At 49.0% G+C, this 121,896-nt stretch overlaps 5 protein-coding genes, 2 long non-coding RNA genes and 1 pseudogene across 23 annotated transcripts; 6 read left to right on the forward strand and 2 right to left on the reverse strand.

The window, feature by feature from the left end:
• Positions 1-1,855: 1,855 nt before the first annotated feature.
• LOC148342479 (sphingosine-1-phosphate phosphatase 1-like) lies at positions 1,856-6,535 on the forward strand. 4 transcript variants are annotated; one of them, XM_088307644.1, is made up of 3 exons: positions 1,856-2,575; positions 5,159-5,248; positions 5,417-6,535. In XM_088307644.1, the coding sequence occupies exons 1-3, from the start codon at positions 2,168-2,170 to the stop codon at positions 6,035-6,037; spliced, it is 1,119 nt and encodes a 372-aa protein (XP_088163770.1). In that variant the 5' UTR covers positions 1,856-2,167; the 3' UTR covers positions 6,038-6,535. The 4 variants fall into 4 exon arrangements, with proteins under 4 accessions (XP_088163770.1, XP_088163755.1, XP_088163779.1 ...); XM_088307629.1 differs by having other exon boundaries at positions 1,859-2,680; XM_088307653.1 differs by having other exon boundaries at positions 1,859-2,575; positions 5,391-6,535.
• A 158-nt stretch (positions 6,536-6,693) lies between these two features.
• wdr89 (WD repeat domain 89) lies at positions 6,694-11,659 on the forward strand. Its single transcript, XM_088307665.1, has 3 exons — positions 6,694-7,223; positions 8,449-8,845; positions 10,387-11,659. Exons 2-3 carry the CDS (start codon positions 8,465-8,467, stop codon positions 11,080-11,082), a joined length of 1,077 nt encoding a protein of 358 aa, XP_088163791.1. The 5' UTR covers positions 6,694-7,223; positions 8,449-8,464; the 3' UTR covers positions 11,083-11,659.
• A 901-nt stretch (positions 11,660-12,560) lies between these two features.
• ppp2r5eb (protein phosphatase 2, regulatory subunit B', epsilon isoform b) lies at positions 12,561-37,016 on the forward strand. 7 transcript variants are annotated; one of them, XM_088307720.1, is made up of 14 exons: positions 12,561-13,084; positions 20,284-20,447; positions 25,542-25,738; positions 25,827-25,928; positions 26,029-26,121; positions 27,453-27,583; positions 27,742-27,801; positions 29,237-29,345; positions 29,446-29,499; positions 32,408-32,458; positions 32,531-32,650; positions 32,724-32,851; positions 34,434-34,535; positions 36,578-37,016. In XM_088307720.1, the coding sequence occupies exons 2-14, from the start codon at positions 20,291-20,293 to the stop codon at positions 36,675-36,677; spliced, it is 1,404 nt and encodes a 467-aa protein (XP_088163846.1). In that variant the 5' UTR covers positions 12,561-13,084; positions 20,284-20,290; the 3' UTR covers positions 36,678-37,016. The 7 variants fall into 7 exon arrangements, with proteins under 7 accessions (XP_088163846.1, XP_088163852.1, XP_088163819.1 ...); XM_088307726.1 differs by having other exon boundaries at positions 20,287-20,447; XM_088307693.1 differs by lacking the exon at positions 12,561-13,084 and adding an exon at positions 13,130-13,305.
• Positions 37,017-41,071: 4,055 nt separating this feature from the next.
• On the forward strand, positions 41,072-47,653 carry LOC148342482 (voltage-gated delayed rectifier potassium channel KCNH5-like; annotated as a pseudogene).
• Positions 47,654-52,011: 4,358 nt separating this feature from the next.
• Positions 52,012-53,247, forward strand: LOC148342483 (uncharacterized). The gene is made up of 3 exons (XR_015846161.1): positions 52,012-52,284; positions 52,759-52,919; positions 53,106-53,247. It is a non-coding gene; the product is annotated as an uncharacterized LOC148342483 (long non-coding RNA).
• Positions 53,248-54,537: 1,290 nt separating this feature from the next.
• LOC148342484 (uncharacterized) lies at positions 54,538-56,460 on the reverse strand. Of its 4 annotated transcripts, none has more exons than XR_015846160.1 (4): positions 56,188-56,460; positions 55,553-55,713; positions 55,188-55,370; positions 54,538-54,778 (listed from the first exon to the last, which is right to left on the reverse strand). It is a non-coding gene; the product is annotated as an uncharacterized LOC148342484 (long non-coding RNA). The 4 variants fall into 4 exon arrangements; XR_015846159.1 differs by having other exon boundaries at positions 54,962-55,370; XR_015846158.1 differs by having other exon boundaries at positions 54,538-55,367.
• A 4,369-nt stretch (positions 56,461-60,829) lies between these two features.
• Positions 60,830-102,341, forward strand: syne2b (spectrin repeat containing, nuclear envelope 2b). Of its 2 annotated transcripts, none has more exons than XM_088307740.1 (76): positions 60,830-61,042; positions 62,635-62,696; positions 63,139-63,234; positions 63,321-63,398; positions 63,517-63,609; positions 64,489-64,679; positions 65,903-66,102; positions 66,661-66,770; positions 67,236-67,328; positions 67,948-68,061; positions 68,812-68,949; positions 69,087-69,251; positions 70,081-70,193; positions 70,267-70,435; positions 70,528-70,624; positions 70,700-70,899; positions 71,677-71,841; positions 71,981-72,121; positions 72,710-72,811; positions 72,909-73,085; positions 73,155-73,313; positions 73,485-76,652; positions 76,786-76,917; positions 77,023-77,216; positions 77,292-77,370; positions 77,441-77,538; positions 77,612-77,732; positions 77,800-78,090; positions 78,173-78,768; positions 78,827-78,986; positions 79,057-79,203; positions 79,318-79,476; positions 79,537-79,704; positions 79,762-79,863; positions 79,936-80,142; positions 81,715-81,922; positions 82,002-82,114; positions 82,182-82,384; positions 82,441-82,548; positions 83,699-84,002; positions 84,079-84,345; positions 85,116-85,409; positions 85,703-85,990; positions 86,123-86,350; positions 86,447-86,563; positions 87,169-87,477; positions 87,564-87,884; positions 87,961-88,139; positions 88,282-88,498; positions 88,626-88,724; positions 88,798-88,962; positions 89,038-89,385; positions 89,469-89,596; positions 90,112-90,241; positions 90,309-90,473; positions 90,549-93,161; positions 93,222-93,377; positions 93,448-93,680; positions 94,011-96,048; positions 96,386-96,717; positions 96,786-96,930; positions 97,005-97,205; positions 97,279-97,538; positions 97,912-98,071; positions 98,138-98,290; positions 98,441-98,581; positions 98,652-98,864; positions 98,940-99,077; positions 99,184-99,369; positions 99,450-99,563; positions 99,631-99,783; positions 99,856-99,975; positions 100,048-100,185; positions 100,334-100,432; positions 101,108-101,173; positions 101,430-102,341. In XM_088307740.1, exons 1-76 carry the CDS (start codon positions 60,958-60,960, stop codon positions 101,553-101,555), a joined length of 20,346 nt encoding a protein of 6,781 aa, XP_088163866.1. In that variant the 5' UTR covers positions 60,830-60,957; the 3' UTR covers positions 101,556-102,341. The 2 variants fall into 2 exon arrangements, with proteins under 2 accessions (XP_088163866.1, XP_088163874.1); XM_088307748.1 differs by lacking the exon at positions 60,830-61,042 and adding an exon at positions 61,668-61,763 and having other exon boundaries at positions 100,319-100,432.
• Positions 102,342-109,000: 6,659 nt separating this feature from the next.
• On the reverse strand, positions 109,001-121,564 carry esr2b (estrogen receptor 2b). 4 transcript variants are annotated; one of them, XM_088307783.1, is made up of 11 exons: positions 121,337-121,564; positions 116,111-116,481; positions 115,549-115,709; positions 114,883-114,999; positions 114,226-114,495; positions 113,735-113,873; positions 113,193-113,329; positions 112,927-113,101; positions 112,001-112,145; positions 111,912-111,957; positions 109,001-110,536 (listed from the first exon to the last, which is right to left on the reverse strand). In XM_088307783.1, exons 2-11 carry the CDS (start codon positions 116,437-116,439, stop codon positions 110,436-110,438), a joined length of 1,620 nt encoding a protein of 539 aa, XP_088163909.1. In that variant the 5' UTR covers positions 116,440-116,481; positions 121,337-121,564; the 3' UTR covers positions 109,001-110,435. The 4 variants fall into 4 exon arrangements, with proteins under 4 accessions (XP_088163909.1, XP_088163900.1, XP_088163886.1 ...); XM_088307774.1 differs by having other exon boundaries at positions 111,912-112,145; positions 113,193-113,326; XM_088307760.1 differs by having other exon boundaries at positions 111,912-112,145.
• Between the last annotated feature and the right edge of the window lie 332 nt (positions 121,565-121,896).

Raw genomic sequence — 121,896 nt, forward strand, 5'->3', positions numbered from 1 at the left:
TTTTAAACTGGACAGTGATTTTAAATGAGATCAGCAGATCAGTGCTTCCTGCTTCTTTCATCTTAGGCAGCTGGCTAAAGTGAAACCCTTTCTTTCCCAACAGCACCATTTTTAAAACCCGTTTAAAGACACATTTTTATCCTGTAGCTTTCGACTCAACATGAGACGGTCACTGTTCTGCTGTTCTTCTGGTATCTATTGTCAATAGGTTTATGTGTTTTAATTTGTGTTCTTATTACCTGCTAATTCATATTACACCATATGGAAAGCGCTTTGTTACAGCTCCATTTGTTGTGAAATGCGCTATAAAAATAAAATTGTATTGTATTGTATTAACACAGAAACCTAAAGAACAGCAGCAACACGTGTTCAAGTATGTACAGGGATGAGGCTACAAGTACCCATGCGGTGATGATAGTAATAATAATAATAATAATAATAATAATAATTAATAATGCCCTACAGGGGCAAATATTACCAGTATAAAGTTTGAATCAACTGTTTTAGGGATTTAATGGCAAGAGGGAAGGGGCTGCGTGAATGTCTGTTGGTTGGATAGCGCCACCCTGAGGGAGGCGCTGGAAGAGACGCTTGCCTTCCAAGAAAATTTTCTGAGGTCTTGTTTTGTTTCTTGGAGTGTGCAAGTCCTCATGAGTGGGTCGAGGGGTGTCGATGATTTTCTTCCGCCTTGCAAATGCACAGCACAACTCTTGTCCACTTCAAAAGTGCTCCGCACCATAATTTGGATTTATTGACATCAAACGTGAGCTCATGTAATCACCTGCATGTTTGCGTCTGGGTCAGATAGCAAGTTTGTCCAATTTGAAAGCATCCATCATGCCCGCCGCGCACTACCACAGTGAGGATATGCTGTGCACAAAATGGACAGACTGGAAACGTTGCAGCGAGGAGGCCGACTCGCCAGCCGAGTGGGGCCGCATTGGACGCATCATTTTCGGATGAGTGGTAGCCCGGAGTGGCTGTGGTAAAAATTAACTAAGTCAAGCTAACGCATATGGCTGAAATTGTAAAATATAACAAGCAACAACCAACGAGCCTCACGAAAAGCCTCTCGCAAAGAATTGTGTTTGTGTATCTTGGTGACATGACAGGGGCTGCATGTAAGCTGCTCATTTTCGCATTCGCTCTTAAGTAAGCCATGGAAAGGCGAAGACTCGTTTTTAGGATGTTTACTGAAGTTGAAGTGGGCGAAAATGGGGGAGTTTGGGTTCAGAAGTTGTGGTCAAAAGAGGTCCTCCACTGAGAAATGAATCGGATGTGTAGTTCCACACGTCCCCGGCAGAGGAGGCACAACCTGCATGGTTGATGTTCGTATTTGGGTTTCAGTCACTTGAGTTTCATTTTCATCGTGAAATGAGGTGTTTTGAAAATGAGTGACGTCCGAAGACATCGCATGATTGAAGCCACCAAGGGAATAGCTGAACATAAAAAAGGAAAAGAAAACGCTGAAATGTTGAGAATCCATGTGGGCGAAGTCTAACGTTTGCGATGAGCCATGCTTCGAACTGCGCTCTGCAGCTCTGTAGCGACCGTGTTACCTTCATGAACATCAAGTAACTTTGCCAGACCATTTGAGCGACGAGCATCTGCGCCGAGCGATCGGACAGTAGTACGGGTGCAATTGTAATTTTATTTATATATATTTATATATATATATATATATATATATATATATATATAGAGAGAGAGAGAGAGAGAGAGAGAGATATATAGATATATAGATATATATAGATATATATATATATATATATAGAGAGAGAGAGAGAGAGAGAGAGATTAATGAACAAATGAATAAATAATGTGTTGGTGCCCCGCAGTGTTGCCCTTCCATTTTGCGGGTAGAAAGTGACGTTTTTCCTGAAGTTGGTGAGCGGTCGCCGAATTTTGTTATTCCCGGCATTCGTGGAAGGCATCCAAGGGGTGGCACTTTGGAGAGTTTCTGGGAAAGGTGCGACTTTTGCGCTACCTGCGCTTCTCCTCGGATCTTTCTCTCGAGACGCTCAAAGTGGACTTTTGTGGGTCGAGTGCGATGCGATGCTCGGCTTAGCAAGCAAACGAGGCTAATACAAGCTAATACAAGCTAGCCAGCTAGCCCTGAGCGACCAAAGTATAGTCGAGCGAGAGCCTCTACTCGCGGCCGCGCCACATGGAGACCCAAGGCCGGTTGCTCGAGCTCTTCCGCTTCCTGCGGGACCCCCACCTGGTCGCCCGCTTCCAGCACTTTTGCGGGGTACGCGGGACGTTCAACGGCAGCGGGGCTTACTGCCTCCAACGGGACCGGGCGACGAGCAAGCCGCTCCGCAGGAACTCCCTGACGGGCGACGCGGGCCACGAGTTCGTGGTGGAGAACCGATTCTTCTACTACTTGTTCACTTTCGGAACCGAGCTGGGCAACGAGCTTTTCTACTTGACCTTCTTCCCCTTCTTGCTGTGGAACGTGGACGCGCTGGTGAGCCGGCGGCTCGTCATGGTGTGGGTGTGGGTCATGTACCTGGGCCAGTGCACCAAGGACGTGGTGGGCTGGTCGCGACCCGCCTCGCCGCCTGTCGTCAAGGTGGAGATGTTCTACAATTCCGAGTACAGCATGCCCTCCACGCACGCCATGTCCGGCACCGCCATTCCCTTCGCGCTCTTCTTCCTCACCCGCGGCCGCTGGCAGGTAACAAACCACCACCAATCGCGCAACCAACTTGGACAAGTAGCTTGCACACAACCAAGTCGCACCTGAAGCTTCCATGCAACTAAGTCGCGCAACTAACTCAGATGTGTAACTTAAACATAATTGACTTGCAACTAACACTCAATCAACTAATTTCATCGCAGCATTTTACTGGATTTTGACACATTTATCCAAGGCCAACAATATATTGTGTTCTAATGCTACAAAACATGGCACGTACCAAGGAGAAAGATTGGACTCTCTTGTTAGATCTTTTTCCATTTTCTTTCGACGACAGCGTTAGAAAATAGCTAGATTTGGTCAAAATTCCCATTGCAGACAAAAAAAATGGAGAAAAAGAGCTTTTTGGAGAAACTTTCCAAAAATTCAAGCGCAACCTTGCCTTTAACACCGCTACTGTTTCTTTTGTGGCAGCTCAAACATCTAAATAATGTTTTCCTCCTATAAAATAACAAAAACAGCACGACAAAAAGTGTTTTGTGGAAATCTGCCTCGTATTCTTCGACTTTGCTGCGAAAAACTCCAGCAAGCGATCCATGTGCCGTGTGGGTCGCGTCAGGCAGGTGGAGGCTCTTTTTTCATCAAAAGCAACTCCATCTCCTTTGTCGTGCTTATTGGAAGCTTTTTAATTTTTTTTTACCCCAAAAGCATTCCTCGGGGGGGAAATTGCTTTTATTTTCCATCGCTACTGTGAGGTCTAATACTCCCCAGTTTGCACATGGTTCCGTAACATTTCTCTCGCGCTTAACTCGCTCATGCAACACAACGATCACACGCAGCGCACGGACACTTAATTGTACTCATGAACACACGGCTCGATGTCTTGTACAAACACACACGCAACACGCAACAAGCTCCTCCAAGTCCTGATTGATGGACACTTGACGTACTTGGACGTGACTCTTGTCAACTTTTTGTGAAAGTCGCCGCTCGCTCCGTGTGTGAGCGAGTGCACGTTTTGACATGACCTGATGAAGGAAGACACGGAAGCGGCGGCGTTGATAACGCAGATGAACTTTGACCTCGCAAGAGATGACCTGCAACGTGGCTGTGAGAGCGTGTCACATAAGGCCATGGACTTTGACCTCATCATGTTACACGTGGCCTTGGCGGCGCGTCACGTGCGCTGCTGGCAAGCGAAGCGCGTTCGCAAACATGTTCATTTGAAGTGTCTTTGAGCATTTTCACCTGAGCGACTACGTTCCCCAACATGCAGGTCGAGTTCTTAACGTTCTCCAGCGCTGCGTCTTGGCAAACATGTTTCCATGCATGTTGCTTCACGTGTGCAGGAATATGTTGCAGGTTGTTCACATGCAAACGTTCCTGGCGAGCATGTCCTTCATATCGGTGCTCGTTGTGACAAGTGAGGAGTCGGGTGCGGTTTTCTCGTTGTTGCCGAGGCAGAGCGGGATCGTTGAGGACTGTTGGACGGAGTCCTAGAGAGACGCGCCAGCGGCGAATAAGAGTGTGCTTTCTTGGTGACGTTATTGGTCGTCCGTCAGCTAAACGCTCATACAGTTGCTGTTGGAAATAAATTGGAGTTTACTGACTACCGACACTCCTGCAACACTTGGAAGACAATGCATTGTTACAAAGGAGAAGTGTCCCCCTTCCCAACTGAACTTTGCAAGATTAACCACCCGGACGCAACCGTCAAGATTTCCCCTCAAAAAGTGTCTCAATTGTCCTCAGACCGTTGCATTCTCACCGCTAGACGGCATAAAGTCGATGTTCCCAAACGGCGACACGGCACGCGATATCGAGTTCGGCCCTCCTCGTCTGGTCCTGACTGCATCCGATAGCCTCGAGGTGTGCCTAATCCAGATGTTGGCCTTCCTGAACTCTGTCCGCAATGTCTTCCTCCATTCCCGGCGATGATATCACGCAGAGAAAAACGAAGAAAGCGGAGAAAGAATTTCGGCCAATATCGATTCACTCGAATGCTGCACTTTGGGTCCTGATGGAGTCATGTGATCCATTTTACAAATTTGACACCAAAGCCCACGCCACGCAACGTCCGTATTACGAATCTCTTTTTATTTTGTTTACAGAAGTGCTTTTTCAATTTGGCGAGTGGTTCTGACCTTGTCGTTTGCTGTGGGGTTTTTTTTCCATTCATTTGACTTTATGACACAATATTACGTGTGCTTTTTTTCTAATCTTGCGCTTGACTCCACAAATATCGTCGCTGTCCTGTGAAAAACACATGTCTAATTTGATCATTTTTCTAATTCAAAGTCTCGTTAATGGGATGTCTGTCATGCTGAAACGTCATTCATGTAAAAATAGTGATTGATCCATCTATCCATTTAAATAAATAAATAACTCAACTAAAAGTAAGAATGTATGACAAAGTGAATAAAAAGTCCTGCCAAACTCCAAACTATTTTAACCCCGACACACACACATGCTTTGCTAGTCAAGTGGAGTCATGTTGTGTGTTTTTGTGTTTGGTAGTACTCGCTGACATTGGGCTTGGTGTTGGCCGTGTGCTGGTGTCTGCTGGTCTGCGTCAGCCGCATCTACATGGGCATGCACTCGCTTTTGGTAAGGGCACACACACACACTTGTCAATGTGACATTTTTTGGGAGGACTTTTTGCGGACTGGATTTCGCTCCGCAGAGGTGAAGCGCCTCGGATTCGGTGGCGTCACCGTGTGAAACGTTGTGCTTTTGGCGCTGTGGGCAGGATGTGATGGCGGGCGTTCTGTACAGCGCGCTGATCCTGCTCTTCCTGCTGCCAGCCTTGGACGCTATGGACAACTTTGTGCTGACCTGCACGTACGCGCCGGCGGCGGTGGCGGCGGTGCCGGCCGGCCTGGGCCTGCTGTCCTTCACGCTGGACGCCTGGAGCACGTCGCGCGCCGACACTGCGCAGATCCTGGGCTCGGGTGCTGGCGTGGCGCTGGGCTCGCGCGTCAACCGACTGCTGGGCCTGCTGCCCGATCTGCCGTCGGAGCGCCTGCCGCTGACGCCGCCCTCTCTGGCGGCCGCTGGGCCGCTGGCTGCGGCGGCGGCGCTGCGCTGGGCGGCGGGCGTGCTGGTGCTGGTGGCCACGCGGGCACTTATGAAGGCAGTGGCCGTCCCCGTGCTGCGCCGCGTCTGGGCCGTGCCGGAGCACGACGTGCGACGCGCCCGCCGCTGCGCTCGGATGGAGCTACCCTACCGCTACGTGGTCTACGCCGCCGTCGGCTTCAACGTGCACTTCCTGGCGCCGCTCGTCTTCCGCTTTCTGCATCTTTCCTGACGTCTGCCCGCCAGCGCCACGTCTGCCGGGCGACCTTCCTTCAGATGCGCTTCCGTCGACGACAGACCGGCACGTCCACCTCGGCTTGACCGCTTTGCGGGTTCCCGCGTTTGGTCTTTCTGCAAACAGTTGCGTGTCAGCCGGCCTTCACTGGGAACTGTTTGTTTTTCAGGCTGTAAGGAGAGAGAGAAAAAAAAAAGACTTCCTTCCCCCATCCGCTTGTTCATTTTGAGTGGATGCGTCTAAGCGTAGAAACGCTTCAACCAAGTCTGTTCTCGGAATTGGAGCGTCTTGCAGAGTGGCAGTCCTTCCCCTTCTCTGCACTCATTGTCTTTGTGACTTTGCATTCATACAATAAGATTGCCAGGCTGTGATTGGTTCGCCACCCTGTGCCTCGGTTCCTGTTCGCCTCCTGTGGCCAACCGAGCAAGTTTGAGGAACATTTGGCAAGGCAGCACTAAGACATTGCTTATGAGGATGCTCATCCTCGCCGTTCATCTGTCCATGATTTTTAATCAATTACTCAAATGAAAAATGTCAGATTGACATTTGGCTTCTATCTGATTAAAAAAAGTTTTTTTCTTTCATTTAGCAAAAAAGTGATTGTTTTCCGAAGTAAAAGCAAATGTCTTATTAGGACGAAGCACAAAGCTTTCATGGACAACTGCTAAAATCGGACAAGATGAACTGAAATCTGAGTTTTTGGACAGTTTGGAGTTTAACAAGGTCTGGAAAACGATATGCCGATTATCAACATTTTTTTTGTCCTTAATGGACTTAAAATTCCTGATAATTCATATGACACCATCTGGAAAGTGCTTTGTTACAGCTCCTGCTGTTGTGAAATGCGCTCGATAAATACAGTTTTTTTGTTATCAATGTGATAATTTAAAGTTAAAGATAAATATCTCCTTTATTAGTCCCACAATGGGGAAATTGGCAGTGTTACAGCAGCAAATATATAGCTCACACAGAGGTGGTGGTGTAATGTTGCATACATTAGCATCAGACATTCAGTAAAAGCAGAATTTCATATAATCAAAATGTAAATATACTCAGTCAAAATTTCGCATTATTGCTCGGGTATTCTGTCCTAGTGCAGTTGCCATAGTTAGCGAGCAAAGACGGCCGACCCTCTGCGCATGCGTCACAGAAGGTTTCGTGACACGCGGGTTGGCGCTTTGAAAAGTATTTTCGGTTGTTTTGCTTGCGCGCTCTTTTCGTCATTTTCCTTCTTTGTGCGAGTATAAAAGAAGCCAAGCAGGGGTCGTCGAGGTAAGTTATTCGTTGTTCTCTTGTCGCTGACGAAACGATAAACGGTCTGGCACGAATGTGTTGTTGTTGTGTGTCCAAACACTCAACGACGGATCATTTGAAAGCAAGAAAGAGATTTGATTTCATTTGATTTGCCAGAGGTGTTTACAGCCCAAGATACAATTTCCCCTCTCATTGCATGGAACTGATCATTTTCAAATCTTCTAATCTATAGTCCCTGTTTGTAAAAATGGTCACATGACGGCAATCGATGTTGTGACTGGGTATCGTCTTGATACCGATACCTGATAAAAGCGTCCCTTGGGCCTCAGTGCGCAACGTCAGACGGCGGCCAAAACAGTACCACGCCTGTTATATTATGAAAATGTTATGAAAACATTCAAACCACCTACATATGAAAATACAACAAATCATTAAGGGGATTTGTGTCTCTAATACAATCAGCCCTACTTTATAGTATTTTTTTAAATGAACACGCATCATATATATTAAGTCTTAATCGAATCTTGTTTCAGATGTTCCCACGTTATCCACTCATACATAATAAAAATCATGCCATCGAATAAAACGCAAAACATTTCGGAGTCCTCTGAAGCAGGCGTAACGGCCTCATTTAAGGGGCAAATGCTCACGCGCTGCTTCGAGGGAACATTGCTGGTATCGTTAATAAAATATTTGATTTACTCGATACATTTTTTTTAATTTCATTTCACATGCACTGGTTGGTTGGAATTATCAATTATACGTCAACCATCACAATTTCTGTGTGTCAATTAACTTGAGTGTGTTGATAATTTCATTTATTGTTTACATTTATTTACTGGACAAAATATCAGTTCAAGAAGTGGTATTAAAAAATAAATCTTGTTGATACAAATATTGATCAAAGGTGGAGTCGAACCATTTCAAATTCTAGCCCGCACGATCGCATTAAATATCTTCATTAGGAGTTAACTTTTCCAGCTGCAGTAAGGTAGAACATTTTGCATTTTCCTTTCAAAGAGTTAAAATCATTCTTAAATAAATTAATACCCAATTTATAAAAATAATATCAATAAAGTACCTTAAAATTATCTTAAACTTGAGTACCTGAGTTACTCTACAAAGTCAGTTGCGTTGTAAAGGAATGTATTACTTTCTCACGCAAGTAATATGTAATACATTACATTTTGTAAGTTACTGGTGGCGAACAACGCCACCTCCGCTCTCACGTCTTGCCTTTCAGGAACCGCAAGGCGAGCATGCAGTTGTTTGTGGACCAGACGGCGCTTTGCGCTGGCGTTCCTGACGAGTCAGTCTACGTCCTGGACGTGGCGCTCCACCCAGCCGGCGCCGTCTTGGCCGCATCGTGTTCCGACCTGGCGCTGCGGCTACACGACCGGGCAACGTTGCGTCTGTTGGGCGAGTATCGCGGGCACCGCGGCCGCGTGTGCGGACTGACCTTTGCTCACGCTCGGCCCGACCTCCTCTACTCGGCGTCTGAGGACGGGACGGTCCGGTCCTGGGATGTCCGCTGCCCCGGCGGTTCTGCTGCCGCCCAGCTGTTCCGTGGCGACGCATCGCACAGTTTCTACAGCTTTGACCGGAGCTGCGGCGATGTGTTGCTCTGCGCCGGCACTTCGGTCAGTATACGCTGCTATCTTTGACAGTACCGTGTACTACTTTCCTCTTCGACCAGCGTCAGTTAATGTCAGGGATCAAGCAGACTAATCGCCAGTCAGTCGTCGGGTTTATGTTATTATGGTTAGAGAGAATCCGAATGTCCAAATGGAATGAAAATGCTCCATATGAACATCTCTAGCAGAATAACAAGGCTGAATCTGAATGGAATTCTAATTGGATTTGCAGGGATGCTATCTACTTTATGCCAATCTAAACAAGGGTCTGGTCTGCGCATGCTCCATCTTGACGTGAATGCGAAGTGACTAGGCCTGCATGATATGCCGTTTGAGCATCATGATTGTGATGTGAGCATGCGCAATAATCACGTTGTTGTTTGAATATTTTTCTTCTAATTTATTCACAACTTTGCTACAGTAATACACCTGCTTTTTAATGGTTTCATATTTTACATTTTAGTATAAAGAGGTTGATAAACTGTTGCTGCTTTCGAGGTTTGTATTTTCTTCTATTTTTGTAAACGAGTAAAGGGACTAGTGCACCTGCTCTTTCATTTATTTATTGTTTAAAATGTTTCATATTTGGCTGCTTCTTACATTGAAGTGGAAAATACAACGTTAAATATCTGAATTTTTATATGAATCCAATGTGTCATGGTGAGTTGACCAAATTCTTCCCAAACAGAGCTTTGAAATTTTCCTAGTTTCAATATCACAGCCTCCCTAAAAATCGCAATGCCAGTTTTTGCCTAATATGGCGCAGCCCTAGTCGTGACGTTGTCGTATCCGCACTTTAAAATGGCCGCATCTTACCAGAGGCCGTCTGTGACGCGGAGAACTTGTTTTTAAGTACTAGTAACTGTTTTTTAAAATGGTGCTGCGTTAATAAAAGTGTTAAAACAATTGTGCATCCTGTGCTAAATAATTGAAGGGACTCCATCTTGATCAATCACGTGATGTTTACGTCAATCTCAGCGTGTCACATTCCTGCTCTGGTTGAAGAATGTAAGAGATGACGTCACATGTTAACTGGTGACCAGAGATCTTCATTCAGAATGACAAAAAAGTCTCCATGTAACACCCGACTAGTGTAAAGCCAGATTTACACACATCCGTTAATTCTAGTACACTTAAAGACTCATCAACTGGTTGCCAGTCAATGTTGGGGTGACGGTGACACGCTTGAGCGAATGGAAAACCAGTTGAGATGACTTAACGCCATGTGACAAGGCACCTGAAACAAAAGTTTGTTGGAATCGTCTTTTGTCCTCTAACTGGGGATGCCGCTATCGAATGTCATTCTGAAAATTCCAATTCAAATTACTCAAGGACTCGTTTCAGCACTTCACATGACATGACGTGTCGTGCAATATAGGTGGAGGGACACGTCAAACATGATTTTGATTTGGGTCTTCGACACCAAAAATGAAGAAGAAACTTCAATGTAATATGAACACCTTTGTACAAAACGTGTTCGCATATTAGCTGTGTCCTGGGTTGATTTTTCTCCTTGTCTCTTGTGTTTGGGGAACGGCATGGCTCAGCTGAACGATGAAGAAAGCCTGTTGGTGTTCTGGGACATCAGGAAACCCGCCGCCGACCCGCTGGGCGTCTACTCTGAGTCGCACAGCGACGACATCACGCAGGTCCGCTTCCACCCGCGCGACAAGGACCGGCTGGCATCGGGCTCCACTGACGGCTTGGTGAACGTGTTCGACCTGCGGCGTGGCTCAGAGGAGGAGGCGCTGCTGCTCACCTGCAACGGCGACTCGTCTGTGGCGTCCGTCTGCTGGGCAGAGGCCGACGGCGGCCGTCTGCTGTGCCTCAGCCATGACGAGGGGCTGCACCTGTGGGACCTGCGCCAGCTGGACACCGAGCGACCGCTCACCATCTTCAGCTGCCCGGATGCGCGGCGCCTGCAGTTGTCGCCGGACTACCTGGTGGGAGGGGCCTGGCTGGAGAAAGCAAACAAGCTGCTGGTGGTGGGCGGGAACAAGGGCGGTGAGGTCCAGCTGATGGAGTGCGACGCAGAGGGGCTGCGTCTCCTCGCCAGCCTCCGCGGGGGACATTCCGCCACCATCAGGTGCTTTGTGTGGGACGAGGTCCAGGGGGCGCTGGTCACCGGCGGGGAGGATGAGCAGCTGTTGCTATGGAAACCGGGGGTGGGGGAGGACAACGCTACCGCTTCTGCCTTAAAACTCAAATGGAGGTTGCATGAAAAAGCACAAATCCACAAATAGGCCCCCATTATAACTAGCTACATGAGTGGGGTTGGGGACTAACAATTTTTATGAATAAGACGGAACGGTACCGAGATCGCGGCCGGAGAGTTGGGGACTGTCCGGCAAAAAGGGTCAAGTGCCCAGTTCTGGTTTTAACTGTTGAGAAAATTGGGCATGTTCATAAGGCGAAGCAGATGTTGTTTAAGTGAAAAGTGGGCAGTGGATTGACCTGTGGGGAACTCCGCATGCTTCTTGCATTACATGTGATTATTATCTCTTTACCAGACTCTACGATTGGGCTTTTCTGATTCTTTCCAAATTTCTGATCAGTATGTTTTGGTTGTCATTGACATATGTAAACTGTGATTGGCTGGCAGCCTGTCCAGGCCATCCGCCGCCTCATGCTCAAAGTCCACCTGGATAGACTTGATCTTAACCTGAATGAGCTGGATGGCAAATTGATAAGGGCAAATTGATAAGGAACTTGACTCCGTTGGAAGTGTTTTATTCATTTGTACTTTCAAGACTAAAGTTTTGGAAACAGTTGACAAACTGAACCAATAAGCCTCAACAAAATAAAATATTTGGAGTTGTACTGAGTGTGGCATTTTTCAATTGCATTGACAGCCTTTGGCTCTTGGCAGAGGAGGAAGAATGTATGACTGTGTCATGTTAGTCATTTGAACAGAGGGCCTTTCATTTACGATACAGCTTTATTTATATATTTGTCTGATTGAAATGGAAAGTATCAAGTTATTGTGAAGAATGTACTTCGTGTTGACAGTCTTGAGTGCATATGGCTGTTGCCTGGCAACAAGTCTCATGACAGTGCAACCTCTCCATACTCCTGCAACACAATCATAAATGTGGAGTGCAGCATGTTGGCTGGCGACCAGTTCAGGGTGGTGAAGCCTGCTTTTGTCTAGTCAGATGGGAGCGTGAAGAGTGTGACCATCAAAGCGCTTCAATTCGGATTACGGACAGTGTGAGTGACGTGATTTTGTAATGTACCAAATTTTAATCTGGCGGCTAATGCTAGCACAGCAGCGCACTGGGCCAGTTAAGGCGGCAGCAGGGGGCGGGGCCACCGCTGACAGGTTTGTCAGGCGACAAACGTCGAGCGAAAAACTCCCTACTTCCCCGCTTGCGTCAAGATGTCTCTCTGTCTTTCCATGCTTTTTTTCGCTTTATTGAATCTTTTAACAAACGTAACAGTATCACTTAATAAAAAAACTAAAGCATCAATCATCTTTTTTTCACGTTTGGTGCTGACTCCTCCACCGGACTGACTTCGTCACTATTTGGCTCCGCCTCCTGTCTGACTGACGTGCCTTTCAGGCCAATTTGAATCGTCGCCATCGCCCGCCGCAGCCAATGAGAGCAGACCGACCGAACCCACAACGTCATGGACCGACACCGCCCCGCTTGCTAGACCGACGCGCTTATCATCCAATCACAATGGTGGTTTGTCACCCAATGTATCCAATGGGCGCGACGGGAGCTGCCAAGCAGGTTTGTGTGCTTGCGTGGAGTGTGCGGTGGTGTTGACAATAGGTGCGGAGCAGCAACTGCACCAGCCGCCGCGATTGCGACTCTAGAGGAGGCGAAGAAGAAGAGAAGCCCGCAGCCGGACGCGAGCGCCAGCAGCACAAGAAATTGCGACTCGGAAGATCAAGCAGTCCGTGGCCGAGCACCATTACGGTCATCATCCCCACCACCACCACCACCATCATCATCGTCATCATCATCAGGACGCCAAGCGGAAGGACGGGGAATGTAAAAGCCATCTTTGGGCCTTCTTCATGCCACTTTGAGGGCTGTTCGCCTCGGAAGGAGAACCGCTGCTACAGGCCGACAATCTGCCTCATTCCTCATCTGCGGCTTGGGAAAGGCTTCCCGCATCGAGCTGGAGGTAGCCCCGCAACTTAGCCGCGGTCCCCCTCCCGCCCCCGCCCGCTAGATTTCCAAACATAGGATAACTCCTCGCCGCTGTCTCCGTTACGAAGCGCAGAGGATCAAGGTAAAGTACCCCCACCCCACCCCACCCCACCCACCCACTACACCACCACCACCCCCCCAGTGGAGCGAACAGCGGCTTGTCGGGACACGGGACGGCGCGTCCAGCCTGGGCTTCAGTCGCCCCCGCCCCCACCCACCCAGTGTGTCAGCTAGCGCTAACAGCATTAGCTCCGCCTCGGTTTTTCCGTCTGGGATGATGGGTGACCGTCCGAACCCGCCCAGGTAAAGTGTTTTGGCTCAGCAGAACCTTCACTGTCTTGAGTTGCATTTCATATGTTCGTTCGTTCGTGTTTTACATGTTGTTGTTTATTGCTCGGCCGGGGACGCCGACGTGTTAGCGTGATAACGGTTAGCTAGTCACCTAGCTAGCCGTTAGTTGCTCATTTTGGCTTCGCTTAACTTAGCTGCCAGACAGTAGCAGCATTTCCACTCGGATGACATTTGTTGTCACCCTTTGTGATCAAAGCTTCTTGTATGTCTCGCGTGCGCGTGGAAAGCGACGAGCTAGCGGCAAACGGCGGCAAACGGAGCTCACCGTGCTAAGTGCTAGCTGTCAAGTTTGGAGGCTTGGAGCTTCGGTAGGCCGGAGAGAGTCGAAAAGAGCCCGGCTGCAGTCTGCTCTCGAACATTTAGTCGTGGACACACGATCCTACGGCAACAGTTTTCTTCACTCGCAGGCCCCTTTTTTTTCGTTGCAAGGTGACGTCACTGGCGGATTTTGGTTCTTTTCGCGACAAATAATTCCAAGTTTGCCGTTTGGTCCGGAAAGGTGCTTTCAAGACAATCACGTCGAAAATTTGCAGCCTAGGAATATTGTGTCTTGTGTCAGTCAGGCCTGGTATACACACACAGAGATGATTCCAATCTTATCAAATTGTTTACCACTTACGGTGCCCACAAATGACGGAGGAAAAACGGACGCATGCAACCATTGGTCATGATTGTGCTGCAATTAATGTGACTCCACGAGCTGGGCACTTGACCCTTTTTGCTGGTATCTCACCCGATCCGCGGCCGCGATCTCGGTATCCTTCTTGCCTCGACCCTTCGGCCTTACTCATACAAATTGTTGGTTCCCGTCCCCGTTAAAAAAAGCGTCCTTGCTTGACGCCGCCAGGAGAGAGATGCTAACGGCAGAGGTTTATTTAAACATAATTAGCCGGCTAATTTACTATTCAAATCAGTTTATCTTTATACACTTATTATGGTCTAATTTGTAAATATGCACTGTTGGTGTTGGGATTGCAATATTGCTGCCCCCCCCCTTTTAATGGTATGCTCCTGGGAGGCTAGGTTACATGACGTCAGAATGAGGAAATACAGGCACGCTTCAACACATGCTGTTGTCTCACATCTCTTCATACACAAACGAGTTCGTAGTGACGCTAAAGACGCATTCAAAGGCAATTTTGGTCATGTGCCCAGTCCGCGAGTAGGTTTAGGTGAACTTTTGGCCGCCTCGCGAACACATCACACGCATGAGGACCAGACTAAAATCCATCTCCGCCCTTTGTTAATCGAACCCCTTTTTCTAATTTGTCACCACTCACCCCATAAATGGATGTCCCGCGGGCCTGATCGACTGCCCATTTCTGCGGATGACTAATTCAAAGTAGAGAAAATAAACCAATTTTTGTCTATGGTCTTGATGCAATGTCAGTTGGGTTGAGGCTTGAGGTGGGACTGTTTTTGAGTTGAATCAGTTTCGTAATCTCTACCCTAGGGCTGGGCGATATGACCCCAAATCAATATCGCCATAATTTGAGCAATTTTACCTCGATGACGATAAATACATGATAAATTGCGCCGGTAGCCCTGCCCGCAGAAGCAGATTGGCCCGCTCACAGCACCATCTGATTGGTTTCTTGTGCAGCCAATCAGCAGCAAGATACCTGTTAAGGCCTACGATATGCGCCGTTTGAACATCGCGATTGCGATGTGCGCATGCGCAATAGTCACATCGTAGGACGTGCGATGTTTCTATTTTTATTTTATTTTTTTTAGAATGTGGAAACTTTTGGTTTGTTTCATAAAAGCAGCACGCTACACTATGCTCTACATCAGGGGTGTCAAGATCCAGTCCTGGAGGGCCGCTTTCCTGCATGCTTTCAATCTCTCCCGGCTGCAACCCACCTGATTCAAATGATCAGCTCATCAGCAAGCTCTGAAGAAGCCTGATAAGTATCCTGCTCATTTGAATCAGGTGGGTTGCAGCTGGGAGAGATGGAAAACATGCAGGATACCGGCCCTCGAGGACTGGAGTTTGACACCCCTGCTCTACATTGTAGAGACTACACAGACCGTCTTGCTCACACCGTCTGCAAAATGTATAAAATGCCGTGGCGCACGTATTTCTATTAAGTGGCCATCCCAGAGCTGTATAATAAACAAAGCAAAGTCTTCCTAAACAGAGCTATTTGAGTCATCTGGTGAATTTTTTTTCTAGTTTCAAAATCGCAATGTACATCGCAGCCTCCCCCCAAAATCGCAATGTCAGTTTTTTCCAATATCGTGCAGCCCTATGCCTGTTTGATTTTCCCCTGAGTCACAAGAACTACGCGAGGCATCAGACTTTGCTGATATTTTGATAAATGGCAGTCTACTTCAACAAAGTTGTCTATTTTCTAAGCTCTACAAAACCCAACTTTAACATGTTGTAAACCACTAACGTTGTTTGGTAAAAAAACATTTACAAATGTGTATTTTAATCCATAAATGGGTAAAGAAAACCCGTATCTATAACCGCAGTAAAAAATGTCTGACAAAAATCTGCAAACGTGTACATGGATTTGTATGCGCGCACACACATGCTTAAATGCGTACAGAAATCTGTAAGCGCGCGATCTGTAAACTGGGCCTCTTGATTGGCTGCGTTCTTACATGTGACTTTTGCCACAGTCCTGCCGTGCACAACTCACAAATGTGTGTGTGCAGCCTTGTGTGTGGCTCCGTAGCTACCCATTCAGACCACAAGGGGGCTGCAGCAGACAGATGATCAATGGAGTCGGGTTGGTGTGCAGTGTTTAATAAATGAAAAAAATAATAAATTAATAAAACAATATTATTAGGGCTGCTCGATATTGGAAAAAAATGACATTGCGATTTTGGGGGAGGCTGCGATGTACATTGCGATATTGAAAGTAGAAAAATTTTCACCAGATGACTCAAATAGCTCTGTTTGGCAAGACTTTGCTTTATTTATTATACAGCTCTGGGATGGCCACCTGAGAGAAATCCGTGCGCCACGGCATTTTATACCTTTTGTCGAGCGTGCGGATAATTTTTTTTAAACCTCTCTTTCATGACGGCGTTGTTTCACTTACACTTTCGCCCGTGAAAAGTTCTTGCATTCGTGATTTGTCGATGCTGTTTGGACTTGTTATCATAAGGTGCTATAATAAAGGCATCTGTCATTGTTTTTTGAGTAGATGGTTTTAGATCGGGTCCCACTGAGTCTGAACTGGTTATAAAGTGGCTCATAATAGCATTCAAATGGTTGGATGGGTTTGTTGTATTACCTCGTGTTGCAGCCACAACGGCGAGACACTGTTGGTAGAGGTTTTTTTGTGTGTGTTGTATATTCCTTTTTATGGCTGATATAACTCCATATTTCGCCGCTTCTGCTGCCGTTGTCGGTACTAGATAGGGATGGGTTGCTAGATGTGGACGCCGTCCTTCGGAAGCTGCGCGCTTACTAATGACGTCAAGCTAAACACGTAAATATATTTCTTTGCCTCTGTGTTTGTTTTTACCCCTGGCTGTTCTATTTGCATATTTTGATTTGCTAAATACAAAAATAAACCAAAATAACTGCATGACCGCCACGTTGGCGAGTCAGCTACCGCGTCACTTCACACAATACAGTTAGTTCCACTTTATTCTTGCATTTTTTTCCAATTTAAAGTGTTAAATAAATACTACTTGACCATGAGTCGATAGCATCCATGTTATTCGCATATATATTGGTCATACTCGGCCTGTAGAATCCTAGCGCCCCCTTGTGGTCAGAATGTATTGCTTCGGAGCCACACACAAGTCTCCAGACACGCGTTTGCAAATCACCACACATGCATTTGTGACTCGTGCACGGCGGGACTGTGGCAAAAGTCACGTGTAAGAATGCAGCCAATCAAGAGGCCCAGTTTAGAAATCGCACGCTTACAGATTTCTGTACACATTTAAGCATGTGATTGCGCATACAATTCCAATTGACACGTTTGCAGATTTTTGTCACACATTAGTGTGACTGTGGTTACAGACATGGATTTATTTTTTATTTTTTTTACACATTTGTCGATTGAAATACACATTTGTAAATGGTCTGCTCCAATAATGGCCCCGTAGAGGGGACATTGGAAAGAAGGATTAAAAAAAAAATCTCATTTGCCATTACAAGTGGAATTTTAACAGCGCAGAGTCGCCTATTTTTCATGTAAAATCATTTATTATTCTACATTTCAATGAAAAAGTCTATGTTCTTGAGAATTGAAAGATAATTGCTCTTAAAGTGGATGTACTTGAATTATTTTTGGATCAGTGGCATCAATACAGAAAAAAAAAAACGACAATGCTATCGTTCGAGCCGTGAATAATATTAGGGCAAGCCCAACTATTATGCGTATCGTGACATGTATATCCCGAGACGAGGCCTTCAAGTGGATAGCTTCACTGATATTTTGCATAACTTTGCGTCAATTTTGAAGGAAATGTATGGCCAAATAATATTTTGATGATGCTGAATAACAAAAATGCCAACTCGTCACTCGGTTCTCTTAACATGACGTGAATGTAAATTGTAAGCAGTTGGCTTGCAGTCGGCAATGTCAGGGTCTCTAACATTTGAAAAGATCGGCTACGTAAAAATGGGTTGTTGTGAAGATGCAGTGGCCCAACGTTGCTGTCAGGAAGCATTTGCGTGCATGCCGTGATACCCGATGTCAAGGCCAATTGAATGAGTTCACATTGCCTTAATGGCGTGGCTTCTCAACTAGTGGGGCAGGGCCTCCTGGGGAGGGGGGGGCGTGTATGACCTTGCGGAACATGCTTTTTCCCCCTGCCGTTCTACAATAAAGTGCAATTGCACATCCACTCCAGTAGTTGGCAGTGGCGCTTTACTTGCCCGTTGTGCAAAGCGAGTGTTAACGCTACGGTGTAGGTTTGTTTTGCAACAAAAATGCTATTATTTATATTGTGGTGGAGGGGGGCATGAATTTTCTTCTTCTTGCCGTTTTGAAGTTGCCGTTATTCTTTAGCTTTCGATTCCACATGAGACTGTCACTGTTCTGCTATTATTCTGGCTTCTATTCTAAATGCATTTGTGTTTTAATTTATGTTCCAAAAAAAAAACAAAAAAAAAAAAACAACAACAACACGGCTACACGCCAAATATTGGCCCTGATTATCCATCCGGCCGATATCAGTCTATCATTGGTTCATTCTTAAGTATTCCTTTTTAAAGATCAATTGGCATTTGGTGTGTAACAAGTATTAAGAATAAATATATATTTGATTAAAAAAAAACACACACGCACGCACGGTGCGCAGTGTGTTTTTTTCTCTTCCTGCTGGAGCAGCCCTTCCTCTTCCTCTTCCTCACCTTCTCTTTTCTTTCTGTCCTTCACTCTTGCGCTCTCTGGTCTTTCCGCCTGTCTGTGTCCGGACGCACCTCCCTTCTTTTCCTGATGTAATACATTGCCTCGCCTCGCCCCGCCCACCTAGCAGGCAGCTTGTGTGCCTGTCATCAGGCTGCTTATGTAAGAGCCAGAGGAGGCAAAGGATCCCGCATCGTCCTGCGTTCGTCCTCTCCTTCTTGTTCCTCCTCCTCCTCTTCTTTTTTGCTGTCTTGTGCTTATCGCTGTGGCCGCAGTAGATTTTGGCAGGGAGACAGCGAGTGACGGATGGTCGTACACGGGGAGGGCGCTGCCCCTCCGCCACACAGGTGAGCCCACTGCCCGTCCGGCAAACGACGCGGTTGATGGCTTGGATTGGGATGGTTAGGGTCGGGTTTGTTTTTTCGGAATGGGCGGCAAAATGGCTGCCGCCATCATCATCATCTCATCATTGATATTCTTTGGTGAGTCAGCATCCTTTTTTGTTTTGACGACGGTGACTTCTTTTTCCCTGAGTGGCATTAATGGAAGAAAAGAGGAGCAGAGAAAGTGGTGTTGTTGCCACGGCAATGCATGATGTGTGCCGATTAGCGGCGCTTAGCGCCGCTGCTATGTTTGGACCTTTGATTTGGAAGACGTCAGCGAGGTGCCACGCTTAGCCTTGTGAGCTAATCCCAGACTGAAGGCCACGTAAGACACATTTGACGCCGTTTGGCTGCACCGACGTTGACATTGACACGCGCGCAATCCGCAACATGCAAATCGCGATTGTTTGGTGCCTGGTCGCGTTTCATGTCATCAGCGCGGAAGAGGCTTCTTGCTTCTCTTCATTCTTGCATCCTTTGTTTTTGTACAAATGATACGTGGCTGTTACGTCTGGATGTCGGCTAAATGTGCTCCTCATCAAAGGTGGCTCCTATCTATGTTTATAGGGCTGCCACAAACGATTAGTTTGCTAGTCGACTAATCACCAGCTGTAGTCACGATTAGTCGACTAATCGGATCAAATGTAAATTGTGGCATGTCCCAGCAATAAATGAACGAGATGACACAGCATAGAACTTTGATTCAACTTTGCCGCTTGTAGCAGCATTTCTGAGATGTTCGTCGATGTTGGCGCAACCTTAAATTGAAGGCAAACTCTTTTGTTTGTTAAAAAAAACAGATTTCGCTGACTCGCAATACTTGTCACTGATGGATTGTACCTGTTCGCTGGCGCGCCTAAAGATGTTTGCGTGGTGCAGATCCTCTTCTGGATGTAACTTATCGTCACCTGCCTGCATAAGCGACGTTGTAAGAAGCAAGCTTTGGACTAAAAGCGGACGAGGAGTAGCCTAAGCATGTAACAGGAAGTCAGAGAGAAGAGATGATGCTAAGCAAATTTCGGTTTTGCTTCAGGCCTTTTTAAAAAAAATTTTTTTTAGCTCTCTTACGGTTGCGGCCAGTCTGGTGGTGTGCAGGCTGACTAGCCACGCCTCCTCAACATGAGGAAGCATAGCCAGCGCTTCGGATGATTTATTTTTTTGCATTTTATTTGATTTTTCTTTGCTGTAATTACGTGCGTGTAACCTGTGCGGTGCTTGTTCCCCAGCAGGGCTATGTCCTCGGCAGCCACCACACCTCCATCCGTGGACAAAGTGGACGGATTTTCCCGCAAGTCTGTCAGGAAGGCCAAGCAGAAGCGCTCGCAGAGCTCGTCCCAGTTCCGCTCTCAGGGCAAACCCATCGAGCTCACGCCGTTGCCGCTGCTCAAAGGTAAGCTTACGCCGCCGGCGAGTGAGGTGTTGATGCCTAAAGTGTTGTTTTTGGCAGGCATTTTAGATTTAGTCTTAGTCTTTTGGACAAAAATGCGTATTAGTTTTCGTCACTTTTAGTCATTCCTATTCGTGATAGTTTTAGTGGACAAAAACTCCAAAAGGTTTTCGTGATAGTTTTAGTCGATGGAAACTCAAAAAATAGTCTTAGTTTAGTTTTCCTGAATATAGTCGACTAAAACTCAAGGTTTTAGTCCGTTTTAGTTCGAAATAGGCATACAAGGTTTCGACCCAATAGCAAAGACTTTCTGACGGACGACTAAGGATGAGGCATTACGAACAGACAAAAGTGGAATCATTGCTCATTGCTCCAAAAAAGTCAAGCACCAGAACATTTTATCTGGCATAATTTCACTTAAAGTAACACAAATAAACAAATTAAAAATGTGTTAACAACATAGACTTGTAGTAGACTTGTTCTATAGTACAGTTGCACAAGTCCAAACTTGATCAAACATATGTCTTGTTTACTTGTAACAGCTTGCGGTTTTCAGAACCAAGTAGCCTAGCGAGTGTCACCGTCAAACGAAAACGTTTAGTGTGTTTGTGGTTTGTTGGGCCGGTGCGGGCGCAACGGTGTGTGTGCGGCACATGCGCGTGTGTGTTGTCCCGGTGGTGGGCGTACCCAAACGAGGATGGGTTGCACCAGCATCCCAATTTTTGAACAACAGATGACATGTGCAATAGGTCATCAAATTTGAACATCTGTCGGACCACACGCCAACAAGTTCGTCCTGTCTCGTCAACGGAAATTAATTTCACGTCGTGTTTTCGTCATCAAAGAGCCATGTTTAGCTCGTCATCGTCTCGGTATCGTCATGAAAAAAAGGGGCGTTAACAAAATATTTTCGTCATCGTCATCGTTGACAAAAACAACACTGGATTGACTGTATACCCTGTCGTGCTGACGCGCACCTTTAGGGGGCGTGTCTTAATCTAGCTGCTGAGGGCAGCCTTTGTTGAAATCCCCGCATCATGTCCTTTCTCTTGTCGTCTTGAATTGTGTCGCTTAGGTGGTTTCTTGAAAGTTGTCGCCAGCCGACACCTGTGGGAGCTTGGTGCTTGTCAATGGTGTGGGCGGGGTCTCACTCAGATTGTAAAAAAGTCATGGCTCTTTTTTGGAGACTACCGACAGCTGGTGTTTTTCCAATCAATTCAAAGTTTTTGTCGCTGCTCTCGGGATGGCGGATAGCAGCGGTTGCTATTGGTGCCAGTGAGGATCCTAGCCGTATTTCAAAGTTTTGGACTCAGTCGGCCACCCTCTCGTAGCAAGTAGAAATGCGAAGAGTTAGAAAATTGCCAAAAGGTCTTTTTATTCATTTATTTTTTTGGTGTCTCCAAGTACTTATCGGTGCTTGGTATCTGTTTCAACATTTGTCACTGAAAGATTATTATTAGGCAGTGATTGGCTGTGTGCGTTTGCAACGATGGCGCTCACTGCCCTTGCTGCTTGATCGTCATGGCAACACAGCGTGAAGCCCCTCTTACTTAATCGACATCACCTTGTTTACAAATTTTTCTAAGGAACATTCTAGAGCTGGACAATATGACCTCAACTCAATTTCACGATAAATTGAGCAATTTTACCTTCATAACGATAAATGCACGATGAATTCCCTCCCGTGGACCAAAATCCAAATAAATGCAGGAAATGCATATGAACTACTTTTTTTTTTTTATGGACCAACTGGTACACATTACTTACAATGAAAAATAAAAGTACAGAAATCATTTGTGGAAACATTCCAAATAGCTCGCTTTGCATGATTTGAACAATGTCACAAAGAACGGGAGAAAAAGGGTACCGCTCTCGCAAAACCCTTTTCTGCAAATAGATTGCGCCGAGATGCCGTCATGCCGCGTGCAAAGGCCTCGATTCGACTCTTGTAAACAATATGAATCATGCCGAATAAAAAAATGATCAATAAAATGAAAACTAAAACTGTCGAGCCAAATAAACGCGTGTGCATCAACGTGAAAATGCGCCGTCTCGAGTACTCTGGTGCGCCGTCGCCACTTGTCGTCGACGTCACGCACAGTCGGGCTCAAACGGGGATCCGTGTTGCGACTCGACCACAAGTCGGATGTGGATGCCAAATGCTCGACGTGTCTGAGCTCCCGTCCCGATGTCGTCCATATCGGGAAGCCCGGTTTGCGCCAAATATTTTTCATACCTCTTGTCGGCTACCTTTAGGTCGCGCTCCACTGTAGCTCGAGGAGCTCTATCTTTAGCCATGTGCTCGGCTATGGCGTCCACCTCGGAGACGTTCTCTCGGATGGTGGGCCTTGCTCCTCACTTTGAGCGTTTAGCTCAAGTTCCAAGTCAACAGCATGGTTGTGTTGGAGGTGGTGAAAAAGAAAAGGTTGGACGCGCTTACGACGCACGTTGGAGTTTGTTTTATTTTGCTCAAACATCGTCTTTATGGAAGCCAAAACAGGAACAAGTTCAACTCACGTTACTTGTTCTTCCGCCGCGTCAGCCGCGAGCGCGTTGTCCGTTTTCTTTCTCGTGCGGATGGGTGGAGTCACGTGACGACACGCGCTGTCACCGTCTTAAAGGGGCATGAACATCGACGCAGACAGAAAAGACTTTGCTTATTTTTGAAAAACCGAATTGACCGACATGGGCAAAATGACGACGGTTATTGTAATAAATGTCGATCACGGTAGATTTTGGCTTTATCGCCCAGCCCTAGAACATTCACAACGATTGATGATTAATCAGTGCTTCAAAAGCAACAGATGCGCTGTAGCGAACCAAAATAAACCTGCTTTTAATTTATCGGTAATTTAGAGTCACCAAAGTCAATTTTTTTCAAATGGCTTGAACGGGTTTCCTTTGATTTTCGCACCCACTCCATCTTCTTCCAAAGAAGTTCTTCTGCCGCCGGCTCCATCCAAGCACGCCGGCGTGGAAGCCCGTTTTGCCGTCGTCTGGCCTGGCTCGGCTTCTCCGCGTCTGTCTGGGCTTCCGGTCATCAGGTTAAAAAAGAGGCCATCAAAAATAGCCGCATTGAGACGTGTGTGTGTGTGTGTGTGTGTGTGTGTGTGTGTGTGTGTGTGTGTGAGGGCGCCCACCCCGCACGAGCCCACCACCCGCCAACCTCGGTCTGCCCTCCCCGCCCCCCCAACCCCCAGGAGAAACCCGAGCCACGCGGTGTCCCTTTACATTTTCCCACTTGCCCCAAACAAGCCACGAGCGGCGTGCCACCAAACTTGTTGGCCTCTACTCTGCTGGCCGCGCCACGCCACGCTCTCTTCCGCCTTTCCCCGCCGCCGGCGCCAACAAGGGAGCGAGCGGCGCACAGGAGAAACTTTCATTCGGGTTTTGCTGTTGGAGAACGGGTGCTGTTGACGTTTGCCGAGGAGGCGGCGCGGCACGGCACGTCTAACGCCAAGCCGATGTGCCCCTTTGACAAAATTGCTTCTCCCTCTTGAAAGCACAATGGCCACTTGTTCTCTGTAATAATGTCGGAATAATTTTGCTTGACTTCCTTCGCTAGCATCAGTCCACCGAGTTGTCTTTTCCATCGGCCTCCTGGTGGTTGGCTGACTGACTTCAATTAAATCGGTCCCTCAAACATCGGCCAAGGTTGACCGCTGCGTACAATATGCATGGATATAATTTAGAAACAAAAAAAAGAATGGATTGGCAACGGCATGTTATCCGTAGCCGCTCTCTCATGTCTCGGCTGTAAACCAACAGCATATGACATTGCGTATGTGACAAGATTTGCTGACTAATCACAATGACATTGATCAGAATGGTTGACAATTAATTTTGATAACCGGCGCGGATTCGACGTAATCTGGGTCCTCCGTGATGCAAAAACTGAAGGACTGCAGGTCATTGAGTTACATGGCGATTGCAAATGATGACGATGTAAACATTGCATTGATAAACAAGCACGTAAAAAGGAAGCGCGTTGCGGCTGATGCCCAATTTCATTTCCCACACAGAGACGGTCGCGTCTTGAAGCTAACCGTCGTTAGCATGCGTAGCCTTCCATGTGCGTCTGAAGAAAGTCACGCCCATGTTCTGCTGTGGTATGCTAACATTGTGTAGCGTCGACTGTGGATTGTGGTGGCATTAGTCAGTGAATTTGCGTAGATTAACAACCAAAACATGGTTTTTGTATAACTGTGGTTAGGGCTTCTTGATTATGAAACCAAATATGAATCATGATTATTTTAGTCATAATTGAAATCATGATTATAATTTTTTTTTTTGGAAGAAGAAAAAAAAAATTCTTTGAAACGCTTTGATTCTCCTGCGGCGTCGGTGTCTCCCAACCATGGTGGGAAATTGATAGTGCTCTGTGTGTGAAAGTGGCTCAGGATTGAAGCCGTCCTGTTCCAGAACGGATGAGCGCATGGACTCAGCAGACTCGTATTGTGACAAGCCTTCCCGCTTTTGCAAATGTCAAATGGCCGGGAATGAAAGATCGCCATCGCTGTCAGTTTTCTCCATTCCGAAATGTTCCTTCCCTCCTTCCGAATCGTGACGAAAGGAATTTATTGGCCATTTTAGGAACCATGTCGGTCCACATCCAAGTGGCCGATCCAAGCCGGCCGGCGCTGTATTTTGAGAAATGCGTTGAGGTTACCGACGTCAGCCGTCGACGTCGGTCTGCTCGTGAGTCAAGCGTATCTACGGTACTTTGACGTCTACGTTGTTGCCATAACGTCCCGGCCTTGTTTTCTGGCAAGGCACAGCCTTCCCCAAAGTCACCATGGCGCCACACAGTGCCGCTCTTTGCTTGTAACTCGACCGAGGTCCACGCGCTTTGGACACGGGAAGTGGATTTCCTTTCCAATTTGAAATTCAAGCCCGTATTTGCGATGCCGATACTTTGAACTACGTGACGCGTGTCTCCGCCCATGATTGTATTGCCAGAACGAAATTACCGGTACCACGTCACACGCAGGCGTCGTACATCGGGGTCGGCCTGAAATAATTACGATCCCCGTCTCTGCCGATTGATGGATTGACCGCCGGGTGACCTGTGGTGACCTGTGTCGTTGCGGTGCGCAGACGTGCCGGCGCCGGAGCAGCCCGAGCTGTTCCTGAAGAAGCTTCAGCAGTGCTGCACCGTCTTCGACTTCATGGACACGCTGTCGGACCTGAAAATGAAGGAGTACAAGCGCTCCACGCTCAACGAGCTGGTGGACTACGTCACCGTCAGCCGCGGCTACCTGACCGAGCAGGCCTACCCCGAAGTGGTGAAAATGGTGAGATGGCGCCGCCGTTCCTCGCCGGTTCTCGCTTGGTCAGCCGGTAGCCGCACGCACGACCTGTTGCTCTGTGGCCCGCCCGCAGGTATCTCATAACATATTCCGGACCCTCCCGCCCAGCGACAGTAACGAGTTTGACCCCGAAGAGGACGAGCCCACGCTCGAGGCATCGTGGCCTCACTTACAGGTGAGTGCCGGCCGCGCCGCCATTTTTTTGTTTTGTTTTGTTTTTTTGGGCCTCGGCCAGCGTCTACGCCATTGACCGCCGTTATCTTCCTTGTCTTCAGTTGGTATACGAATTCTTCATCCGGTTCTTGGAAAGTCAGGAGTTCCAGCCCAGCATTGCCAAAAAGTACATAGACCAGAAGTTTGTCCTGCAGGTGCGCCCCCACTCACACTCTACCTCACATCTTCACTGTCCCCCAAAAATTAGGACCTACATTTGTGTACACAAGCGCACGTGCTAGCATGTGCCTCGGGTTACGTATTCAAGCGAGGCTACGTTCGCGAACATTAGCACGTGCTAGCATGACTGACTGGCGGCATCGCCTGCCGACACGCTGCTTACATATATCGAGGAAAGCGGGCGTGAAAAGAGGACACTAAAGCCACGCCCCCCGTCGCTACCGTAGCGCAGCAAATGCCTTCGTTCGAGGAAGCTGGACGGAGGAACTCCCATTGGCGTAAACGAGGCGTTCGAAGTGAAATTGGTGGCTGAGTCACACTCAAACTGGGAGTGACGCCGCAATTTGTGAATGCTTTGAGGATGCTCAAGCTAACCGTTTGCCGTGTTCGCCGCTGATCAAGTTCAAGCTTTCGCAAAAGCGTTTCTGAGGAGTGACTCGGCAGCGAGCGAGAGGCATCCTGTCGTATTAAAAAAGTACGCCCAAACTCAGTTTTGCTCCCGTTGCATTTTTAAAAACATACATACGTTTTAGCGCACATGCATGCTACCGTATGTTTTACCACGCCTGCGCCCAATAATACAATGAGCCTTATATATGCGTTAAATACAGAAATGGTGCCCGGCAATTTTTAATACGGTGCCACATATGGTCGTGAAAATACGATGAGTAAAAAGCAACATTTACCGTTGTAAGAATTAAGAGACTTTTGTCACTTTGAAAAAGTGATTGATACCATCGTCACATCACGGCTCGATTATTGTGATGCCCTTTATTTTGGAGTCAGCCCGTCCGCCATCAAGCGTCTCCAGTTGCTCCAAAATGGTGCTGCTTGTCTTTTGACTGGTACTCGTGAGAGGAAGCGCATAACTGCGAGTCTGGTCTCCCTTCTCTGGCTTCCTGGACATTTTTAGAGTTTGATTTAAGAGATTCTGGTTTGTTTTTTCGATCGCAGCTCCGAATGACACGCACGCGCTCTGTCATTCCTAACGTCACCTGACCGCGCAGCTGAAACTTTTCAAGCTACTTTTCGTGGTACCCTTCTGGCCTGATTGATAAAAATTGTCGGCCTCTGACCCCATTACGTTTTTTTCTGGGAGCGCCCACCTACAGTACCTAGCTAGCTTGCTACAGCAAGTTTTTTTCTCTGCACAATTGTTGCCGATATTTTGAGCGTCTTGCAGCCGTCGCAACACTGATCACCTCCACATTGAGTGAACTGTCAATTGATCCTCGTTTAATGACTTGCGGTGCCGGCCTAATGTTTGTCTTTGTCCCCCCCCCCCAATGCCCCCTACCCCCTTCAGCTCCTTGAGCTGTTTGACAGTGAGGACCCTCGAGAACGAGACTACCTGAAGACGGTTCTGCATAGAATCTACGGCAAATTCCTGGGACTGAGGGCTTTTATACGAAAACAGATCAATAATATTTTTCTACGGTCAGCGCACTCTCCTTTTTGTTTTAGTGTGATACAATTGTTTGCTAATTTGCATGACGTCTTTAGAAATGTTCTTCTTTGACCAACTGTTTGTCCAAGATTTGATGTTGTGACATTTAAAATGTTTTGTTTTTCCATGCTGACTGCGACTGCTGCAGTTTTGTTTATGAGACGGAGCACTTCAACGGGGTGGCTGAGTTGCTGGAGATCCTCGGCAGGTATGTGGCGACCCACACGCGCACACGCTCACACGAAGACGAATGCAGTCCAGTGCGAATTAGGGCTGGGCGATAAACCGAAATTTATTACAATGACCGAAATCATTTTGCCCATGTCGGTAAATTGGGTGTTTAAAAAAAAAGAAAAGCCTTTTCTGTCTGCGGCAATGTTCATGCCCCTTTAAGACGACGACAGCGCCTCAAGTCACGTGACTCCACCAGTCTGAGAAAGAAAACAGACGTCGCTGTCGTAACTGGCGATTCAAATCCAGAAGCTTTTTCACCAGCCACAACACAACCATGCTGTGCTGAAAGTTCAAAGTGAGAAGCAAGGTTGGACAAGTGACAACAGCCCATTAACGGAGGCGACACCAAACGAGAGAACATCTCAGAGGTGGACGCGATAGCCTAGCACATAGCTAAAGATAAAGCTCCTCTAGTTCCAGTGGCGCGCACACGATTTAAATGCTTCATGAAAGCCGTATTTCCCGATATGGACTACATCGGGCCGGGAGCTTAGACATGTCGAGCATTTTGCATCTACATCCGACTTGTGGTCGGGTCGCAACATGGATCCCTGATTGAGCCTGACTGTGCATTACATAGACGACAAGTGGCGACTGCGCACCAGAGTACTCGAGACGGCACATTTTCCCCGATGATGCACACGCGTTTATTTGGCTTGCATTGACATTTTCTTTAGCATTTTTTTAATTTGGCATTATTTACATCATGACAGCATCTTGGCGCAATCTATTTGCAGCAAAAGATTTTGCAAGAGGTACCCTTTTTCTTTGTGACCTTGTTCAAGTCATGCAAAGCAAGCTATTTGGAATGTTTATACAAATGATTTTTGTACTTTTATTTTTCTTTGAAAGTAATGTGCACCAGTTGATACATAAGAAAACAGTCAATATGCATTTCCTGCATTTATTTTGAATTTAGTCCACGGGGGGAATTTATCGTGCATTTATCGTTATCGGGGTAAAATTGCTCAATTTCTCCCGCTATTGATTTGAGGTCATATCGCCCAGCCCTAGTGTGAATGCTCATGGAGTGGATACAGAAAGTGCCTTGGCTTTTTCTTAATCAGTTGGAAAAAACAATCCAAGATTAGCAGTTAAATGATTCTTCAAGTTTTGGCATGTGGGCGCCCTCTAGTGGTACGTGACAAAATTGTTAGCCAACGTTTAAGTTCAATACATTTGAACCGAATCTTGAGCAACTGGATGGTTTTGAAACTATACACACTTAAACATCAATACTTGAATAATGACCCTTGACGGCAAGTAGTTTTTAAAAACTTGAGAAAGAACCCCCCCCCCCAAAAAAAAAACGCTTTAGTATCCTTGCATTGTTATAGTACTAATAATGAATTTGTATTGGTACCTAATGAGCTCTAATGAATGGTGTGTGTGCGTGTGCGTGTGCGCAGCATAATCAACGGTTTCGCTCTGCCGCTGAAGGCGGAGCATAAACAGTTTCTGGTCAAAGTGTTGATCCCGCTCCACACAGTTCGCAGTCTGTCGCTCTTCCACGCGCAGGTACGGGCAACATTTTTTGGGATGATGACGTCTATCGAGATGAATAATCGTGTTTTTGGTGCTACAAGTGACGCGCTCGCTTTCCTTTTGTTGTGTGCAGTTGGCGTATTGCATTGTACAGTTCCTAGAGAAAGACCCCACGTTAACAGAACCTGTGAGTACTCACACACACACACACACACACACATTTGCAAAGGTCATATTTTGGAGTGAGTGAAAAAAAAGTCTGCTTTCTCCGGGTCAAGACGAGGCTTTGGACGTGACCTTCATCTTCTTGACCTTTCATGTGCAAAGAGACCAGTTGCCCATTCACCACTAACGATTGGTCTTGAATCTTTTCAAGTTTGAATTAGATAACTGAATCCAATTCACCAAACAAGTTTACAAATCTAACCCAATATCGAACATGTGATCATGAAAACGAAGAGGTCTGAAGTAGATTCTTCCTGTTGCAGTGTTTTTTGCACCGCCTTTCTGCAAATAAAACCGCATCAGCTTTAAATGCGTCACAGTAAGGCACACCGTGATCAGCTGACTTTGCACCGTGTGCACCAGGGAGCCTCCAACTGTAACGAGTTGCTTTAGTTTCGGCACAATGTCGTTGTACGCTTCAACCTTAACAGCACCACCATTTGTGAACACAGCGACCCGTTTAGCGGCTCAGTTAGCCAAGCCTGCATCCTCAAAGTCTCACTAGTCCGTCAGTTATGGCTTGTGCGGTTCAATTAGTCCAACGAAGTCTGATGCAAGTTCTCCGTCCCTGGACACTGACGCGACATAAACGATCTCCTGCTCAGTTTTTGTGATGTCCTCCGCTCCATCAAAAATTCAGCAGACTGCAGCTTGACACTCAACTCCACACTTATGGTTTGCGTGATGCTCTGAATTATCCGCGTGCCACCTTCACGAGAATGATACGCACTCCCGACATCCACTCCAAGCCGCTTCACTAAAGAAATATCCTCAGAATAGGAAGACATGAGACATGCATGCTTAGCTTTCTGAAAGGCAAGCAGAAAGTATGACACAGAGCTTGCCGTTGTTCGTGGTTGAGTCTGTCTCGCTACCGATTGGCTATTTCTTCTTGGCTAGCGTGTTTATTGGCAATAATCATGTTTGTCAAATAAGGGATGGCTGAAATTCTTTGATCCTTTATAAAACGCACCTCTTATCAGGTAGATGTGGATGTGAGCGGCAAATCTTGCACCGCATTTCAGTACGCTCATTAGCGTCAATACTCTCTTGTTTGGCTCAGGCTTGCTTGGCTGTTTTTTTTTGGGGTGGTGAAACACCCCAAAAGTTGATTGTCTGTTTTTTTGAGGGGGGGCATATTTCACCTCGTTCGTTGTGCTTCCGATGAGATGGCAGTGTGTACAGGTACGCAAAGGCGCGTCGTGACGCACATGACGTTACGCATCCCTGATTTCTGTTGCGCATGTGCACCTGCGTACCAGCTATGTGTATTGATGTCAACTTTGACACCAAAAAAATCCCTTATGCGCCACCTAGAGGCAGAACAATGTATTGTAACTGAACATTGAACTTGTTATTGTCGGTTTGGCTCAATTTAATTTCCACACAAGCAGTGTGCACATGTTGCCCGTCACGAAAACCCGTCGGCCAGCTTCAAAGGGAAACGGAACAACCTGGCAACCCAGAAACAGTAATCCATGCCTTGGTTTCATCCCGGCTAGATTACTGCGATGCACTTTACTTTGGAGTCAGCCAGTCCTCGCTCAAGCGTCTCCAACGGCTCCAAAATGCTGCTGCACTTCTTTAACCACTGCTCGGAAGACGGATCACACCCATCCAATCTTGGCCTCGCTTCACTGGCACTTTCGAATTTGCTTTAAGATACTTCTGTTCGTCTTTAAATGGTCTCGCCCCAGTGTACCTCTCCGTGCTCCGCCACCCCTACCTGCGCACCTACCAAATGCTGCTGGTGCCAAGGACTGAGCGCAGCCTTTTCTGTTGCCGGTCCTTCCCTATGGTTGCCTGACCTCCCATTGGATGTTAGGCAAGCCCCGCCCCCTCTCTGTCCACTTTTAAAACTCCTTTGAAAACACATTTGTATTCAACATGAGACTGTCGCTGTTCTGCTCTTCGTTTTTGTGTCTATTAGGGGTGTAACGGTACACAAGAGTTGCGTTTCGGTACAGTAAATGTAAGATGAGATGAAGACCACATTAACCTCAAGTAACTTTATGTAATCAGTTTGTGTATTTCTAATCATGTTTTTATACACTACTTGTATCATTAATGATTGCACACGCTCACATTTTTGCTTTAGTCTAAACAGACCTTCATTGTCAGTAAATTTCCTGTCTCCTGGAGATTCGTAATTCAAGCTTTAAGAAAAGAGGACGCGGCGGGACGGGAGGCCAGAGGGTGCGCGGAGATGAACTGAGCAAGTCACCCGTCTGCTCTTGGCCTCTCTCCCTGCCGGCCGGTAAAAAATAACACCCATCCCTGGTTCCTTCTGGCTTTCAGCCACCTTGGTTATTTCAGTAAGCTCTCCCAAACGGCGTCAGGGCATTTAAACCTGACAGAAAAAAGCAACAAAAAGTCTCAAAACATAAGACCCCACGTTTTTGTTGTTTTGTTTTGGGTTTAGTTTTAACAGATAGCAAGTTACAGTCCAGTTTTCTCTAAAACAAAAACATTCCCTGTTATAAAACCACAAAATATAATGCAGCTAACTGTGGTCTAGTTTCTTTCCTTTTTTTTTTTTTTTGCTTACCTTTTGTTTTTGCTTGGTGGTTGGCAATAGACGGATACGCCTTTTTTTTTAACCGATTATTTCCCAGTTTGGCCGCTGGCTGCCTCAATGTTGGCGTTGGTTGTATTTGTTTGACTCCGTCCATTATGACATCACTGACGCTGTCGGCTGAGCGGGAAGCGTCAAACACGGCGTCACACCTCCTTTGCGCAACGTTATCATCTAGCCAATTTTTATCAGCACCGGCGGGCACCCAAATGGAGACCTGTGCTTCGTCGCCGTTCCAATTGATTCTTGATTGGTTCAGCTCCTCGCGCTGATGAAATTGGCCAATTCTGTTCAGGTTATCCGAGGATTGCTGAAGTTCTGGCCCAAAACTTGCAGTCAAAAAGAGGTGAGCTGCTTCTTGTCGTCCCTCCGTTTGTTGTCGTTGTCGCTTCTTGAGGTCTTGGTGTGCCCACATCAGGTGATGTTTCTGGGCGAGTTGGAGGAGATCTTGGATGTGATTGAGCCCACTCAGTTCGTCAAGATCCAGGAGCCGCTCTTCAAACAAATTTCCAGATGTGTGTCCAGCCCTCACTTCCAGGTCTGCCGCCACTACCGTGACGTGCTTGGTCACGTGACGTGACGTGGCGTGACATTGTTTGTTTTCTGCGCAGGTGGCCGAGCGGGCGCTCTACTACTGGAACAACGAGTACATCATGAGCCTGATTGAGGAGAACTCCAGTGTCGTCCTGCCCATCATGTTTGCCAGCCTCTACCGCATCTCCAAAGAACACTGGAACCCGTGAGAAAACCGCTCGAAAGCTGCTCCTTCTTTCTTGAATGTTGGCTATTTTATCACGAATGGGAACTGAGACGACGGCATATTCTCAGTCCAACTATTTCCTTGCTGCCAGATGCAGAAGATCTAATCCGTCCAAAATGGTTCCTCCTCTAATAGGATTTGAGCCACACGAGGCCATGGGTGTCCAAGTCCGGTCCTCGAGGGCCACAACCTCCAACATACCTGATTCAAATGAGTCGACAGAAGCCTGACAACAATCCTGATTCGTGAGAGACCGATTATCGGCCGGGCCGATATTTGGCATGTTGCCGATTATTGACATTGGTCTTTCATTTTTAACTTTCAAGGTCCATAAATGAAAAGCTGCTTTATTTTGGGTCGCTGCAGCACACTCTCTCTCTCTCTCCCGCTCGCTCTCTCGCTGTGCTGGTGGCCCTGGCTGTAGAAACAGATTGGCCCGCCCACAGCACCATCTGATTGGTTCCTTGTGCAGCCAATCAGCAGTAAGGTGCCTGTTTGCTTTTCAATAAGATGGTTTGCTTTGAGCACTTTTTGTTAGACTTGTAAGACTAAGTTGTCTAATTTCCAAGATCTAAAAAAGCTTTTACATGTTGTAAATCACACAAGTTGTTTCATAAACATGTGCGTAAGGTAGGGCTGGGCGATATGACCTCAAACCAATATCTGTTTTGGTGCTTACGACGCACGTTGGAGTTTGTTTTATTTTGCTCAAACATCGTCTTTATGGAAGCCAAAACATTTCCAGACGACAGTTTTCTTTTCAGGACAAGCGCAACAGGAACAAGTTCAACTCACGTTACTTGCTCTTCAGCCAAGTCAGCCACTTCTAGATTTGAATCGTCAGCCACGAGCGCGTTGTCAGTTTTCTTTCTTGTTCAGATGGGTGGAGTAACGTGACGACACGCGCTGTCGCCGCCTTAAAGGGGCATGAACATCGACGTAGACAGAAATGACTTTTCTTATTTTTGAAACACAGAATTGACCGACACGGGCAAAATGACGACAGTTATTGCAATAAATGTCGGTAATGGTAGATTTTCAGTTTATTGCTTAAGGCATTTAAACTAAGACACATTTTGGAGGTTTTAGTTTTCAAAATGTTGTGGCCATTTTCCCCCTTTTTTTCAACTAATGAATATCGACTTCAAATATCGTTTATCTGCCTCCATGACGACTAATAATCGGTATTGGTATCGGCCCTGAAAAAAGCATATCGGTCTATCACTAATCCCGCTGATTTGAATCGGGTGTGTTGGAGGAAGGAAACATCTAAAACATGCATGATACTGGAGCGCGAGGAACGGACTTTGACATCCTTTGCTGTCTAGCCCATGGGACGATGCGTGACTCGCTCTTCCGCCTTAACTGCTTTCAAGCAGCTAGGTGAGTGGGTAAATAATCAGATGCCGAGCCGGGAGGAAAGGTGAGGGCGACGATTGTTGCAAATTATGCGGCAAAAGAAGACCAATGCATAATCCGTTCAGATATCAGCAAATGTTTCCATTTGGGCGGGGCTGACGTTTTGTTGTCGTCATGAGAATCCCGCTGTGGTGTTCCTCAGGGCAATCGTGGCGCTGGTGTACAACGTGCTGAAGGCCTTCATGGAGATGAACAGTACTTTATTCGACGAACTCACCGCCACGTACAAGTCGGACCGGCAGCGGTAAGAAACAAACACGGCAGTGAGTAAAGTTGGCATGTAAATAAATTTTTAAAAAAAAAACGATCCGGTCACGTGATCGCAAATACAGAGGGACGCTATCGTCGGTATCCTCTGCTCACGCCAATCAACAATTAGTCAATATATTCTTTACATGCAAACACGTTTTGATAACATCTTGCACATTGATACGTATTGTGATAAAGATGTCCTTTTATAGTCCCACAATGGGGAAATTTGAGGTGTTACAGCAGCAAAGAAATAGATCACACAGGGTCGGCGGTGTAATGTAGCTGTTAATGTATAACATTAGCAGCAGACATTCATAAAAAGCATGCGAATATACACAGTATAAACCTATATACAAGTGTAAGGAAACACTCCTTATGTCTGTCCATCATACAGAGGGGAAATGAATAAAAACGATGCAATGATAAAAAATACTGAATGATTGAAAATACTGTGATGATAAAAGTACTGTAATGGTCAGAGTACTGAAATGATGGAAACATACTGGAATGATAAAAGTATTGTGGTAAAAGTACTGCAATGATAAAAGTACTGTAATAGTAAACGTCCTGCAATGGTAGAAATACTGCAGTGATAAAGGTACTGTAATGAGAATACTGTAATGGAAAACAAAATACATCATTGGTCAATATTTAAGTACAGCATTGGCTGAAAGTACAGTAGTAGTGTATATTGCATCCTAGGACTGCACAATTGCATTAATGCCCGCCCGTTTGTAGGTCTGACCCAATGTTTGTGTTAAAAAGTCTGACAGCAGCCGGCAGGAAGGAGCGGCAAAACCTCTTTGGTACAGCGAGGGTGTAACAGTCTATCACTGAAGGAGCTGTGGAGTGTTCTCAGAATGTCATTGAGTGGGTGGGCTGGGTTGCCCAGCATTGATGATAGTTTTGCCGTCATCCTCCTGCCCCCCACTGAGTCCACAGAGTCCAGGGAGCAGCCCAGGACAGAGCTGGCCCTCCTCACTAGTTTGTCCAGTCTCCTTTTATCCCGGCCCGAGATGCCTCCTGCCCAGGAGGCCACTCCATAGAAAATGACCGGTGAAACCACAGAGTAATAGAAGTTCCTGAGGAGTGTCCGTTAACATTCCATTTTTCATAAGTGTCATGGCAAGAGTTTCATGTATTTGCTGATTTTATGCTCAAAATCCAAGAAGAGGTTCAGTATGCAAAAAAAAAAAAAAGACCTCAAATAAAACATGTCTAAGATGACCCCGTACACATTGTGTGTAGTTGGGGAACTGAGTGCTTAAAAAGATAAAGATGTCCTTTAATAGTCCCACAAAAGGGAAATTTGAGGTGTTACAGCAGCAAAGATCGAGATCACTCAGAGGAGGCGGCGGCGTCATGTAGCCGTTCATGTATAACATTAGCTGCAGACATTGATAAAAAGCATGCAAATATACTCAGTATATGCCCAGATCCCCCATGTATATACACACTTAGATCCTACAACATATACAAGTGTAAGGAAACACTCCGGATGTCTGTCCATGGTACAGATGAATGAAATGAATAAGTGTTTATTTATTTATTCATTCAAATTAATAAAAGCGCTGCAATGATGAAAATACTGCAATGATAAAAGTACTGCAATAAGAATACTGTAATGGTAAACGAAATTCAACATTGGCCAGTAAAGTACAACTTTTTGTTTATTTTGAGTGTTGCAAAAAGTTATTTGATGAGCACTTTTTCCATTTTAAAAGCCAATGTGGTGAATTTTGTCCATATTTAATGTTACATTTTTGCCCGACCTGTGTTTAGGAAGCGTGTGGTCCTATGTAACACGTAGCACTGATGGTTTCACCCCCAGCATTGAAGTGATGAAGAAATTGGAAAAAGAAACCCAAACATTTGGAAGTCCTGCTTTTTATTGTGCTGTTCTAATCAAAAGGAGAAAAAGCGCCCCAAATGTTGCACTATGAATGACTGCCCCTTCGTCTTGAAGAAGAGAAAGAAAAAAAAAAACGGAAAAAGGCAAGTGCTGGAATTGCAACTTTTTTTTTTGGGCTCCAGGGAGAAGAAGAAGGAGAAGGAGCGCGAGGAGCTGTGGAAGAAGTTGGAGGACTTGGAGCTCAAGCGAGGCCTACGAAGCGACGGCATCATCCCCACTTAACGCCTGAGGACACAACCCCCCTTCCCCTCCACAACACAAATACCCCATAGGCCATGTCTCCCTTGAAGAAATCCCCCAAAACACCGCCCCTCCCTCTCTGGTAAAGTCCGGCCGGCAGCGTCTGTAATTTGGATCGGGAGCGCCGCTGGTCTCTTAATTGTTTTTCTTTTTCTTATGTTTTTTTTTTGTGTGTCTGTGTGATTACTTTACAATAGATTCATCATCACGTCTGTTTTCATGCTTTCAACACTGTAAATAATTGTTTTTCTTTTCCCTTCAACTGATATTGCAAATGGACGGAAAAAAAAACTAAACAATAAAAAAAAAAATAGAAAATGACTTGTGTGGGTGTCACTTTAAACAAAATGATTTGGCCCCATCTGTTTTTCATACTTTGTGACCTCTGACCTGTCACAATTCTTGTTTTTATTTTCTACCTAATAGCGTCCGTCTCAGCCTTCTTCTTTTACCTTCTACTTCAACTTCTTTTTAGGTGAAATCCATTTTTTTTCTGGTGTATGTAACCATTCAGGCAGCACTTTGGACCTCACAGTGTAGAGGTCCAAAGGGTTTTACCGGCCTTCCTGTGTGGAGTTTCCATGGCTTTTCTCCAGGTAATCTGGTTTCCTCGCACATTACAAAACGGTAGGACGATTGAAAAATCTAAATTGTCCCTAGCTATGATTGTGAGCGGGAATGCGCGTTTGTCTTGAGGTGGAAATATAATATTTGGAGATAATGAGTAGAGGTTTATTAATCTCATTTAATGGAGGCGTCACTAATGACGTCACTTGCCAAAAAAATAAGACATCTACATGGTAGCGATGGGCATAACAGTTCTTTTAAGTCAACTGAATCAGAATCATTTCATCAAAAAGATTCGTTCAAAACAATCACTCACCGAATCATTCACCAGCCCCTCCCGACACCCCCCGCCCCCGCAGGTGGTTCCCCCCACCCCAAAAAAATAAAAGATTCCCCTCAAAGATGTTCCTCTTATTATAATTGGTGTGTTTGGATTTTCATTGCTATATAAAAAACATTGTAGCCGTAATGTTTGAACGAGAATGGCAGTACAGCTCGTTCACTCACTGACCCGTTGGGGAACGAGAAGTGACGGCACGAATCGTTCACTCACCGAATCCTTTTGTGAACGGAAAGTGAAGACACGAATCGTTCACTCACCGAATCCTTTTGTGAACGGAAAGTGAAGACACGAATCGTTCACTCACCGAATCCTTTCGTGAACGTGAAGTGACGACACGAATCGTTCACTCACCGAATCCTTTTGTGAACGGAAAGTGAAGACACGAATCGTTCACTCACCGAATCCTTTCGTGAACGTGAAGTGACGACACGAATCGTTCACTCACCGAATCCTTTCGTGACCGGGAAGTGACGACACGAATCGTTCATTCACCGAATCCTTTTGTGAACGGAAAGTGAAGACACGAATCGTTCACTCACCGAATCCTTTCGTGAACGTGAAGTGACGACACGAATCGTTCACTCACCGAATCCTTTCGTGACCGGGAAGTGACGACATGAATCGTTCACTAACCGAATCCTTTCATGACCGGGAAGTGACGACACGAATCGTTCACTCACCGAATCCTTTTGTGAACGGAAAGTGAAGACACGAATCGTTCACTCACCGAATCCTTTCGTGAACGTGAAGTGACAACACGAATCGTTCATTCACCGAATCCTTTTGTGAACGGAAAGTGAAGACACGAATCGTTCACTCACCGAATCCTTTCGTGAACGTGAAGTGACGACACGAATCGTTCATTCACCGAATCCTTTCCTACATATATAAACATTTGTTATTTTGGGGGACATATCACACGGCCGTCACGCGCCCGGTATGTTCTTTTGTTCACGCGTTACGAAGTGCAGGCTGTCAAATGAAGCGGATGACTGAATTAAAAACGAGAATAAAAAAAACACCTGAGCACCAAACAAGTTTTGAAATAAAAGTGCAATTTAATGGTAAAAAGCATTTTGATGATTGCACCACTTAATAGTTACAGTAGACAGAGGATAATATTGAAGTGCACATATGTGCTATTTAAAATGTCTTGGAATAAATGTTTTCAAATTAAGTTGTCCCCTATAACAACGTCATCTCCAAGCTGCTGCCGACCGGGGAGCCCCATCACGATCTGCGATGGACTGTAAGTTTGTCATTCGCTCTTATTCGTTTTTATGCGCTTGACGCTTGTTCCGGTACTTGGATGGCCGAGTGGTCTAAGGCGCCGCGTTCAGGACCCAGTCTCCCTAGGAGGCCTGGGTTCGAATCTCGAATTTCCCCATTGTGGGACTAATAAAGGGAATATTATTATTATTATTATGGATGGATTTAGCATTACCCGTTAGCTTTCAGAAACGGATCCCAATGAAAGCTTGTCCCCGCGAGCACAAAATGAGTGCTGTTGGTGAGTGGTTCCTTCCTTGTCGAATCGTAGAGCATTCACAACAAAACAGCGTCCACTGACTGAACTGATGTTCTGCATGGAGTTCTCGTTCGCGTGAACCAAAAACGGCAACGACACGTTCACTCACTGAATCGTTGGCGAACGGGAAATGACGTCACTGATTGCTTCGTGAACGCCAATAGCGTGGCAGTATGTTCATTAAATCCTGTTTACATCTGACATTGGCTGCTGGTTGGGTGTTCGCGAAGATTGACGAAAAAAAACAAAAAAAACCCAGAACGAATCACTTGAGGAAGTGAACTCACGTTCACTGAAGAGATTCGTTCTTTTTGAACGAATCGTTCGCGAACGACACAACACTACTTCATGGCTGCATCACTCTACTAACCAAAAATGTCCACTTTATGCTTCCTGTTTCAAATTGTATTTAATTCAAGTCAATATTGTTACTCCAAACACAATTTTGCGCATTTGATCAACCTCCGCCAAACGCCGAGCACATTTGGTGGTTCCGGTGACGTCACTCTTGGATTACAATAAATCCGATACGTGTCCAATCTAGGTCCACATGAGACCAAGTTAGATTTGAGAAAAAAGAAAACAAAAACAAAAAAACCTAATTGAGCCGTTCAGATCGTCATAAAAAATATCTGCTTAGTCAGGTATAGCGGAAAATGTCTGCAAAAACTCGTGTCAAAGAAACCAGTTAATCTCAAGGGTGCCACTTTTGTTCTAACCCAATTACTAATTTAAAAAAAATCAGATACAGGTCGCATATGGGCAAAACAAAATACTATCTGGGTCGCATGTGCCAGCAATGTGAACATATATGAATCGAATCATGTGTTGCTCTGCGACGTGACGAATCTGCTGACGTCACTCGCAAATTGTCGTCTTCGCCGACGTGATATAAATTGTGATTGACGGATGCAAATTACCAGTAGCCGACTGTGGAAGAAGAAAGACCCCTAAATCAATTGGAAGCCACTCGCGTATTTTTAAAAAATGGGCTCGCTCGTCTTTGGGGAAGTGGACTGCGCTACAGGTTTGGTCCACACGAGGATGCGCTGTCCCTTGACGTGTTTTCACCTGCAGCCTGCGGTGCATGCCGGGAAATGTAGTTGTTGCGGCGTTCACTCCTTCAGTAACCTCTTCTTTCCTTCCGTCGCCCTCATCCTCTTCATTCTCATTTCACTCTCTCCCTCCTCTTTACTCCATCGAACGCCCCCACACCCCTTTCTTTCAATTATTTCTTTCTTTGCCTACTTCTTTCCTTTCCTCCTCTTCTGCATACCGCGGCCACTTCTCCTCGTCGTCATCTCCTTTCTTTTCTCCCTTCGCTTCTCCATTATTTTCTCCTCATTTCTTTTTACCATCACCTCATTCTCCTCCGTAATTTTTGCCCCTCCTTCCTTAATCTCGTCGTCCTCTTCATCCTCCCGGTCAGCGCCCGCATGCTCGTGTCGACCACTCGGTGGCGCCAAAGAGCCGAGTTCGGCGTCATTCGCTCACGCTTTCCTCCTCGTGGTTGCGTCCGTGCGAGTCAGTATGAACTTGAGCGCGAGTAACGCTCCCGACCAGCACAGTGGCGAGGCACATCGGGACCGCAACGAGGACCAGGTCCACGGCCGGAAGCAGGGACGGCAGCGTGCCCGGCAGAAAACTTCGCACCTCCTCACGCCAACTCATATCCAACAATGGGCAAACAACAATCCCCCAATGTAGTCCAAACAGCTGCTGCAGCACAACCGTTACCTACGGCAGCGCCAACAGCAATCCATGATGGAGCGGCTGCTCCAATACAAAGTGAGCAACTTAATATGACTCACGGCCCGTCATTCCAGCAGACAGGCCAAGAATGGGAGCATCCTCGAGCTTCTTCCATTCCCATCCAGGCTCCTACATCCGCACCTGCCCCTTCTCCTGGTCTACAGCCATGCACAACTCGGAGCAGATATGCTGATCGCTTCTGCCTTCGGCATCCCAAGGCCAACGCTACCAGTGTTTGAGAGCGGTCGTGAGAGTGACTTTGCTCTGCTGAAGATGGCATTGGACAGTCTACTCAACAACCACACCCACTTGAGTGAGCAGTATAAGTATCAAGTATTACTAAGTCACTTGAAGCTACCTAGTGCTCTCCAACTCGCCAAGGCGTATATGCACCACACAAGTCCATATACCGCTGCCCTCAACGCACTACAAGATAAATACGGTCAACCGAAGCAGCTCATCCAATCAGAGCTTGGTGCCATCCTGAACTCACCCGCACTCAAGATAAGTGATGCCAACAGTTTTGACTCTTTCGCTCTCTCCATCCAATCTCTTGTGGGCATGCTGAGGACTCTTGAAGGCTACAATGGCATTGAACTTATGTGCGGGTCGCACGTCGACAGACTGTTGAGTAAATTGCCTCCCTATTACCGTGACAGCTTCGTGGAGTATTTTCTCAATAGAGGAATCTGACCGAACCTACACGCTCCCTGATCTTGCTGCATGGCACCACGTAAAATCACAAGCCAAAGGCATCTCCAGCCGTGCCGCAGCCTTGTACCAGCCCGAGCCAAGCAAGACAGCTAAAACTACAAAGAAGTCTAGCTCAACTACTCATAAGGAGCAGTCCACGTCTGTTTTAACTGTGAACGAAGAGTCTCTTCGTCCCAAGCCTGCAACGCAGAATTCAGCTTCCAAGCCACAGCCCTACTGTCCTCACTGTGACAATAAGGATCATTACCTAAACTCCTGTGACAATTTCAAGAAGCTCACCCCCACTCAGATCGGCCAATGGATCAAGGATGGAAACCGCTGCTGGAAATGCGGCCGCAGCCACCTTGCTGAAAACTGCAATCTCAAACGTCCTTGCAAGGTCTGCCAAGAACAACACCTCACAGTCTTCCATGATTCCATCCGTGAAACCTCCAATGCCGTCCTGGTGGTGAACCCAGCTTCCACAAAGGTCTATCTTGACCGACCCAATCGTGCACAGCGAGTGATGCGAAAGGCGGCAAAGCGTTGTGCAACGTGCGCACCGGTTGTTACCGTAGCAACCGCATCTTGTTCCACATCCCCTGCGGCGACCGCTTCCTCCACTTTTTGTCCGGAACTGACTTCTTCTCACTCACTACTCACCTTGGCGGTGCATCCAAAGCACACTCAAGCAGCCCGTGTCCTTGCATGCCAGCACTTTGTTTTCTAAAAGCGGAAGGATCGAGGCGGCGGAGGAACACGCAGGCCGCTGCAAAGAGATGAAACGTATGGAAGACGAGATTTGGATTCCCAAAAGCCCGACGAAGCCCAGATGACGCATTTGGGAGATGGTCAGCAAGTCAACGAGCCAGTCGCAAAAAATGCTCGCCTGGCATCTTGATGATGTCATCGTGCGATGGCCATTTTTGTCACGTTGCCACTTTGCAAAAGTCATTCTGGGCGATTGTCGTCAGAGAGCAAAACAACCGCCCATGTCGTCTTGCGCAAGTCATCATGATGCCGACGCCGTCTCGGAGAAGAAATTGGTTGCTTTCATTTTCAATCGGTGTTATAAAACGTGAAATCAACGCTAGTTTGCGAGCCGGCACGAATGAGCCCATGTGGCTTGTGTTGTTCTCCAGCTTCTTTTTCAAGCTCCTCCTCTCCAGGTCTTGCAGCTCAACTCGGACATCCTGCCGCAGTCCAAGCAGGAAGCGCCCAAGACGCCGCCGCACATCATCCTGCACTGCTGCGCCTTCAAGATCGCGTGGGACTGGCTGATCCTGATCCTCACCTTCTACACGGCCATCTTGGTGCCCTTCAACGTGTCCTTCAAGAGCAAATTCGACCATTTGGCGCGGCTGGTGCCGGACAGCGTGGTGGACGCCGTCTCCCTGGCGGACATGGTGCTCGACTTCCACAGCACCTTCGTGGGGCCCGGCGGCGAGGTCATCTCGGAGCCCAAGCTCATCCGCGCGAACTACCTGAAAAGCTGGTTCGTCATCGACCTGCTCTCCTGCCCGCCTTACGACATCATCAACGCCGTTGAAAACGCCGACTAGGCGCCTGGCCTTTGTGCTCATCTCTCGTCCGCCGTCGAGCCCACGTTGACCGAACCGAGAGGCGTGCGGGCCAGCGCTTTGGGAAGGCGGAGTCGGAACCGCGATGCTTATTAAGTTTGTTTGGAGGTCTTGGCAGCGTTCCAAAGAAACAAGACAGGAGAAAAGGAAAGTGGCGGGACGCCGTTGCCGTAAGCAATTTGCACTTGGACAGTTGTTGTTGCCGAGTGTTTCGAGTTCGCTCTTGCGCTTCAGCGCTCCGAGCACGCGTCCCCCCAAGTCAAAGACAAAAAAGTCAGCCCAACGACGGCTCGTATCTTGAAAAACGTGTTCGCTCGTATCTCAAGGTGCCATCGTAAAAAAGAAATCCATCCAATGAGGGAGAAGCCATTCTCCCTTTGAATGTCGTCCGTGTCGAATGGGTCGGCAGGTGCGGGCGAGAAGTCGCGCCCGTCGAGTGTTCGTGCAGGAATATTTTGAGCGGCTAAAAAGTCCTCGCCTTTGCCAAGTGCATCCATGTGCACGTGAGGTGTGAGGTGAGCTCGCAGGATTCGTTCTTGCTTTTTTTTTTTTTTTCCTCTGCTGTTCTCTTTTATTTGAAAATGGCAACGACACGCACGCACGTAGACGCACTGCTGCGGCTTAAAAACACCGGGAGCGAGCTGACGCACCCTTGAGGCTGCTGCAGCGCAGACGAGCGTGCGTGTGCTGCCGAAGAGAGGCCTTCTTGCCGAGGTAAATCCGAAATGCCGCGTTGGTGGTGATTGGTCACCGTCATGACCGGACTGCCAGCAGAAGGTGGCACAAAAAGCAACGGTTTGTCATTAGACAAAAAAAAAAAAAAAGAAAAGTTGCCTGAATTCAACGGTCGCGGGTTGCAATGACCCAGACGACCGGCGTTCTGCTCCCGCGTGCGCCAATCGTTTCTTTCGTAAGAGTGAAGGTAGAACGTGATCTTTCATGAAATATTTGGCTTGTTTTCGGGACGGCCGGTCCAGGCCGATTCGTCATTTGTGTTCATTTCAAAGGGTTGACGCGACACAAATTCAAATTGGGCCAGAAATCTCTGGAGGAATTTTCAGCAGACTGTCACATAGAATAATTGAGAAGCACCCCTCTAAATGTTCAAGCAAGACAAGATTAATTTTCTTGACTTTCAACACTTCATACCTCTGCAAAAAAAAATCTTTTTTTTTTCTTCAATATTCTTCAATCTTCTCGTTTTGATATTCAATACTCGGGAATATTATTTTTATTCCCAAATATATTTATTCTTTTGTGGTGTCCCCCCCCCCCCCCCCGCTCCCCTCTCTCACCCCTAAAGGCTTCTGAAGTGGGGTTAGTCCCCTCCTGGCGTCAAATGTATCAAAGTGTTTCAAATGGGCGGCTGGACAGAGGAGGCAACCGCGTGTCACCTTGGCCGGCACGACGTTCGTCTCCGCTTTCGCAACGAGGCGCCAACGTGACCGTCGCACCGCAACATTGTCTCGCCATCTCCGTGCATGCGTGCGTGTGTGTGTGTTCACGTGTGCATCAGGAGGTCACTTTCTGTTTGCTCTACGTCTTTATATTATTTAGATTCAGGAAAAACAACAAAGCTAGATTTGGGTGAATCGATTCAAATATTGGCTTTAGAGTGCGGTCCCATTTTTGAGCGCAGGTGTTCAACGAGCATCAGGCGTTCCGCCTGGCGAGCGACGGCTGCCTCCGTTCGCTGGCGGTGGAGTTCCAAACAACGCATTGTGCCCCGGGCGACTTCATCTTCCACGCCGGCGAGAGCGTTGATACACTGTGCTTTGTGGTGTCGGGGTCACTGGAGGTCATCCAGGACAACGAGGTCATCGCCATTTTAGGTACGTCGCCGATGCAAATCCGCTTCCATTCGATTTGGATGTCTTTCGGTCATCGTTTGGCGCATAAGAATTGTCGACAGACCTCTGTGCGCATTTTCTGATTAAAAAAAAAAACAGATCAGTCAGTTTAATGTGTTTTTTTGTGTGTGTTCTGTTGTTTAAAATTTACCATTTGGAAAAACTGTTTGATCTTCTGCGCATTCTGCTTTTGGAAGGGGAAATTACTTTTTCTTAAAATTTCTTTACTCTTGGAAAATTGGCCCCCCCGCCCACCCCTCGAAAAATAAACTGTTAGCGTATAATAACAAAAACATTTTCCCCCATTATTTGCTGTTGAGTAAATTCTGACTTGTGAATTACTACTTGAAACTATTCTGCAAAAATCTATTCAGAAAAAGTCATAAACACTTTTTTTGTTGTCATTTTTATTTTAAAAAAAAACCCACATAAGTTGTAAACCAGCTTTCAGGACAAAACAAAGATTTTTTTCTCTCAAGTTCTGACTTTTTGTAAAAACAAATATATGAAAAAAAGGAAAAATATTCTTTTATTTCAAATTTTTACCACTCATCCTACAGACAGCCGCACGCTCCAAGTGGATCGAGCGCCAGCTTGAATTGGTCCGAAAATAGTTTGAGTTAAAATTTGCAAAAAAAAAACCCCAACCAAAAAAGCTTTTTGGCTTTTAGTTTGGAAAAAAATGCCATATTAATGTGTTGAAGAGTTTCAATTTGAAAAAGGTTTGAATGGATCCGACTTGCGCTAACCTCTTTGTGGTCTCATTTTGTTCTGGCTGGTCTCGGCGTGTTTCAGGTAAAGGCGACGCATTTGGTGATGTGTTCTGGAAGGAGAGCACGTTAGCGCTGACGTTAGCGCTGACGTACTGCGACCTGCACGTCATCCGCAGGGAAGCGCTGCTCAAGATTTTGGACTTTTACTCCACCTTTGCAAACTCCTTTGCGAGAAACCTCATCCTCACCTGCAACCTGCGCAAGAGGGTAAGCGTTCATACAAACACACTCACACACATAAACACTGAAAGAAAGTTACTGGGTAGCACTTGAGCTGAAGTCAAATTGGATGAAATTTTGTTTCTTATTCAATGACGACAGTAGCAGAGCATCCCGCCGGCCCCAGTCAGATGTTGTCCTTCGATTCAATGGAGAGGAGAGAAGCGGCAGTAGAACGGGCCCAAATCCAGATGTCAGGGCCATTTGCATACAGTGGTGGTAGGGGGGGTATTTCAAATGCAAGGCTGTCAAAATGCCTTTTAAGTTCCTGCAGCCGGTTGGAGAAGCTCGTCCTGGACTTCAGCGGCTCTTTGTGACGGAGCAATACAATGTGTCCATGAAACATGAAAAACGAGGGAGGTGGGACGTGAGGGCCTGTCGGTACTCGCGTTACAGAAGTCTTTGTTGGGAACCAAGACTCTAACGACGGGGTGACGAGGCTGGAGCTATTCTCCTCGTCAAAGCAGATTTGCAGTCTGGGAAAAGCGTCGTCGTCGAGGTCGTGGTCTTGGTCGCCGTCGCCGTGGCGGTCATGGTCGTGGTTGTGGTCGCCGTTGCCGTCGTGGCCATAGCCGCCGCCGAGGCCGCCACGGCCGTGATCGGCACAGCAGTAGGCGTGGCCAGCTGATACATGTGAGGACTGACTGTCTGACTGACTTCCACCATAACGAATGAGTTATGTTTGCTTATGTTGATTCAGAGTTTTATATCCTCATTATATTATTGTTTGAACTAAGCCAATTCTTTTCCAGATCATCTTCCGGAAGATCAGCGAGGTGAAAGAGGAGGAAGAAGAGAGGCAGCGAGCCAATAACGAGGTCCAGCTCACCATCCCTCAGAATCACCCGTCCGCAAACTGTTCCACAAGTTCAAGCAGCAGAAGGAGCTCCGTAACCTGGGTGCCCCAGCTGCCTCCTCGTGGTTCATAGACCGGAACCGGAACCAGGACTTACCGCCGGACCACTCCAGCCTTCAGCACTCCCTGTCCCCCCGCCTGCAGAACGGAACCCCGCCCAGCAGCAGCGTTCTCACCGTGTCTCAGGTATCGCCCATGCCGGCCCCCCTGGTCTCCAGTGAGTCCCCCGCTCTGCAGAACCGCAGCCAGCAGAGCGTCCTCTTGAAGGCCTTCACCAGTCCGCCGCCCAGGACCGGCGGCTGGATGCATCTGAAGAACAACCTGCCACAAGGACAGACTACATAACAAGGCAGCCTCTGTGGAGGTCCGAGGTCCAGTGGGGGCCCGGGGTGAGTCCTCTCGCACGAACCCGCTCCGTAAGACGGACTCGTGTGACAGCGGCATCACCAAAAGCGAGTTCCGCGTGGACCGAGCCGGAGATGCACGCACCTCCGCCGCCTCGCCACATCCCCCCTACAGGTGGGTCCAGGCTTTCCGTTTGCCCCATCCCAGAGTTGGCACTGCAGGCCGCTCTCCATGACATCCGAGTGGAGCTGCGTGAGGACATCCGGACTCTGGGGGGACGACTGGGGACGCTCGAGGGTCAGCTCGCCGATATCCTCAAACTTTTGTCGGACAAGCGGCAAACATCTCCTTTGGCTCGGCCCAACGTCGCCTCAGTCATGGCGCAAAACAAAATGCAAAGGCAGCAGGACATTTTCACCATTTCCAGGCCTCTGTCGCCCGACTCGGAGTGAGATGACCGACTCTGAGACAACAGTGGGGAGGGAAGTGCAACCGCAATCAAATAGAAGCTTTGGATACTCATACTGCTTGTGTCCGAGATCTGAAGCGTCTCTGATTTCCTTGAGTTCTCTGGTGTCTCCAGTTTCATTGGCGTCTTCCGTGTCACTGGTAACTTTTGACCCTGGTATCACCAGTCTGACTCTTGTCACTGGTGACTCTGGTCTCGCCAGCGTCGCTCGCATTGCCGGAGTCGCTATGGTGACTCTGATCTCACTCGTCTCTTTAGTCTCGCGTGTGTCACTACCAACACGCGTCTTAGTGAGCTCACCTGGCTCACTGGTCTCCCAAGTTTGACTGGTGGCTTTGGTCCTACTGGTGCTAGTTCAGGTTGTGTGACTTTGGACTGTGATTTTGTTTGTATCGCTTGTGATTCTGGGTCCGCAGGCGTCTCTGGCATTAGCCCTCGTCGGTCCAAGAAAGCATTTGGGAGTGATTGGACTTTCTCTAGATGTGTGTGCCGCTGGATTCTGGCCGGCCAAAGAACATGAACGTCAGGTCCACCAAAAACATGAACTTCATCTCCGCATGCGTGACGCTGGTTTTTCATTTCTTTATTCTGTGTGTGGAACGCGTTTTCCATTGCGGACTTTCAGGTTTTGCACAAAAGTGAACATGACAGGAAGTGCATGAATTGTTGACTTTGTTTCTATTCGGTCACTTGGAGGAAGGGTGTTAGCAAGTTGGACGGATCCTCGCGGGCGGAGGTGAAGACAAAGCGCATCGTCGGCCTGGGCCGATTGATTGATTGATTTTTGGCGCCTCCGGCGGCAACTTGTTCAACTTGCTCATGTGACATCACAAACGTTGTCCAATTTTGACACTTAACTGCTTTTTGCTGGTTGAATTAAGCTGCTAAGCCGCTAGCCATCGGATCTTTGTGCTCAAAATGTCTTTCAATGTCTTTTCGTTGGAGTTGCGACCCACTTTGGCTTTCTCCCAGGGAGGACTGACGTGAAGATTATGTTCTGTGACTTCAGCCCAAATCTCTCTTTAGAATTTCACACGGCCAATGCCACATGCTAGTATGCGACACAGGATTTTACGGAAAGCAAAGTCAACGTTTGGACAGTCCACTTGATATGATGTCATCCTGACAAAGCCAACAAACGAGCATGATTAGCCCAGCTCGTCTACGTTGCTGATTTCGGCGTCCGCATGTCGTGATGCCGTCATCACGTTTCACATTCGTTGGGTCTTCTGCAATATGAACAAACACGGGAGATGAACCAATGAATGCAAGCGGTCCCGCAATCACCGCTGGCCAACGTTTCCATGGCAACTTGCAAACTTGCTCTTTTCAAGCTCGCTATTTTGTCAAGAAGGCCTTATTTCAATCCTATTGTCCACCATTAATAAAGAAAAATAAAAAAGGAAAGAAATCTGTTTTGGAAGTTGTCATGTCATGCACATTCCAACACTTTCCGCCAGAGTCCTAAACTTGTTTGCTTCCAACTTCCATCGCCGCCGGCTTCGCCATCATCTTCGTCTTTGTTGCCATCATCATCATCATCGCCATCGTCATCTCTAACGCGGCTGTCAGCATCTTTGTCGTTTTCGCCAACATCCTCCTCTTCATCGTATTCCTCATTCTCGTCTTCATCTTCATTGTCATTATCCATCTCCTTCACTGTCTTTGTGATGTCATCCTAATTTGGTGTCGTCTTAATCATCATCATCATCGTTTTTGTCGTTGTGGCGAATCCACTCCTCGGCGACAGATGAATGCCAAGGGATACCGGTTTGATACGCGAGCATGAAACAACAAATGGGCTCAAAATACCTCAACGAATGCTATTAAATGGCACTATTAATAACGGATGTTTTTTTTTTATTCATGTGGATAATCTTATCATGTTAATGATTTCCCTCAATAATTGGCAAAGAGATAAATATCAATATGCAAGCCTTTATTTCTACATCCGTTTTCGAAGGCCCGCTTCAACAACATTCATTGGAAAAGACAACGTGCCATCACTACCTTTCGAACCGGTCGGCGGGCTCCGCCTTGTGGTCAGGAATGGCCTTACAACGGGACGTCATCCCGTCAGAAACCTTTCTAGCCGTAATTAAGCCTCTGCATGCAACAAATAAAATTATTGGCTATTTTTTTTTACCGTCAAATGTTTTGTTCAAATTGACTTTGTTTTATTTTCCAATTTCTGGCACAAAACACAAAAATGACGCTCCTTGTTCAAAAGACGTTCGGTGTGGATGTTACACTGCGTTGTCTGGTGAAACATATTCGGAGGATCTATTTTTGGAAGATATGTGTTGTGTTTGGTTCGGTTTCTAAAAGAAAGACCACCGCTCACTGTCGTGTTCGAACGAATCTTCTTTCATTGTCCGTTTGCAACAACCAAAACCCTAGCTTAGGCTGCCCTCTAGCGGTTCTATACATGTGTTGTCCGTTCCTGCTTCGACTCTCCTGACCGTGGTCGGGGGACGCAGGGGAGATCCGTCTCCAAGGCCGGAGTTGCCTTGGGATCCCGGTCGGCGCACGTCGTCGTAAGGCGGAGCCCTCAAAATCAAAATTAGCACGCCAGCTTGGAGAAAGTGGTGTACCTGTCGTATGGGCTGATATTTGTGCCACTAGAAACTGACACCTGCGTGAAGTTGGCCCCCCATTTGTTGCAAAAATAGGTGGAAATAGTTTGTTTCGTTTGTGCTGCGTTTGTGCCCGTTTGTGCTGTTAAAATTTTCGTTTGTGCTGCTTCGGTTCGAAAGATATTACACTTTGTTTTATTTCGAGTGTGACGTCACCCAGCCCCCCATTTTCATCCGATTGACTTGGGAATGGTGCCATTCGTTTGTGCTACGTTTGTGCCCGTTTGTGCTGTTAAAATTTTCGTTTGTGCTGCTCCGGTTCGAAAGATATTACACGTTTTAATTTCGAGTGGTGACGTCACCCAGCCCCCCATTTTCATCCGATTGACTTGGGAATGGTGCCATTCGTTTGTGCTACGTTTGTGCCCGTTTGTGCTGTTAAAATTTTCGTTTGTGCTGCTCCGGTTCGAAAGATATTACACGTTTTAATTTCGAGTGGTGACGTCACCCAGCCCCCCATTTTCATCCGATTGACTTGGGAATGGTGCCGTTCGTTTGTGCTACGTTTGTGCCCGTTTGTGCTGTTAAAATTTTCGTTTGTGCTGCTTCCGTTCCAGAGATATTACACGTTTTAATTTCGAGTGGTGACGTCACCCAGCCCCCCATTTTCATCCGATTGATTTGGGAATGGTGCCGTTCGTTTGTGCTACGTTTGTGCCCGTTTGTGCTGTTAAAATTTTCGTTTGTGCTGCTTCCGTTCCAGAGATATTACACGTTTTAATTTCGAGTGGTGACGTCACCCAGCCCCCCATTTTCATCCGATTGACTTGGGAATGGTGCCGTTCGTTTGTGCTACGTTTGTGCCCGTTTGTGCTGTTAAAATTTTCGTTTGTGCTGCTCCGGTTCGAAAGATATTACACGTTTTAATTTCGAGTGGTGACGTCACCCAGCCCCCCATTTTCATCCGATTGACTTGGGAATGGTGCCATTCGTTTGTGCTACGTTTGTGCCCGTTTGTGCTGTTAAAATTTTCGTTTGTGCTGCTTCCGTTCCAGAGATATTACACGTTTTAATTTCGAGTGGTGACGTCACCCAGCCCCCCATTTTCATCCGATTGACTTGGGAATGGTGCCATTCGTTTGTGCTACGTTTGTGCCCGTTTGTGCTGTTAAAATTTTCGTTTGTGCTGCTTCCGTTCCAGAGATATTACACGTTTTAATTTCGAGTGGTGACGTCACCCAGCCCCCCATTTTCATCCGATTGACTTGGGAATGGTGCCGTTCGTTTGTGCTACGTTTGTGCCCGTTTGTGCTGTTAAAATTTTCGTTTGTGCTGCTCCGGTTCGAAAGATATTACACGTTTTAATTTCGAGTGGTGACGTCACCCAGCCCCCCATTTTCATCCGATTGACTTGGGAATGGTGCCGTTCGTTTGTGCTACGTTTGTGCCCGTTTGTGCTGTTAAAATTTTCGTTTGTGCTGCTTCCGTTCCAGAGATATTACACGTTTTAATTTCGAGTGGTGACGTCACCCAGCCCCCCATTTTCATCCGATTGATTTGGGAATGGTGCCGTTCGTTTGTGCTACGTTTGTGCCCGTTTGTGCTGTTAAAATTTTCGTTTGTGCTGCTTCCGTTCCAGAGATATTACACGTTTTAATTTCGAGTGGTGACGTCACCCAGCCCCCCATTTTCATCCGATTGACTTGGGAATGGTGCCGTTCGTTTGTGCTACGTTTGTGCCCGTTTGTGCTGTTAAAAATTTCGTTTGTGCTGCTCCGGTTCGAAAGATATTACACGTTTTAATTCACGCGGTGACGTCACAAACAGGAACGCGCCAGCGTCAGTTTGTTTTGTTTTGCTGTCGAACAAGGAGCTCGGTATCGCGCTACCGCGTTCAGTCAATCACTTGAATCACTCGTATTTGTTATTAATTCCAGGTTATAAACTAGTTCCTGGAATGAACCGATGTTTTGTATGTTTTTGCGCATTTTACATTCTTCATGATCCTGGAAAGCAACTGTTGCCGGACGAACTTCAGGTAAACAGGTCACACTCACTGTTGTAGCTTTTTTGCTAGCATACAGTAATCTTAAAACCTTCCTGTTTTCACTGCTGTAAATTACTTTAAATTCGGTCTTATTTCTTTTAATAGTGTTGTTCTACTGCTCATTCATTTATTTCATCAGTAGTCATTAAAGCTATGTGATTATTTCTTAAAATTATAGTAGACGTGAGGCTGAAACATATCCGTTGAACTTTTTGAAATAAAAACAACTTAAAGACACCCCTCGATGAAGCATTCCCTCATTTGAGAACAACTGAATTAATATAAAAACAGTCCGTGTGTAATTGATGAGAGCCTGCAGAGAAACCTTGGGTGAAACGATAGCTTTATGTGTAAAGAAAACAGCAACAAACAAAACCCCAAACTATTTACATTTCAACAATTAAGCAATCACTGCTTTGTGAAGCTCTTTGTCTTTTCTGATGCTGCTTTCACTCTACTTTCCAGGTCATTGTGCATCTCCCAGTCAAAAGCAGCCCTCCTGCAATATGCCACATAATGTCCTAGAGAATCCTCTTCGAGATGATATGACTGCTCTAAAAGTAAACTGTCAGCATCAGACTTCTGGGAATTTCCAGCAGGGCAACTTCTGTTCAACTCATACCTAGGTCGGTGTCAATCCACTAAGCCTCTCCATTTCTCAACTTCAGTAGTATGAATACTGTAGCAACATCAGACTCATCACAGAGGTCAACATAATTTTTTAATATATTTTTTCCTCAGTATGAGAAGTAGTAGAGGCATCGTCAGGTCTTAAGACATGACCTACATCAGCTTTTTTTGTTTTGCAGCAGAAATCCACGTTTCCCTCAATGAAGGCAAGATGACGAGCAACAAACCGGTCAACACGAATGGGAAGGCTTTCATGCTTGAAAAGCCCATTTTTTATGTTTTTGAACTCTGCTTCAACAGCTGCCGAACTTGCAGTGATGCTGGTACTCCGGAAGAGAGGGACCATTACTCCTGTCCAGAGTGGTAAGTAACTTCCCTGTCTTATGATGTGGGTAATAATCTCAGGGAGGAAGTGGATGTTATCCCTGCCCCCCTCAGCCATGGCAAGTGACCTGATCTCCTCACATATTTCTGTCAACCACTGTCAAGCGTTAGTCTGGATCTGCTGCTGATGCTCCTCGACGGGTTCCTGTGCCTGAACCTCTGTGTCTGGCATGCTGATACAGTCTTCTTGTGCTATTTGTGTTTTCAGGTATTTCTTGCACTTTTCTGATGGGAGAGGGGTTCCAGAACTGTCATTACCTTCAGATTCATTAAGTGCCACAATAGTGATGGCACATAGAAGTTATTTTGCATGTTCCACACATTGTGACTTAAGTAGTTGTGCTAAATCTCAGAAAAAATCTTTTTACACAATGTCTTTTATTTTTCAGGCGGTCCCACTGGGAGATCATATTGTTGCAGTGTGCAACGTCTACCCTGACAAAACATGGCAGGTTTTCATGCTTAAAGCACTCATTGATGTAGGTCTTCAAATCGGGGTGAGCGGTAAAAGCTTTGGCCAGAGATCCAAGAATGGCAAGAGAAAAAGCACTCACTGCTTCTATTGGGGACGGACGGGGCACCTGCATGAATCAATTTTTTTCAGCCACTGTGTGATAGCACATACGCCATGCTTTTCTGACATCTGTACCAATGTCTTGTACACATAGTTGTTTGACTCCAGTAGTGACAGAAAAATGTGTCCAGTCCAATGTCTTTAATGCTACCACTGCGAGGTGCACTGTACATAAATACATAGATGTCCTCATTTGTGACGCAAACTTACATCTTTCTCTGCAGTGATGCACATTTCAGCAACCTTACACGCGCAAGGTCGACGATTGTGTCCATTTGGACAAGCGGCTGGATGAATTCTAAATGACCTAAAATAATTTCTTATTGAAAAACAGTAGCAACACAATACAAGTTCTTAAGGCCCAAAACAGCACAATCGACAGACTAGTTCAACCAAAAAGCGGATGTTTTTACAGCAAAAATTAAAGTTAGAAAAGTTGTGGGGACTTGCTGGCTTATGCCACTGGAAATTGAAACAGGCATTATCAATAAAACTGAATTGTTATTCGCATTCCTGTCTTTATAGACTCATCACTAGTGGTCATGTCTGTCGAAGTAATTTTAATTGAAAAAAAAAAAAATCAGGCTTTGCTTTTTAATTGTATGCGGTTCAACAGAAAGAAGAAAACCAACTCATGAAACAGGCGTCGACAAAGATGATGGTGCCCTTCCTTATTTTAATACTATATTTTGTTGCAAAACATGCTGGCAATCAGGACAAATTTTGGTAACTTTCACTGGACTTCTGCACCTGTCAGCAGGAAAACATCCCGATTTGAAGAGCTACATTAATGAGTGCTTTAAAGTCTTGCTTGGGAGTCAGCATGCAAACCTGCCGCCATGCTTTGTCAGGGTAGATGTTGCACACTGCATCAAAATGATCTGCCAGTGGGATTGCCTGAAAAATAAAAGACATCGTGTCAAAGATTTTTATGTGAGATCATGAGCACAACTACTCAAGTCACAATGTGTGGAACATTCAACAGAACTTCTATGTGCCATCACTATTGTGGCACTGAGTGAGTCTGAAGGTAATGACAGTTCTGGAACCCCTCTCCCATCAGAAAAGTGCAAGAAATACCTGACAACACAAATAGCACAAGAAGAATGAATCGGCATGCTCGATGAAGAGGTTCAGGCACAGGAACCCGTTGAGGAGCATCAACAGATCCACACTAATGCTCGACAGTGGGTGACTGAATTATGCGAAGAGATCAGGTCACTTGCCATGGCTGAGGGAGACAGGGATAACATCCACTTCCTCCCTGAGATTATTACCCACATCATAAGACAGGGAAGTTACTTACCACTCTGGTCAGGCGTAGTGGTCCCTCTCTTCCGAAGTACCAGCATCACTGCAAGTTTGGCAGCTGTTGAAGCAGAGTTCAACAACCTAAAAAAGGGCTTTTCAAGCATGAAAGTCTTCTCATTCATGTTGACCGTTTCGTTGCTCGTCATCATGCCTTCATTGAGGGAAACGTGGATTTCTGCTGCAAAACAAAAAAGCTGATGTAGGTCATGTCTTAAGACCTGACGATGCCTCTACTACTTCTCATACTGAGGAAAAAATATATTAAAAAATTATGTTGACCTCTGTGATGAGTCTGATGTTGCTACAGTATTCATACTACTGAAGTTGAGAAATGGAGAGGCTTAGTGGATTGACACCGACCTAGGTATGAGTTGAACAGAAGTTGCCCTGCTGGAAATTCCCAGAAGTCTGATGCTGACAGTTTACTTTTAGAGCAGTCATATCATCTCGAAGAGGATTCTCTAGGACATTATGTGGCATATTGCAGGAGGGCTGCTTTTGACTGGGAGATGCACAATGACCTGGAAAGTAGAGTGAAAGCAGCATCAGAAAAGACAAAGAGCTTCACAAAGCAGTGATTGCTTAATTGTTGAAATGTAAATAGTTTGGGGTTTTGTTTGTTGCTGTTTTCTTTACACATAAAGCTATCGTTTCACCCAAGGTTTCTCTGCAGGCTCTCATCAATTACACACGGACTGTTTTTATATTAATTCAGTTGTTCTCAAATGAGGGAATGCTTCATCGAGGGGTGTCTTTAAGTTGTTTTTATTTCAAAAAGTTCAACGGATATGTTTCAGCCTCACGTCTACTATAATTTTAAGAAATAATCACATAGCTTTAATGACTACTGATGAAATAAATGAATGAGCAGTAGAACAACACTATTAAAAGAAATAAGACCGAATTTAAAGTAATTTACAGCAGTGAAAACAGGAAGGTTTTAAGATTACTGTATGCTAGCAAAAAAGCTACAACAGTGAGTGTGACCTGTTTACCTGAAGTTCGTCCGGCAACAGTTGCTTTCCAGGATCATGAAGAATGTAAAATGCGCAAAAACATACAAAACATCGGTTCATTCCAGGAACTAGTTTATAACCTGGAATTAATAACAAATACGAGTGATTCAAGTGATTGACTGAACGCGGTAGCGCGATACCGAGCTCCTTGTTCGACAGCAAAACAAAACAAACTGACGCTGGCGCGTTCCTGTTTGTGACGTCACCGCGTGAATTAAAACGTGTAATATCTTTCGAACCGGAGCAGCACAAACGAAATTTTTAACAGCACAAACGGGCACAAACGTAGCACAAACGAACGGCACCATTCCCAAGTCAATCGGATGAAAATGGGGGGCTGGGTGACGTCACCACTCGAAATTAAAACGTGTAATATCTCTGGAACGGAAGCAGCACAAACGAAAATTTTAACAGCACAAACGGGCACAAACGTAGCACAAACGAACGGCACCATTCCCAAATCAATCGGATGAAAATGGGGGGCTGGGTGACGTCACCACTCGAAATTAAAACGTGTAATATCTCTGGAACGGAAGCAGCACAAACGAAAATTTTAACAGCACAAACGGGCACAAACGTAGCACAAACGAACGGCACCATTCCCAAGTCAATCGGATGAAAATGGGGGGCTGGGTGACGTCACCACTCGAAATTAAAACGTGTAATATCTTTCGAACCGGAGCAGCACAAACGAAAATTTTAACAGCACAAACGGGCACAAACGTAGCACAAACGAACGGCACCATTCCCAAGTCAATCGGATGAAAATGGGGGGCTGGGTGACGTCACCACTCGAAATTAAAACGTGTAATATCTCTGGAACGGAAGCAGCACAAACGAAATTTTTAACAGCACAAACGGGCACAAACGTAGCACAAACGAACGGCACCATTCCCAAGTCAATCGGATGAAAATGGGGGGCTGGGTGACGTCACCACTCGAAATTAAAACGTGTAATATCTCTGGAACGGAAGCAGCACAAACGAAAATTTTAACAGCACAAACGGGCACAAACGTAGCACAAACGAACGGCACCATTCCCAAATCAATCGGATGAAAATGGGGGGCTGGGTGACGTCACCACTCGAAATTAAAACGTGTAATATCTCTGGAACGGAAGCAGCACAAACGAAAATTTTAACAGCACAAACGGGCACAAACGTAGCACAAACGAACGGCACCATTCCCAAGTCAATCGGATGAAAATGGGGGGCTGGGTGACGTCACCACTCGAAATTAAAACGTGTAATATCTTTCGAACCGGAGCAGCACAAACGAAAATTTTAACAGCACAAACGGGCACAAACGTAGCACAAACGAATGGCACCATTCCCAAGTCAATCGGATGAAAATGGGGGGCTGGGTGACGTCACACTCGAAATAAAACAAAGTGTAATATCTTTCGAACCGAAGCAGCACAAACGAAAATTTTAACAGCACAAACGGGCACAAACGCAGCACAAACGAAACAAACTATTTCCACCTATTTTTGCAACAAATGGGGGGCCAACTTCACGCAGGTGAAACAGACTATTTGAATTGAAGACTGAATATTTGAATTAAAGACTGAATATTTGAATTGAAAACTGAATTATTGAATAACAACAATTGTATATGTATTGTTTATTTTAATCACAATTTTCCATTTACAATTCAATAATTCAGTTTTCAATTCAAATATGTCATGACCCGTGTCGGGCATGTCAGTGTTTTTGTTGTTATTTTCTTCCCTCCTTCCTGCCATGTGCTTTTTCTGTTTATTTTGTCAGCTGAGTGGAGGCGTTTTCCTCAGCACCCGCCCTCGCCAGCCACACACCTGCTTCCCGTCAATCATCACGCACCTGATTCCCGTCTGCTCCCCTGATCACTCTGACTATTTAAGCCTCCCAGACCGACAACGCAGTGTCGGGTCATTGCCGTACTTCACGGACTTCCACGACCGCGTTTGTTTCCTGCCATGTTCATGCTCTCAGCCCTGGTCCCCTGTCCCTGTCCCTGTCCCTGTCCCTGTCCCTGTCCCTGTCCCTGTCCCTGTCCCTGTCCCTGTCCCTGTCCCTGTCCCTGTCCCTGTCCCTGTCCCTGTCCCTGTCCCTGTCCCTGTCCCTGTCCCTGTCCGCTTAGTTCGTTCCCGTCTCGTTTTGTTCCTTGTCCTTCTGCCAGTTTAGTCACGTTTAGTTGGCCTTTGTTATTTTTCACCCTGCCACGTTGTTTGTCCCTGTTGATTCATTTAATAAATTCCCTTTAAGTTACCCTTTTCCCTGCTTCCTCGCATTTTGGGTCCTCCCCCTCCTCGCCGACCGGCGATCCGCGACAGAATATCCAGTCTTCAATTTAAAAATCCAGTCTTCAATTCAAATATTCAGTCTTCAATTCAAATATCCAGTCTTCAATTCAAATATTCAGTCTTCAATTCAAATATTCAGTCTTCAATTCAAATATTCAGTCTTCAATTCAAATATCCAGTCTTCAATTCAAATATCCAGTCTTCAATTCAAATATTCAGTCTTCAATTCAAATATCCAGTCTTCAATTCAAATATCCAGTCTTCAATTCAAATATTCAGTCTTCAATTCAAATATTCAGTCTTCAATTCAAATATCCAGTCTTCAATTCAATTATTCAGTCTTCAATTCAAATATTCAGTCTTCAATTCAAATATTCCGTTTCTAGTGGCACAAATATCAGCCCATACTGTAGCCTCGCTTTATTTTGCACGCTCTCAACTTTTCCTTCACACTTGACCCTTTCCTCACCCGCCACTCAAACACATTCGCACCCCTCTTCTTTCACGCATGCGCACACGCACCCACACGTCACACGAGCTTGGCACAATACTCGCAACACATGTAATACGACTGATTACACCCCACATGAGCCAATTGTCTACGATTGGTACTCTGCTTGTCTTTCGGCAGCGACGACGATGACGATGAGGGTGCTTTGCTTTTTTTTTTTTCACCTGTCAGCCGAATGGAAGCAAGTCGGCGGCGCCATTTTGATTTGCAAGATGGCTTGGAGGCCCGTTTGAAACTTGTCTCAACTTTTTTTCATAATGACGACCTTCCTTTGCAAACTTGACTTCTCACAATTGAAAGAAACGACATTCCAGTTTATATTGCACCTTATTATTATCAATACTATGATGTAATTGATTACTTTGTTGTTTAGCCTCGTCTGGTCATGACTTTCAATATTGCTTCTTTAAAGCAGGTGTTGTGTGGGCGTGTGTGTGTGTGTGTGTGTGTGCGTGTGTGTTTGCGCGTGCGTGCACGCGTGTACGTGTACACGTTATTTTTGAGTGCTGTGTGCGTGTGTCTATATTAAGCAACGCGTGAAGTATTGTGGGGGCTTCTCCGGTTTCTCTCGGTCGGTCACTTGGTGCTCATCAGCTCTCCAAGTTTGCCCTCAGAGCGTCCGAGTGCGCCCGGCGCACAACCTTTCTTCTCGTCTTCCTTGACGTCTCGTCTGGACTTCTTCTGGCCCGGAGGACTTTTTGCGTGTTGCTCTCCACTCTGCTGACCTTTGCTGCAAGTAAGCAGCACTCCATTCAAGGATTTGTTGCAAAAAAAACAACAACAACTATTAGTGCCATCGGGTATGAGCTTCCTTTTCCGTCAAGATGGCCAAAGCATCCTGACGCATGTTGCATTTTTTGCTGAGGACGAAAGTGAGCGACACGCTGACCTGAGACCAGCAGCGGCAGCAGGAGTTAACGAGCTATTTTTAGCACCGCCCCTCACCGACCTTGTGATTCGGGTGAACTTCAGCTCCATTTGGGTGCCCGATTGCAAAAAGTGAAGAAATTGTCCAGGTTCACGTTACGGCATTTCTTGGACTGTGACCATGTGGGCCAATTCCCTTTGAAGTTTTTTTGTTTTTGTCCAGTCACACAAAGTGTTGTTTACTTTTCTGGTGCATGTTCACCGCGGTTCTGATCACCAGAATAATTCCGGGATCCCGAAAATGTTGACGTGGCGGCGAAGCCAATCTGCCCGAAATTGAAACGCCAACGAGAGGTCTGCAAACGAAATCTGTCGGGAAGCGCCAGGCCGAGGATGGCAATTGTTGCGTTGCTGCCAACTCAGCCTGCCTGCGATACTCAGGAAAAAATTGAGCCACGCGATGGGCGGGCCGAACGATGTTGCCCTCGCGTCCAAAAGACAAGAAGGACTCAAAGGACGCCGGACCGAGTGACGTAGAGTTGCGTTGACGTTTGGAACGCACGTGTTGCGATTGTTTGTTTTGCTTTTTCAGGCGAGAAAAATCACGTTGCTTATCGGGACTGTGACGCGCGCGCCCGCGACATCGTTCAGGCTGCTACTGACAACCAACCTTGACATAATTTGCATGCCGCGCTCGTGCACAAAAACGTACACGTCTCGATTTCGGTGGGAATGTTAGCGGGCAGTCCCTTCTAGAAAATGGCTTGTCTCGTGCACGCTCGCATGTATGCACGCGCGCGCGCACACCTTTTGCGAGGTCGCCAAGTTGCGAATTGTTCAACTCCACCCATCTGGCAGCGGCTCGAGGTCAAAACGAGCCAGCGTGTGCGCGCGCTTGCGTGTGTGTGCGCGTCACGGTCAGGTGTTCTCATTTTAACACTTCCCGTCAATGTTCCGACAGCTGTCCGTCTTTCTCGACTTGAAGCCATTCTTTCCGACGCAGACGGCCGTGTTCTGGCGTGATGCATTTTGTCGTTCATGTTTGTGCAGAGGCGCCATGTTGCCAGCAGGTGGCCACTGAGTCCAAATGGCCTCAGCCTACACTGACGACGTCATGGGGGAGCCGGGCTCCGCCCCCCTGGACATCGACAACGTCCTCATGCTGCTGCAGGGTCAGTAAACCGCCAAAGCAAAAAGCTCGCAGTGAGTACGAGTGCAAATGTGATGATATTGAAAAAGCCAAAGTCGTTTGCGACAAGCGAGATTTGGATTGAGCCTCACTTAGCTCATGCTGTTCATACATTCCAGCCCCGCCCCCCTCCAAAAACAAACAAACAACAACAACAGTTTGCTCATGGGAAAAATTGCACATGTGTGTACTTAAATTGTAACAAATCCTTCTGCTGTGCACAACTTGGCCACCAGGAGGCAGCAAAATACAGCCATGCATCTAAGTCGCTGGTGTGTAATAATGAGTCGGTTTTCACAGAGGATCAAGAATATATGCGTATTCTAGTCAACTTGAGCTGGGAAGGAAAAACATTCATCAGCAACTTTGACTATTTGCCAAACTTAACGGGTTCTTTCTGACTTCTTACTGAAGAGTACTGAAAAATTAGTGCATCTGCTGACACTGCAAGTGTGTGTGTGCGTGTGTGTAAAAAGTCCTTCGTCAACTCATTCGTATGTCAAGGCGCTGTGTAGCAATACTTCAATGTGTGACTGGTAGCAGAGCAAAGAGTTAAACCAGTTACCATTTGACTGACACATCAAGAGGGGGCGGAGCTCGAGTAAGTCGGACCTGCTTGAAAGGCGGTCGGACCAGAAAAACATATTCATTTTGCTTTCGCTCTCACGTGTTGACAATGTAAAAACTTGAACCGGCCGGCATGGGTGAGTTGATTATTATTATTATTTTTTTTTTTTTTGTTGTTCTCCTGAATAATAATGATGATAACGATGAAAATTTGATTTCTGTATCAACAAAGACGTCCTCGACTTCACCTCAGGCGCAATCATTGATTTGGCAACTTCTGGTCATAATTGCGCTCATCAGCTGACGCTTTTTGAAGCGTAACAAAGTCGAAGATGTTTGTAAAAGATCTGCAAAAGGGGCGTGGTCAACCTTCTTGTCCGTTTTACAAAAAAAAAGTCGGCAAGAAACTTGTTTTCGGCAGCAATCAATTGGCTGCGAGGTGAACTTGTGAAACAGGAAGTGATGATGTCATGTGACAAACGAAAAAACAAAAACTTTGGCAGCACGTCAAGTCATCTGACTGGTCACTTGATTAGGTACACCTTGCGGCCACGTTGAATTCAAAAGATGATTTGTAAAGCATATCAATTAAAAAATGAACATGCCAATCAAATTCCAGTGGACGTTTTGTGTCACAGCGAGGAATTAAACGTCTACTCCAATTTTAGTGCACACCCCGGCAAAGGTACAACCCACCTTTTTTTGCTTAGACTTGAGAGCGCTAAGTGGCAGTGAAGTCGAGGCGTGGCGATTATTTCTTTTTTAGTGTAATGACGAACCAAAAGCACGCTGCAGTGAGACACGTCTTGGAAGGAAATCATTTTGTCATTGCGCCTGTGGATTTACTTGTCTGCTTTGAGAAAATGTCACCCGAATTTTCGGAAAACGAGTGATGATAAAAGTGGCTTGGTAAAGTTACAACTATTTTACCAATGGGTGTGCAACGCATTAGCATCCATGGAAATATGAAATGAACAAGTGTGTGTGTGTGTGTGTGTGTGTGCACAGTGGAGCAGGAGCAGATCCAGAAAAGGACTTTCACCAACTGGGTCAACGCCCAGCTGGCAAAGGTGAGCGCTTTCTCAACTTTGACCTTTTGGCCCTCAAGCACACGTTGACCACGTGTTAGCATGTTAGCAGCAAACGTTGCAAGAATTCAATTCAAGAGCATTAGCCACATTAGCACGGCGCTGCAAAAAAAAAAAAAAAAAGCGTGGGCACGTCCGTGTCGTCATTCGCTTGACTGGCTCGTAGCAATGCAAAAATATTGTGAGGAAGGCGGCGGCTCCAAATGGCATCGGCAATAATAATGATCATCATTTCTCGTTTTCGATACGCTGGCTTGCACCTGTCTGTAATTGAAACACCCGCCACTTTTTTCACATGTTGCTCTGAATGTGTCACAGAAAAAAAGAAATTTATGGAGGTTTGGTCAAGTGCACATTGATAGCATCTTAAAAAAAAAAAGTAGTCTTTGTGATGTGAATTAATGAAGAACGTGGGTGCGCGTAGCGGAGACCTCCTTGCAGGGTGGTGGATCTCTTCAATGACTTCCGTGATGGATCCAAACTTTTGGACCTGCTCGAGGTGATGAGCAACCAGCGCATCGTGAGTCCAAAACCTCCCCTCCTTTAAAAAAAACAAACCAAAAAAAAGCCAATGCTAATGCTAACGGTGACTGCTGGTTTGGGCAGAGTCGTGAGCGAGGAAAGGGAACGTTCCAGCACAGGAGCAACATCGAGAAAGGCCTGACCTTCCTCCGACACAAATCGGTAAACGTCAAACACGGGCGATTGTTCAGAACTGAGCTTCGGAACGACGATTCCGCTCCATCAAATTTCCCCATTGTGGGACTAATAAAGGACATCTTATCTTATCTTGTGCTCTCAGATCAAACTGGTCAACATCAACATTCCCGACGTCCTCGATGGCAAGCCGTCCATCATCCTGGGCCTCATCTGGACCATCATCCTGCAGTATCACGTGAGAGCAGAATCGAGAAAGCAGCCGTCAGCGATGATCCAAGTGATCGGTGCCAAAGATTTCGCACGACCGCTTGCTGCGCTTGCGAGCTCATCGTTCACTTCACGTCGCTTGGGTGCACTGCGGATGTTTTTTTTTTTTTGTTTCGTTTTTTGACGGTACAAACAACGTAACTGCTCTGAAACCAGAACAAACCTCCTGAAAGCTTCTCTTCACTGTCGAGCCATCACAGGACGGAACGCGTTACTTGTTGGCGGGTGGCCGCTGGTTGCGCAGACGTAAAACCCGCGATGATCCCGAGAGAGTCGCGGCAAAGATGCTCGCCATCGAGTCATATTTTGCCCCGTGACTGGAAAGCGGACTTGGCAGAATGAGAGGAGACTTGACGGAGACGTCAGAGCGTCCGTCTCCGCCCGTGACGTTCTCTTTTCCACTTGACTTGAGTGTCGGCGCGTCTGAAGCGCCTTCCTAACCCAACGTTTGGCTTGCAAATGCTCCGGCGCGCACGCCAAAAGCTAGCAACCAACGGCTAACTGACAAAATTCGATCCAATCCGCTCGGCACAAAATCGCCGGCCAGTCTGATGTGATGTCAGCCTCGTGGTGAGCGGGGCGCCCCGCCATGCTGCTACCGGATGTATGAAAAAAAAAAAAAAACAACAAAAAAAAACCTTCTCACAAGAGTGACTGGGCAAGCATTTCTGCGCCCCAATCTAGAAAATGACCTTAACGAGAACTGTTTGCAATTTCTGAAAATACATATTCCATTTCCACGATTGACTTTTTGTCTCGTTGTCGCCTTCTGTTAACCGGCCGCTGTTGCACGTGGCGAAGGATGGCGAGCAGACAGGACGAGTAAATGTTTGTGTCCGTTTGGCAGATCGAGGAGTTGGCCGGCGGACTTTCCTTCGCCTCGCGTCAGTCGTCGGTGGAGTCGCTGGCCAGTCTGGACTCTAGCTCCTCGAGGGCCGGCGGCAGTCCCGCCCCCTGTCGGGGCTCGCCGCTCCACGCCCGCTTCCGGTTGTCGGCCAAGAAGGCGCTGATGCTGTGGGTCCGCGAGCAGTGCCACAAGTGCGTATGTCAGCGCTCGTTTTGCACGTTGACGTCCGGCGCGGCCATCGTTCCACGCCTGACGATGGCAGTTCGGTTCACGATTCTCGCTGACACCTTTTTGCCGCCTTTTCCCAATTGGACGAGCACCCGCAGCACGTGTGTGCGACGTGAACGTCTCCTTGAGTGTTGCGTCAAGAGAGACGGTTGCCGTCAGGCCACGCCCACGCCGCCGGATGCTGACGATGTCGTCCGATGGTCTGAATGCCAACGTGGTTGTGGGCGAAAGGCTCGGCTGCAAACGAGGCGCAAGCGTCTTTTGCTCCGGCTGAAATTGTGAGCTCTCCCTTTTTTGCGCATGTTCAGAGCCAACGTTTCCTCCCCAAGAGACGAACGTCGCTGTAAAAACTTTCTCTGATTTTCACACTGATGCCAAAACAAAAAAAAAAAAAGGATGTCGATTTTTGAAAGATGCTAATGATGAGTTGGGATTATGTGTCAGCGAATATCGTGGAGCCGGATTGTCAATTTTCACTCGCACTTTCGCACGCAGACTTTGGCAAGTGGTCAGTTTGAGCTTGACGCTTTCAGCTCTCGCGGGTGGTCGAGCAGCAAAAAGTGAAAGCTTGAGGGAAGCATTCTACAAAAGGGAAATTGAGACTCTTCCTGGTCGCTGAAGCGGTTTTAAACAATTTGGGACGGTACGAAAGCTTTTTCTTGACCCCGTTTGGCTCATTTCAACTTTTGTGGTTTGCCAAAACCTGCTTGACTGACAAGTTGCGTTACGAAACGTTGGAGTCCAAAGCACAAAAAGCACGTCAGAAATTGGAGCACGCCAACGTCCGCAACAAGAACCAAACGTCAACACTTTTAAGAAGGTTTGGAAGACTCGAGTGAGTCCGAAGGTGACGAGAGTGAAAGTTTGCATTTTTTTGTCCCTCTGTCGCTAACTTCACGAGTCCAAGTTTCAGAAATCCAAATGCAATATTTTCCGTGGTGGGAAAACACAAAGGCGGCGAGAGACTTAAAGTGCTGCTCAGGTGGCAACCGGGAACGGGTCGGTCCAAGTCCTGGTTTAAAATGAGGCGAAGCGGCCGCAAATTGAAAGAACGGGGGCCGCTCGATGGAAGCCACACGGAATGGATCGTACGAGTCCAAATGGGACGAGGAGCACAATGTGGCAATGTAAACTCGTCCAAGTTGGCCGCAAAATTTCCGATCGACGCTTTGCCGTTTGCTTTCAGGGCAGGATGTTCGGTGAATGTGAAAGATTTCAAGGGCAGCTGGCGTAGCGGTGTGGTCTTCCTGGCCATTTTGGTTGCGCTCCGCTGCGACCTGGTGGACTTGTCCAAGGCGGCGAGCCGAAGCAACAGGCAGAACCTGGACGAGGCCTTCCGAGTGGCCGAGCAGGAGCTCGGCATCCCGCGGCTGCTGGATCCCGATGGTGAGGTAGCCGCCTCCGTTCTGGCGAATGTTTGATTCGGATAGCCGAAATGAGTGGAAACACGCGCGAGCCCGGGCCGCAGAGCCTGCAAAAAGTCCAACCTTCTGCGCTGTGAGAGGCAGCCGACGGTCTTGACCGCTTAGCTTGAGAGCTCGCAAAAAGCAAGCGAGACGGCGATCGGAAGGCTCAAGTGGTTTTTTTTGTGTTGTTTTTTATCGATATCGGCCGTATTTGATGTGTCAGCCTCTATCGTCAACGTTTGTCCACATGCGCGCAACGCGTCCTGTAAAGCGTCTTTGTGTGGTGAGAAAGAAGTTGTTGTGTTCTCGTCCCACTCGCCTCGCCCGCAGGACAGCTGAGTGTCGGCTGATCCGCTCGCTGCTCTCCGGCTTCTTTGCAACATAAAGCACTGGCTTGTTGCACTTCTTCTCGCCTGTTAGCCACTTGCGCATTTCACGTTTGACATCCGGGGGTAGGAGGGGGGTGCGACGCAGCCCAAGTCGCTTTGCCATCGAGAGGGCGACTTGCTGATGGCGACTTGTGATGATCTCCTCGCAGATGTGGACGTCCGCGAGCCTGACGAGAAGTCCATCATGACCTACGTGGCTCAATTCCTGCGCTACTCCAAAGACGCACCCGTCTCCGAGGACGAGGACGTCGCCGTGCAGGTCAGCCGCCGCTGCGCTAGACAACACGTTTGAGTGATCGATTTGCACGCAAACACGCCCTTGGTTTTGTTTTCGACGGCCGAACGTTGCCTTTCTGTCAGCGTATTGAACATTTCTGATGCTCGATGACGACTTTTGGCGTGTCATTGAAAGCTTGCGGTCACGTTGGTGAGCTGGCCTGACGCAATATTCAAACAAACCAATATGATGGCTTTGCTCGCTCGCTTGCTTTTTCTTTTCCGTTTGCATCTCTGCCGAGAATCAACTTGCAGCCCCCGTGCGTCTTTGATGATTCGACAAGCTCTTCTTTCAGCACGCGGCGTGCACGCTCATCCACTCCTTCGGTGGGCCACATGAAACGCGATGTGGCCCCCGCTCCGCATCTTCGACACCGACCGGTGCACTTTGCGCTTTTCCACGTGTGCTTTGGGGTGACACTTGTGACTTGCTTCTTCCCTCGGCCAGAGCCGCCAGAACCCGCGTGCTCCGAAAGCAGCGTCTCCCGTCAGCCTTCCCGTTCACTACACTCCCGCTATCTCTGCTTCGCCGCTGCGGCAGGTATTTTGCTTCTCACTCGTTGAGCAGTCCCCTTTTACACATCAAAATTGTCCACATAAATTTCCATTTTACATACAAAGGACTTTGTACGTCCTCATCATCTTGACAACATTCCTAAAGGTTCCTTCCAATTGAACTCGTTGCACTTCACTGCGTTCCCTGAAATGAAATTTTCCACGCTCACCTTTTGATTGGGACGTTTGTAATGTGTTGATTGATTGATTTGAATTTCATTGTGTGTTCTGCACAGGTCACTGATGGTGTAGTGGTACACTTGCCCGAGTTGTGTGCGGGCAGCGTGGGTTCAGTTCCCACTCAGTGACGATGTCTATGTCTGCCCTGTGACTGGCTGGCGACCAGTTCAGGGTGTGGTGCGCCTTTCGCCCGTAGTCAGCTGGGATAGGCTCCAGCACCCACCCGCGACCCTGTACGGTGTGGAGAATGTTCTGCACAAAATCTGTATTTTCTGGAGAATTGTTTGATGTATACACGTATCAAAAGGTTATACGATAGATTTAGAATTGAACACTTTCTTTCCTCCATGTTACCCCTGAGCTAAAACGACACGTTGATATATGAAGAAGATGATTTATTCTAATTTTTTTTTGTTTACTTTCAGGCGAGCGCTGACTGTAAGGCGCAGGAAGTGTCACGTTGGCTTCTGCAGGCGTTGGAGGAGCTGCTGGAGGGCTGGGACTCCGCCCGTGACGAGAGCTACTCCGAGCGATATTACGTACGTTCAACTTTCAATCGATCCGTCGTTCTCCCACCGTCAAGGAGAACGCGCACTCGCACATACCCGATGATCCATGCCGGGAAGCCCCGAGCAGGAAATCTGTTGATGCCATCTCGGACCTCTGAGACCACGTTGGGAATATCTCCGCGCGCGTCCTCGTTTGATGTTCGCTCATCTGGCGTAACGCCCATCCAGAATTTGCTCAAAGGCCACGTTTCGAAACCATCGACAAGATGATGAAGCTTTATTTGTCTTTCCAGCGGTTCGTCGAGAGCCACACCTTTTCTGTTTTCCATCGCTCCCGACTCCAACACGCCCGATTAGCGCGGTTTGGCAGAACTTGCTGACGAGCGGATTGTTGTGTTGGAAGAGGGACACGTGCAATGGAAATGGGCAGGATGTGGTTCACTGTAGTCACTGACGGTCCCCGAGTTGTGTGCGGGCAGCGTGGGTTCATTTCCCACTCAGTGACGGTGTCTATGTCTGCCCTGTGAGAGGCTGGCGACCAGTTCAGGGTGTAGTGCGCCTTTCGCCTATAGTCAGCTGGGAGAGGCTCCAGCACGCTCCCGCGACCCAATACACGATAAGCGGTGTGGAAAAGGACATGACAATGACAGGATGTGGTTCTCGACCGACCGGAGTTCCGCCACCAGACGCGTCGCTTTCGATACGACGGAGGTTTCCACTCAACGTGCTTGCGTAGGAAGGACGCTGAAGTGCAGAGCGGCTGAGTTTGTGCATTTGCAGGTTTTCCAGACGTTTGTGACGTCCTTCGACGAGCAGCGGCGTCCAATCGTGCCTCTGCTGAGCGCCATGAGACGAAGCTCGACGCCGAGTGACGAGCAGCGAGGCCTCCGCGAGGCCTGGGATGCCCTCACAGAAAAGGTAAGACGCTGCCTCTTGCCACAAAAAAAAACTGAAATGAAAAAAAAATCAATGTAGTGCCGCCAAAACAGACGGAAGTCAACAAGAAGTCAAAGAATGTCTGCGTCCGCGCTTGTCAATCGTTGCTTGTGTGACAGCTGCGCGAGTACAAGCTGGACTTGGACGTGAGCTTGCCAGCCCCCCTGGACGCGGTGGCGCGCTGGCTGCTCCGCACGGAAGGCATTCTGGCCGAGGACCAAGGAGAGCCCCCGGACCACCGGCGGGCCGCAGAACAAGCCAAAGAGAAACGGGAGCAACTCAAGGTGAACGGTCGTCGGCGCTCGCAAACGTGTCGGTCACGTCTTCGCTTTTCATTTCTTGTGTTCACACAAACGTACAATCGTAATCATGTTCACTTGCCAAATGTGTTTACAACTCACGGACAAACATTTTGACCAAACACTCATTAAATAGATGGATGTGGTCATGTCAAAATTGATGGATCTTAATTTTATCCCGACATTGCATCGATTCACGCTTTCCGTGTGTCGCTTAATCTTCGAAAACTAGAGGGGGGAGGGGTTTCAACAGACTAGCTTTATTTATTTAAAAAACAAAAACAACAACAACTTTAGCAAAAACAAAAGCCGTTCGGAAAAAGCTAACTGGAACCATGAAAAAGGCAACAAAAGCGCCACCGGCAAAAGCAAAGATGAGGGAGCAAAATGCGTCTTACGGCGGCGAAGCCAAGAGGGAGCGAGGAGGCGCAAAAGGACGACGGCAAAAACTCTTGTGGACTTGGAAAACGGCAAAGTTTTGCTGAGGCGAGACAGGCTGGATGCAAAATGGCGCCAAATGCGTTTTCCCGATTGGCGACTGGGAGCTGACGACCAATCGTTCGCGAGTGGCGCTCACCCCCTTGCTCCTCGCATCAAATGCAAAAAAAAAAATCATCTTGTCGTGTTTTTTGGAAAAAAAATGTTTTTTTTAGCAGCAAAGAAAGAGTGTTTTGTTTTTTGATCTCTTGACTGAAAAAACAAAACATTAGTCTGGAACAAAGCAACGTGAAACGCCGGAGTGAGCCGAGGAAGATTCGCTTTGTAAGGCTCGACGAAATTTGAGACGAGACTGACGCGGCAAATGTTGATCCAGGTGTGCCTTGAGGAGATGCCCCAGCAGGTGAAGACTTTCCAGGCCTTCCCAAACCAGGATGAGCACGGAAACACGTTGGTTCCGATTGAAAAGATGGACGAGCTGAAGAGAAGGTGGGCGACATTTTTCTGCTCCCGTTCTGCAGACTTTGGGCGCCGTCACTCCGCCGAGTTTTCACCCGAGCAGGTTCACCGGCGTGCGAGTGAGCGCCAAGTACCACGGCATCAAGTTGGAGTACGGCGAACAGCGGCACCTGCTTCTGGATTTGCTGCGCCAGCTCAAGAGCAAAGTGCGCTTGTGGAAGCGGCCTTACCTTTCTCCGGAGGCCGTCAGACTTTTGCTGCGCCAGTGGAATGTGCGTGCTCAGCAATTGGCGAGGAACGCCGTTCTCTCGCCATGATCCTCGTTGTTACGCAACATGTTTTTATTGACACGTTTGTGCCACAGGAGCTGGTGACCGATCAGGAACTTCCTTCCATGCTGGAAGCCGCTCTCCGCACCTTGAAGCAAGTTTCGGAGAAATACTCCAGCAAGTCTGCTCTCGGTAAGCTTCGACATCCTCCGGACATCCTCGCAGGCCACCGACTGCTCAGTGCGCGGCGTTCTCGTGGCTTTGCAGCTGCCGACTACCGGCGCGTTTGTCAACAAGTGACGCAGCTGGAGGAGGACACGGCGGCCGTCTTGGCCGAGGTCAGCTCGGCCGCGAATATTCTGGAACGGGTTCTGACCGCCTGGGACTCGTACGGCGATGCTTTGAGCTCCATGCAGGCCTGGCTGGAGCAGACGGCGGTCGGACGGGCCTGCGGCACCGACGTCACGGTATTTGCCAGGAGCCAAATCTTCACCCGTCGTTGCGCGTTCACTCACGCAATTCTCCAAATAAGACGCAAAGCGTGATTGGTTCCAATCAAGCAAAAATAAAAAGCTTTCTTTGACCATTACAAAACCCCCCAAAAAAGGAACCGGACCGGACTCAAACCCAAACAAGGTCAAATGAGGGCCACCTTAACACATTTGTTTCTCTTATGAGGGCCAAGCAGCGACCACTGCGAGGTCACTCTTGTTTTTCTAGAAATTATTCCGATTTATTGATTTATTTATTACTTTTATGATGCTCCTGGCTTGATGACTAAGTCGACGGTTGCCCAAGTGAAGGTGCGCGACTTACCTGGAAAAAAAACTCAATAAAAAAAAAAAGACAACTTTGAAAGCGGACAATGAAGTGCGACGTCGCCACAAATGATTGGGAGGTGTGGCCAGGGCGACGCAACACTTTTTAGAGGCGGCCTTGCGTGCTTGCGTCGTCCTTTTGCATAAAGTGCACAGTCGGGAAACAAAATTTGCAACAATCGGGTTGAAGCACATTTTGCTGAGCTTCACCTTTTTTTTTTTTTTTGCTTCTCATACTCCACTTCAAACTCATGCGCTGATTGGTTATGTAAGAGCCAATCGGAGTGGCCAAATGCCATTTTGCATATTACCGCAACAAAGCCAAAAATGGGGCACAAATATTTCTCCCTCAGAGTGGTCTCAGCCACCCTGTAGCTGGTTGCGGGGGAACACGGGAAGGTTCCAACATGTGCTTTCAACACGCAGGCGACGTCGGCGAGCGTGGCCGAGTGGGCGTCCCGACAGGCTCACCTGAACGAGGTGGCCAACTTCCTGATGGAGTCCACTGACCCGCAGGCCAGCAGCAACCTGGAGGAGCAGCTGCTCAAACTCAACGCCAACTGGGCTGACTTTGTTGACAGAAACACCTTTGTGGGTTTTCGCTACTTGCCGAAGAAGATGTCAAGAACTGTGTCCCGTCTTAATTGTTGTTGTTTCCATGCCAGCCATGTTTCAACTTTGGTGAAACGCGACAAGCAGACTGTTGCTGTGCTTTTTTTTTTTTTCTCAGGATTGCGCCACAGACTCCAAGTCCGACATCGGGACTGGACGAGCACACCTTCGGGCTCTCGTCAAGGAGGCCACGCTTCTTCTGCAGGAGCCCGTCGAGATGACGTCCGGTCCTTTACGCACCTACAGGAAAAGAATACAAGTAAAATGAGATTTCATCGCGCACCACATCCCCTCATTCGGAAAACTCGATTTGTATTCGGACACAAATTGCGCCATTCAGAGACGTTTTCTTCCTTTTATTTTTTTTACCTCTCCTCCATTGTTTGCGGGCCGTGTGGTTTGCTCTTTTAGTGATTCATGCCAAAACAAACCCCCCCAAAATATAGCTGCAGATTATGTTTGTCGCGGTGGACTTGCGAAGAAGGTCTTTGAAAATCCATCCAACCATTTTCGGAACCACTTTACATGTCGAAATAAATGACATTTATATTTGAAGAATGATAATGTGCACTCACAAAACATTTTTCTCCCTTGCGGTTGACTTGGGCGCAGTCTACTCGTCGACTGCAGTCGACTAGCAGGCCAGTCCTAGTGTCGATAAAGCGGCATAGAAGCGCACTCGCTCCTTTGACCAATGAATGGCTTCAATTACTCCCATTTTTTTTTTTTGGTTCTTCTGCTCAGTCCCTTTCCGTCGCCAATAAGACGATAAGAAACAAAGTCCGTCCTGTGTTAAGTTGGGATCGCGCCTCTGCAGAAGTTGCCGTTAAATATTTTGTCCTTTCAGTTGGTGCTGAGGAAGCTGAAGGAAGTGGACCTGGACGCTCTCGATTCTTCTCCAGAAAGTTCTGCGGATGAGTTGGAGCCACCCAACATGGCCGTGCGACAAGTAGGAATGAATGAAAAAAAGACAATCGTCAATCTAAGATGAAAAGCTCTGCGTCGCATCCTCAAGGGCTCGCATGTGCTCGTCTCGCATTAATCAGGTGAACCAGACGCTGTGCGAGGCCGAGCAGGTGTGTGCGCAGTTGCAGCGCAGTATTTCGGCTCTTGACAGTCGCTTGGCCGAGCTTCTGCACTGGGAGACGGAGGCTAGGGAGATGTACCAACTACTGAAGGCCACAGAGCCACAGCGGCAGCGAGGCCAGGATCCGAGGGTTCGGGTGAGAAGGAGTCTTGTACTCGAGGACGGGACATCCACTTGAGCCATTGGACTGCGTCTCTTTCCACAGGACCTGATCTCACGTGGCCTTCAGCTGGAGGGTCAGGTGGTCGCAGAGGAGCAAGATCTCCAGACAGTGATTTTGACACATCAGAAGAGCTCGCCCGTTCAATCCCTCCTGACCAACATCATACAGGACCGAGTGCAAGCAGCACTGGCACAGTCACAGGCCAGTAGCAGTTTTCACGTTCTTGCTTTTTTTTTTGGATGTGTCAAATGTTGTGCTTTTGGAGGAAAGCGACTGAAGATGTTTGAATGAAACGCATGCCATGGACACATGTGTAAAACGTGAGATTGACTTTTGCAGGACTTCAAGGTTTGCCCATTTGTATAATTCTAGGAGGCGGTTGCGATGCTGAGCAGCTTGGGAGCGAGAAGAGACGGAAGCGGGAGTCCCACCCGAGGGCCTCCATCCAAAGTCTTCATCCAAGCCAAAAGGAAACCTCATCAACTGCGCCGCTCAGACACGATGCCGTCGAGTCCGGAGTCTCCATCGTCCCTGATGGAATTACATTCTTGTCAAGAAACATTTGAGCCAAACGTAGCGGTTCACCAGTACGGAGGAGAAAGGGCGAGTTTGCCTCCTCCTGTCTCTGTGCGAGATCTTCCAACAGCAGAAGATCAGACTCATTCCTGGACAGGAACCAGTGAACAACGGCCGACTCGTGAACGCACCTTGATGCTCCAGCGGCTGAGCTCAGGAACGGAGCAGGGACAAGAAAAAGGGCAGCGAAAGGACAGAGACAGAGAAGAACATCAAACAGCAGTCGTGAAGGAATATGAAGGGGGGCAAGTTGAGGTTGAAAGAAAACGGCCACATGAAACTGGGTTGACACATGAGTTGACTTCATCACAAAAAACATCTAACAAGCTCCAATGCAAAAAGGCCCAGGCTGTGAAGAATCGCCCCTGGCTCAGAAAAACCGCCTACCCGGACATCACCAGACCAAACGAAGACTCTGTTCACCAACCAGTTGAGGCTGATAAGGCGGTCGTGGGATCTATTCTGGAAGTGGCTCACCATACAGAAACGGCTGAGACAGAGCCCAAAGTCCAAGACAACTCTGCCGGGCAAGCGACAGAACAGAAAGAAGGAGCACAGCAAATTCAAGATCAGCAGAAACAGCAACAGGGGAAACTGCGACCATTTACGACACAACATGAGGAAATGATTCAGAAACAGGCAAACAATGTGCCTCTTGCGCAAGGTCCGCCTCCAGCTCACATCCTGGCTCAGTCGCAGCTTCAGCTCGAGCCTCCTGCGCATGGCCAAGTTGGAGCGCAAGGGCCAACCTGGGCTCAATTTAGGACTTTATCTCCCATGCAGGACGCAAGTCAGCCATCTGTGCCATCCAACGTTCAGGTTCACAGTCATCCACCGTCGTGGGCCCCCGTCAGGCCAACTTCCCCTAAAGCACCAGCCCTGGCCCAGAGTTGCACCTCTCAACAGATGCAGACTGCACCCTCACTGGCCCGCTCCCAAGCCAAACCTCAACCTTTGGTCACAGGTCAAGCCAATGCTGCGCCAAGATCGCTGTCTGAAAATGTGCCACACAAAATCCTTCCATGTCAAACTTGTCCGAATGCAAAGAACCAGACTCAGATGCTTCAACCGCAGAGCAGTCCTGTGTCCTCACTGCAGCCTCAACCACAATCCAAGGTACAGACACTCCCTCAGCCAATGGCTCAGTCTCAATCCAAAGCAGATCCCATTGCAAAGGTTCCAGGCCAGCCTCCTTCGAAGGCCCAGTCTCAAAAGTATCCGCACTCACCCAGCGAAACTGAAACGATGGGCCAGTTTCAAAGCTCAGTTCAACCAACGTCGCTTAATTTCTTGCCCACTCAGCCAGCTTCATCCAGCCAAGCTCTTTGTCAAGCACCACCTCAAACCAAAACCAAACTAGAGCCAAGTTCCATGCAACCTTTAACTCAAGGTCAACCGGTAGTCCAGCCTCAAGTACATCCTGCGACACAATACGACGCACAATCTCAGCCAGGTGTCCAGCATCCGGGACATGTCGCTCCAGGACAACTGCATGCATGGACCCAAGTTGGCAGCTCATCCGCCATGTTCGTACAACCACCCCCGCCTCAGCCCGCTTCACAGCCGTGGGCGCAAAATCAATGCGCGATCCAGCAAAGGCATCGCATTCCTCAAGGACTGCCTCAGCCAATAGTCGAAGCTCCACAAGCACCACAATGGGCGCAGATTAGTCAGCCGCAAAGAGCTCAAATGGCGCACTCTGGCCAATCATCTACTGTGCCTCAGCCGCAGCTGCACTCGCACACCCCAGTCCAGGCTCATGCATTGTCCCAAGGGAGGCCTCAGACTCAGCAGCAGCTCCAGATGCAAGCCCACCACGCGTTTCTAATGCCGCCCCTAGAAGGCCGGCAGCAACAGATGCGGCTGCAGGCTGTCCATGGTGTCCAAAGGCACCCCTTCCTGCAGGCTCAGCAGGAGCCACCTCTTGAGCATCAGCTCCAAACTCTGCAACAACTTCAGCCTACCATCCCCGCTCAGATGCCTCAGCAACAAACTCAAGCCAGTCTTCAGTGTCAAACTCAGCCTCAACGTCAACCTGATATGTGGCGGCACCCACGAGTCGATGTGCGGCCGCAGGTTCAGCCGGACCAGTTCAAGCCTCAGCCATTGCAGCCACAGCCACCATTTCGACCACCGGCTCAAACGGCAAACGAGCTCCAGCCTCCTTCACAGCCGCCCCACGCACCTCAACCACCACCGCCCGACACGTTGTCATCAAGCCGACCGAAGAATCACTCACTGCTGCAAAACCAATTGGAATCACAGGCTGCGCAGCAACTTCAAATTCAGCCTTCCACCCAAACCAAGACTCAATCTCAACCACAATATAAGCCTGAAAGCCAACGAGGAGCGTTTCAACCCAAATTTCAGTTGCCAAACCAACCCAAGGTTTGGACGCTGCCGCACCACGTGCCCGGTGACTTAACGACTCTGCCGACCATGCAAGGCGACACTCAATTACGACCACAATGGAAACCTGAACTCCTGCCATCTCCTCAACACATGCTTCCAACAGTGAGCCAAAGCAGACCTTTGTCGGTGTCACAGTCCCCTCAAGTAGCTATTCAGCAACCAATCAAACCAGCAACATCGTCACCTTCGCAATTCCAAACGGCGCCTGATCTTGATTCGAAATCGCCGGCACAGGCGACTCCCCAGGTCAACTGTCCTGTGCCGTCCCAACCGCCGACTCAACCTCCATCGCAATTGCCACAAAAACAGCCCCTCGCCGTCTGCGAGGAATCTGGCGGAATGCTGCCTCAATCCCAGGCAGAGTCTCCTGACATTAGCGTGTCACCTGCAGCCCTGGCACAGGCTCCTCCGCAAGCCTATTCCGATGCCTATGCCAAGGCGCAGGCTTTGGCTCGAAATGGTTTTGAGGAGGCCAAGCACTGCCTGCAGGAACACATCCTGGAGGCCATCGGTGATAAATGTCTCCCAGCTGAGCGAGCGCCAGTGACGCATGTAAGTGCTTTTATTGCCAACGTGTTTACGTGTTTACTTTTGTGGCGTTGTTTGTTCGGAATTGACACGCTCTGCCAAGAATATTGAAGTCGTTAGGAGAAGTCAGCTGACCAAAGGCTTTACTCCGGTGCAGACCCAGAGGAGCCTGGATCCGGAGTTGTTGGAGGAATTCCTGAGAGCCGCCAAAGGCATGGAGGCCTTCTGTACAACTCGGCAGCTCCGAGACATGGCGTTTTTTACAGAGTCTGTCCGGTCTCAGTGGGAGGTCGGATTGGTTTTGCTTTCATTTGAAATTGGGCATCAGTTGAACTGCTTTGTCTTCTCTGCAACCGAGTTGAAATGTCTCGTTTGCTCTGTCGGTGTCCGCCAGGCTTGCTTCTCGTCCGAGGGCAACTCGGTGCAAGCGGGTCAGCCAGTGGAGGCTTTAAAAGAGTTGTGCGATATGCTGAGTCCGGAGGACGGCCACCGCCTCGCCCACATGCAGCGGAGAGAGTGCGAAAGTAGCCTGGCCGCCATCCAGCGCCAATTCAGCGGAGACCAAGAAGCACCGCTGCGTGAGTCCAGGTGAGCGGTGTCGCAAAGTCGTCACATTTGCTCTCCGAGCCTGACTTTGAAAATGACGTTTCGCATGTTTTGCAGGTTTCCCGATGTTGTCCACGTGGAGCAGACTACACCCACGGAAACTGCGTCCCTTGCCAAACCACAAATGCCGTCGGAGGTATCGCAGTCATTGCAAGCACTCCGTTAAGTTTGTTCATACTGTAAGCATCCCTGCATTTGGCTTGTAGGTTCTCCCAACGAAAATCATGACGGCAAATGCCGAATCAAAGGTTAAAGGTCACTCGTCGGTTGATGAGGGTAGCAACAAAAAGCAGGCCTTAGAGAAGTAAGCGGAGTAACGACGCCAATGCAGTCCTTCAAATTGCGTTTGCCCTCACCTATCGTGTTTTCCTTTTCAGATACGAAAATTACAAGAGGTCTCTGCAAGTCCAGCTGTCTAAAAATGAACAGAGCATCAGGCATGTTCCCTCAGACTCTGCGACTCTAAAGGATCTTCACGCACGGCTACAGGAAATACAGGTAACGTTGGCAGTAGCATTTGCACAATTCGTAGGATTCTAAACACTGCCGGCTTTTCCTGTTGTAGTTTCTGAGGCAGGACACAGAATCTCTGTGGCTTGAGTTTAGAAACCAGTCCACCCAACTAAGTGGAAACGCTGGCCTAGAGCAGGAAAAAACTGATCTTCAGAACCAGTGGCAGGCCCAGCAGTCAAACCTTCAGAGGAGAGGCAGTTCACTGGGTGCCGCCCTCAGGCAGATTGACTCCACTGAGAACCACATGGTGGACTTCACAGACCGCCTGGACCGTTACCTGAGACAGCCCAAAGACGTCACGGCCTTTACACTGGCCGACACCAACATCCTGAAAGACATTAAGGTCCGCTAGCGCTCCACCAAAGTGACGTGAGGAATCCTGTCACTTGCGAGCCGATTCTAACGTCAACCGGTTGCTCCCTTAGGAACTCGACGAAAACATCCAGAGTGAATTGGATCAGCTGGCCCGCCTGGAGCCACAATCCAGCAATCTTGATCCCAGAGACTGCCTCCCTCTCTCCCGGGAGGTGGAAGCTCACCGAAACAGCCTGGATCAGCTCCGCCAGCAGGTTTGCAAAAGTGAGGCAGCTGCTCGCGCTTTGGATCGCTTTCTCTTGTCCCTCCGCACTGTCGACGACGACATCGGCGGAGTGTCGGCTTGCCCTTGCAACGATGCGGCGCTTCTGCAGGCCAGTTGCGCCAAACTGGCTGTAATAAGGCAAAGTGTGGACAGTCTGGAAGACAAGGCGCCGCAGTTGGATCTGCTGCTGCAGGGGGCGCGGCTGACGGTCACTCAGGATGGTTTGCCGGTCTCCTGCCTGGACATGGTTCGTGTCTTGCTGAAGAAGCTGGAAGAGAGCGACAGTAGACTGGCGGGCCAACGACAGAAGCTCAAGAGAGAAACTCCCAGCCAATCTTTGGGCTTGAAGAAGAGGACCCTGTTGGGAGAAGTGAGAAAGCTTCAGGACGTCATGGAGTCGCGAGGCCTCAATGAGGCCACCGTGCCGGCCGTACAGCATAGGTGAGTTTTGCCTTTCGCCAAACGAGGCGTTCATTTCAATTATCACGTCTCACTTTAGGCTTCGGGCTCTGTCTGACTTGGAGAGCCAGCTGCAAACTCGGAACTCCGAAATGCAAAGTCTCAAGGAACTTGCTGAGTGTCAAGGCGAAGGTCGAAACCTCGTGGAGGAGCTGGAGGCCGAGTACAGCCGGACTCGGACGGCTTTAACGGACAGGCACGTTCACTTGCGGTTTTTACTCGGTCTGGTCACACGTCCGTGGCGCTAAAGTCGCCGTGTCTGACAGGAAGCAGCAGTGCAGCATCCTGATAGAACTTATGAAGAAGTTCCAGAGCAGTCGCAGTCATCTGAGCGGCACTCTGCTGAGAGCCGAGCAGACCGTCAGTGAGCGGGCCTCATACATGGGAAAGGACAACCTTCACAGGATTCTAACCAGCGTGAGCCCAAAGCATGACTTGGGATGGCTGGACGAGTGCGCCGTTGTCCTGCACTTGCGCTTACTTGCGTTCGTGGTAGCGCATTCAAAAAGTTCTTTGGCTTCGCTTGTCTAGGTCGAGGACGTGAAGAAGGAGCTGGGCGGCCTTGGTGAGCAAGTAGATGAGTTGCGAGCCGTTTCCAGGCAGCTGCAGTCGCACCTGAAGAAGTTCCCAGAATGCAGGGAGGCGCCGTTTGAAGCAGAAGCTGACGCATTGATGGACGCCTGGCTGGACGTGAGTGCTCACACTTGGGCATGTGAAGGTGTCGCCCGACCAAAGCATGTCGCTACACAGGTGACCGAGAAGATAGACAGCTACATGGACAGCCTTCAAGTGGGCTCGGAGCTCTGGGACAAGGAGTTGACGTTGGGAGGCGATATTGACGGCTGGGCGGCTGTCAAACTGGCATTGTTTGCAGAGAGCCACCCTTTCCACAACCGACAGCAAGTGCTGGCCATGAAGGTGAGCTTCGAACGCCGGCAAACCGTGCGCAGGCATTGACAGGATTTCAACGCGCAGGATGAGATCCAGGCCTACGAGAACAACATCGAACATTTCCACAAGAAGTCTGAGGAGATCCAGGAAATGCTTCAGAGTCCCGAGGCTCCGCTGGAGCTGCAAGTGAGTACGAAGCACCGTGAGAATGTTTGCCTCCAACCTGAAAGAACCAAATCTCTCTTGCGTGGCCTTCAGGTGATGGAGACACAGCTGAGGAAGAGGGTGGAGCAGGTGAAGGAACTGTTTGCTGACTGCACCGACGTCTTTGAAGAGCTGATGGTGGTCAAGAAACATCTTGCCGAAAAGATTGAGGCATGCCTGTCGGCCGTTGAGAACATTCAATGCTCTGTCAGGAAGGTCCGAGCCTACGAACCAGAACGAAAGGTGGAGACCCAGTTGCAGGTACACGATGGGTGGAAAGTAGTGTTGTTCCGATACCGATACTGCCTTAAAATCTGGGATCGGTATCGACGGGTACCATCCTGTATGACATTGGTATCATGCTTCGAACGCAGCGAGCCGCACGCTGAGGAAAAATATGAGGTGAAGCCTTATCCATTGTTTAGCGTTATTGGTCATGTCTACTTATGTCTAGTTTGATGAAAAGGGTCCTTATTATGACACCTGTCCACATTGGAGGACATTGCTGGGGGGCCGGGGGGCTTTGTTGTCAAGAGTCAGGAGTCTTGTGTCCCGAAATGGATCGTGTTTGGCTGGATTTTAGCCTCGTGACAGAAAAGGTATGTCGCTTTTGGTTGACACAGTAGTTCGTTGACTACTTTTATGGCGGAAAATGTCATTCATGAAATCGTTTGTGTCCGGATACACTCGTCTTTCTGTGCGCCGTCGAAGCTCGAACTAGCGCTAGTATGCTAAAGTCGTCGTCATATTCTCGCAGGATAAGTCCACGAGCGCACTACGGCAATGCTGCGCACGGTTTGTCTTTAGAAAACAAAGGGACCTAGATGACTTGGCGATGCATATGATTGGACTCGATCAGGAAGGGATTGGCAAAAGTGGTACGTGCGTGTGTCGTGTGAAGGCGTTCCTGCTTGCCGCCTAACCGTGGTCGGGAGGCGCTCCTCATGCAGAGCACGGAGAGACAGGGATCGCCAGCAGCTATGAACAGAAATGTTGTATTTCAATCAATATGTATGAAGACATCAAATAAGATGACGGCTACATTTGCAATTTTGTAGACGCTCTCAGACCGGAACATGTAAATGGATGACGTCATGACAATGAGGTTCGATGTCAAATGTATATCGAATATTTGTCATCTCATCCAGAATATTTGGCACCACTAAGTACTGAGTTTCGAGATCTACACAATAATAGGTCTCCAAATGAATTTTTTAAAATAAATTTGGCATTGCTCTCGGACAATGATTTTATTCACAGAATCATACCTCTACGTACAATGAACATGTACATTAGTACGAAATGTTAAACATTTGGGGGTTTAAAAAATACATTTTCATATGCACAATTACTCATTAATATTCTACAAATTTTAATCAAATAAAATCTTATGACTCAGTGTTCATGAAAAAGAAAAGCATAACTGAAATAACGTGATCAGAGCATGTATGTTGTGATGGTGTTCAGTGGTCATGTTTGAGATTTGGCAGCCTTTGTGCGTATGGTGAATGAAGAATTTGACATCCAAGAGAGTATGCAATTCTTTAGAATTACAAGAAAATTTGTGCTTATAATTTGATTTTACAAAAGTATTGGTATCGGCAGATACTGCACAGCCGGTATCGGTATTGGGACCCAAAAAGTGCTATCGGAGCAATACTAGTGGAAAGTCAAGTTGTCATATTGTGCCGCATGACGCGATCCCCTGAGTTTGTTGCACTCGCTAATGCGCCAAAACCAATTTGAGAAGAAACGGAGAACACGAGCAGAAAGAAGTTGGTGTCATGGCGAGTTGAGATGACTGACAGGAGTTTTGTTTTTTTTTTGCTCCAGGACTTAGGCGATGCCCTCGTGGCCCAAGAGCAGCAGGCCGAGTTGGTGCTGGGCGAGATGGCTCTGGTCTCAAGGGTGGCCGGTCCGCAGGTGCTGGAGGAACTCTCGGTCGATTGCGGGCGACTGACGGACGCCGTCGCTCGCACCAACGACATGCTCCACCTCAAGAGAGAGGAGAAGGACAAAGGCCTGCTCAAGGTCATCCAAGGTCAGTCACGTAATCACCAATGGGACCTCCTCGCTTGTTGGTCATTAAAGAACAACTTGTCCTACTGGATTTTCCCCAGATCAGAGGCAGTCTTTTGAGGACTGGTTCCAAGACCTGCAGCTGACCGTCAACGAGTGTTTTGAGAACCCAGAGAGCAGAGCAGATGTCGAAGCGTCCTTGCAAAGGATCACCGTGAGAGAGCGACCCACTCGGCGGCGTGGGCCGAAAAGGCTCTGACAGTTTCCTTGGTCTCTCGCAGGACTTTTTGAGGGCCAACGATGCGGAGCGCCGTCTGGGGCAGCTGAGGGAACATCTGGAGCAGGACCACCTTCAGATGGCTCCTCCGCAGCTGTGTGAGCTCCGTGATTGGCTGAAGGAGCAGCAGGAGGAGGTGCAAACCTTCAACACACACTGTCTGACCAGGCAGAAGCAAATGGAGTCTCTGCGTTGCGACTTGAGCAGGTAAATGTTCTGGATCTTGCGCAACATTCCTTTTGAGTCTTGAACGTGGTCTGCAGTCTGCAGACGCAGCGTGACGCCTTCCATGAATGGCTGCGGGAGAAAGAGGAAGTCGGCGCGGCACCTGCAACGGCCAAACGTCACCTGGAGGACCTCCAGCGTGAGAGGTGAGCGCAGTCACAGCAACCAGTGGCTGGGCCGTACATTTCACACGTCGGCCTTCAGTGAAGTCCTACTTGAACGAATCCCCCTCATAATTGCATCATTTATGGCACCACGGCGCGATAAATGATGAACAGAAACACTCTTACACAGTATTGAGTGAGTGTTGGACGAGCTCGCTTCTCTTGAAAGGTCCGTTTTGAAAATGGCCGCACAAGTGTATCTGCTATTAAATTCCCTCCTTCGGCCATTGTGGTTAAAAAAAGCAAGACTATATTTTAGATTTTTTGAACGGTTGCCAGTGACGACTTCTGGGAGTGTTGATTCCGCTTTTGCGCTGCCGCCTCACGAGTGAGTATCCAATCACAAGACGCGTTCATCACTTTCAGCGTAAGGCCAGTGAGGAGGCGTTACTGTCATCAACTCGTGATCTGATTGGCTATCGCAACTGTAAAAGCCCCCTTGAAACACAGTAGCGACGCCCGCACGATTGTATCTGAAGGCCTCGGACGAAGAGTGCGTCCTACTGGGATCGTGAAATTTGCCTGGCAACACGAGCCAGCTGAATTCGGATTGGATAAAAACTCTCACCTAAAATTTCAACACGAGGATGTAAGATGACGTCAATGTGAAGAATAAGATCATGATTTCTTGAGTATGTTAGGCCAGCAGAGAAGGCCTTGACCGCCGCCCACCGTGCACAACACATTTTAGAGGTCCTTTGAACAAGACGGATGCCCCTTAGTGGTTGTGAGCGCCGCAGCAATCTGTCTGGATGCGGTCGCGTCACCTGGCGTCTGAGTGCTTGCCAACGTCGCCGCCGCTGGGAGCTTTTGTTTCACTGCTCCTCATACATGGAGTTTGGAGTTTTTGAGACTAATTCCACCATTTTTGTGGCCAAGAAATTGGACGAAAAGCCGACATTTTATTGCCGGAATCTTCCGGCAACGATGTCACGACGATGACGTCGTGACATCGTTTCCTTGCTGTCTACGATGTCACCTTTGATCATCCGAGTGCGCAGCGCATGCCGCCTTTCAATCCTCTGACGAAGCGAAATGATGTCACGCGCCTTTATGTCCGTTTCGAGGCCCTTCTAGCGCCATCGCTCGCATTCATCAACTCTCAACAATCTGCTCTCCTTGCATGCATCAGCACCAAAGCGGACGTTTTGGTGGAACTGCTGGATCGCGTGCGACGCCAGGGCATCAGAGCTGACCGAATTGTGCCGGACGCCGACGACGTTGTGCAACGTTACCGACAGCTGCGAGCGCAGGCGGAGGCGGAGGCGGGGGCGCAGGCGGGGGCGCAGGCGAGGGAGCGGCAAGTCATGGATGGGCATCTGGGCCAATTTACAGCCCAGGCTGAGCACGTCAGCACCTGGTTGCAAGACCTCCTGTGCTCCTTCACGTCGGCGTGCGGCAACCTGCCGTACAAAGAGAGGCGCCTCAAAGCAGAGGTCAGAGGTCGTCCTCTTGGCCCGGTGGCTTGCTCTTTGTCAGGCAAAATGATGTTTTCCTTGTGGCTGTCACCAGGCTGTCTTGAATGCCAAAGCGGAAGGAGACGCCAAGATGAGCCGACTGCAGCTCGACAGCCGCAGTCTTTGTGAACAAGACCAGCTGGACCCGCAGCGCGAGCAGGACGTCCGGCACGCCGTGCGAGCGCTGGAGGACGAGTGGACGAGCGTCCTGCGGGCCGCCGAGGAGCTAGTCAACGAGGCGAGAGCTCGCTTGGTCCAGCAAGTGGAGGCTCTCAAAAGCCAAAGTCAACTTTTGCAGTCCCGGATGAACGAGACTCTGCAGGTGACTTTCAATTTGTCCCCGAAAACTTGATTCCTCCCCGTGGAGCCGTCGAAGTCGCAGCTGACCTGATGCATGCAAGAATTACAACATCAAATTAGTGTGTTGGCCAGTCGAAATCATTGAGTCTTTATTTCTTTTTGATGATTTGACATTCCCAAGGAATATTGATGCCATTACTAGCGTATTAGTGTTCACAGTAGTACCTTTCACCCAGAAACGAGTTTTACGTATCAGCTTTACAATGCGGATGATGCGCTTTACGACTGCAGTGACATGCTAACCATCATGAAGAGTTCTGAGCGTTCATCACCCTACACTAACCTTTGAACGCAACGACACAAGCAGAGGCGTAATTTGGGTGGAGAGATGGAGAATCGGGATTTTCATTGTTTTGGTTGGAGATATAATTCCACTTGGATAGCTCGCAACTGATTTGAACACTAAAGCCTAAACCTCATTTTTGACCGCAAAGACCTAATCAGACGTCTCAATCTTCACAGAAGCAGCGGCTGTCGGTTCATTTTCGAATGTGTCATGGTGAGACCTTTGCCTACGCTACGTTCAGCAAAACTCAAGAACACCGATTCAATGTGTTGATTGTATTTGGAAGCATGTTGAAAGAAAGTCTGCTTTCCTTCCTCCAAAGTATTGCGCTGGGCTCCTTTTTTTTATTAATTTTTTTTTAACGGAGCTCCTCCGGAAAGTCACCCGCACAAAGGAGGGTGTTTCCCGTCGTTTACTCAAGAAACATTTTGACTTGTCGATTTCAGGACGCTTCCCTTGGCAAAGCATCGATGCGCTTGGAACTGCAGCGCCTCGAGGAGCAGGGCCGGAGTCTGTGCAACAACCTGGACTTGGATGAAGATCTTCGGCAGGAGGTCCAGGATGCGATGCGAGGCGCAGAGGAGCGCTGGGCGAGCGTCACGGAGACTCAAAGCGAAGCCTCGGCCGCCGCGCTCCGAGATCACATCAAGACCGCTCAGTCGTGGATCCGAGAGCACCGACGCAAGCTGCTCTCGCTCGGAGCTCATGCGCCGCTCCACGAAAGGCTGCAAGCCACGCAGGTGCCTTCCTTCGCCATTATCACGTTTCCATGACCATTTCCATCTGTCGTCTCCGGACAGATGTTCAAAAGTCCACCTCAGAGAAGGTTGAAATTGTGAACTAGCATAGCGATCCTGAAAAGTGTTCCGGACACCGGCGGGTGTCACCGAAGCACTCAAAGTGTGCGTCGTGCATAAAATGCAAACCTGCGCTTCCACCGTTGTCACGGCAACGTTGGCAACACTCGGCAATTTGGTGCTTGGGTGAGGCGCATTGTTTTGCTTCTACGTGACGTCAACGTCTTCACCCGCAGGCTTTTTTTTCCTGCCGACACGAGGGCGAGCGTCAAATTGCGGAGCTGAAGAGGGAAGCGGAACATCTGGATGAGAAGCGGAAGTCGGAGACGGCCGGCCTGCTGGCGGACACGGAGCAGCAGTGGGAGTCGCTCGTGCTCGCCTGCCAAGAGGCCCAAACGCGAAACCTCGTCGACGACTTTGGCGCTCTAAGTGGAAACACGCAGTCGTGGCTGCGAGAGCGACGGCGTCAGCTGCAGTCCGTTGGTGTCCACTCGCCACCTGAAGACCGACGGCGCCTAGCGCAGGTTGCTTCTTGTCTTTTTCATGAACGGCGCCATGTCGGAGGCTTCGTCGCAAGACGAAGCTCACGAGCTTAAGTGGGAATCGTGTGAGGGGCGGGGGGGAGAAATCTGATTTTGCTGCACTTGCCTTTCCAGGACGTCCTGCAGTCCAGACCGGACGGTGACAGTCAGGTCGACAATCTGAGGAAGCGAGGCCAGGCGCTCTTTGACCGGCAGGATGCGGCGGAGGAGCGAAAATGTCAAGTCCAGCAGGCGGTCAAAGACGCGGAGGAAGAGTGGAGCAAAGTTGTGCAGCTGGCCGCACAGCTGGAAGAGGCGGCGGCGGCTCAGATGGACCGAGAGATGGCGAGAAGGGACTTGGAGGTGATGTCACGCCAACGTTGACGTGTGGACGGGGACAAAACAAATTGCGGCCGTTGCCGAGCTTATCTTGCGGGCGTCTATTTTTTTTTTTTTCAGCTGAGGGAATTCCAAATGTTCCAGCAGGAAACGTGCCGCTGGCTCACAAGTCTTCAGCAGCATCTGGATTCTCTCAGCAGTCGAGGCACAGCGCAAGAGCGACTGCTCGGCGCGCAGGTGAGCCTCGGAGACGGGAAACGTTCGCCAACGTCATCGCCCTGCACAAACTTTGTTTGGCTGGCCCCGGAAGAAGTTAGCGTAATTTATTTTATTTCTGACTGTTGCCGCAGAAATCGACCTTCATCGATGTTAATGGATGAAAATATATTTTGGGTCTCAAAGAAATGAAACCTTCGGCTCGACGCCATCGATGCGTTCGATGCGCCCCGCCGCTCTGTTCTGATCGTTTGCTGCCGTTATCCGTCATCCATCTCCGGGCGGCCATTTTGCTACATGAAAACGACCCATCGGGCTTCGCCAGTTCTCGGGCTTAGGAATCTGAGCCCGCCCACGCCGTGATGTCACTTTCACTTGACGGCAAGAGGCACAATGGCCGCTGCGTTTTGCCGCTACGTTCTGATTCCTCAAAAGTCATGTGCTCATATTTAGTTTTCTTTGTTTTTTTTGTTTTGTCCCCCCCGTCTCCCCCCAAAAAACAATTACAGTCATCACCAACAAATAAGCGCAAACGCACTTTGGTATAACGAATGTTCCACCCTCCATGTTTTTGTGCTCGTCGCCCTTGCGACTTCCTAACTGGCTCGTCATTCATCGTTTGTCAGACCATCGTTAGCGCCGAGTCGGATGGCGACAAGAAAGTCCGGGAGCTGACGAGACGCTGCCGCAGTGTATGCGCCCAGGCGCCGGAGCGCCCGCGGGAAGTTGAGCTTCTTCGCAAGACGGTTCAGGATGCCGAGGAGCAGTGGACGAGCGTCCTCGAGGGCGCTCGAGCGGCACGACGCGCCGCAGAAAAGCAGACGGCACACGAAGAGGCCACGCAACAAGTCCGAGCCTGGCTGGAAGACAAGCGACGCGATCTCCATTTGCTGCAAGTTCACGAGGATCCAGAAGTGGTCATCGAAGCGGCACAGGTTAGCGATATTGAGGGAACGGCGGTGCCCCCTTTTTCGCAATTGCAGCAAATGTTCTGGAGCTCTTTCTGTGCTTTTCGCTTCAGGCTCTCCTGAGCTCCAAAGCGGAAGGCGATGGCAAGCTGGCCGAGCTGCAGAAACAAAGTCTGGATCTTTGTGAGTGCGGCGACGTGGAGGATGCCAGCAAAGCCTTGGAGGAGCTGTGGGGGGCGCTGTTGCGCCAAGCCGATGACTCCCTGAGCAAAGCCAAGGTCGTTTCCTCGCTTTCCAGGCGGCTGCAAGCCTTCTTGAGCCAGGCGGCCAGCGCCCAAGTCTGGCTGGACGAGATGCAGACACAACTGGACGGCATCAGGACGGGCACTCGAGGCAGCCGGGCCCAGATCGAGGACGGGCTGATCGCGGCGAACGTGAGTGAGGGCCTGGACTCGTAAATGGTGCAACTGGAAACCAGCAAGTGGAGCTGCACGTGTGTCCTTTCCTCAGATGATCTTGAGCTCCAAATCCAGTGGCGAGAGTCGAGTGACGGATCTGCAGAGGCGGGCGCACGACCTGTGTGAGGAAAAAGACTTGGAAGAGGACAGCAGGCTGCGGGTGCAGACCAAAGTCCAAAAGCTCCAAGAGCAGTGGAGGGCTGTGCTCCAGGCGGCAGACAACAGAAGCAGGTACCAAAACAATCTTCTGAGCCATGTGGCGTGGACGACACGGAAGAGTTGCCGGCAGGCCCCGACGTACAAAACGCGCTTGCGCCTAGCTGGCGAGGAAGGCTCATTGAGTTTTTGTGCGGCCGCCGCCGTCGTCGTCCAGGCAACTGCAGCGCGTGGAGGACCTCGTGGTGTCATTTCGGTACCAGCGAGGACAGGCTGAGGCTCGTCTGGCGGAGCTCCAGAAGCAGATGTCGCAACTGCCGCGCGCCTTCCCGTGGCCTGGCCCGGGTGAACGAAGTCAGGCGCTGGAACAAGCTCGGACTCTGTTGGACCAGGCCTCGGCCATGCGGCCCCTCGTCCCTGCTCTACATGCGCAGGTACAACTGGACTTTGGAAATGTCCACAATGTTCTTCCCAAAAGAGCAGAGGAGAGAACAACGCCACATTTTCTTTCCGCTTCTGTCCTTGACGGCGCCATAATCCCAAATGTTTCCTGCGGTTCAGGCTGCCGAGCTGTTTGAGAGCACCCAGGATGCCGACTGGGCCGACTCAACCTGCGCTGGCATGGAGGAGTCCGTCTCGGTTGTGTTCAAAGACTTGACGGTGAGTTTGCGCGATGTCCAATCGCACCGAAGCGATGAAGCGAGCTGCGTTAGCAAGCATTTACGTGTGTCAGGAGGCCGTGGCGAGTCTTGAGCGCGGAATTACGGCGGAGAGGCAAGTCGCGCAGCTGCTGGAACAGCACCAAGCGGCGCAGGATTGGTTACGAGAGCAGGTGAAAGGTCTTGAAGCTCCTCCCGATGACGGGCGGCGTCTTCACGGCACCGTCAACACGCTCAAGGTCGGCAAAATGCCACAAGCAGGGCGACATGTTTTCACTTTCAGTGCTGGTCTTCAGCCGCGCTGCTATTCTCAGGCCTTATTTCAGACCATTGCCCGGGAGCAGAAAGACATGAAGGACCTGGACGCCGCCAGAGACCAGCTGGTCGGCCTCTGCTCCCCCGGTGGTGGCGACGCTCTGACGCTGGCGGTCAGCCATCTTCACGAGCTCTGCGCCACTTCGGAGAGGGACGTGGCGGAGCGCCTGCGGACCTGCGAGGCCCGCATGCGCGAGCTGGACCAGCGCGCGGCGCGGAGGACCAAAGATCTGAAGGAGAGAGCCACCACCTTGCTGTGGGAGCTGAGCTCTCTGGACCAGGCGCTCGGCCACAGCCAACCGCACAATGGCGTCCGTCAGCTGCAGCAGCACTGGAGCAGCCTGCAGGTTGGCTTCGGCGGCGCTCTGCCTCCTGCGCTGACAAGGAACCCGCATCAAGTTCACACGACGTTGCTGTTGTCCTCCGACAGAATTGTGAAAAGTCACTGGAGGTGCTGCGTGTCCCGATGGAAGCGCTGAACCAGGACGTCGCGACTGCCAGCGAGCTGCCGGCCGAAATGAGCATCACGGCCGGGTCGCTGCGCCAGCAATATGACAGGTACGGCTGCCGCCAGAGGGCGCTACCTTCCGAAACCTGCAAACAGGTTCTCGGGCTCCTCATGCCATCCAAAAAGCAGACGTGAAAGTGAAGCTTCTCTTTGCTGGCTCATTGTTGTCCAACACGTCAAGCTCGTTTCTCATTTCTTTGTAACAAGATTGTGTTGACGCTGACAGTCACAATCACGATGCGTTTTTTCTTTTGGTTTTTCTCTCCATTTCCCACCCCCTTTTGAGCATGAACAACTTTGGTTGGGGGCACTTTTGTCTGTGTTTGCTTGTTAGGTTGATTTTATTGTTGGTTCTTAACGTTCAAATCAACTTTCATGAAATGAGCTGTATGCCTGTCGTCTCGAGTGGTGCTGGCCGCCCAATTCAGCTCCACGCGCTCGTTCTTCAAGGCAAAATGGCGGCTGAGGCAGCAGCCGCCGGCTGAGGCAGCAGCCGCCGGCTGTCAGTCTCATGAATGCACGAGGTGGTCGTGATCCATGCCGGTGACATTTGTCATTCCGTCAGTCTGCAGTCCAGACTGAGGCAGCATCAACAAAGCTGTTCCGCGAACGCCGCTCGCTGTCTCAGCCAACCGTTGCAAGCGCTGCAGGACTGGAATCAATGCGAGCCTTCAGAATCCAGCGCGTCTCTGCAGGTTTGCATCCTTCGATGTAGACGCGTTTTGTTGCCAGTGCTCATTCGTCTGACGTTTGCTTTGCTAGGAGGAAGGTAAAAGTTTGCAGGCTGTTCTTCGGGAGACATTCCAGCACCAGCGGTTTTTCAGGGACTGCCTGAAACCGGATTTGTTTGAACAACTTTCAAAAGACGTCTCGGTGACTCTCACCGAAGCGGACGCGCGTCAAGTATCTCTGCGTCAGATCGTGACGGTAGGCATTTTGCGGACATCTTGTGGCGTTCTAAAACTGTCAAAAGACAATATCCGGAATGTTTTCTTGGTTTAGGAACCAAAAGCTGAGAGTCATCGCGTCAATGTCATCGTGATTCAGCCTGAGGAGGCAAAGACATCTTTGGTTGCACCGCCACAGAAAAACAAACAAAACATTTCATTTTCGACCGATGTGCACGCTGGAAGCGCACAAGTGGCCCAGTTTGTCACGCAAGTTATTGAAGCTGCCGCACGAGATGTCGAGTTCACATCAAAAGGGTCTCCGCAAGAATTGGAGACCAGAACAACTTTCAGGGCTTCACAAGATGAAAAGATTTCATTGCCCACAAGAAAGTCCAAGAGTGCCAACTTATCTCCGCAACGATCGGAAAGTGAGGAGACCATTTTGAAAGAAGAATCCAATCTGGTCCCTTTGACGAGAAAAACTCCCGTTTGTGAAGACACGATGGGAGACGCTGCAGAAGCTTCGGCCGCCGAAAAGATTAAATGCGCCATGAGAGATGTTGGCGTCGTATCAGAGCAAGATTGCAGAGACGTTGCCGCGGGAATCGCTCAATTGCTTTGCGCGGACGAAGGAAAACTGTCGGCACCCGCGAGAAGCGCGGGAAACGTCACGCTTACGCCGCAACTGCCGGAAGAGGAGCCGAGAGCGGCAAAAGAAGAACCTGCTTTGGAAGCCAACGTGGAAACCGACAAAGAGCGGGCAGTTTTTCTGTCCCTCGTTACTGAATTTGTCACAGGACTTGTAGAGTCAGCGATGAGAGAGGCTGACTTCCGATTGCGGCTGCGATTGGAAAGCGCGGCTACATCCGCCACATCGCAACTTGCCACACAAATGCATGACGACGCGACGGAGGGCGCAAGGATGTCGGCGCCCACCCGAGAGTCCAAAAGTGTGACCTTTTCTGCCAAAGTGGCAGAAAAAAAAGACGAGATTGTGGCGCTAACACAAGAGACCGATCTGGAAACTGTTGAGGAAAAAACTCTAGATGACAGCAAACTTGAAATTTGTGAGGTAGCTCGAAAAGCCCCGGATGAAGTCGGGTCCCAAAATGTCGATCTGCTCAAGTCGCGGGATCGGAAAACCTCATCGTCCGCTGCCGCGGGTCTGCCGGAAGTTGCTTTTGTGGCCGAGCGCGAGATCTCAGCGCCCAAAAGAAAATCAAAGACTATCCAAGTGCATGTCGAAGACGTTGCGCAAGAGTCGTCGGACGGGAGCGACCAAACTAAAGAACCTTCAACTCCGCAACCTCCCAAAAGAAAGTCAAAGAGTTCAATGGCCTCGCCGGGAAAACTGCAGACTAAAACTGAACAACAACCTGATGCAGTCCGAGGCGCCGATGCTGGAGTTGCTCAAGAAGCGTCAACGACGGCGGCAACGACGACAGAGACGACGTCACCTGAAGCGACGCTATCGTCATCCGGGACAAAGTCGAAAAAGCTCGACGCCACCTCACTTTCCACTGAGCCAGATGCTGCAATCGGCCTGGCCCCATTTGCAGCTTTGGGGGAGAGAATGTTGTCCCCGCCCAAAAGAAAGTCCAAGGCTTCTGCGCAAGCTCACAAAGATGAAACAAATCCAAAAGAAGCCGCGCCTGCCATAACAAGCTCAGTGTCGGTTGAAGGAAGCAGCCTTACGACGCACGAAAATGTCAAGCTCCACGATGAGGCACAATTGGCTGGTCGTGCCGCAGCGTCGCGGATTTCAGGAAATAGTTTGGCACCGCCGGAAGCCATTATTGAGTTGATACTCTCGGAATCCACAAGCGAAAGACCCGACAAAGCCAAAGAGCCCAAAGTCCTGCTCGAGCTTGCCGATGACCATCAGACGGACGTGGCCAAAAGGGGAGACGACCTTTGTGAGCTGCGAGACTTGGACCAAGGGGGGCCTCGTGCGCTTTCAGCAACGCGTCACTCAAGTGCGACAGAATTGATGGAAATTGTGTTTTGTGACCACGGTGTGCGCCTGAGTGAGACGACGGAAGAACTTGCGACCGATGGCGGTGCCGCAACGATGGCTGCCTTTCAAGAGACTCCCGTGACGATTCACGTGGGGCCTGACGTGCATCTTATCCAGGTCGAGATCGCGGCACATCAAGAGGAGAAGAAAAACAAAACGCAAACGGCAGTCGAAGAGAGAGATGCGTCGCCGCTCTACAAGCGCGACGCCAGCGCAGAGAGCGATGACCACGCGCAACCTGCCGGTGATGCTTTTGATTCAGCTGGAACCGAGACCGCCAAAGTCCAAAGCCCCCGCAAAAGACCAAATGAAGTCATGGAGCGAGTCCCACTTTCAAACGATGATCCTGGTGAAGCGGAAGCAAGCCGGTCACGGCATGTCTACGGTGAGATCGACACAGACGACATTCCGACCGTCAACTTTTCAATTCAAATGCCACGAAAAGAATCTCCGGTGCGTGTCGCTCACTCACACTCGGAGGGCCAAACTGAAGATCAGAAAAAAGAGAACGCAACAAAAGACAAAGCTGAGAATGGGACCGATTGGATTTTGGTGCAAAAGGAAAGCGGAAAGGTCATCGAAGCGCACAACGCTGCCGCCGCGACAGAGATCAACCAAGATTGGAACGGAACCCAACGAGCATCGGCGACACTGCCGGATATCTTCTCCGAACTAAAAGCAATCACGGAAGCTGACCTCCTCAATCAGGTATTTGGATTTTGGATTTACCAAAAGCAAAAAAGCAACGGATTCTTTGTCTCGTTACAGGACACCCGTGAGGATTATCTGGCGGCGCTGATGACGTCCCCCTGCCGGGACACGGACGCTCTCCTGTGCAGGCTTGTGTCAAACCTTCTCAGCTGCAAGAATCGCCCCGCAGAGCTCAAGCTGGCCGCGATGACCGAGCAAGTGACGGAGGCCGAGGTGACAATTTGTTGGAATGGCAGCAAAAAGTGGCGTCATGTGATCACGTGCTTTGCCTTTCTCGTTGCAGAAGTGGCGAGACGTGGCCCACGAGCAGGCGGCGGCGCTGCGCCGGGGAAGGGAAGCCGAAGCCGGCCCGACGGACGGTCTGGAGGAGCGCTGGAGCACCGCCGCCCGGGACGCCGCCGCCGTCGTTCGAGACAAAGTCGAGCAGCTTCAGCTGGTGCAGGACTTTTGCCGCCACAATCTCAAAGCCAGGACCACATCGGAAAGTCTGGCAGCTGAACTGGATCAGCTCAGACTGTAAGTTCGTCCGCTTGTTTCCGAGCAGCTCCTTGTGAGCATGTTCTCTCATTTGTGCAAATGGAACAGCTGGAAATGGAAAGGCCACTATGACCACCAGACCAGACAAAAGAGCTCAGGACTTAGAAAAAAGAAAAAACTGAATCCAACTAATGGGGAACAAAAAAGTCTAACGTGAAAGAAAATTTGCCGTAAAGTTGAACTTAACAGAAAGACGTAAAACACTTTCCAGTGCGAAGGTGGACAAAGCAAAATGCACACGTGGAAAATGAATTGATGCTTAAGAACTTGACTGATGTCATTGTTTTTTTTTTTTGTTTTTTTTGGCAGTTCCCCAGACAAGAGCTGCCACGATGAGACTGACCGCCTGGACGCCATGAAGAGAGCGCTCGAGGACCAACGGAGCGTCCTCGGCCACTTGATCGACAGCCACGCAAAGCTGTGTCCTCTTTTGAGCCGCGCCCATCGAGCGGATGCCCACATTTTGCTCGAGACTCGACGTCGCGAATGGCGACAGCTGGAGCAAGCGCTGGAAAAGGCGTCGCGTCACGCCGACGTTCAGTCCCAGAGCTGCAGCAGCCTCTTGCTGGAGCTCGCCTATCTGCGGGGCCACTTGGAATCGGTCAGCCGAGAAGTGGAAGAAGCCCAAAGCGCCCGAGAGTCGCCGTGGGATTGCCAGAAAGCAAAGCAGCTAATGATGGCGCACGCCGAGGTGAAAGCGGCCCACGTCAAATATTATCATTTGAAGGAAACGGCCGAGGCGCTCCCCCCGGGCTTGTGGCCCAAAGAAAGGGCGGAGATCAAGAAGGCGCTCCTGAATGTCAAAGACCAACTTTGTCTCACCGAGGAGTGGATGTCATCTCAGATCCAGAACGGCAACCATCCCGTCAGCAAGAAATGCCTGACGCTGGCGAGGGACGGCCTGTCGTGGGCTAAGCAGATGGAGAGCAACATCGAGGGCAAGCGCCGCTGGGTGCCGCTACATCCCGAGGACGTCCACCAGCAGCTGCGAGCTTTGAAAAAATTGCGGTGCCAGGTCGCCGCCAAGCAGAAACAACTGGGGCCGCAGGTGAAGGCCGCCGCCGAACTCCTGCCGCAGCTGGAGCAAAGCGAGCAACGGCCCGTCATGCGCTCGCTGCTCCAATGTCTCGAAGAACGCTCCGAGGCGGTGACGCAGAAGCTGTCCGAGGCCGTGATGGACTTGGAATCGGGTCTGCGGCTCCGAGAAAAACTGTGGGAGCAGATTGCCCATCTCGAGTCGTGGGTGGCGACACGCCTGCAAAGGCAGACGATGAACGAGGCGAGCGGCGCCAAGATCGCTCGCGGCGGTCACGCGACGCTTGCTGAGGCGGAAAAGCAGTCGGCCGCCTGCGAGACGCTTTTGACGCAGAGTCGAGCTATGGCTCGCGAGCTGAGCGTGGTGGAGAACTGGCAGCTTTTCGACAAGCTGGTCAACCTGCAGGACGACATCAGCAGTGTTCGCGGCCTCCAAAGCGCCAAGCGAGAGGAGCTGGAGGAACGCGCGCGATCCGGCGACGCCAACCGGCGAGCGCTCGTGACCGTCGAACAAAACTTGCAGCGGATGCAAGATGAGCTGGACGAGCTGCGCTTCCCCATCACCGGCCAATTGCTGCAAGTTGTGGGACGCTTGAAACGCTCGCTGTTGGAGCACCAGTCCGAGATTGACCTTCTGCGAGCCGCCAGTCAGGACGACAAGGCGAGTGAGTTGGACACCGTCGCTGGCCAAATTCACGACAAAGTCGCTCGCCTGCAATTACGGGGCCGAGAGCACGAGAAATACGTCGGCATGACGCAGAATGTGGAGAAACTGAAAGAGGCCCTTGAGGACCAACTCGCTCAAGCCGGAGAGCGGCCGGCGGAGGAGCGGTACCGAATGTACCTGAAGCTGGTGTTGGGCTTTGCTCTGACCAAAACACTTTGCGAGGAGGTCGGATCTCAACTGCGGACGATCTCGACTGACTTGGACGCCACTCAGCTGCGCTCGGAGCAGCGCCGACTTCAGCAAAATCGGGAGAGCTTTGAAAAGTTGGAGGCGGAAACGCTGACGAATCTCAGCACGCTCGAGCGGTCTGCCCTCGCCCAGCTGGGTCTCGACTCGCAGAGGAAGATGATGCGAGCCTTCCTGCGGGATGCTCGGCAGGAGCTGCGGAAGCCAGCTTCGGTGGCGCCCAATGAAAGATGCGTCCAGAAGGAATACGGGAAAGTCGTCGTCTTGAAAAAGACCATCGAGTCCCGGATGCGAGCGCTGGCGCTTCTCGAGCAGAGTCAAGCGAGCGAGGATGGAGGCGGCTCATCAGATCTTGAAGATCTGAACGATTGTGTTCTACGAGAATGTGAAACCCAAATGGCAAGTTTTCTTTTTTTCTATCCTTGGCGGCAGCTGGCCGAGTCCATTTTGGCTTTCATTTAGAACAGGCTTGAGCAAACTACGGCCCAGCCACATGCGGCCCGTTACACGTTTTAATCCCGCCCGCCAAACTTGGAAAAAAAATGAAATGAGTACCCCGGTTAATGTTTTAGATATTTTGTTGTAAAGCTTTTGTTCATTTTCATTTAAAATTTTCTCCGGCCCCTACGTCCAATTTTAGAACCCATTGTGGCTCTCCAATCAAAAAGAAAGTGGTTCCCAAGTTGCTTTTTTCTATTTCCTCCAATTTTTTTCTGTGATGCCAATTGTCTTGCAGGACAACATTTCGGCTGCAAGGACATGGCTGCAAAATTACACGCGTGCTGCAAAGGAAGCGCTGCAGTTCGTGAGTGACGTTGAGGTCTCCCTGCTGCCCCTTCCCGCCTTCGCTGGCGTCTGCCGCGAAAAGCTGCAGGAGAGCCGCGACGTGTTGGCCTCACTGGATGAGCGTTTTCAGACTCACGTGGAGCAGCTGAGCCACGCGGTCCTGCATCCTTTTCTGTCCCGGCCAGACGTGGATCATCTCCAAGAGACTCTTGTGAGCCAGCTCCTCGTGAGGATGTCCACGCTGAAAGCAAAAGGCTTGCATCAACTGGACAACCTCCGCAGGTTGGACCTGACGTCGCTCACGAGCGTCGCCTCGTTGTTCTAATCGAAACACTTTTTGCTTTTTGCAGCTGTGCAGAAAACGACCGCCAATACACAAAATGGCACGACGAGATGAGTCTGAGTGTGAGGAAAGCCGAGGAGGACCTGCGGCAGTTGCTCTCTCAGGGGCTCGATTCTGTGGCCGGGTGCTCCCAGCAACTGCAAAAGCTCCAGGTACGCGTCGGGCCGCACCGTAAGTGAGAGTCCCAACTTGCGCCTGAGCCGCACACCTCTTGGCTCCGCTGCAGGTTCTGCAGGACCGTTTGGACGCCGTCCAGAAGCATCTTGAGGGGATGGAGGAGTGGTGCACGGAGCAGCGGTGCCGAGGGCACCGGGAGACGTCCGTGGCTGCCGCCAGGAGACGCGTGACCGATCTCCGCCTTTGCTCGCAGCAGCTGACCGCCAGACTCAGAGAGAGGATTGTCGAATGGAGCGACGTCACCCACGGCGTAAGTCTGGACGCCGGCTCGTTTGAATTTTTTTGAAGTGGATGTCGTCATGAAACGGTTCTTTGTCCGTCAGATGGGGAACGCCGCCGCTGTGCTGCAGCAGGTGGAGGAGGAGCTCCCTGAGCCGGCGCCGTTGACGGCCTCCGCCAAACAACTTGTGGACCTGCAGCAGTGCTGGCAGCAGTACCAGGACCGGCTGGACTGCGAAGATCGTGCCCTCAGCGCCTTGGAACTGCGCCTTGCCAGGCTGCTGGCGGCGCCCGCCGACATGCGGCACGCGCCGCCGCCGGCCGTCGTCAAGCAGCTTCAAGCCATGCAAGCCGCCTACCGCAGGCAAGCGGGCGCTGCAATCGGCCGTCCCCGTTCTGTCGCGGGCGGAACAAATGCCATCTCTGCTAATTACTAAACAGAAGTAGAGCGCAAAAAACATTTGGAAACAAATGATGAAATAAAATTTAAAATCTAATCTAATTATAAAAAAAAAAAAAAAAGGAGGGATGCGAAAAACCGATGGCAGTTTTGAAACTGGATAGTTGCATGCAGCGTAACCTCGCAATGCTCGTCACTATGTTTGTTTGAATGCTTGCGTGTGCTGCGGCGTGATGTAGACCATGCCGGCCGTCTTCATGCAGGAGTCGCGATGCGTGGGCGCGCGCGCACAACATAAGATTTGTTTTGGATGCTTGTTGCGTGTGTGCGTCTTTAGGATTAGGCAGAAGAGCCGAGAAGGTTTGCAGCGGATCGAGCTGGAGCTGGAGGAGAAAGAAAAGGTGGAGGAAGAGCTGCAGGTGGTTTGGGTTTGGTTGACGGCAGCCGACAGTCTCCTGTCCGAGATGGATCCGAGCAGCGGCGCAGCAGAACTGAAGGTTTGAGCGCTGTCAGCTTTGCATGCGGCCAATCGGCGAGTTTTGAGGTGCGTATTGTGTCTGCAGACGATGCGCAGCCAGTTGGGCATCCAGAAAACGCTGGTCCACGGCGTTCAGCAGAGGCTGGAGTCAAAGTACTTGGAATCCAACGTGCTCCCGGCGCAAGTGGACAAACAACTGCGGGAGGTCCAAAAGGCTCTGGAGCAAGTCGCGGTGAAGGTAAACAAAAAGTTGATGCGAGTTGAGGCGTCGCCGTCGACCAAAAGGCCGATTCCAAACAATCAGCGAATGGGCCAGATTGAAACGGCTTCAAAGGTTGAAAGGAGGCAAGCCGGCTTCCTGGTATGCTCGTCAACTTTTTGCGTCCAGGTTGAAGCGGCGATGGAGAAGAGCGCACTCGTCCACAGAATCGGCACCGAGCTGCTGGAGATGAAAGCCGGCCTCAAGTCCGTGCAGCAGAGGCTCCAAGAGCCGAGTTCCAACATGGCCGATGCCAAACACGCTCAGAAGGTGCGTAGCGTAGCTCACACAATCGCCGCCGCCGAGCCGCGTTTGAACTCGATTCCTGGTTGGCGAGCAGCTGGTGTGGGACGAGCTGATCAAGTGGCAGTCGCGCGTGGCGGCGCTGGAGGTGGAGGTGGAGGTGGAGGTGGAGGTGGAGGTGGACGTGGACGTGCAGCGCTTGGACAGTCCGCAGGAGGCGCTGACGCTCACAGCGCAGCTGGCCGAGCTGCAGCAACTTCACGGGCAACTCGCCAAGCGGGCGGAGCACAAATCGACGCTGGTCGGCAAGGTGGGCAAGCTGCTCTGGGCGTGCCGCTCCTTCGGGCGGGCATGATGCTCGGTGTCGTCTTGTGCTTCTGCTCAGACGCAGGTTTGGCTCGAGGAGCATCAGGAAATGATCAGCAGCTCCAAGAGCTGGATGTTGGAGTCGCAGTCATGGCTGTCCACGCCGCGCACATACACCACCTCCCAATGTCTGAGCGAGCACGTCCGAGCTCTGCAGGTCAGCGGCGCCGGCAAAAAAGCTTGCGGGAGCAGGACGAGGTCATGCTGAAGCGCTCGCTCTGCATCTCCCTGCCCCGCCCCCTTTCTCTCTGCCCCACCCCCAGACGGTGTTAAATGATGCTGCGCGCATCCGTAACACCTTGGAGGGCTTCTCTTCGGTCCTGGAGCAAATGTCCGAAGTGGTGGAGGTCACGGCTCTCGGTGAACAGCTGCTGGAAGCCGACCGCCAACTGGTGGCCGTTCAGAAGAGCTTTGCCGAATCTTTGGCTCAACTGGAACACGCCGCCGCCGTGAGCGCCGCCGCCTTTTTTTCCACGTAGCAATTCTTTGCCTCGCTCACGTCGGCTTGTGTCGTCTCGCGGCTCCCAAGGAGGTTAAGGCGATGGAGACGGAAGCCAGGAAGGTGGAAAAGAACGTGACGGAGATCAAGGCCGTCTTCTGCTCCCCAGAGACGCTGTCCAGTCCCGAGGAGAAACATCTGGAGGTGATGTTGTGTCCGTTTTGACATCGGTGAGACCCAAAAAATTCACAAACTCTTTGACGGCACGCAGATGCTCGAGCGGAGGATCCGCTCCATGAGGAGCAGCGTCGCCGACATCCAGAAAGCCAAAGTGCGCCTTCATCTTCCGGAGAACGCGGACAAAACCTTGACGGTCTTTCGGGTCATCGGTCAGCTCCAAAGCTTGCTGCAGGACCTGGAGAAGGTTTGTGCATCAAGTGCGAGCGAGCGAGCGCCAACGCCACGACGTCAGCGTACGTCTCGCTTTGCGTTGTAGAAGGTTCCAGCTCTGTTCATCCAGCAGCTTCCGACTCAGCGAGACTCGGCTCGAGACAAATGCCGGCAGGCCATGTCGCTGACGGAACTCGAGCTGCCCAGCAGCTGCGACGAGAGCGAGGTGAGTCGCCGGCGTCTTTGTCATGGTCCTCGCCAGTCGCAACCGACGCCGCGTCATCGTGTCGCCCGTCAGGACGACGAGGGCGAGATGGTCCACATCAGCATTGCGCACGTGGAGGATGACGTGCAGCAGCAGGCCGGCGCCGCACTTGATACGGTGCAAATCGCCACGCCTGAGCTGAGACGCTCCGGGACGGCCGACAGCATCCCGGTAGGCCACTTTTTGAAGGCTTACTCGCTGGCTTGTTGGGGTTTTTGCGATGGACCGCAAACGTCAACAATGCCACCTCAGGCAATGCCAAAAGAAAGAACATTTCCAAATGAGTTCATTTTGATTGGATTAGCCTTTGTTGCCGCAGCAAGGACGTGACGGTGGCGAGGCGGAGGGAGAGGCTGGCGCCGCTGCTGGAGCCGTTGCCGTTGGCGCAGCGCCTGAAGGCCCAGTGCAGGAAGTGAAGGCAGGTTCACGAGGTGTTTTGTGGTGGCTCTGGGGTGCTTTCCCGGGTGGCGCCAAATGTCGCCTTTTCTCTGCACGCTCGCCAACGGGCCACAATTCCCCACTCGCGTCGCTTGCTAGTCACAAGATTCTTTCTGCATTGTTCCTTTCATTTCTTTATGAAACGATTCTTGAGTGCATTCGTATGATGTCATTTCAAATTGTTTTACGAACCATTTGTAAGTTGACATGTCGTTTTTGCATCGAACCCATCGGGTACGTTCAATATTCTGCTGCTTGCTAAAATCCCCGCAAAGTGTCGACTTGTTGAGCCGCAATGGAGCGAGTCGCTCGGGGGTTGTGGCCCGGCGTGTCGGCACCTTCCCATTGGCCAAAAAAGCAGCTAGCAAGTTAGCTTAGCCTGCTGCTGTGCCACCCAACATTTTCTTCTGTCGGGACGAACCGCGGCCGCACTTGCTCAAAAATAATGCGACATTCTCAACATCTCGCCTGCTTTGTGCCTTCTTTACTGGCTACACTTGCGATGGGCCGGACCGTATTACGATACGATGTTTTGAAAATATCGCCCCTAATTTGTCCCCTAAAAAAAAAAAAAAAAATGTACGTTTAACGCGGCATCAAGACGGCCCGTCGCCATTGTGCAAATTTGTGCTGTTGTTTTCTTTTTGGTTGTCAGCCTGAAGAAGTGACGCAAGTCAGCGAGCCAGAAAGGAGCCAAGCCTCACACGGGCCAAGTCAACAGGTGAGCTTACGTGATGACGAGCGTGGCGATGAGGGGGGAGCACGCAGTCCCACCAAAACTTATTTTGGTTTCCCGACCTTTATTGAGCCAACCCCCGAATCCAAACGAGTCCTCTCAAATGCATTTCTCCACTGAAATGAAATTGAAATGCCAGCTGGCCCCGATTTCACGCCCACGGCACGTTGGTTCGCTTTACAAAAGGAAGGAGTCGCGTTTGCGCCTGCCGCCCGCTCACCTGGCTGCTTGCTTTCTTTAGGATTCCGGTGGCACCGATCAGAGTTCCTCAGAGGATTTGTCATCCAACGACGCCGGCTGCATGGTAAACGCCTCCACTGGCTCCAAAAGTGCGGCGACTTCCCAGCAGAGATGTTTGCTCTGCTAGCTGTAGAACGTCTTGAAGTGTCGAGGCCACTAGCTAGGAAGCGCCATTTCCTTCTCCTTGGCCAAAGTCCTGTAGACCAACGTTAGCGACTGAGATTTGAGATTTGAGCCCAAGCTGGCACTGCAGCATCACTCAAGGCTTCTGAAGACGGCAACGACGCATTTGACGGAAGCAAAGCGCAGACAAGACGCGCTTGGACCGTTTTGAGAGTAACGACAGCAGCTTGCCACTGAACTTGCATTAATGTTCACGCCATTCGAAACTTTGAAAGCGCAAATATCAATGACATCCGAAAAGAAAAAAAATTGTGCTGATCGTAGCCCGCGAGAATATGAATGAAAGTTTTCACGGTTGCCTCTTTATCTCCGGTTGATAAAAATGGAGCAACAAAAAAGAGCCACCAGCTCCAAAATGGCCGACATGTCCGTCCAAGTATGTCATGGTGGCTTCAATTGCTTTTTAGGCGAAATGACTTCCTGTGTTCCCATGGCGACGTCATTGGCTAGTTGGCCAGCTAAAGTTAGGGAGTGGGGGAGGCGAGTGGCTGTGGTTCACAATATTTCATGTTTCGAAAGTTGGCGAACTTTGGCCCGGAGGCCGTGTAGATGCTCTTTGATGACAGGTGATCTGAGCATTACTTTTCATTCCCTTTGCTTCGTAAAGTTGTCTTTTCACTTGCCAGCATGAAGTCTTACAAGGTCTGCATGGATGACGTCTTGCTCCTTTTCTCCTTCCTCGCTTGCTCTTGTGTACTCAAATGCCAATAAATCAGTAACCTTGATCCTCGTCTAAGTCTCTTCCTGTGTGTCTTTTGCTCCTCACAGAAAACAATAACCAAATAACACTCACGCCTCGCTTGGAGTCTTTGCATTTTCTCCGGACGATCTTTCGATAGTTGGCCGTTGTATTAGCAGGCCAAAAGCACACGTCATAAAACTCTTTCAAGCCACCTGGAAGCTTGCGAAGAGTGATGGCAACGCCGACCAGACCTGGCTCCCGTTCTAAGATGTACCTCGAGGTACGAGTCGCCCAACTACGTGTTAACATCAAAATCAAATCACAGAAAAGGAAATGGCAAAAAAATGTTTTTGCCATTTTCTTAAAAGACTGCAAACGTGGAACATAATCCACTGTTCCACTAATCCTCCGTGAAAATGTCCTTTGTTTTTGTCAATGCCAATTAAATGAATACAACGCCTTTGGGTTGGTTTCAAATGTATTTCGAGATAACTGCATGGCCGTTAAACGGAAAAGCTTGGAACTTGTAGTCCTCTTTGTGTGTGTCGCACTAACGTGACGTCAACAGCCAGCAGCCAATAAGATTAGCGCCAGTGGATGACGTTACTCCTAGTAGACGAGTTTGCGTGTAACTTTTTGGGTCGAATAGATCACCTGTTCTCAGGCCGAAATGCAACACTAAGTAAAACGTAGTTTCCTGTTTTTTGTTTCATATATATTTATATATATAACATGTAATATACAAAACACGAGTACACTGTAAAGTGGATTTTATACTTCTCAAGAATTCAATCCCCAAATCCACTTTAGAAGATGGCAACAAGGCATCCTTGCTTGATTTCATTTGAGTGCAAGCACGCGTGCATCGAACTTTACAAGCGATATCATGCATTGCACTTTTTGTCATTCAAATTGTGTGAAAGTGTTTGCAAACTGTATTCTGATTGTCAAAATGCTTGAAAAATAATATTTGTGTTGAATTTTTATTGTAGAATACTTCTAATCTTGCACACAAGTTGAACACTTATTTCTTGAAAAAGGAAAACGAATACTAAAACTAATCAGAAACTAAATGTTTTAGAAAAGTCTAAAACGAATAATGCTGTCCTGAAAAATAATTAAAACTAACCGCAAACAACTCAAAACGAAATTAGAACGAACTATAATTCAAATTTCAAAACGAAAACAACCCTGGTGTGTGCGTGTGCGTGGAAGCATTCCCATTGGCTGCTGTGAGCATGCGCAGAAGAAGAGACAACTTACACACGTTTTGTTTACGGAAGGAAATGTGCTCCAGCCTGTCTTTTTTTTTTGGTCCAGCCTCGTTGGCTCCAATGACACTAGGATGAAGCAATCAGAGATCACAAAGAAAAACATAGCAAGGACTTGTGATCTCGCCAGAAAGATGAGTCGGCATCGAGTAATTGTCTCTGGCCCCTTGCCTGCGAGAGGCAATGATGAGAGGTTTAGTAGATTATTCTCGCTAAATAAGTGGCTGGCTAGTTTTTGTAGTGAGCACGGACTGCAGTTTATAGATAACTGGCCTTCTTTCTGGGGCCGACCCGACCTGCTGAGGATGGACGGCCTTCACCCTAACTGGGAAGGCGCCATCACTCTTTCTAGAAACATAGATTATTGTTTGAGCCTTCCATGACTATTCATATTAGAGCAGGTCGGGCTGCAGGCGAATAGTGAGCCTGTAAGGAAGGGTATGGAGTCTGTAAGGCTAGAGCTAACTAGCGCTATGCTAGACTTAGACAACACACATAGCTTTTCTTCTAGATTTGAGCGCTACACACCATACGCTGGTAGATCTCATACTGATATAATTTCTACTGAGGTGGCAATACATGATGGGTTTAAGCATTCCTCCTCGGTCGGTTTTATTGACGACGAGCCGTTCTCTCAAAATAATAGCACTCGAAAGCTGGTAAATAACTATCGGATTCCGACCGTCAGAATTTCTCGCCGCGTTTATAGTCGCTCGAGGTACAATCCGGGACCTAGGCAAGGCAATCTCCTTAATATTATGACCAGGAGTCCTGTTGCGCGGAATAACTTAGATAGACCTATTTTACTGAAACTCGGTTTTTTAAATATTAGATCGCTTTCATCGAAAGCCTTGTTAGTTAATGACCTTATTAGAGACCATAATCTTAACATGATTGGTCTTTGCGAGACCTGGTTAAAACCAAATCAGTTTTTACCGCTAAATGAGGCTTCGCCTCCAAACTTCGTGAGCTCGCATGTTGCGCGCCCTCAAAAGAAAGGCGGGGGTGTAGCCCTCATTTCCGAATCTAACCTAAAACTTAGTCCTCGTTTTAGCAATTCCTTTAAAACATTTGAAGTTCTCATTATGCGATCCTCAGCCGAGCTGCCGTTTTATCTTGCCGTTCTTTATCGTCCACCTGGCTCTTACTCCGGCTTTTTAGATGAATTTTCTGAATTCGTAGCTGATTTAGTAACTCATGCGGATAATATACTTATCATGGGCGACTTCAACATTCATATGAATCTCCCGTCGGAACCACTTACGGTAGCGTTTCGGACAATCATTGATATGTTTGGTTTCACGCAAATAATAAATGAAGCAACGCATATAAATGGCAATACGCTAGATTTGGTATTAACCCGAGGCTTAGCATCTTCAAAAATAATTGTATTACCATATACCAGTGCTATATCTGACCATTACTTTATCAAATTTGAAGTCTTGGCTCACTGTCATCGTTCTGACCATAATCAAAGCTATAGCAGCCGTAACATTAGCTCCTCAACCATCGTTGCGTTCTCTGAGCTACTCCCTTTAGCAACTGCTTCGTTTCCTAATTATATTGGTACGATTGATGATCTCACAAACAACTTTAATGTCGCTTTGTTAAATGCGCTTGACTCCGTCGCGCCTTTAAAAACTAAAACTCGTCCAAAGAGGCTTACTCCGTGGTTTACAGAGGAAACGCGCGTACTGGAACGATCTTGTAGGAAGCTTGAGCGCAAATGGCGTGCGACCAAACTTGAGGTCTTCCGTCAGGCATGGTGCGATAGTTTACTAATATACAAAGAAGCGCTTAATTTAGCCAAAACTAATTATTATTCTAGATTAATTGTCTTACATAAAAACAATCCTAAATATTTATTTGATACCGTAGCAATGCTAACGCAACAGCGACCAACCTCGGATAGCTCTTCCTATTCAGCTCACGATTTTATGCAATTTTTTACTCAGAAGATAGAATGTATTCGTGATGAGATTAAAGACACTGTTCTTAAAATTCCGTCGAATTCCGCGATAAATGGTGTTAATAGGGACATTAGGGCTGATAACTGTCCGATAACCTTATGTCAATTTAAAAAAATATCTCTTGAGAGCCTAACAAAATTGGTTAGTGCGGCAAAACCGACAACTTGTGTGCTCGATCCGCTTCCTGGCAAACTAATTAAAGAACTGTTTACGACCCTAGGACCGTCTGTTTTAAATATAATTAATCTATCACTTACCACGGGTGTAGTACCAGCAGCTTTTAGGACCGCCGTTATCCGACCGCTACTTAAGCAACCAAACCTTGACCCAGAGAGTCTCATCAACTATAGGCCGGTTTCAAATCTTCCGTTTATTGCAAAAATTCTTGAAAAAGTCGTAGCGCAACAACTTAATGAATATATGACTGCTAATAATCAATTTGAACCTTTCCAATCGGGTTTTAGAGCCGACCACTCTACTGAGACGGCCCTTGCTAAAGTTACTAATGATCTTCTCATAGCTATGGACGCCGACACCTCATCAATATTACTCTTACTCGATCTTAGTGCCGCTTTTGATACCGTTGATCATAACATATTATTAAAACGCCTTGAAACGTGTGTTGGCATTTCAGGTTCAGCGCTTTCTTGGTTTAATTCGTATCTGTCGGAGAGGACGCACCGTGTAATTCATGGCAATGCGACTTCGGATCTTTGTAAGAACACATGTGGAGTTCCGCAGGGATCGGTACTTGGACCTCTATTGTTTAGCATCTATATGCTACCGCTTGGTGATATTATACGGAAATATAACATTAGTTTTCACTGTTACGCTGATGATACGCAATTATACATGCCGTTGGATATAACGAATCCCCGCGACTGCTATAAATTAGAGGCGTGCCTTGCCGAAATTAAACAATGGATGTCTTTCAATTTTTTGCGTCTTAACTCAGATAAAACCGAGATGCTCATCATTGGACCAGCGCGTCATCGGTACCTTTTCAAAGACACCACTCTGAATATCGATAAATGTAATATTATCCAAAAGGATTCAACAAAAAATCTCGGTGTTATATTTGACGCAACTATGTCTTTTCAAATGCACATTAAAAATATTACTCGAACTGCGTTTTTTCATCTGCGTAAGATTGCTAAAATCCGCCCAATTCTATCAACGTGTGACGCGGAAATCTTAATCCATGCGTTTGTTACGTCTCGCCTCGACTATTGTAACGTTTTGCTCTCATGTCGAGTATTAAAAGTCTGCAGTTAGTTCAAAATGCAGCAGCTAGACTCTTAACTAAGACGAGAAAGTTTGATCATATTACGCCGATATTAGCCAATTTGCATTGGCTTCCGGTCCACTTGAGATGTGATTTTAAAGTTCTGCTACTTACTTTTAAAATATTGCACGGCTTAGCACCTTCTTATCTCGTTGACCTCGTGGTACCATATGTTCCGTCCCGAAACCTTCGCTCACAAAATGCTGGTCTTTTAGTGATCCCGCGAGCCAAAAAGAAGTCCGCAGGTTCTAGAGCGTTCTCTATTCGGGCACCAATGCTTTGGAATGCACTTCCCTCAGATATTAGAGGCGCCACCTCAGTAGAAATGTTCAAAACACTATTAAAGACGCATTTATACTCTTGTGCATTTAGCTGAACTATTTGTTGGCCTGTTTACTGCCGCTTTTTTCTCTCTTTTCTTTTCTTTTCTGCCCCCTTTTCCCCCGGCTGGGGGATTAGGTGACGGTGACCCACTCGGAAGTTTAAGGCATTGACCAACTGGGCATGCACCTGTTCCAGTGATGTCGTCTTCCTGCAGCGCGACATTTGATCAATTTATTTATATACTTTAGCATCTAATTTAATTATTTGTTGGCCTGTTTACTGCCGCTTCTTCTCTTTTCTGCCCCCTCCTTCCCCTGCTTGGGAATTAGGTGATGGGGACATGCTTTGAAGATTACGGCACTGACGAACTGGGAAGGGACCTGCTCTGCCGAAGTCGTCTTCATGCAGCGCCTTTTCTGATTTCCTTATATTTCAGCACTTCATTGAACTACTTGTTGGCCTGTTTGCTATTTCTGTTCTTTCTTTTCTGTTCCCAATTCCCCGAATTAGGTGATGGCGATTCACTTGGAAGTGGCTGTACTGAATTTACACCAACTGACCGGTACAAGATCGAAGGCTCATCTTCGGATATGCTGCCATGGATATTACGGCCCTGGATGAGGACCCGCTCCACTGAAGTCATCTTCCTGCAGCACTTCATTCAATTGACTCTTATATTATCTCATCTATTATTGCATAGCATCATTGTATGTGTCAAATGTTGCCCAGTTGGCATCCATTGCAGCCTGGTCATCCTGGAAGCGGGATTCCCCCATCTGTGGTCCCTTCTCAAGGTTTCTCACTTTTTTTTGTGAGTTTTTCCTTGCCCTCCTGGGGGTTAAGATCGGGGATGTCGATTGTGGCTATGGAAAGCCCTTTGAGACTGTTTGTGATTAAGGGCTATACAAATAAAATTGACTTGACTTGACACATTTTTCTTCCCGTGAGCTCATGAGCAAAAATTTGCATCAACTCCACAAAATCCAAAACGACGTGCCAGTCGCTTCTTGGGCAATGCGCACACGAACCCCGGCGGCCGTCGGTTGTCGCTTTCGGACATTTTGCAGAGTCAAGTCTTTGCTGAATGGAGAAGAAAATAAAAGTTACAAGTCCAGGTGCTCGTCAAATGTCATTTTGTCAAGTCGACAAAATGAAGTCGAAGACGGGTCGCCGTTTTGTCCGATCGTCATTTGCGCTGATTTTGCCCAATGGGAGGTGGCGCTCAAATGAACCAATTCCTCTTTTCGCCTCGCCGACCACAAAAACCCGTAAAATAATTTGCATTCCGACAACGAGACGACCGGTGTGTGGAACACTTGAATGAAAATGTGGTCTATTTTGTTGTTGAAGTGCGGGTGTGGCTCAGCTTCCCTCCGGACGGGGTCGCCGAGCATGGCAGAACTGCTGATGGAAAAATAAAGCCATTTTGGGTCGAAAGAGTTTTTATTCTCGTCCCACGCTGATTCTCCCCAGACAGAAAAAGGGAAAAAGTCCCACCCCCCGCCCGTCTTCGGGGGAAGGCAAACAAAAGACATGCTCTCATTTGACCTTGTCGCATTTGCATTCTCATTCGATTTTGCCCCCGACGGTGAGAGCAGATGTGGTTGCTCTTTGCAGCGGCCTTCCGGCGCCATCCCGACTGCTCCTATCGCCTCGCGTGCTCCGCACCGAGATACGGGTCGAGCCTTTTGTCCTCCTTACGTTGAAATTTCAACACCAAGACTGGTCACTTCTACAATGCCCTCGTCGTTATTTAAAGAGAATGACTCAAATGATATAAAAATACACTCCGGAAACATTTCCTTCCTCTGCATCCTCGCCACAAAAAAAAAAAAAAGAAAAGAAAAGGGCGCAACGTTTTCATTTGTTGACTTTTATTGATGGAATCCCGTAGAATGACGTCGTCAATAAACACTTCGACAGTGAAGTGCGTGTGCGTGTGCGTGTTTTTGGGCACGAAAATGATGGCTTAGCCGTGGCCTAAAAAAGAGCGAGGGCATCACAAAACGTGACGCACTTTCCACAGCTTCCACAAATGATGTCGCAAAGGAGCACCGCCTCAAAAGAAAACAACCCTAAAGCAGTCGTGGGCAAACTACGGCCCGGGGGCCACATTCGGCCCGTTAAACGTTTTAACCCGGCCCGGCCGAACTTGAAAAAAAATGAAATGAATAAACCTTGTTCATGTTTTATTGTCTTTTGCAAAGACAGATATTTTGTTGTCATGCTTTTGTTCACTTTCATTTCAAATTAAGTTGTTTTTTTTTTCTCCGATGAGGTGAGGTTTCCAAAACACTCCATCCATCTGCTCCTGGTCCGGCCCCTCTGTCCAAATTTTCAAACCCATCGTGGGGCCGCCAATCCAAAAGTTTGCCCACTCCTGCCCTACAGGTTTTCTCCAGTTGGCTCTTTTTTGCACTCGGTCGGCCAAACAAATTGTCCCGTTTGGTGCCTCCGATTTGCGACATGGAGCGAATGCTCCTTTTTGGACTCGGAACATTTGAATCGCAGCCTTTCAGCTTTCATTTGAGGGTTTCGGTGGACGGGCGTGCGACACTTCCTGACGGGATCCAACATTTGGGCGTAAGCGCTCGGCTGTTTGCGTTCCGTCAAGTGAGCGCCGCGTGATAAACTCGCAAACCTTCGATGGACTCGCATTGAGACAAAGACTTCACGGCCGAGCGGCCGGATGACGTTTTCCAGCGCCGTTGGATCACGAGCAAGTGGTTCTGACCCCAAATCCTATTGAGCGTGCCTTTTTGCTGCTCAAGTGCCAAACGTGAAGGCAGGAAACTGGAAACGGTCGCTCTCCAGTTCAAGGAGAACGCCGCCATCTTGGTGGTTTGGTTTCAAATGGCGTTTCGAGCCATAACGGCGGCATCGCGGTCGTTCCCGCTCGCGAATGTTCATTTGGCGACAGTTGGGGAGGACGCTGGCCACTTAGCGCTTTGCAAACAATTTGGGCAGGTTTTGGTCCGACAGGGACGGTGGCCTTCATCCCAGCGCAACACAAGAAAGAGATGCTAATGCTAATGCTAATTCTGACACACCACACACACTGACAAGATTCTACAAAGGATGGAAAAGTTTCAGGGAAGGCCGTTTAGCTGTCGTCACGGCAACCTGATGTGCGACACGCCGGCGGGTTCATGGGTCAGGTGAGACGTTACAGTGATGAGTCGTACGATTAAAAAAAAAAAAAAAACACCGCCAACTTTGAACTTTTCACCGAAAAAGACGACTCGGCATTTTTTGGAGGGCAGGCCGACGATCGAGGACGTTCAGACTCGTTTCACTCCTGATGTTTCCATGGCGATGCCATTGGGGATGCTAAAGTCAGAAGAAGAGGCGGGGTTCCCCAAATCCAACATCCACGCCGCCACAGGGACAAACCTGAGAGAGCAAAAAAAAAAAAAACAGCGACCATGAAAATGGCCGTCAGGGCAATTGCACTTTTTTTGAAAACGACTTGTGGCTGTTTGGATCCAAATGACTCAAACGGCCCGCGGAAGCGAATCGCTTTTAGGCCTCACCGACTCAGCGTCAAATCCGCCCTCAGCCACAAACTGACTATGGGAGGGAAAAAACTATACAAAACAAAATGTCAACAAACTATTATTGAAATTTAAGTCAGTCAACTACTAATTGTGTGTTTGCATTCGGTCTGCAGTGCATCATTTGCATTTGTTTGTTTTCCCCCATAATGCTTCGGGGCTTCGGTGAACGTTAGCTCAAAACGAATTGCGACTCTTTGCCGTGCGGAACCGTTGGAATCGAATGCCGTCTCTTCTCGGCACGGGTGAGCCAAATGATTGGTCGCCGCCGCTCATGTCCAACATGAAAATGAAAACAACGACAAGTTTGTTGAGCGGCAAAAGTGCTCCGCTTGCCGCAGTGACGTCAACAGAAAGTCAAAAGCGTGAAATTCAATCATGGAAAATATTCAAAAAGAAGACGTGACATTTTCATCATTTGACGCATTTTGCGTCATTCAAAGACAACGTCAAGTTTTTGACTGGCCCTTTTTGGCAAAGCAAGTTTCCAAACGATCCGCTTGAAATGAAATGAGTGCGGCGTGATCGATTGAACAATCGCCCCGATATCGCCAAAACCTTTGATGAGCCCACGAAGCGTAAAACTTGGATCGTGAATTCGCAATTGGAAATTCAAATTATTGATCTGATACTTTTAATGAGCGTTGCCCCGATATCGGGACAAATATAGCGAGGGGTCCTCATATTGAAATCGCACCGCGATTCAAACGCTGGCAATAATGCGCCCAAACCAGTACAGAACTTTGACCGAAGCCCGACACTCCCAAAAAATGATTTGGCGGAAAACTTTCGGATTAAAATGCTAAACTGCTGCGGTCAATGAAGCGACATTTTGCAGTGCATTTGGGCACACATCGATTATTTCAAATATTGGACTGGACAAGTAGAACCCGTCCAAACGGGGAGAGATTTTCCAACACTAAATATAAAGGCGGAAAACGTAAAACGTAAAAGGAAACGGTGCGTGTTAATAATAAGGGGGGGTCCGCCCTCCAAGGATGAAAAGTTTAAAAAAAAAAGGAAAATTGTGCGCATTCCATGCATGAAAACAGGTCAGGAGTTAAAATTGAAAAAAAAAAAAAAAGGAAAAGTGTACTATAAGCCAAAAAGGCTTCAAATTGGAAACGTGAGTTTGGCAAAAGAAGTCGGCCATCAAGCCAGCGCTCGCTCGAAGGCGATCGGTGAAAAGGAGCAAAGGAGCGGCGACGCCTCACCCGTCGTTCTGCGACACGTGGCTCTGCGGGGGCCGTGGGGCCACGCGTCGGGCGTACGTGTCGGACGGCGGCGTGTCGGACGGCGGCGTGTCGGACGGCGGCGTGTCGGACGGCGGCGTGTCGGACGTCTGCGGCGCGCCCGACGTGTCGGCGTCCATCATCTCCAGCAGGAGGTCGTACACCAGCACCACCTTCTTCCGCTTCATGCTGCACAGGTGCTCCATGCCCTTGTTGCTATGGAGACCACACACACACATCAACATTGCCAAAGGCGCCACCAATCAGCCATTCACCCGGCAATTTTTTTCCACATTCTTCGGTGAATCCAATTTAAAAAAAAAAAATTGGAAAAATTATTGTAGGGCTGCACGTCATTATTTTTCTCCGCAATGTGGATTTTTTTTTTCATGAACTGGAGGGGGAAAAAAAAAACTAATATATATTATATATAGATATATCCATTTTTTTATTAGAATTTCTTTGGGGCATTTCCATGTCTTTATCCCCAAAAAGTTGACAGTTTGGAAAATGTCCAAAGACAAACGGATGACTTCCTGGTTTGTTTCGTAACACCCGTCAGAAAATCATCCAAAACGTTGATTTGCATTCCAAAGTTTTCTTTTGCTTTCACGGAAGAGAAAGAATCACAGAGGCGAGGTTGAAGTTGGGATGACTTGGACCATTTGAAGTGCCCACAGGTGTATCCGATAAATCCAATGGCACAACAGTTGTCGATGAATTTGATCGCAGATTTGTTGTCGCCGATTTGATGCGGCGACGCCTCCGGGTACGAGTGAGCGATCCGCCTTGCGATACATCATTTTTTTTTCAAGGTTCACGACGTCGACATTTGTACCGGCCAATTTCAAGTTTTCGCTCACGGGTGCGCCACTTCATAGCGTGGATGTCGCTAGCACATGTGCGCCTGGAGCGAAGGACGACATGAGCTTAGCCTCGAGTCCGTTCGCTTCACGCTAATGCTAACGCCACGAATGGCATCGGCGCGCCGGCAGACCTGACGTGTCGAATGTGCGAGAGGAGCATGGTGAGGTGTCCGAGTCGTCGCGTCTGCTGCCGGCCGCTCTTGGAAATGGACCAGACCAGCGCGTCGATCGCGCGGTCCAGAAGCCGCAAAACTTTCTTCCTGCTGGCCGATTGCTCCGACGTCTGCGGGGAACTCGAGCAAACGTCTGCGGGCAAAACAGAGCCGTGGCTCGGCGGCAAACCTTGACGTGTTTGCCACTTAGGCCCGTGACAAAGCAAACTTGATTTTGTTCTGACTTGAGTTGAGGAGGATCATGGCCTTGAGGCAGACGTATTCCTCCCGTTGCAGTTTGAGCTCTCGGAATCGGGCCGTGGCCGCCAGCAGCATGTCGAAGATCTCCGCGATGCCCTCCACGCACTCGCCCTCCTCCCTGCTTGGACACACGCGCACGCAGGTCAGCCAAACCCATTTCACATTTCCCAATTCAAAGCATCGCCCGGCACTCACAGGACGCAACGAGCGAGCCCATTTCAATCACGTGGCCGTGTTTGTCCGGATTAGGGCGCAATTTAGTCGTCGCGGCTTTTCGTCAGGTGTGTTTTGTAGTCCGCAAATGATTTTTGATCATTTTTGGACCGACCTTGCGTACGAAAGCAAAATTCTTTTGCCGCGTCGATGTGGGCGCGAGTGGCACGGAGCCTTTCGGTCACTTTATTTGTTGGGAGCAGGCGGATGGCGATGACAAGTGTGCTCGCCAATGTGCACTCGCCATGGCAAAGCGAGCAAACTTGACGGGTCGTCAGCCGTGCCATAAAGACGCCGGCGGCCGCGAGCTGACCTGTTGAGTTTGAAGTCGGGCGAGAAGATGAGCTTCCCGGGATGGTCGACCGATCGCCACATCAGGCCCAACATGAGGATTTCCAACCAGCAGCACTTCAGCAGCTGGATCTGGTCACACAGACTCAGCTCCACAAAACCTGCACACGCACACACCGACAAACGTGTCAGAGCTCCAGCCATCCCTTTTCCAAGCCGCTCGTCCTCATGAGGCGCCAAAGACAAAGATGACGTCCTGTTCACTTCCTGTCCGAGGCCTCAGAACGGCGGACGGCGCCCTCGGACCGGGCGTCGTGCCAACCGACGGGAATCGGCTGCTGGTCTGAGACCGACGCTACGTCGGAGGAACTTGGACCGACCTCCGACCGGGAAAGGTCGCTTGGAACCGGGAGGTCCGAGTCGCGACCGGCCTTCGACGCCACTTCATTTGATGATGCAACAACCCGCTAGGGGGTGGGGGGGCGAGCCGAGCCGAGCGAATATCGGTCTCACCCGGTATCTTCTTGGCCCAGCCGATCATGAGGACGAGCTCCTTGTCGGCCAGGTTGGTCAGCGACGTCATCACGCTGGCCTCGGTGAACGGCTTCTTCAGCTCCTCCATCAGGTAGATGGCGGGCGGCTCCGCCTCCATGACGCGCAAGACGAACTCCTCGGCGCTGAGGCCGCTCGCCTCCACCCGGACCTGCGGGGCCCCCCGCCGCTGGTGCCGGAAGCCACGGAAGCCACGGAAGCCACGGAAGCCGCAGCGCTCGCGCCGCACGCCTGCGTCATCACAGCAGCAAGTTAGACGGACTCTGCGGCATCCGCCGGCACGCGAGCGCTCCAAAGAAAATGCTTTGAGATAGGAGCCATCCCACCCGGGTGACCATTTCTGCTTGGACTTGCAAGTGCAAACGCGCAGCCAACATTCCGTTCAAAAAACGCTTGCCTTCTCATGCGGGGGATGTGCATTTCAACGACGTGGCACTGAACGCGCCGTACGAGCTTCATGCTCAAACGAACGGAAAAGGCCACAGACAAGCTTCCCGTTCGCATCGCGCGTGGCGGCGCTTTTGCGCAAGCCAAAAATGACGTTTGTTGTTCTTGGTTTGCTTGGTGTTTGTTTTGAGCGCCACCGATCCAGAGTCCAGAATCCATCTGCAGACGTACCGCACTTCATCATCCCGGCTTGGTAGCATTTGCGCAGGCGGCAGGCCTGGCAGCTTTTGCGGCGGTTCTTGTCGATGGTGCACTGGTTGGTGGCGGGACAGATGTAGTCGTTGTGTCCTATGAGCGGAAAGGGAGTCAGAGGTCATCAGAGGCACCATCAAATCAAACTTGCTTTGGCGCCTTTGCTCTTTTGTTTGTATTTTGGGATTTATTTTCCAACGCGTACGGGGACAGTGCACATCAATGCAAATGTGACGGATTGTAGCCAGAAAACAGAACATGACTTTAAAATGCAGTCGAGTTTCAGGAAACACACAAATGGAGCGGATCGAGACATTGAAAGCGAACGAAGCAAAGTCGGAGTCGAGTTGTAAAGTGCCGCGGCGCTCGCTTTCGTACACGCGAAAATGTCGGCAGTCAGGAAATTCTTTTTGCACTTGAAATCTGTCGGTGCATCAAGGTCTCAAACGGCGAATTGATCATCAAAATAGTTGACTTTTAATTTGACGATCGATCCGTCAGTGAATAATTTGATCCGATGCGTCCATGAATAGAGCCAATAATCGACCCATCATTCAAATCGTGTTTAACCGCAGCCCCGAGTTGTCGTCGGTGGAAGTCGACTCGAGTCGCGTGCGAGGAGAAGCCCCGCCCCCCAATCCTCACCTTGAATGCTCCTCTTGAAGAAAGCCTTGCAGCCCTCGCAGGACCAGACACCGTAGTGGTACCCCGACGCGTAATCGTGGCACACGGCGCAGAAGTGCGCGTCCGACTTGACGCCGGCGTCGGCTCGCCTGGCCGGCATTTTGGGGCAAGTCGCGACGGCGCTGCAAGAGAGGACAGCCCGACGTGAGCGTATCCGTCATCAAGATGGCGCGGCCACGCCACTCTGCCGACATGTCGGGCGCATCTCCCGGCGAGCTTTGCTGTCAAGACCAGCATGGGCGAAAACCTCGGGCGGGCAAAATGCGCGCGGCTTTTCAAATCCATTTTGATCTCGCCGCGCAAAGCAAACGGCTGTCGTGGAAATCATCCTCTCCTCTCCGACTCCTAAATCGTTGCATCGGCATCTGACAATTGCGCGCTTCAATGGAAACAAAAAAAAATGAAGTCGCAATCGTTTCTTTTCAGAAAGGTCAGCGTGTTGGAGTCGTCGGCAACAAGACAAGCAGGATAAATGGATCGGCGACAACAACGGCAAAAGATCAAAGCTCCCGAATGCTCCCACCTGCTGCTGACGAAGCCTTTGGGGTCCATCCAGGGCGAGCCGGCGCCGTCGTAGGCGAGAGCCGGGGGGCGGCGCAAGGCGAGCGCCGGCGGCTCGGGCCAGAAGGCCGGCGGACCGTCACCCGCGGGCGCTCTGCCGTAGCTCAGTCCGGAAGCGCCGAAGAAGGCCGACGGGTCCCGGTTGCCGTCGGCGAAGGGCGGGCCGATGCGCGGCGCGCGCCCGCCGCCGTTAGCGCACGCCAGCTGCGAGGCCCGGCCGGAGTCCACTTCTCGGAACCGCGGCAGCGCCAAAGTCTCGGGAGACGGCGCCATCCGCAGGCAGTCCGCCATCGGGATGAGGATGAGGAATGTCGAGGTCTACTTCATCCTCGACTGAAGACAAAAGAAAACAAACTGACTCAAGCGCGTTGAGCAAAGTGATGTGGAAAATGGAACGCTTGTTTCGTTCCTCAAATATTTCTTGAATTACTCGTGCCGTGTATGGATTTTAAACGTTTGAGGTGCGGCTCTTGGTTTTGGCCACAAGCGCTCGTCGCACCTGCGACACCGAACGTGCGTGAGCAAAGTTGCGCGTGGGCTTCGGGCAAATGAGGACGTGCGCTGGCCAAGTGGCTAACCGTGCGACTTGAGGCAAATATCAAGCTAGAAATATAGAATTTATATATTATACATATCTATATATATATATCCATATATATATTAGTGCCGTCTCGTTGTGTTTGAAAGACTCCAATTGGTTGCAATTTGCTAGCTGGCTAGCTAGCTCGCGACTTTCTTTGCCGCAGCTTGCGCCCGGCGGTTAGCATGCTGCATTTTGGCTTCTTTTGTCCGGGACGAAAAGATCACAAACTTTGAACAAGTCGCTCAATCGTGAACGCACACGTTTCCTCTTCTGCTTGCGCTCATGCTCTTTGCTCTCCTTTCCGGCGCATGCCGCCACCTTCGCCACCTTCCTAAATGTCGCCGCAGCGCAATCACCAAGACGAACGTCGGCGGCACCGGACGACTTGAAGTGCGTTCATGCATTCGGTTGGCCATCAAGCAGCAATTTGTACCGGCCGACAACAAACAGCAACTCTTGCGCGCAGAGACGCTAGTTAGCTAGCTTGCAGCAAAAGCGTTTGTGTTGACCACCGAATCGGTTTGAATGAGGAAGCTCACAACGTACTCGGGCGGCTGGCTGAGGAGACCTCCTCCAAGGCAAACGACACGCACGCTGCGATGGCATTTTGTGTCACGTCATTGTCATGATCCACACCGCTTCTCTCGTACGGGGTGGCGGGAGGGTGCCGGAGCCGATCCCAGCTCAAGACGGGCGAAAGGCGCACCGCACCCCGAACGGGTCGCCAGCCAGTCGCGGGGCAGACGTTAGACGGCGTCAACCGAGTGGGAACTGAACCCACGCTGCCCGCACACAACTCGGGCGAGTGGACCGCGGCAATTTTGCATGCTGGACAAAAGAGCGGACGTCCGCTCGTCGTCAAACAGCCACGGGGTCGCCGACCTCTCGAGGTCGCTGCAAACAGGCGGCACGCTTCCAAACATTTTTGCCTCGTCGCTCAGCTTTGCCCTCTGCGGGTCGCCGCAAAGTCTTTGGCCGCGAACAGAAACGGTGGCGGCGCGAATCGAAAAAAGAAAAGTGCAACGACCAATGCGGCCGATGACACGCGCTCGCCCCCCCCCCCCGCGCGGCTCCGTCAGGTTGCAATTAACTTGCTCGTGTTGAGGGCGATGCCGCGCCTTCGTAGCCCATCTTTGAACCGCTTGCCCGCTTTTCCGGCCAACCGATGAACATCGAGCGATTCCTCCTCCCGCCAAACTAAGCAAACCGAACCGCTCACGAGCGGGCGGCCAGACGCAAACAAAAAGAAGCAAATAGGAGGCGGCTCCGGAGCGGGTGACGAGCGAGCCGAGCCGAGAATCTTGACCGCAACGACAAAGTCACGCCAACGCGCTCGCTCGGCAAGCTCCAACCTCGAGCTAGTTTGTCTCGCTCGTGTCGGTCGCTCGCCGAGTATGAAAAACAAAGAAGAAATGAAGGGAAACAAATGACCGACGGCATGTCGCGACCCTCGCGTGCCTCGTCGTCTTGCGCCACAGTCGAGCGTCACCTCGGACACTCGGGGGGCAAGTTTGCTTTGCTTTGTTTGTTTTCCCCTCCCCCGCACCGATGACCGCTTATTTGAGGACGCGACGCGCCTCCGCTTTGCTGCCGTGCGACATTGCGGGAGGCACATCGCCGATTGTTCGACTCGATTGGATCATTTTGACAAAGGATGCAAGATGTCGTCTGTCCTGCGGCGGCGCAAGTGAAAACGCAAAGACGAAAGTTGCACTTACTTGCGGAGCACAGCTGACGGATTGGGACTTGATTTTGTTCAGGCGGCCACACTTTGAGCTTTGGACGCCGCTCGCTTGTGCCGAGGGGTTAAAGGTCGCGGGACTCCTCATCGATTTGCACGGCAGCCGCCGGACGCGCTTCCACTTGAAGCCGTCTGACCCAAGGCTTTTCGCGCCACTTTTTTTCAGCCGCGATATCGTCAACCATCGAGTCCGGTGAACGATTCTGCGTTCGGCTTTAACTAGTTTTTGGTCGAGACGCAAAGCTAAATTGCTGATATTCCGAAGAAAAATAAAATATATAATCAAACGTTTCCAAGGGTGTAAAAATGTGTTGATTTTTTTTTTTTTTTTTTAAAGTCACCAATAATTTCAATAAAATACATCCCCAACAACATGTCTGTAAACATTGAGGTTATTTTTTATTTTATTTATTATTAATTATTATTTATTAATTGACATGTTTGGCGGCCATCTTTCGGCTTAGGTGACAACCACCATTTTGAATGCCGTTTTGCTCGCTGTGTTTGGCCGACTGCCAAGTAAGTCGCAAGTCGTCATGGACGTCGTTTACATCGTCACAATAAACAAGTCGGAAACTAAATCGCTCCATCAGACTCAATGACGACAGCCTGCGTGCGCAGTGCCGGAAGAGTCTATGGTTGGTGACATTTTGGACTGAGCGATTGTAGAGCGGCGGCGTGACCTTGGCCGAGTCGCGTTGGAATGTCTTTCAACGTGACGCCAGACAAACGCGGAAGAGAATGTTGGCCACCGGCACATTGTGACTTCACGACACCCCTCCGCTTCCCTCCACGTACACGTGTGTGTGCGCACACGTGCACGCCGCCTGTGGTCCGACCCCCCCCGCCTCAGCCAAACTATTTGCGGGTGGGAAGCGAGCAAGCCGCGCTTGGCTGGAAACCAACATTTCGTTTTGTTTCATTATCGAAGCATCGCAAGGACATAAAGTCCACTTCCTGGCTAGGCTCCGCTCCCGCCGGCGGCGGTGAGGAATAGATGCATTTGCGTATCATACGGAAACATGTCTAATCAGAAGATAGGGAGGAATTCAAAACACACAGAACAAAAAGCAAAATGGCGCAGCCGCATGATTGACAACTGCCAAACTTGCCCAAACATCATCGTCATCATCTTCATCATCTTCATCGTCATCATCGTCATCATCATCATCTTCATCGTCATCATCGTCATTTTCATCGTCATCATCTTCATCATTTTCATCGTCATCATCGTCATCTTCATCGTCATCATCTTCATCATCATCTTCATCGTCATCATCTTCATCGTCATCTTCATCGTCATCATTTTCATCGTCATCCTCTTCATCATCATCATCGTCATCATTTTCATCATCGTCATCATCATCTTCATCATCATCTTGATCTTCATCCTCATCATCTTCATCGTCATCATCTTCATCGTCGTCATTGTCATCCTCTTCATCATCATCTTCATCGTCATCATCTTCATCGTCATCATTTTCATCGTCATCATCGTCATCCTCTTCATCATCATCTTCATCGTCATCATTTTCATCATTGTCATCATCGTCATAATTTTCATCATCGTCATCATCTTCATCGTCATCATCTTCATCGTCATCATTTTCATCATCGTCATCATCTTCATCGTTATCTTCATTGTCATCTTCATTGTCATCTTCATCATCGTCATCGTCACGTCATCGTCATCATCTTCATCATTTTCATCATCGTCATCATCTTCATCGTCATCATCGTCATCATTTTCATCAACGTCATCATCTTCATAATCATCTTCATCTTCATCGTCATCTTCATTGTCATCATCTTCACCATCTTTCTGCTTTCCATCCCTCGTGTATTTGTCGGATGTAGTTTGGGATGGTCGAACAGCAATACCAGTTATCGCTAGGCTCTTCTACATTTTATGTTCAGGAATGAGAAATTGTTTTTCATTTCATGCAATTTTAAGGACAAAAGTTTTTCAGAAGACCTGTCATTGTTTTGTCATCCAGATAAATGCACGTCTTGAAAGCGCGAGCGGTATCGGTTCTTGGTATCAGCGACGACTGAAAAGGTGAGGATTTGTTTTGGGGGTTTAACGATGCCTTTTTGGCTCAAACGATTGGAAATATTTGGCTTTCCCTCTGGTAACGACGACTTTTGCGTACGTAAACGCTAACTCCGAATAAGACTATTTCATTGGACTTTACATTAGATTATCACCATTGGATTTTGTCAAGGCTTCATTCGAACTCACAAATCCCACGAAAACGAGTGAAACGTCGCGTCAATCCGATGACGCCACTTTTATGAGCGATGATACCGTTCTAATGTGACGACGAGATTTCAGAGGCGTGAAAAAGGCACGCAGCTCTCGTTTGAAATCAACTCTTGTTCACTCGCCGATGTCACATCTGCTGACATCGGCATCAGGAGCAACTCGGGGTCCGCGATCTTGCTCAAGGATACTCCGACCATTGCTGGGAATTGAACCCACAACCTCCCGTTGGGGGACAAACATTCTACCTTTGAAGGCACTTAATTGAATACTTTGTTCGCCCGTCATTAAAATGTGTTCAACTAACGTGTCATTTGATCTCGAAAGAGGAAAAAAGTAGAAAACGACGTCATTTGAATCATGTGCATCCCAAATGAAGTCGTGAAAACTTTTTTTTCAGTGTCCCTTTGAAATGAACTTGAAATGAAAGCGCACGCGCCACAACAAGCGAAAAAGAAAGCCGGCTGATGATTAAAACGTCACATTTGCACATTTGGGTCACTTCTACAAGAAGAAAATGACATCTCTTTTATAAGCGAGTCGTGTACATTTCCACACAAACATTAAAGGTACGTCGGCGAGCTGTCAATCAGCAACCTACCTGTCAATCAAGATACAAAAGATGCCGACCCGCTCGCAGGTTTTTCCCTCACGCAACAAAACTGACAGATTGTTTAAAATAAATAAATTTAAAAAAGGGGTTGTGCGCGCGCCAGACTTGTCTTCTTGTCTTCCGTTCTGTGGCGTCCTTTGACCGAGCAGCAACAAGTCGCCTTTGTCGTCTTTCTTCTTCTTTGTCTTCTTCATTTTGGTCTTCACCTCTCAGCGAGCCGCGGCACCGCTTGCTGACGTCATTGGACACGCCCCCTTCCGGAAGCGCTGCCCTCCGCTGCGAATGTGCGTGCCTTAAAAAAATGACAAATGTAAGAAGATAAAGTGGGCGTGCCCGAGGGGACGATTTTGATGTGAACCAAAATAAGAAATGAAAAGGAAAGTAAACACGTGATTTGAGATGCGAGAACAAACAAACACTTTTTCGAGAACAATTTGGCAAAGACTGAATCACATTCTTACAAATGGATCGAGTCTCCCACACAAGTCCGATTCAGGAGATGGACAAACCTTCTTCATTATGGATGTCATCAAAAAGGTTCCCCAATG

The sequence above is a fragment of the Idiotropiscis lumnitzeri genome, chromosome 1 (assembly GCF_059441095.1).
Source record: "Idiotropiscis lumnitzeri isolate Australia: NSW breed Sydney's pygmy pipehorse chromosome 1, RoL_Ilum_1.0, whole genome shotgun sequence".
Taxonomy (NCBI): domain Eukaryota; kingdom Metazoa; phylum Chordata; class Actinopteri; order Syngnathiformes; family Syngnathidae; genus Idiotropiscis; species Idiotropiscis lumnitzeri.

What these genes read in the sequence shown, in the direction of transcription:
- wdr89 (XM_088307665.1), top strand. Translation starts at nt 8,465, where the DNA reads ATGCAGTTGTTTGTGGACCAGACGGCGCTTTGCGCTGGCGTTCCTGAC. An exon ending in TGCTCTGCGCCGGCACTTCG is followed by an intron (nt 8,846 to 10,386) that starts GTCAGTATACGC and finishes GGCATGGCTCAG; the next exon opens with CTGAACGATGAAGAAAGCCT.
- ppp2r5eb (XM_088307678.1), top strand. Translation starts at nt 18,981, where the DNA reads ATGGTCGTACACGGGGAGGGCGCTGCCCCTCCGCCACACAG. An exon ending in ATCAATAATATTTTTCTACG is followed by an intron (nt 27,584 to 27,741) that starts GTCAGCGCACTC and finishes CGACTGCTGCAG; the next exon opens with TTTTGTTTATGAGACGGAGC. An exon ending in TGTCCAGCCCTCACTTCCAG is followed by an intron (nt 32,651 to 32,723) that starts GTCTGCCGCCAC and finishes TTTTCTGCGCAG; the next exon opens with GTGGCCGAGCGGGCGCTCTA.
- LOC148342479 (XM_088307629.1), top strand. Translation starts at nt 2,168, where the DNA reads ATGGAGACCCAAGGCCGGTTGCTCGAGCTCTTCCGCTTCCTGCGGGAC. An exon ending in TCACCCGCGGCCGCTGGCAG is followed by an intron (nt 2,681 to 5,158) that starts GTAACAAACCAC and finishes TGTGTTTGGTAG; the next exon opens with TACTCGCTGACATTGGGCTT. An exon ending in TGGGCATGCACTCGCTTTTG is followed by an intron (nt 5,249 to 5,416) that starts GTAAGGGCACAC and finishes CGTTCTGTACAG; the next exon opens with CGCGCTGATCCTGCTCTTCC.
- esr2b (XM_088307760.1), bottom strand. Translation starts at nt 116,439, where the DNA reads ATGGCGGACTGCCTGCGGATGGCGCCGTCTCCCGAGACTTTGGCGCTG. An exon ending in AAAGGCTTCGTCAGCAGCAG is followed by an intron (nt 115,710 to 116,110) that starts GTGGGAGCATTC and finishes CCTCTCTTGCAG; the next exon opens with CGCCGTCGCGACTTGCCCCA. An exon ending in CCCGACTTCAAACTCAACAG is followed by an intron (nt 113,330 to 113,734) that starts GTCAGCTCGCGG and finishes CGTGTGTCCAAG; the next exon opens with CAGGGAGGAGGGCGAGTGCG.
- syne2b (XM_088307740.1), top strand. Translation starts at nt 60,958, where the DNA reads ATGGCCTCAGCCTACACTGACGACGTCATGGGGGAGCCGGGCTCCGCC. An exon ending in CCTTCCTCCGACACAAATCG is followed by an intron (nt 63,399 to 63,516) that starts GTAAACGTCAAA and finishes TTGTGCTCTCAG; the next exon opens with ATCAAACTGGTCAACATCAA. An exon ending in ATGGACGAGCTGAAGAGAAG is followed by an intron (nt 70,194 to 70,266) that starts GTGGGCGACATT and finishes TCACCCGAGCAG; the next exon opens with GTTCACCGGCGTGCGAGTGA.